Raw genomic sequence first — 123061 nt, 5'->3', positions numbered from 1 at the left:
GAAAGGTATAAAATAGTTATAATTATTAATACATCTATACTACTTCTGTCATTAACTGCTCTAGAAATATTAGCATATCACGTCAGTGATGAGCTCAAGCCTACATGCAGGTCCCTGAAGGCAATAGAGAGGATTCATATCTTTTCACACGGCATTAAGTTTTAGAAGTCTCAACTTCAGAGAGCTTTAGGTAGGTGAAATGAGTGGGAGAGTGGGAAGCGTCATTTTCTTTCCTGTATTTCTGAAGGGAGTATTTAGACGTCAGAATCACACTTAGCCTTATTTGTATTTATTTTTAAAATCCCCTTCTCCCCTCTTAGAGAAAAAGCATTTTGAAAGCAGGTATCAGGTCAGTTTGCTTACTTCTGTAACCCCAGCCCACTCCACAATTCTTTGGCATTTAGTAGAGCTTTAGTCTCTAATGAATGAAGCAGAGAAGGAAAATCTTCTTTCAGATAAAGTTGAAATGGAACATTCTATTCTTAGTGCACTGGGTGCTGGGTTTGCTTGCAGAGGCTGAATCATAGGCCATGGGCTGCCAACACTGGAGGTGGTGTATTTATACAGAGAAACAAACCAAGGAGGAGCAGTGAGCACAATTATGGTGGCACAGGTGCCACATAGCAGTGAGATCCCCAAAGAACAAGCCAAATTAAAGCTCATCACCTTAGCAACCACAGTCTCCAAGAGTCAGTCTTTGATTCTTAACTGAGTCAGTGTTTGTACCGTGGAGACTGTTTGAGAGACCAGAAGCTAAAACATTCTAGCTGCCAGCAGGGATGCTTTTCTTCATTGACAGCAGGAGGGACATATGTCCAAGTCTGCCAGAACCTGGAGCTGGTGGGCACTTCTGCTGCCTTATGCTACTATCTCATAGGATTGGACTTACTAGTGCCCTAGACTCCAGTTTCTTAGGGCTGGCAGGTTCCATATTCTGAGCCTACATCCAAGAGCTCATTAGAACACAGATTACTGAGTCCCACACGCAGAACAGCTGATTCAGTGGGTCTCCACTGAAGCCAAGAATGTTCATTTTTAACAGGTTTCCTGGTGATGTGGAAGCTGCTGGCCTACAGACTACGCTCTGAGAACCACTTTTTCCAAGAAAAGTTATGACACATTAAGAACAGGACAGTAGAAGCAATCTATTCTGGGTCCAAACAATAAGGGTATATATTGCATAGAGAGAATTTTAAAACAATAATAAAACAACTAAAAAGTCATTCACTTTTTATTCCGTCCTGCTCAGGCAACTCTGAACAATAGCAGTCACAAAATACTCCTCCTGAAAAAAAAAAAAAAGTTGCAATTGTTTCTAAGTTGAAACAGTTGCTGTGAATGCTCTTGAATATGATTCAGATTAGTATATTTTTATTATTTATCCTTAATAAACATTGTATTCTAAATAAAAGTTAATTTGCAAATCTTATTATACAGTTGGTCCCTAAGACACTTGTGCTTATATGGAGCATAAACTCTTACTGGTTCAGAATGGTTTGAGTTCCTTCAAGCTCCCTTAATACAGTTTGTGTCTCCAACTAGATTCCTGTACTTAAACAATAGATTTAAAATAAAAGAGAAGATAGTTGTATGTGATTTTTCTTTTCCAAGTTGTTTTTTCTTCTAGAGTACTGTTTTAGATATGGTTTCTAAGACAAAATATTTGCAAACAGTGGGATTCAGCCTTGAACAATGTATAGTGAAACAACAAGCTTTAAAAGGATTTGGCAATGGTTTCTTAGATAAGACACCAAAAGAAAGCTCAGGCAACACAAGAAAAAAAGCTGTGCTTATGATTTTCAAATTCCCTATTTGGTGGTGATGTGCTAATGGCTTGGAATAGGCCATGGTGGGAATATTTACACCATAGAAATAGGCAAAAGCTACAAATCAGGGCTCTTGTTTTTGGAGCTCCCTACCTTTGTGGGGTGTATAAAACAAACATCCCTACCCTTGTGGGGTTTACATTTTAGCAGGGGCAGACAGATTAAAAAAAAGAAGAAGAAGAAGAAAGAAAGACAATGAGTTAATTATCTGGAATTATCTAGAATGTTAGAAGATAAGTTCTGTGGGAAGAAAAAAAGTAGAGGAGGGCAAAGAGGATCTGAGTCAGGGGCATGGTTACAATTTTAGATGTTAGAGTAGATATTGAGAAGGTTGTATGTAAACGAAGACCACTAGTAAGGGAATTATCTGTATGAAGAGTGTTCCAGATACAGGGAGCACTCAATGTCAAGACTCTAAACTGGACTGGCCGGATACCTTCCAGGAATAGCAAGGCCAGGGTGGCTGAAGTGAATGAGCCACAGCGAGAGTGGTTGGAAGTGAGGTCAGATGGTGAAGACGTCTTGTAGGTCATCATGAGACCAATAGATTTGGGCTGTATCTGGACTGTCCCCCCCTTTAGAATTAATTAATTCTACTCTATTTAATTTCTACAGTTTCACAATAAATGTTTGTATCTGGTATCTTATTCTTTTTCAGAATTCTCCCCCCCGCATGGAAATTTACTCTTTCATATGAATTTTTTTTTTTATTTTTAATTTCAGTGTGCTTGTTCATGTTTGTTTGAAGTACTCCTTTTTTGTTGATTTTCTTCTTTCTCCTGCGGTGCTGGCTGTTTTTGATGTTGGTAGAGACGGGGTCTTACTCTGGCTGACTGCTGCTCATATGGGTTTTGAACCTCTGAGCTCAGGCAATCCACCCGCCTCGGCCTCCCACAGCGCTGGGACTACAGGCATGAGCCACCACGCCCGGCCTCATATGAATTTTAAAACCCATTAATCTAGTCACATAAAAATAAATCCTTTGGCTGTTTTTACTGGAATGAATTGAATGCATAGGTTTACTAGATACCTTCTAGTTTTTATTGACACTGTAACTAGCATCCTTTATGCCTAATATATCTTCTCATTTTTTATTCCTATGTGTAGTAATTCATTGATTTTTGTATGTTGATCCTGTATCTATTAGACTTGCCAAATTCTTGTTATAGTCCAGATAGATTCTCTTGGATTTTCTAAATTGACAAAATATCACCTGCAAATAGGGGTAGTGTTGTTCCTTTCGAATTCTTTTACTTCTTTTTCACTTCTCTTATTACATTGGCTAGGAACTCCAGTGGAATGACGAATAGTAATGCTGATAGCCATCCTAACATGTTCCCAATGGGAATGCTGCTAAACTTTTCTTGCAAGTATAAAATTTAGGTTTGGGGTAGATACCCTTCAACAGATTGAAAAAGTTTTCTATTCCTAATTTGCTAAGATTTTTTTTTTTTTTTTTAGACAGAGGCTTAAGCTGTCACCCTGGGAAGAGAGAGTGTCATGGTGTCATAGCTCACAGCACCCTCCAACTATTGGGTTCAAGTGATCCTCTTGCCTCAGTTTTTCTAATTTTTTTTTGTTTGTTTTGAGACAGAGTCTCACTATGTCGCTCTCGGTGGAGTGCTGTGGCATCACAGCTCACAGCAACGTCAAACTCTTGGGCTTAAGTGATTCTTTTGCCTCAGCCTCCCAAATAGCTGGGACTACAGGCGCCCATCATAACGCTGGCTAGTTTTTTTTTTTTTTTTATAGACAGAGTCTCACTTTGTCACCCTTGGTAGAGTGTCCTGGCATCACAGCTCACAGCAACCTCCAACTCCTGAGCTTAGGAGATTCTCTTGCCTCAGCCTCCAGAATAGTTGGGACTACAGGTGCCCGCCACAACACCTGGCTATTTTTTGTTGCGGTTTGGCCGGGGCCCGGTTTGAACTCACCATCCTCGGTATATGGGGCTGGTGCTCCATCCACTGAGCCACAGGCGCCACCCATCCCCGGCTATTTTTTGGTTGCAGTTGTCACTGTTGTTTAGCAGGCCTGGGCCGGGCTTTAACCTACCAGCCTCGATGTATGTGGCTGGCACCCTACTCACTGAGCCTCAGGTGCCAAGCCCAGTTTTTCTATTTTTAGTAAAGACAGGACCTCGCTCTTTGCTTAGGCTAGTCTTGAACTTGTGAGCTCAAGCAATCCACCCACCTCGGCCTTCCAGAGTGCTAGGCTTACAGGCGTGAGCCACTGCGCCCAGTTTTAAGGGTTTTTTATTATTAATCCATGTTCAGTTTTATTGAGTGATTTTTCTGTATTTTTGGAAGGCTCATATGATTTTCTGCTTTATCATTTAATTGGCAGATCACAGTGACAAATTTCCTAACGTTAAATCATCCTTCTGTGGGCAAAGAGAAAATTAATAGCAGCCCTGGGCTGATACGTAGAAGCCCTTGGTCTTCTACGATACTGTTTCCTTGGAAACTATAGAATTGAGATAAATAGGGAATATCATGTACACCACCCACACGGTTGTTGTGTGGAACAGCAAATGGGTTTGGAGGCGTTGTGAGTGGGCATGCAGGGCTTGCGCAACTATGATGGTAGGAAATATTGGTTGAAAATGGAGGCGGCTTCAGCTTCTAGGAGTTAAGGTGACCACCACACACCTTGGCTGTCTAAGGGCAGCTGTACATGTCCTGTGGGTGAGTGACAATAGGACCTGTGTTCTTGGGTAGCTGCTGGGCCTCCCAGTGAGATGAAGATACAGCATGTACCATATCTCCTGCCTTGTAGTCTAGATTGTAATTTTTTTTTTTTTTTTTTGTGAAACAGAGTCTTACTCTATTGCCTAGGTTAGTGTGCCATGGCATCATAGCATACAACATAGCATTCTCTGGCACCTTTCTGCTCTTGGGCTCAAGCAATCCTCTTGCCTCAGCCTCCAGAGTAGCTGAGACCACAGGTGCCTGCCACAATGCCCTGCTGTTTCTTTTCTATTTTTAGTAGAGACAGGGTCTTGAACTCCTGAGCTCAACAATCCACTGCCTTGGCCTCCCAGAATGCTAGGATTACAGGCATCACACCCAGCCTACAATCTACTTTTATTTCATGGGTCTCACAGCTGACTTGAGCCCATAATTAGAGCTTCAGAGCTGTACCTTCATTCCAATGGTCATGACATATTATATTTTATCCACTACCAGATTCTATATACTAGCATTTTTTTTCAGATTTTGAAAATATATTGATAACTTAGTTTGGACTAATTTTTTCTCACATTGTCCTGGATGGGTTTGGCATCAGTTATGTAGGTCTGTAATCCTTATCTATAATTCCAAAATTAAAGAAATTCTGAAAACTAACAGCAGGTTTAGGGGTGGAAGTGTTCAGTAAATTTATTTAGTGGCAAAATCTGGTCTGAACTGATTTGATGCTATTTATAGTTTATCTTAGTATGTTTAACCATAAAAATATTAACATATTTGATGGGGACCTAATCCAGACTGTGTCGGGGTGTCATATCAGATATACACATGGCATTACCTTTCTAAACTCTCAACTCCCAAAGTGCTGGGATTACAGGCATGAGCCACCGTGCCCGGCCTAATTTATTTCTTTAAAGTGCATGAAACTTGTTTTAAAGTTATGGTTTTGTTTTGTGTGTGTGTTTCATTGCTGTTGATGGCAACTTATTTTCATGGGACTTGATTCTCTGGCACCTTTCTGCCCTGCAGTCTTGGTCTGGTCCTTCCTGATTGTTTCCGAGGACTCCTGATCCTACAATTCTGAGCAAAACCTACTGGCTTTGGCTAGACACAGTGAAAGGAAAAAAGGCTTTCAAGGATTGCATTTAGTATAGTTATGGAGTCAGTATTTTAATTTTACTCTAGGGGGCAGTCATGGACCATAAATTGGAACTAAAAAATAATCTAGAACAAATTAAACTGCGTTTCCTTTTAGGTATGTACGTATGTATGCATTATTTTTTTAAATTGTTTTTTATTAAATCATAACTTTGTACATTGATGCATTTATGGGGTTCAGGGTACTGCTTCAATATACAACGTGGAATGTTTACATTGAAATAAGTAACACATCCATCACAATTATACTCATTTTATATGTGCATTATTACCGTTATTGCATTTTACAGATTAGGAAATAGAGCTAAATAACTTGCTTAGTTCATGTAAGTTGTAAGTAGCAAAAGGTAAATCTGGGATTTTAGCCTCCGTCTGTTTGCTCTTAATAATATACAGAATCAATCTCTCTCTCTCTCTTCCCCTACCCCCATAAAAGTATAGCATAGTGGTTAATTAAATGCACTAATGCTGAAGTCAGCCTGGTTGACCAGGAAGACTTAGTCCATAGGGGTACTGCAGGGTAGAATGGCATCAGGGAATTGATTTGCATGAAGAATAAATTACGTACCATACCTAACAAACTCTGGCTCTATCACATACAAGGTATGTGACCAAGGGAAGTTTACTTAATTGCTCTTTGACTCAGGTCCATCTATAAAAATGAGATGATAAAGGAAATTTTTTCTAGGCCTTGGGCATATGCAAATGGACTTACCCACTGCTAGGCTGTAAACTGGGATGGGTAATAAAATGCAAAAAAAAAAAAACAGTCAGGGTTCCGGGAACCAAAGAAGCTGTCTCTTGGAGAACTGAGCAGAATCCCCCAAAATAAAACAAAACAAAATAAACAAAAAAATCTCAGCCTGATGAAGAAGTTGTTTTGTTTGTGGTCTGTGCCTCAACTTTCTAATTGGGCTCAGCTTAATGGACTTATTGGGTCAATAAAGTGATGAAAAACCACAAGTGGAATCGGAGCTTAACTCCATTATAGCCAAACAATCCAGAGAAGAAGAGATAAAGATTTGAAGCTGTGTGGCCTACCTTGTCTTTGGACTGGGTGTCAGTCTTTCTGGTGACTGTTCTCCCTTGTTGTATGTTACCTACCTAGGAGTAAACCCGCAGTGCTTTAGTTAATTGTCCTGAGTTATTATTTATCATTTAATTTGAAGACCCAATCCCACATGGCCTAACCTCTGTAGTGGATCATGTTTCTTCTGTCGTACCAGCCAGTACATTCATTTTAATACTCACTACATAGAGGCCAGGCACGGTGGCTCACACCTCTAATCCTAGCACTCTGGGCAGCCAAGGCAGTGGATGGCTTGAATTCAGGAATTCAAGACTGGCCTAAGCAAGAGCAAGACCCCATCTCTACTAAAAATAGAAAAACAATTTGCCAAGCATTGTGGTAGACACCTATAGTCCCAGGTACTTGGGAGGCTGAGGCAAGATGAACTCTTGAGCCTAAGAGTTTGAGGTTGCTGTGAGCTATGATGCCATGACACTTTACCCAGGGCAACTGAGTGCAATTCTATCTCAAAAAAAAAAAATACTCACTACATAATCAGCATTTATTTTTTTCTTTTATTAGGGAAGATAAGATGCACATGCAGAACGAAGCCTGAGATGGTGAAAGCCCAGTGAATATTATTGTTATTAATTCCACAAATATCGTATTGAGCGCCTACTATGCCAGACACAACTGTCCCTTTCGGAGGGTACTAAGGTCTATGTATCAGGAAGGATTTAATCAGGAAATGGAAAACACACTACCCTGTTTCCCTGAAAATAAGACAGTGTCTTATTTTAAGGTTGCTCCCAAAGATGCGCTAGGTCTTATTTTCAGGGGACGTCTTATCTTTCCTGTAAGTAGGTCTTATTTTCGGAGGATGTCTTATTTTCGGGGAAACAAGGTAGTTGTTTTAGTGGAGAAAATCTAATACAAAGAATTGTGGCTGGGCAGCGCCTATGGCTCAAGGAGTAGGGCGCCAGCCCCATATACTAGAGGTGGTGGTTCAAACCCAGCCCCTGTCCAAAAAACAAACAAACAAACAAAAAAAAGAATTGTGGCACCCATAGCTCAGTGACAGTAGGGCACCTGTCACATACACCGAGACTGCTGGGTTCGAGCCTGGCCCAGGCTTACTAAACACCGACAACTGCAACCAAAAAATAACTGGTGTTGTGGCAGGCGCCTATAGTCCCAGCTGCTTGGGAGGCTGAGGCAAGAGAATTGTTTAAGCCCAAGAGTTGGAGTGATGCCACAGCACTCTACCAAGGGTGACATAGTGAGACTCTGTTTCAAAAAAAAAAAAAAAAAAGGATTGTTACTCAAGTGTAAAATTATTAACAGCTTAACTCGAAAGGACTTAAGGTATCTTGAAGAGAGCAATTAAAAGAAGCAACTACCACTCCTTGGGCAGGGAGAACAAAAAGCAGGTATTTAAATTGTTAAAACTCAAGCTTAGCTGAGGGGCCCTGCAGAGCTGAAACGCAGCAGATCGCCAAGGCAGGGGAGCCACTTTGCTGTTGCTAGAGTTTCTGAATGAAGCACCATAAGGGTGGTCTGCAAGTGTTGGGAAAACTGCAAACTGGATTCAGCAACCGAGAAGGAACTGCTGTGGGCCGGGTGAGGTGTTGCTGGGTGACACTCGAAATTTCAGGAAGGCCAAGGGGAGAAACCAGTTCCTTCTTCCCTCAGATTTGCCATCTCCCTCTCGTAGCATCAATAGGAAGCCTGCTTTTGGCAAAACAGAAATACGGTTTGCAGAGTCCCTAACTCAGTATCACAGTGCAGAGTATAGGAGGGTGAGTTGAAGTATAGACAATAGCTTAATATCATAACTGGTAAAGTCCATTGCTCTGGCCACTCAACAGCCACATACTCATATTTTCACACCTACCTTCACATACACAAACCTCCATTAGACAATAAAAAGCACTCTATCTTTCCACCTAACCAGATACAACTATCCCTCATACAACAAAGATTCCCAACCCTTTCCCCCAATGGGAAGATCCAAAGTTGTAATAATCATTGTATCATCTTTGGATCTCCATTTCTAAGACATGTTAATTAGTCCTCAATTTTTGTCATAATCTCATCTGAGTTGAACTGTGAGCACTTTAGTGCATTCAAAAGAATCCATCCCACACCATAGTCCTTGCAGTTTGTTGAGTGCCACCATAATGGCCAAGCGAAACAGCCACTTTGTCATCCAGGGCACTTTCAATAGGCAATTCATCACAATTAACCACAGGTGATAATTGGACTAATTATAATGCTGGGACATGCCCCGGATTGCTAGACTCTCATTTCCCATTGGCAAGGAGCTCGTTGAGTTCAAGACTAAGAACCCAACCAAAGCAATGTCAAAAAATACCCTGTTTCCTGGAACCTCTCCTAGTACTAATTTCTCCATCAGCCATAGTCTAGTGAGTAGACAGAACCCCACCAGTCATTTAAACAGAGAGAATTGAATATAAATAATTATTAACTAGAGATAAAGTCGTTAATGAGGTAACTATTATAAAAGGACCAAAAAAAAAAAAAAAAAAACAAACCACCAACATGTTGTAGAGGTAGCAATTTCAATAAGCAGCACCTAGGGCTGAGGGAACTAGGAGAAGAGATTTGAATTATTAAAATTTGTAGGTTTAAGAGATAAGCATGTGCAGAACTGAAACTCAGACCTCTGAGCATGGATAGCTGCCTGGACAATGCTGGTGCCTTTCAATCTGGAAGAGGGTTCTATGGGGCTGAGACAAGGCCCTTGGGAGAGGGCATTGGCTGGCTGGTGCTGGTATCTCTGAGAAGAGTCCTGTGAGTAGTGGGAAATTGTAAACTGATCTAAGCATTGCCGATGCTCAGCAAACACAGATGGAAGAGCCCACAGGGAGCTGACAAGGGAACCAACATAAGGAATGAGTTTTTTCTTCTACCCTCGTCCTTACTTGTTCTCTCTCTGTGTATTAATTGTGTCTGCCCCTCCCAGGACTAGCTAATTACTAGAGGTAGTAAACCCTTAAGCACACACTTCTTTTATGCAAACCAACCAATTCAGAACTAACACCCCAACCACCAACTCTACTGGGCTTTCCAGTGCTAATCACTATCCACTCGCCCCAGGTACCAGGCACCTACATACAGCCTCCTGAAATTACTCAAACTAGCCAATTCTTTTTTTTTTTAAGGTATTTATTTTTTTTTTATAACCAATTTTATTTATTTATTTTGTGGTTTTGGGCCGGGGCTGGGTTTGAACCCACCAATTCTAAGCCTGCTTACTCTTGCCTCACCTGCTCCTTTCAATGAAAACCACAATTAAAACTATTACCCACATTTTCCCTTTGTTCCTTACGCCTCCTGACTGATCTGGTCCTTCTCTGTGCCACTGCCCCTGTCCCAAAGGCGTGGCATGGCTCCTGTTTCAAGGGACCTGTGGGAATGTAAACTTCTTCCTTCCTGACATTTTCTCCTGTGTCTGCATGTCTTACCATATCCGATTAAAACAAAATAAATCCCAAGTGCCCTTAAATCAGCCTGTAACATCCCCTATTGACAGAGCCTAACCACAGGCCAGCTAGCAAAGAAGAAATGTGGTTTTCAGAGTCCCAAGCCCCAGCCTCACAAAGCAGATTATGGAAGGCAGGCTTTGGAATCAAGAGAGAACAGTTTAATCACTGTGCAAGTTAAGTAAGTTCTTAAATATTAAGGAGCATATAGTCCAGGGCGAATTTGTTCATGACTAGAATGTAACAGAGTAGTAAACTGCACCTTTCAGGCACAACTCACCAAGACCACCATACAAAGTAGTCCAGCAGAGGGGCGCTAGGGGGGCTGGGGCTGGGGTAGGTAAGCCCCATCTTATCTTGCCAGATGGGGCTGTCACAGACAGCTGCACTGAGGTGACATCCAGTAGAATCCAAAGGAAATGAGGGATCCAGCTGCATGTACAGTGGGGAGCATGTGGAAGTGTGGAAGCAGAACGTTGTGGGGAGAGGAGAGTGAGGGTACAGGCCCTAAGACAGGACTGCACCTTCCTTCACGGAATGGCAAAGAGGCCAAGTGAAGTTAACTTTATTTATTTATTTATTCTGAGATAGAGTCTCAAGCTGTCACCCTGGGTAGAGTGCTGTGGCGTCACAGCTCACAACAACCTCCAACTCTTAGGCTTAAGTGATTCTCTTGCCTCAGCTTCCCAAGTAGCTGGGACTACAGGAGCCTGCCACAATGCCTGTATATTTTTTTGTTGTTCTTTTTTCTTTTTTTTTTTTTAACTTTATCTATTTATTTTTTATTTTTTGAGACAGAGCCTCAAGCTGTCGCCCTGGGTAGAGTGCCATGGCATCACAGCTCATAGCAACCTCCAACTCCTGGGCTCTTTTTTATTGTTCTTGTTGCAGTTGTCATTGTTTTAATTGGCCCGAAGCCAGGTTTGAACCTGCCAGCCTTGGTGTATATGGTCGGCACCCTACTCACTGAGCTACAGGTGCCGCCCAGTGAAGTTAACTTTAATTGTCTGCTTGGCTGGCTATGGTGCCCAGTTGTTTGGACAACAGCAGTCTAGGTGTTGCTATGAAGGTAACTTTTTTGGATTTGATCAACATTTGATTAGGAAACTTTGAGTAAAGCAGATTACCCTCTATAATGCAAGTGGGCCAATCAATTCACTACGAATAAAGACTAAACATGTGTCCCAAGGATGAAGATTTCTGGCTCCAGAACTCAATACAGAAATTCTGCTTGAGTTTCCAGCCCTCACAATTGAGACTGCAACATCAGCTTTTCCTGAATTTCCATCTTGCCAACCTGCCCTACAGATTTCAGGCCTGTTTGTCCCCACATTGCATGAGCCAGTTCCTAAAAATAAACCTCTCTCTTCATCTATATAATATATATCCTATTGGTTACGTTTCTCTGGAGTACTCTGACTAATACAGGCCAAGGTGGCAGAGAGAGAGGGCAGGATGTGTCCAGGATTATGAAATGGTGCCAGAAAGTGAGCAGGAGGTGGGCAGCCAATGGCGTGGGCTTTGCAATCATGGGGATGGCATTGGCCTTTCCATGGGCTGGGAGTCACTGGAAGGTTCTGAGCAAAAGGGTGACCTCATGTGACTTATGAGCTCCCTCTGTCTGCTGTGGGGAAAAAGGACTGCAGAGGCAGGGGTGGTGGTAGGGAGCCCACTGAGGAGGCCACTGCAGTGAGGGAGACATGGGGAGGGTTTAGGGGGCAGCAGTGCTGATGGTAAGATATGGACAGATGCCTCTGAGACATTGGCAGTTGGATATCCCAGTCTGGATTGCAGGGACCTGGGCTAGAGACACAGATTTGGCCTCTTTGAGGTGGGCTTCACCTCTGACTACACAGGGAGGCCGGCAGATTATAGGACCCTGGCCTGTGTCCCCACCTCAGCACCTCAAATGCCGGCCTTGTCCCAGGGATCCTGCTGCAGCCTCTTTTCCGGCCACCTGCACCACCCCACATGGAGCCTCCCAGCAGGAGCATCATCCTGGGTGCCCCAGGTCATGGGGGGGATGGGGGCACCCACTCCTCCCCACTGTTCAGTGCACAGGGCCAGGAACTTCAGGTCATAGTTATTCACAGACAATGGGGACAAGCCTGGAAATCCCCACACCTGGTCACCCCTTATCCCAGTCCTGAGTGAGGGACACAAAGACAGGCCTCATTTCCTCCCCAGAGCTAGTGACAGCGAGTCCCAGGAAGGTATATGAGTTTCCTCTCCTGTGCCTCCCTCAATTAGTTACATTCGGCTCTGGGTAGGGCTGTTTTAACAAGGAGATGGGAGGTAGGAGTCCATTGGCAATGTCTGTCATAGGACAGGAGAAAAGAGGAGCTGTCTTCAAACATCTGAGACATGGGCTGAACATTGAACTTGTCTTTTCCTTGAGGCAGCCCAGGTAGGGAATATATAGTAGGAAATCCAAATGTTGAAACAGTAATACCAGTAGAAAGAAGATTGTGCCCTGGGTGGCGCCTGTGGCTCAGTGGGTAAGGCGCTGACCCCATATACCGAAGGTGGCGGGTTCGAACCTGACCCCAGCCAAACTGCAAAAAAATAGCCCGGTGTTGTGGCAGGTGTCTGTAGTCCCAGCTACTCGGGAGGCTGAGGCAAGAGAATCTCCTAAGCCCAGGAGTTGGAGATTGCTGTGAGCTGTGAGGCCACAGCACTCTACCAAGGGCAACAAAGTGAGACTGTCTCTTAAAAAAAAAAAAAAATATTGGAAATTAAAAGCAAATAAAAAAAAATTGTGCCCACTCATTTATTCAGCAAATAATTTTTGCTTGTCTACTATATGCTAATCAGTGTGCTATATACAAGCCTGAAAAGGTGGAATGAGCAGGCTCTACAAACTTTCTGTATTAGTTAGCTCAAGCTGCCATGACAAAATACCACGGACTGGCTTAAACAATAGATGTTTTCTTTCTCACAATCTAGAGGTTGGGAAGTTTAAGATCAAGGCCCTGCCTGCTCCCAGTGAGGGCTATCTTCCTGGCTTGCAGACAGCCACCTTCTCTTTGTGTCTTCAGAGAAAGCCTCTTCTTACAAGGCCACAGTTCTTTCAAATTAGAACCCCACCCATATGCTCTTGTTTTACCTTAATTACTTTCTAAACCCTTCCTCCATATACAGTCAGATATAAATTTATGGGGAGAAGATCATTTGTGGAGATTATATCATAAAGGTTGGTAATGTAACAGTATAAACAAGTAAACAAAAATATGACTGTAATTCCTATTACGAAATAAACGGCTTGCTGTGGTAGAGAGTAGCAAGAAGAGAGACCCTAACTTACACATGCTGGTAAGTACTCTGTGAGGATGTGACATTTAGGTTAGGCCTAGAAGTATGAAAATAGTCATCTATGCAAAAAACAGGGAGAGGAGCATTCTAGGAAAAGAGATACACAGGTAGGAATGGTAGGAACGAGCATAGCATGTTTGGGGAATTGGAAGAACAGCTTTTTTTTTTTCTTTTGAAAGGTTTCTGGGTTCTGTGTGAAAATAGGCTATATAGAAATAAGAGTGGAAGGCTCGGGCGGCGCCTGTGGCTCAAGGAGTAGGGCACCAGTCCCATATGCCGGAGGTGGCGGGTTCAAACCCAGCCCCAGCCAAAAAAAAAAAAAAAAAAAGAGTGGAAGGCTCAGCACCTGTGGCTCAAGCAGCTAAGGTGCCAGCCACATACACCTGAGCTGGCAAGTTTGAATCCAGTCCAGGCCCGCCAAACAACAATGATGGCTGCAACCAAAAAATAGCCAGGCATTGTGTCGGGCACCTGTAGTCCCAGCTACTTGAGAGGCGGAGGCAGGAGAATCACTTGAGTCCAGGAGTTGGAGGTTGCTGTGAGCTGTGAGCTGTGAGCTGTGATGCCACAGCACTCTACCCAGGGCGATAACTTGAGTTTCTGTCTGAAAAAAAAGAAAAGGAAAGAAATAAGAGTGGAAGAAGGCAAATCAATTCCAAGGCTATTATAGTTATCGGGGCAAGAAATGATGGTGATTGGAACTAGAGAAGTGAAAGCTGTGATGGAGAGAGGTGGATTGATTCTATATGTGCCATCTGAAGCCAGACTTAATAGGACTTTTCGATTGATTAGAGTTTGGGGGTGTGAAAAGGAGAAGAAAAAAATGATTCCTGGCCAGGAGATTGGTGCACACCTATAGGCACAGCTACTCAGGAGCCTAAGGCAAGAGGATTGTTGGAACCCAAGAGTTTGACCTTACATGGAGCTATGATTGTGCCATTGCACTCTAGCCTGGTGACAGAGTTAGACCCTGTTAAAAAAAAAAAGGGCGGTGCCTGTGGCTCAGTGAGTAGGGCGCCAGCCCCATATGCCGAGGGTGGCGGGTTCAAACCCAGCCCTGGCCAAACTGCAACAGAAAAATAGCCAGGCGTTGTGGCGGGCACCTGTAGTCCCAGCTGCTCAGGAGGCTGAGGCAAGAGAATCGCATAAGCCCAAGAGTTAGAGGTTGCTGTGAGCCGTGTAACGCCACGGCACTCTACCCGAGGGCAGTACAGTGAGATTCTGTCTCTACAAAAAAAAAAAAAAAAGGCAGTGCCTGTGGCTCAGTGAGTAGGGCGCTGGCTCCATATACTGAGGGTGGTGGGTTCAAACCCAGCCCCGGCCAAACTGCAACAACAACAAAAAAGTAGCTGGGTGCTGTGGCGGGCACCTATAGTCCCAGCTACTTGGGAGGCTGAGGCGGGAGAATCCCCTAAGCCCAGGAGTTGGAGGTTGCTATGAGCTGTGATGCCAGAGCACTCTACTGAGGGCGATAAAGTGAGACTCTGTCTCTACAAAAAAAAAAAAAAGGAAGGAAGGGAGGGAGGGAGTGAGGGAGGGAGGAAGGGAGAAAGAGAGTGAGAAAGAAAGAGAAGAGACGAGAAGAAGAAAAAAGAAAGACTGAATCTCAGTTCTGAGCCACTGGGTGGATGGTGGTCCCACATATTGACATGTGGGTTCTTGCAGGAGGCACAGATTTGGAGGGATTAATTAAGAGTTTCTAATAGAGGTTTGTTTGATTGGAGATGCTTATTATATATCCAGCTGAGGAACCTGCAAAAGGGGCCACAGTATATTACAGAAAAGATATGGTACAGAAGCCAAATGAGGAAAGTTTTTGAAGGAGGGATTCCTTCAACAGCAGTGAATACTGTTGAGATGATTAAAGGGAACAAGAATCTAAAATTGCTACTGGATTTGGTAAAGTGGAGGACATTTGTAACCTGGATAATCATGTTAGTGGAGTGTTGGGGACAGAAGCAAAACCAGAGTAGATATAAAAAGTGCCTGGGCAGTGAGGCAATGGAGACAGAAAGTGTGAAGACTCCTGGAAGTTCTGCTGTCAAGGAAGCAGAGAGGTAAGTTGACAACTTGGTGGAGATATGGGACATAGGGTAAAGATTTTGTTTTGTTTTACTTTTCAAGATGAGAGATATCAGAGCTTGTTTATGTGCTGATGGGAACGAATTATTAGAAAAAGATGAATGAAGCAGGAGAAGAAGTATAACCGGAATGAAGTCTGTGAGCAGGGAAAACCTGAGACCATGGGAAGAAGGAAGACTCGGGCAGGAGACACGGTTCCAGATGGGAATGGATTGTAAATTTGGTGATAGAAAGACAATGGATTAGAGAATGCAAATCAAAACCACCCTGAGATATCATCTAACCCCAGCGAGAATGGCCCACATCACAAAATCTCAAAACTGCAGATGCTGGCGTGGATGTGGAGAGAAGGGAACACTTTTACACTGCTGGTGGGACTGCAAACCAGTACAACCTTTTTGGAAGGAAGTATGGAGAAACCTCAAAGCACTCAAGCTAGACCTCCCATTTGATCCTGCAATCCCATTACTGGGTATCTACCCAGAAGGAAAAAAATCATTTTACCATAAGGACACTTGCACTAGACTGTTTATGGCAGCTCAATTTACAATCGCCAAAATGTGGAAACAGCCTAAAAGCCCACCAACCCAGGAATGGATTGTTGCTGTCCACTGGCCTAGTCAGAGACACGGAGGCAGACACTGCAGATGAAATTAATGATTTATTAAGGGATGGCTAACAGCAGCCATTGGCCATTTTTACTCACTTTCTTATATACCCAAACTCATCAGATAAAAATAATCCAAGAACAAGGGAGACAAAAGGTAAAGATGCCTTATCAGTGTTAATCCAGCAAAGTACGTACACACCTTTCTAAACCAAGAATGTCTTGTTTAGAGATAAACAACATTGGAGATGAACCACAAAGGGCTGGGTTGTCTGTTCTGTTTGCCTACTTCTCTATATGATTAACTGAAAGTTTTTGTGTAAATAGAAGTAGAGGATTAAGTGCAATGGTCCATTGCCCCAGGCAGATGCTCTGTCTCCAGCTACAACTTGGTGAGAGCCCTCTAGGATATTCTTTCCTTTAAGGTGTGACTACCTGCATTTTTCAGCAAAGCTGCTTATGTGAGTTGGGGGAGAATATCCCCAAAACTCACACCTAGCCCAAGTACTGGAAATGTCCCTTCTCGGGGTCTCGTGACTTCAAGGAGCACAAATGAGACTGATTCACCTACAAGGGTGCAGTGGACTGTGCTCCTTCAATGGATTAGCATGTACACCATGGAATACTATTCAGCCACTAAAAAGATGGAGACTTTACATCTTTTGTATTAACCTGGATGGAAGTGGAACACATTATTCTTAGTAAAGCATCACAAGAATGGAGAAGCAAGAATTCTATGTACTCAATTCTGATATGAGGACAATTAATGACCTAGTACACAGTGGAGGATGGGGAAGAGGAGAGCAGAGAGAGGGCAGGAGGCAGGGGGGTGAGGGGTGTGTGACACACCTTTTGGGGACGGGACAGAATTATAAGAGGAACTTTACCTAACAAATGCAATCAATGTAACCTGGTTCAAAAAACTAAAAAAAAAAAAGGCTCAGCACCCATAGCACAGTGGTTATGATGCCAGCCACATACACCGAGGCTGGCAGGTTTGAACCTGGCCTGGGCCTGCTAAACAGCAATGACAACTGCAACAAAAAATGACACAGCTGGGCGTTGTGTCAGGCGCCTGTAGTCTCATCTACTTGGGAGACTGAGGCAAGAGAATCGCTTAAGCCCAGGAGTTTGAGGTTGCTATGAGCTGTGACACCATGGCACTCTGCTGAGGATGACGGAGTGAGACTCTGTCTCAAAAAAAAAAAAAAAAAAGAAAAAAGAAAGAAAGAAAGAGAATCTATTAGAAAAAGAAAAAAGAAAGAAGGACAATGGAGTTCCTCTTTTTTTCCTCATACATGTCAATAAAATGACCTTGTGAGTTGTGACCATTTGTCAAAAAAAGGCATATGAAATAGTCAAAATTTCACCAGACACATTTTAAGTGATGGGAGCTACAAAACCAATCCTTGATATTGTGATAATAAAAAGGGCTTATATGACAGTTGCCATGGTGAAAAGAATCACCATGGATGTGTGCAGCTCTGGATTGCATACCAGGTAAAAATCTCTGGTCATTTGTAATTTCAGTAAATAACCAGGTAATAGTAATTACTTTAATAAATGGTTTTAGTTATTGTAATTAGCATTAGCTACTGTAGGGATGACAAATAACTCCAAAATGGAAATGGCTTGACTTGGTAGAAAATTGTTGCACATTGATGTCACAGCCTGAGGTAGCAGGTGAAAGAAAGAGGAAAAGGAAAGAAAATCTATACAATCGTTGCGAGACCCAGACTTGTTCCCCCTTGGAGTTTTTCCTTCCTGTAGGTTCTGAAGCCATCTCTATTCAGCTGATAGATGAAGAAGAGAAAGCATCCTGCATGTGAGGTTTCTTCCAGAATGTTCTAGATAAACATTTCTTCTACTCACATTCCATTGGCCAAATCTCACTTGCATTCCATACCTCGACAGCCCCAGCTGGGGTCCCCGTGCACAGCTAGCACCAAGCACCTGATAATGCCTATGTGATGATGTCCCCAGGTGAGTTTAGCCCTCAGCTGTCAAATTTTCCCAGCTGAGGCCCTGGGCATTAAGGAGCAGAGATCAGCCACCACTGCTACGTCCTGAATGACTCCCCACAATTCCACAAGGTCTCATCCCTATAAAAAATTCCCTTTTCTGTGTTATTCATAGTGTTTGTCTGAGCCAACTTTGACACAAACCATAAACTTGAATAGAACATAATTGCCATTCGGAATGGTTTAAGTGCCACATAAATTGAGCAGTTTCAACTTTTCATGATGTTTGGGCACCTTTGACTCCACATTCACTTCCTTGGCAATTATGATCTATTCATGATTTTTTTTTTGGTTGAAATTATTTGTTTTTCATTCTAGAAAAACAAGTTATTTGGTTTATTTCGAATGGATTCTTGATAGCAGCAAAGGGTTTCCAGGACATTAATTTTTCTTTCTTTCTTTTTTTTTTTTTTTGAGACAGAGTCTCACTGTGTCGCCCTCAGGAGAGTGCTGTGGAGTCACAGCTCACAGCAACCTCAAACTCTTGGGCTTAAGCGATTCTCTTGCCTCAGCCTCCTGGGACTACAGGTGCCCGCCACAATGCCTGGTTATTATTATTATTATTTTTTTTTGCAGTTTTTGGCCAGGGTTTGAACTCGCCACCTCCGGCATATGGAGCGGTGCCCTACCCCTTTGAGCCACAGGTGCTGCCCAATGACTGGTTATTTTTTGGTTGCAATTGTCATTGTTGTTTATCTGGCCCAGTCTGGGTTCGAACCTGCCAGTTTCGGTGTATGTGGCTGGCACCATAACCACTGTGCTATGGGTGCCAAGCCCAGGATGTTAATTTTCACATGGTATTAGAATTAATTTTTCTTATTGATACCTTTAAAATGTTATTTCCCAGATTCAGAAGATTTTTATTTCTGATATTTAAAAGGAACACTTGTCTAAACACTATTGTCTCTTTATCCTGGGTGTTTATCTTTACCATTTTTCTGTAAGTTCTGGATCTTTTAAGAAAACAGAACCCTGCACACATCCTGCAAGTATTATAATGCACCAACAATAAAACCAAAGTACAGGCTAAACTATTTAGAAGCACTAACAAGTGAGTAATTTGAGGATAAAGATAAACACTGTTCCTCTAAATCACAGAGTGCCTCATAAAGAATGAGCAATGCTGTGCGTGCTGTCTGCTGCGACGTGGGCGAAGTAGCAGCCAGCTCTGCTAATGTTTCTGAGAAGTCGCTATTTTAGGAGGCCCATTTATCAATGTTCATGAATGTATCCTAATGGGTTTACATTATAACTGATATTTATAAAGAATTAACTTTATTATTTATTGCAGTCCCATCTATCATTTGCCAGCTAATACCTTAGTATCCCAAAATTTTATCAGTTGTCTCGATCTTCATGGCGGGATACCTGCTCAGCAGCCCTGTTTAGCACAACACCTGCCACTGGGAAGTGGGCTGGGGGATGGGCAGAGCTGGGTTATTTAGATGGAGTTCTCTCCTCACCAGCATATTCTCCTTTGAGAATTCAAATTATAGAAGCGTTTTGTTTGTTCTTTTTAAGCAAGGACAACATTTCCATTACACAGCCTAACCCTGTGTTCTCATCTTTTTCATGTGTATTTTATTCTGGGCGTCTTTTCTTTCCCATTCAATGCTCCTCACCCCACACCCCCACAGTGCTCACTGAAGCTCATTAACTATCCTACTTTGACTTCTCCTTTGGCCTCCAGTTTCTCCAGAAATAAATCACAGCCCTCAAGAAAAATGCAATCATAGGTATCAATGATCTAGTAACCAGAATTCTGGCACCAGGGAATGATCAAAATAATGCGAGTGGGCAACACTCACTCACTCAGAAGAGAAATCACCACTCACCTACCGTGGCTCTGTAAGATTCAGCAATCCTCTCCTGGGAAATTTCCTTTTTTCTATTTGCACCTAGATTGTACAAAAGTTATTTCAACCCATTTAGAAGTAGATTTTGAAAACAAAAGAAGGAGAAAAAGTAAGGTTGGATAACTACTTCACAACATATATCAAAATGAATTCCAGCTGGAGCAAAGATCTGGACACACAGAATAAAATTTTTAAAATACCTGAAGGAAATGTAGAAATGAATGAGAGGTCATTATATTCTGTAAAATAAAAAACAATTTTATACCAAAAAAAATCTTAAAGCTAGCTAAAAGACACAGACTGAGAAACTATGATGGTTGAAAGCTTTTATTTGTAACATGTAAGGAAATACTGCAAATTACTAAGAAAAGGATAACCCAATAGAAAACTGGTCCAAGGGAATAAAATAACCACTAACAGGGCAGCGCCTATGGGTCAGTGGGTACGGGGCCGGCCTCATAAGCCCAGGGTGGCAGGTTTGAATCTCGCCCCAGCCAAACTGCAACAAAAAAATAGCTGGGTGTTGTGGCGGGGGCCTGTAGTCCCAGCTACTTGGGAGGCTGAGGCAAGAAAATTGCCTAAGTCCAGGAGTTGGAGGTTGTTGTGAGCTGTGACGCCATAGCACTCTACTGAGGGTGATAAAGTGAGACTCTGTCTCAAAAAAAAAAAAAAAAGTTAAAATAACCAGTAACAAACAAATAATAGAGGTCAAAAATCATATGAAAAGATACTCAACTTCAGGGAATAATCAGGGAAGATAAGTGAAATCAATAACAAGATATAATTTTTCATCAAATTAATAAATTTCAAAAATAGATGATAACCAATTTGAGCCAAGGTGTGGGAAATAACCAATTTTACATACTGCAGTGGGAGTACTAATTGGTAGAGAGCGATATTAGGAACTTACCCTACAGAAGAGATTCAGTAGATGTATATGTTTATAAGTTTCTAGCAATAAAATATGGAAGATAATTAAAAATATTTATTAACAGACAAATGGTTAAATGAATTAGGAGCAAGCTTGTGGAGTGTGTGCATGCTTGCACGCATGTGCTTGCAAATAAAAGAAATGGTTTGGTAGGAAATAAAGGAAAAACTACAAATATAACTAAGGAGCGCCTGAGCAAGGTGGCAGGATTGGAGTGGGATGGGAGGGGAGGACATTTACTTTTTATTCTATATTCTCCTTGATTTTTCGAATTCGTTACAATGAACAGGAATTGTTTTCATAACTAAAAAAGAAAAAGATCGAAAATAAATTTAAACATTTTTATCAAAATTTAAATGTAAAAAACATTAATCAAATTAAAAATACTAAAGTATTTAGTATTTAGCAAAGCTGTTGTGAGCCAGGCATTCTCTTACTGCACCTTTTCTGGAGGGCACTTTGATCAGATGTCTTATATCCATAACTTTAAAGATGTTCCTAACAACTAGTAATATTAGTTACTCTTGGGGAGGGAAATGAATGACAGGAGGACTTGTGGGAGGATATGTAGGGTGAGCAGAGAGAAATTACTGTGTACCCTTTTGTACCTTTTTAATTTTATTCTATGAGAGTATATCTCATGCTTAAAATTTCCATGAAAAATGTTTAAACAGTTCATATCTTTTGATCCAGCAGTCTCCCCTCCTATAATTTACCCCGAAGGTGATTCACAGAGCGTGGCTTAGCCATAACTACTCTCCACACTATGATTTATAATAGTGGAAAGTATAAACAACAATTCAAGTCCAACAAGGGCAGATTGATTAAATAAACTGTGATGTGTATACGAAGTAGAAAACATAGTTATTAAAACTGATTTTGCAGAAAAATGTACATTGCCTTGAAAAGATGACAAAAATACATTGAGAAGCACAAGTTTAAAATTATAGATAGATCAGCCAGAGGCAGTGACTCATGCCTGTAATCCTCTGGGAGGCTGAGGTGGGCGGATCACTGGAGCTCAGGAGTTCAAGACCAGCCTGAGCAAGAGCCAGACCCTGTCTCTAAAAATAGCTGGGCATTGTGGCTGGTGTCTATAGTCTCAGCAGCTTGAGTGGCTGAGGCAGGAGGATTGCTTGACCCAAGAGTTTGAGGTTTGAGTTACGATACCACAGTATTCTATCAAGGGTGACAAAGTGAGACTGTCTCAAAAACAAAAAGTTATAGATAAATACAGATATAGACACATGATTTTAGATAAGCAGGCAGAGAGACAGATGAATAGATAGCTACATAACGTGAAAGAATCTACATGGAGATGTTAGCATTTTATGTCTTAGTAGTAGTGTACTTCTAGTAGTAGTGTTATTACACTGCCTTTTTTTGTTTTTTTTAGAGACAGTCTCACTTTATTGCCCTTGGTAGAGTGCCGTGGCGTCACAGCTCACAGCAACCTCCAACTCCTGGGCTTAGGAGAGTCTCTTGCCTCAGCCTCCCAAGTAGCTGGGACTACAGGTGCCCGCCACAATGCTGGCCTATTTTTTGGTTCCAGCCGTCATTGTCGTTTGGTGGGCCCGGGCTGGATTCAAACCCGCCAGCTTAGTTGTATGTGACTGGTGCCTTAGCCGCTTCAGCCAGGCGCCGAGCCAGAAAAACCATTTATTTTTATTTTTATTTGTATTTATTATTATTTTATTTATTTATTTTTTTGTGGTTTTTGGCCGGGGCTAGGTTTGAACCCGCCACCTCCGGCATATGGGACCGGCGCCCTACTCCTTGAGCCAGGAGTTACGATACCACAGTATTCTACCAAGGGTGACAATATCTATATTGTCTATATCTGTATTTATCTATCTATAACTTTTTGTTTTTGAGACAGTCTCACAGGCGCCGCCCCAGAAAAACCATTTTTTTAAGAAAAACATTTTGAATGATAAAATGTTACCAAAATAATATGAAAATGCAAGTGTTTTAAAGACAGTATGTTAAACATAAATCACCAGTAGGATTATATAGTAGGAAAAACTCCACAGAAACCCATTAGAGGAACTGGTCAGCAAGAAAGTCATCACAGGGGCCCAGTGCAAAATAAAAGTGTTGGGTCATTTGGTAAAAAAAATCATTAAGAATTCCAAGATGGCAACAACAGAGCATTAAGTGATACATGGGGCTCTGTGTGGCCACACAGGTTACATATACATGAAACCAGCCAATCCAGGGGTCTGTCTGGGACAACTCCAGCAATATGGAAGCTAGGAAAGCTCTGTTGTGGTCAGATGAGCAGGAAGGGGGCTGAGATCCAGAACGCTAACCCCACCCTGGCTGTCCCCACCACCAGTGATCCATCTTGAAAATTTTCACATAATCCCTGTTTGCCACCTGGATCCATGATCTTAACTGCTATTCTAATATCCCAGGCCCACAACACATCAACCATTACTATACACGTGGCTTTGGTCTTGAGGCACCCAAAGGACCAGGTACAAGACTAGGTTCTCCTGGTTGGGTGCAATCTCTTAATGTCCCCTTTTGGCCTCTAACACATGCACCTAAGAATCCCTTTCTTGTCTCTAGCACCTGTGAGTCAATCAGACTGTCACTGGGTCCTCATAGCAAATTGGGCATCTCTGGAGGCCACACAGGCTCAGAGGTGGATGCCCTCCCCCGAATGCCACACATTCCACTGCTGTGACCTGACTCTACTGTTCCCATGCAGGACATCAGAAATGGATTTCATTCCCTGGGCTATCCCCATGTTCTGGTCTCTAGAACTTTTCATCTCCAGGACTATCACAGACTTTCCCAGGCAGATACCCAGATGTCCTACCTACCTACCTTCAGAACTGCAAATCCCACGGTACGTGGAAGATGATCTGAAAAATCTGTCCACTCTCCTAGGGCTCTATCTCTGGCCATTTGGTTCTGTGCTCAATGGAATGAGAGCAATAATAACAGCAAAAATGTAGTGTATATGTCAGATGACGTTGTAAGCACTCAAATGCATTTTGCATTTAATCTTCACAACAGCTTTGCAGTGGAGGTTCTAGTCTTATCCCAGAGAGGTTAAATGACTCACTCAAGGTCACACAGTGAGTGAAATGAATGATGTAGCTGTGACAGGATCAAAGTTCTGGACTTTACATCTCACTTTCTCCTCATGGGGCCTCCCTACATCTGTTGTCTGCTGGGATAAAATATTTTTTTTTTTTTTTTTAATTTTTTTATTAAATCATAAGTGTATACAATGATATGATTATGGGGCATCATACACTCACTTCATAAACCATTTGACACATTTTTATCCCAGTGGTTAACATAGCCTTTCCGGCGTTGTCTCAGTTACTGTGCCAAAACATTTATATTCTACATTTACCAAGTTTCGCAAATACCCCTGTAATATGCACCACAGGTGTGATCCCACCGATTCCCCTCCCTCTACCCACCCCCCCCTTTCCCACTTCCCCCTATTGTTAAGTTGTAGTTGGGTTATAGCTTTCATGTGAGAGTCCCAAATTAGTTTCATAGTAGGGCTGTGTACATTGGATATTTTTTCTTCCATTCTTGGGATACTTTACTAAGAAGAATATGTTCCAGCTCCATCCATGTAAACATGAAAGAGGTAAAGTCTCCATCTTTCTTTAAGGCTGCATAGTATTCCATGGTATACATATACCACAATTTATTAATCCATTCGTGGATCGATGGGCACTTCGGCTTTTTCCATGACTTAGCAATTATGAATTGGGCTGCAATAAACATTCTGGTACAAATATCTTTGTTATGTTGTGATTTTTGGTCTTCTGGGTATATGCCCAGCAGAGGAATTACAGGATTGAATGGCAGATCTATTTTTAGATCTCTGAGTGTTCTCCATATATCTTTCCAAAAGGAATGTATTAATTTGCATTCCCACCAGCAGTGCAGAAGTGTTCCCTTTTCTCCGCATCCACGCCAACATCTCTGGTCTTGAGATTTTGTGATATAGGCTAGTCTCATTGGAGTTAGATGATATCTCAAAGTAGTTTTGATTTGCATTTCTCTGATGATTAAAGATGATGAGCATTTTTTCATATGTCTGAAGGCCGTGCGCCTGTCTTCTTCAGAGAAGTTTCTCTTCAAATCCCTTGCCCAGCCTGCGATGGGATCCCTTGTTTTTTTCTTGCTGATGCGTTTGAGTTCTCTGTGGATTCTGGTTATTAAACCTTTGTCAGAGATATACCCTGCAAATATTTTCTCCCATTCTGAGGGCTGTCTGCTTGCTCTGCTTACTGTGTTCTTAGCTGTGCAGAAGCTTTTTAGTTTGATCAAGTCCCAGTAGTGTATTTTTGAAGCTGCTTCAATTGCCCGGGGGGTTCTCCTCATGAAATACTCACCCAGACCAATTTCTTCAAGGGTTTTCCCTGCATTCTCCTCTAGTATTTTTATAGTTTCATGTCTTAAGTTTAAATCTTTAATCCAATGAGAGTCTATCTTAGTTAATGGTGAAAGGTGTGGGTCCAATTTCAGTCTTCTGCAGGTTGCCAGCCAGTTCACCCAGCACCATTTGTTAAATAGGGAATCTTTTCCCCACTGAATGTTTTTAATTGGCTTGTCAAAAATCAAATAGCGGTAAGTAGCTGGATTCATCTCTTGGTTCTCTATTCTATTCCAGATATCTACTTCTCTGTTTTTGTGCCAATACCATGCTGTTTTGATCACTATCGATTTGTAGTAAAGTCTGAGGTCTGGTAGTGTGATTCCTCCTGTTTTGTTTTTATTTCTGAGTAATGTCTTGGCTATTCGAGGTTTTTTCTGATTCCATATAAAACGAAGTAATGTTTTTTCAAGATCTTTAAAATATGACAGTGGAGCTTTAATAGGGAGTGCATTGAAAGTATATATTGCTTTGGGTAGTATGGACATTTTGATAATGTTGATTCTTCCTAGCCATGAGCATGGTATGTTTTTCCATTTGTTAACATTTTCAGCTATTTCTTTTCTTAGAGTTTCATAGTTCTCTTTATAGAGATCTTTCACGTCTTTTGTTAGGTAAATTCCCAAATATTTCATCTTCTTTGGCACTACTGTGAATGGGATAGAGTCCTTAACTGCTTTTTCAATTTGACTGTCTTTGGTGTATATAAAGGCTACCGATTTATGAATGTTGATTTTGTAACCTGAGACGCTGCTGTATTCCTTGATCACTTCTAGGAGTTTTGTAGTAGAGTCCCTAGTGTTTTCCAGATACACAATCATATCATCTGCGAAGAGCGAGAGTTTGATCTCTTCTGACCCTATATGGATACCCTTGATCGCCTTTTCTTCCCTAATTGCGGTGGCTAAAACTTCCATTACAATGTTGAAAAGCAATGGAGACAATGGGCAGCCTTGTCTGGTTCCTGATCTGAGTGGAAATGATTCCAATTTAACTCCATTCAATATGATATTGGCTGTGGGTTTGCTGTAGATAGCCTCTATCAGTTTAAGAAAAGTCCCTTCTAGACCAATTTTCTTGAGTGTTCTGATCATGAAGGGATGCTGGATATTATCAAAAGCTTTTTCTGCATCAATTGAGAGAATCATATGGTCTTTGTTTTTTAATTTGTTTATGTGCTGAATTACATTTATAGATTTACGTATATTGAACCAGCCTTGAGACCCTGGGATAAAACCAACTTGGTCATGATGTATAATTTGTTTGATGTGTTGCTGGATTCTGTTTGTTAGGATCTTGTTGAATATTTTTGCATCTATATTCATTAGTGATATTGGTCTATAATTTTCTTTTCTTGTTGGGTCTTTTCCTGGTTTGGGGATCAGGGTGATATTTGCTTCATAGAACGTGTTGGGTAGTCTTCCTTCTTTTTCTACATTTTGGAACAGGTTGAGTAATATAGGTACTAATTCCTCTTTAAAGGTTTGGTAGAATTCTGACGTGAAACCATCTGGTCCCGGGCTTTTCTTTTTAGGGAGGTTTTGTATAGTTGATGCTATTTCTGAACTTGTTATGGGTCTGTTCAACATTTCCACTTGATTCTGGTTAAGTCTTGGAAGGTGGCGTGCTTCCAAGTATCGGTCTATTTCCTTCAGATTTTCATATTTCTGAGAATAAAGTTTCTTGTAATATTCATTAAGGATTTTTTGGATTTCTGATGAGTCTGTGGTTATTTTGTCTTTGTTGTTTCTGATTGATGATATTAGAGATTTTACTCTTTTTTTCCTGATTAGGTTGGCCAGAGGTTTATCTATTTTATTGACCTTTTCAAAAAACCAGCTTTTTGATTTATTGATCTGTTGTATTATTCTTTTGTTTTCAATTTCATTTAATTCTGCTCTAATTTTGGTTATTTCTTTTCTTCTACTGGGTTTGGGGTTGGAATGTTCTTCCTTTTCCAGTTGCGTGAGATGTCCCATTAAGTTGTTAACTTCCTCTCTTTCCGTTCTCTTGAGGAAGGCTTGCAGTGCTATAAATTTCCCTCTTAGAACTGCCTTTGCAGTGTCCCAGAGGTTCTGATAGCTTGTGTCTTCATTGTCATTTTGTTCCAAAAAATTGGTGATTTCTTTCTTAATCTCATCTCTGACCCAGCTATCATTCAGCATAAGGTTATTTAACTTCCATGTTTTTGTATGGGTATGCAGATTCCTGTTGTTACTCAATTCAAGTTTTATTCCATGATGGTCCGAGAAGATGCATGGAATAATTTCTATTCCTTTAAATTTACTGAGGTTAGACTTGTGACCTAAAATGTGATCAATTTTGGAGTAAGTTCCGTGGGCTGATGAGAAGTATGTGTATTCAGTTTTGTTGGGATGAAATGTTCTGTAGATGTCTGCTAAATCTAAATACTGGATGGTTAGGTTTAAATCTAAGATTTCTTTGCTCAGCTTCTTTCTGGAGGATCGATCCAACACTGCCAAGGGAGTGTTGAAATCTCCAACGATTATGGAGCTGGAGGAAATCAAGTTACTCATGTCTGTTAGAGTTTCTCTTATAAATTGAGGTGCATTCTGGTTGGGTGCATAGATATTAATAATTGAGATCTCGTCATATTGAGTATTACCCTTAACAAATATGAAGTGACCATTCTTGTCCTTCCTTACTTTTGATGGTTTAAAGCCTACTGTATCTGCAAATAAAATTGCAACACCTGCTTTTTTCTGATTACCATTTGCCTGAAATATGGATGACCATCCTTTCACCCTGAGTCTGTATTTGTCTTTTAAGTTGAGATGTGACTCTTGTATGCAACAAATATCTGGCTTAAGTTTTTGTATCCAGTCAGCTAACCTATGCCTCTTTAGAGGACAGTTTAAGCCATTCACATTGATGGAGAGTAAGGATAAGTCTGGTGGAATTTTGGGTATCGAGTTTTTCAAAGGTCCAGTGGACATTTTTAATCCTTTCGCCAGTGTGGAAGTTGGAGTTTGATCCGAAGTTTCTGAGTGAGTTTACTTTTGTGGTATAGGATTGGGTTGGTCATTGTGGAGGATAGGTCTGAGAACATCCTGAAGAGCTGGTTTACTTATGGCAAATTTTTTCAACATATGAATGTCATTGAAGTATTTAATTTCTCCATCATAGATGAAACTCAGTTTAGCTGGATACAAGATCCTGGGTTGAAAGTTTTTTTGCTTTAGGAGATTAAAAGTTGATGACCAGCCTCTTCTTGCTTGAAAAGTTTCAGCAGAGAGATCTGCAGTTATTCTAATATTCTTACCTTTGTACGTTATAGTTTTCTTTCGCCGGGCTGCTTTGAGAATCTTCTCTTTCATGTTAACTTTAGTGAAGCTAATTATGATATGTCTGGGAGATGGCTTTTTGGGGTTGAATCGTGCTGGGGTTCTGAAGCTGTCTGCTATCTGAATTTCAGATTCTCTAGGCATGTCTGGAAAATTTTCTTTCATAATTTCATGTAGAAGGGCCTCTGTGCCCTTGGCTGCCACATCATCAGCCTCCGAAATTCCTATAACCCTTATGTTATGTTTTTTCGAATTATCTGAGAGCTCTCTGAGTGAGTGATCCGTTTTTGCTCTCCATTTCTCTTCCTCTTTGAGAGATTGGGAGCGTTCGAAGACTTTATCTTCAATGTCAGAAATCCTTTCTTCTGCTTGCTCCATTCTGTTACTGAGGGATTCTACTGTATTTTTCATATCTTTGAGGGCTGTAAGTTCTTGTTTCAGTGTGTCTAAGTCTTTGGTGGTTTTGTCTTTAAATTCGTTAAATTCTTGAGACAACTTTTGAATTTCTCCTCGAATTCCTAATTCCATTTTATTAATCTTGTCTGCAAACCAAATTCTGAATTCGACTTCTGACATCTCAGCCAGTTGTTTATGAATGGGATCTTCAATCACATCTGCCGTATCTTTTCTTGGGGGGGTTGATCTATTCTGGTTATTCATGTTACCAGAGTTTTTCCGCTGATTCCGCCCCATGGTTTACTCCCTTTGGTTTTTCCCCTGGGGTTTTATCGAGGGCCCGTACAGTGTTGTGGCCTGAGAAACTGGGGCCCTGTCTGGTGTGGTGGAGCAAAGTGGTTCTGTCTTGTTTTCAGCTGGTTTCTGTTCGATCCTATTGCAACTTCTACTCTGGCTTGAAGTCTCAGCTGTGTGAAAAAATCAGCAATTAAGTCACCCCGCCTGCCCACCTCTGGCCCCAGTTGGAAAAGGAGAATCAAACCTTCCTACAATCGCACACCCAGGGCACCACCTGAAAAGTCCTCAGTCTATTAGCCCAGTTCAAAAGGTCCGAATCAACTGTCTCAATCGGCACTTGTCTCGGGTGGAAGGGTTCAAGAGGTCTCTGGGAACTGGATCACAGGGGCCTGGTGACTCCTCTGAGACAGCTCACCCCAGTGCAGCGTGGAGTCAGGAGGAGCCACCCCGCAAACAGAGCAGTCTGGGAAGGTTGACGTCTCCTTCCCCACTTTGCCCCTCCGTCGGACCCAGTCACTGGTATCTCTGCAGATGGCTAACCCAGTTGCCTGCAGTGAACAGACACTCCAGGGGTTTGCACCTGCCTGAATCGCGAGGAAGTCTGCCAGGCCCCCGCAGACTGCCGCTATCTAGCAGGAGGAGATGGGGCCTGACATCTTTGAGTGTTTGATGCAGGTGTTGGGAAGGAGGTGTTCACTCAGGCTTAGCCCCGTCCCTGATGGATGCTGCTAACAGAACAGAACAGAACAGACAACTTTGTGAGGTTCTGTCTCTGTTCCTGTCATCGCCTACAGGAGACGGGCTGTTTTGAGTTCAAACGTCTTTGCTGCTGGAGAATTGCGTCTGAACACCTCTCTGGGTCGGCCCCGCCCTGGAGGCTTCTGGGTTTGTGAGCCGTGACACCGGTGGCCTCCTCTGGTTGCCCAGGGAGACAGGGGGTGTGGCCTCAGAATATCCAGAAGTGAGCGTTCTGCCGTTAAAGAAAAAACGGCTGTTGATCTACCTCCAGGGAACTGCTGCTCTGGTGTGGGCACTCAGGCGACCCTTTTCTCCTCTGTCCCGCGCACCAGAGTCAGCACTGAGCGGCTGCAGTTTGTGCTGGGTCCACACCCCTTAAGAGATCCCCCAAGAATCAGAACTCTTGGGGGATGGGCCCCCAGACCCGGATTGGGAGTGGGGCGGGGGGAAGCTAGAGTTTCATTCAGTTTCACGCAATACTATGGTCCGGGGAGGGCTCCTGCACTGCACCGCAGGGAAGTGCCGCCAAGGCTTGATTTCCCCTCAGCGGAGTGCCCTCTCCTTGCTCACGTGTCCCAGAGTCAGCGCTGACCTGACGCAGCTCAGGCACTGTGCACTCCCCTCGAGAAATCACCCAAGGAGCCGAACTCCGGAGGGATAGGCCCTCAGACCCCGAGTGAGAGTAGGGGCTCTCAGCTCTCAGCGGGGAGGCCAGAGTCTTATTCAGTCTTGTGCCCGGGGAGGGCTCCTGCACTGCACCGCAGGGAAGTGCCGCCAAGGCTTGATTTCCCCTCAGCGGAGTGCCCTCTCCTCGCTCACGTATCCCAGAGTCAGCGCTGACCTGACGCAGCTCAGGCACTGTGCACTCCCCTCGAGAAATCACCCAAGGAGCCGAACTCCTGGGGGATAGGCCCTCAGACCCCGAGTGAGAGTAGGGGTTCTCAGCTCTCAGCGGGGAGGCCAGAGTCTTATTCAGTCTTGGGCCCCGTATGCCCGGGGAGAGTTGGTGCACTGCACCGCAGGGAAGTGCCGCGAGGCGTGACTCCCCCTCAGCCCGGTGCCCTCTCCTTACTCGCGGGCCTCAGAGTCAATGCTACCAGTCGCAACTCGGGGACTGTCCACTCCCCTTGAGAAATCACCCAAGGATCCGAAGTCCTGGGGGACAGGCCTCCAGACCTCAGTGGGCGGGAGGGGAGCGCCGGGGATTCAGGGTTGCCGGCAAAGGATTCCCAAAGTTTTATTCAGCCCTATGTCCGGCAGGAGAACGCCACGGCACCCCAGTAGGGGAGGTAGGTCCAGTTTTTAGAAGGTCTTTCCCGTGGAGTGTAGTGGGAGGGCCTTTAATTTCTGCCCGCTTGTTAAATTGTGGGGCTCCAGAGCCGGTCTCATGGGGGAGGGGGACTCCCGTCCGCTTGGTGGTGGATTTTGTACCTTTTGTTTGCGTCCTTGTGATCACAACTTGCCTCAGCGGTGTTGATGTGCGTTCTTCAGCCTTCTCTCTTGGTGAGGCTCAAGTCCACCAGGACACCTACTAAATTCCTGTCCCTTAACTCTCCTTCTGGACGGGAGCCTTTGTTGAAAGCTGGCTTCAGTCCGCCATCTTGTCTCCCTCCTCAAGATCTGGGATAAAATATTACAAAGAGGAGCTTTTCTCTGACTGCCTGGCTCCCTTATCCATCTTCCTTCCCTTCAAAGGCCTTTGGGGTCAAAGGCCCCTTCAAAGTGAGCCCACATTCCACTCTGTTGGCAGCTGCCTCTCATGGCACCTCCTGCCTCTAACCTTGAATGGCCTTTACAAGTTGGGAGGCCTTGCGCTAGAAACCAGCTCTGTCTAACTCAAGGGGGAAAAGGGTGGAGGGTAGGGAGGTGAAGGTGAGGGCAGAAGAGAGAGTCGAGGTGACAGGTTAAAAGAGTCATGGAGTATCTCAGGGACTCCAAGAAATTGTCACAGAGGGCAGACCCAGAGCACCCTACAGAAAGATCACAGGGCATTCTCCCTAGAGCACTGCCATAGACAAGATTCTGCTCTACTGACAGGAGATTACTATGTCTCTTCCTTCAAAATTCCATATTCCTAGGAGTCAACATCTGAGTGGCCCAGCTTGAGCCAGGCATTTTCTACAGATAGATGTAGACTGTGGGGCCTTCCTGGTAGGTCATGCCTGGTAGGGTCAGGCTGGCCCCAGAGTGCCTTGATCTGCTCCTTGGTGGTCAGGCATGCCAGTGTGTGTGTGTGGTGGGGTGAACACCAGTGTAGGTTAGCTGAGCATCCCAGGGCCAGGATGGAAGAGGGGACTGTGCCAGGGATTGGCAATGGCAGACAGAAAGAAGTCAATAGGGAATCAGCACCTGGATCAAGGGTGCTAATTTCTGTCACTCTCTCACCCATCCCTATCCCAATCCAGAGCCCTCCATTTTTTTTTTTATTGTTAAATCATAGCTGTGTACATTAGTGCAATCAAGGGGTACAATGTGCTGGTTTCATATACAATCTGAAATATTCTCATCAAACTGTTAACGTAGCCTTTGTGGCATTTTCTTAGTTATTGTATGTAGACATTTGTATTCTGCCTTTAGTAAGTTTCGCCTGTACCCATTCTAAGATGCACCGTAGGTGTGGCCCCACCCATTACCTTCCCTCCACCCTAACCTCCCCCCTCCCTTCCCATTCCTTGGCCCTTTCCTCATAGTCTTGTGCTATAGTTGGGTTATAGCCTTCATGTGAAAGCTATAATTTAGCTTCATAATGGGGCTGAGTACATTGGATACTTTTTCTTCCATTCCTGAGATACTTTGCTAAGAAGAATATGTTCCAGCTCCATCCATGTAAACATGAAAGAGGTAAAGTCTCCATCTTTCTTTAAGGCTGCATAATATTCCATACTATACATGTACCACAATTTGCTAGTCCATTCGTGGGTCGAGGGGCACTTGGGCTTCTTTCATGACTTGGCGATTATGAATTGGGCTGCAAAAAACGTTCTGGTACAGATGTCTTTGTTATATTGTGATTTTTGGTCTTCTGGGTATAAACCTAGTAAAGGAATTATAGGATCGAATGGCAGGTCTATTTTTAGGTCTCTAAGTATTCTTCAAACATCCTTCCAGAAGGAACGTATTAGTGTGCATTCCCACCAGCAGTGTAGAAGTGTGCCTTTTTCTCCACATCCACGCCAACATCTCTGGTTTTGGAATTTTGTTATGTGGGCTACTTTTACTGGGGTTAGGTGATATCTCAAAGTAGTTTTGATTTGCATTTCTCTGATGATTAAGGATGATGTGCTTTTTTTCATATGTTTGTAGATTGTGCATCTGTCTTCTTTTTTTTTTTGTAGAGACAGAATCTCACTGTACCGCCCTTGGGTAGAGTGCCGTGGCGTCACACCGCTCACAGCAACCTCTTAACTCTTGGGCTTACGCGATTCTCTTGCCTCAGCCTCCCGAGCAGCTGGGACTACAGGCGCCCGCCACAACGCCCGGCTATTTTTTTTGGTTGCAGTTTGGCCGGGGCTGGGTTTGAACCTGCCACCCTCGGCATATGGGGCTGGCGCCCTACTCGCTGAGCCACAGGCGCCGCCCTGCATCTGTCTTCTTTAGAGAATTTTCTCTTCAAGTCCCTTGCCCACCCTGAGATGGGATCACGTGTTCTTTTCTTGCTAATATGTTTGAGTTCTCTGTGGATTCTGGTTATTAGACCTTTATCGGAGGTATACCCTGCAAATATTTTCTCCCATTCTGAGGTCTGTCTGCTTGCTTTACTTACTATGTTCTTTGCTGTGCAGAAGCTTTTTAGTTTGATCAGGTCCCAGTAGTGTATTTTTGATACTGCTTCAATTGCCTGGGGAGTCCTCCTCATAAAATATTCACCCAGGCCAATTCCTTCAAGAGTTTTCCCTGCACTTTCTTCAAGTATTTTTTTTTTTTTTTTTGGCATCACACAGCTCACAGCAACCTCCAACTCCTGGGCTTAAGCGATTCTCTTGCCTCAGCCTCCCGAGTAGCTGGGACTACAGGCGCCCACCACAACGCCCGGCTATTTTTTGGTTGCAGTTCAGCCAGGGCCGGGTTTGAACCCGCCACCCTCGGTATATGGGGCCGGCGCCCTACCGACTGAGCCACAGGTGCCACCCTCTTCAAGTATTTTTATAGTTTCATGTCTTAAGTTTAAATCTTTTATCCAGTGAGAGTCTATCTTAGTTAATGGTGAAAGGTGTGGGTCTGGTTTCAATCTTCTACAGGTTGCCAGCCAGTTCACCCAGCACCATTTGTTAAATAGGGAATCATTTCCCCACTGAATGTTTTTAATTGGCTTGTCAAAGATCAAATAATGGTAAGTAGCTGGATTCATCTCTTGGTTCTCTGTTCTGTTCCAGACATCTACTTCTCTGTTTTTGTGCCAATACCATGCTGTTTTGATCACCATCGATTTATAGTACAGTCTCAGGTCTGGTAGCGTGAGTCCTCCTGCTGTGTTTTTATTGCTAAGTAATGTTTTGGCTATTCGACGTTTTTCCTGATTCCATATAAAACGAAGTTTTATTTTTTCGAGATCTTTAAAATATGACAATGGAGCTTTAATAGGAATTGCATTAAAATTATATATTGCTTTGGGTAGTATGGACATTTTATTTTATTTTATTTATTTTTTTTTTTGTAGAGACAGAGTCTCACTTTATGGCCCTCTGTAGAGTGCTGTGGCATCACACAGCTCACAGCAACCTCCAACTCCTGGGCTTAAGTGATTCTCTTGCCTCAGCCTCCTGAGTAGCTGGGACTACAGGTGCCCGCCACAACGCCCAGCTAAGTATGGACATTTTAAACATGTTGATTTTCCCAGCCATGAGCATGGTATGTTTTTCCATTTGTTGACATCTTCAGCTATTTCTTTTCTTAAAGTTTCATAGTTCTCTTTGTAGAGATCTTTCAAGTCCTTTGTTAGGTATACTCCCAAATATTTCATCTTCTTTAGCACTACTGTGAAAGGAATAGAGTCCTTGACTGTTTTTTCGGCTTGGTTATTGTTGGTATATAAAGGCTACAGATTTATGGGTGTTGATTTTGTAGCCTGAGACATTGCGGTATTCCTTGATCACTTCTAAAAGTTTTGTAGTAGAATCCCTAGTGTTTTCCAGATATACGATCATATCATCTGTGAAGAGTGAAAGTTTGATCTCTTCTGACCCTATGTGGATACCCTTGATCGCCTTTTCTTCCCTGATTGCAATGGCTACAACTTCCATTCCAATGTTAAAGAGCAATGGAGACAATGGGCAACCTTGCCTGGTTCCTGATCTAAGTGGAAATGATTTCAATTTAACTCCATTCAATACGATATTGGCTGTGGGTTTGCTGTAGATGGCCTCTGTTAGTTTAAGAAATGTCCCTTCTATACCAATTTTCTTAAGTGTTCTGATCATGAATGGATGCTGGATATTATCAAAGGCTTTTTCTGCATCAATTGAAAGAATCATATGGTCTTTATTTTTTAGTTTGTTTATGTGATGAATTACATTTATAGATTTATGTATATTGAACCAGCCTTGAGACCCTAGGATAAATCCCACTTGGTTGTGGTGTATAATTTTTTTTGATGTGTTGTTGGATTCTGTTTGTTAGGATCTTATTGAGTATTTTAGCATCAATATTCATTAGTGATATTTGTCTATAATTTTGTTTTCTTGTTGGGTCTTTCCCTGGTTTGGGGATTAAGGTGATGTTTGCTTCGTAGAATGTGTTGGGTAATATTCCTTCTTTTTCTATATTTTGGAAGAGGTTTAGTAATATAGGTACTAGTTCTTCTTTAAAGGTTTGGTAGAATTCTGACGTAAAGCCATCTGGTCCTGGGCTTTTCCTTTTAGGGAGATTTTGTATAGTTGATGCTATTTCAGAACTTGATATAGGCCCGTTCAACATTTCCACTTCATTCTGGCTAAGCCTTGGTAGGTGGCGTACTTCCAGGTAGTGGTCGATTTCTTTCAGATTTTCATATTTCTGAGAGTAGAGTTTCTTGTAGTATTTGGTAAGGATTTTTTGAATTTCTGAGGGGTCAGTTGTTATTTCATCGTTACCATTTCTGATTGATGAAATTAGAGATTTTACTCTTTTTTTCCTGGTTAGGTTGGCCAAAGGTTTATCTATTTTATTGATCTTTTTGAAAAACCAACTTTTGGATTTATTGATCTGTTATATGATTCTTTTGTTTTCAATTTCATTTAATTCTGCTCTGATTTTGGTTATTTCTTTTCTTCTGCTGGGTTTGGGGTTGGAATGTTCTTGCTTCTCCAATTGCTTGAGATGTCCCATTAACTTCCTCTTTTTCCGTTTTCTTGAGGAAGTCTTGCAGTGCTATAAATTTCCCTCTTAGGACTGTCTTTGCAGTATCCCAGAGGTTCTGGTAATTTGCGTCTTGGTTGTTGTTTTTTTCCAAAAATTTGGTGATTTACTTTTTAATCTCATCTATAACCCATCTATCCTTCAGCATAAGGTTGTTTAGCTTCCATGTTTTTGTATGGGTATGCAGGTTCCTGTTGTTATTGAGTTCAACTTTTATTCCATGATGGTCTGAGAAGATGCAAGGAATAATTTATATTTTTTAAAATTTGCTGAGGTTAGATTTGTGGTCTAGGATGTGGTCGATTTTGGAGTATGTTCTGTGGGGTGATGAGAAGAATGTGTATTCAGTTTTGTTGGGATGAAATGTTCTGTAGATGTTTGTTAAGTCCAGATGTTGAATGGTTAAGTTTAAATCTAAAATTTCCTTGCTTAGCTTCTTTTTGGAGGATCTATCCAGCACTGGGAAAGGGGTGTTAAAATCTCCAACTACTACGGAACTGGAGGAAATCAAGTTCCTCATGTCTGTTAAAGTTTCTCTTATAAATTGAGGTGCGTTCTGGTTGGGTGCGTAAATATTAATAATTGAAATCTCATCATATTGAGTATTACCTTTATGATTTTTTTTTTTTTTTTTTTGGCCGGGGCTGGGTTTGAACCCGCCACCTCCAGCATATGGGATCGGCGCCCTACTCCTTGAGCCACAGGCGCCGCCCTGAGTATTACCTTTAACAAATATGAAGTGTCCATCCTTGTCCTTCCTTATTTCTGTTGGTTTAAAGCCTATTGCATCTGCGAATAGGATTGTGACACCTGCTTTTTTCTGCTTTCCATTTGCCTGGAGTATAGAAGACCATCCCTTCACCTTGAGTCTATATTTGTCTTTTAATGTAAGATGTGATTCTTGGATGCTACAGATATCTGCCTTGAGTTTTTGTATCCAGTCAGCCAACCTGTGCCTCTTTAGAGGACAATTTAAATCATTCACATTAATTGAGAATATTGATAAGCCTTTTGAGAGTCCGGTGGACATTTTTAATCCTTTTGCGACTGTGGAAGTTGGAATTTGATCAAAATTTTCTGGGTGGGTTTACTTTTGTGGTGGAGGATTACGCTGGTCTTTATAGAGGATAGGTCTGAGAATATCCTGGAGAGCTGGTTTAGTTATGGCAAATTTCCTCAACATGTGAATGTCATTGAAGTACTTAATTTCTCCATCATAAATGAAACTCAGTTTAGCTGGGTACAGGATCCTGGGTTGAAAGTTATTTTGTTTTAGGAGATTAAAAGTCGATCACCGTCCTCTTCTAGTTTGAAAGGTTTCAGCAGAGAGCTCTGCAGTTATTCTAATATTCTTGCCCTTGTAGGTGATGGTTTTCTTTCATCTGGTTGCTTTCAGAATTTTCTCCTTCATATTAACTTTAGTGAAGTTGATTATTGCGTGTCTGGGGGATGTCTTATTTGGGTTGAGTCGTGCTGGAGTTCTGAAGCTGCTATCTGAATTTCAGAATCTCTTGGCATGTCTGGAAAGTTCTCCTTCATAATCTCATGGAGAAGAGACTCTGTGCCTTGTGAAACCACTTCGTCACTTTCGGGGATCCCTATGAGACGAATATTGGTTTTCTTCAAATTATCCCAGAGCTCTCTGAGAGAGTGATCTGTTTTTGCCCTCCATTTCTCTTCCTCTTTGAGAGTTTGGGAGCATTTGAAAACTTTGTCTTCAATGTCAGAAATCCTTTCTTCTGCTTGTTCCATTCTGTTACTGAGGGATTCTACTGTGTTTCTCAGATCTTTGAGGGCTGCAACTTCTTGTCTCAACGTGTCAAAATCTTTGGTCATTTGGTCTTTGAATTCGTTGAATTCTTGAGATATCTTTTGGGTTACTGCTTGGAATTCTAATTCGATCTTATTTGCTATCCAGATTCTGAATTCGATTTCTCACATCTCAGCTATTTGTTTGTGCATGGGATTTTGTGCTGTGTCTGCACCATTGATCCTTGGGGGAGTTATCTACTCCGATTATTCATATTGCTAGAGTTTTTCTGTTGATTTCGCCTCATGATTGTTTTTCATTGTTGCCTCTGGCCAGCCTCAGAATTGGGGAGGTGTCTCTCCAAGATTAGACCCCAGCAGGATCACTCTATTGTTGCTGGATCTTTGTAGGGAGTGACCTTGTGTAGTTCCTCTGGGGCTGCCCCAGCCAGGGAGTTCTGGTTGTGGAAGCAGCTCTGGAGTGTGACACACCCGGATCCAGCAACAGGGCGGGAGGTGGTGGGCACGGTTCTGGGAGTGCCTGGCGTCCAGTGACTTTGGCTCGGAGAGCCCGAGGTTCCAGCAGTCTCTGGCCAGGAGAAATGCTCTGCACAGAGGCAGGGAGAGCTCTGGAGGGCATGCAGCTACCAGAGTCCCTGGCCAGACAAGTGGGCCAGTGTGGAGGCAGGGAGGGTACAGGAGGGAGGATGCAGGGTTGTGCGGCTCCCACAGTTCCTGGTCAGGGCATGTGGAGGTCTGGTGGGCATGGTGCAGCTCTTATGGAGGTCCAGGTGGCACCAAGCTCAGGATTTTGAGGCTTCTATGAGCTGTGATGCCACGGCACTCTACCCAGGGCAACAGCCTAAGTCTCCAGTGTGCCAAAACGGGTCTCACTCTGCCCCTGAGGGTTAAGGCTGTAAGGCAGCTCAGTCCCCGCCTTTAGGCTGCTCAGTCACTAGGTTACTATCTCCCGCCCGATCCTTGCTCTGCGACCCGGAGGGTGGAGCTTGCCGGGGTAGTTCTCTCACAATGGCTCCCTGCGGCCCACAGCTGAACACTATTAGCTCTGTCCAGCTCAGCGGCTCAGTCTGGGCCCTAGACAATGCCCAAAGTTCTCCGCACTCCTGCTCAAGCTCTCCCCAAGGCAGTTCAACTTAGTGCCAAGTCCAAAAACACCAAAACAGTTCACAGGTAAGGCCTTTCCAGTTTAAAGTCTCACTGCTGCTTATACTTACAGCTGCCAGCAGGATTAGGTTGATCGAACACATGCAACCACTTGCCAGTTTTACACTGTTTTTGTCCTCCTCTTGGGGTCCAGAAGTCCCTTGCTGACTCCCTGTATCCTCAAAGGGATGATTATAGGCAGATCCCACCAACCAGAGATGCCTGGAGTCTTATCTCCCCAGACTCACTGTGCCCAGTTGCAGGGAAGCTGTTACTTGGCTTCCATCTTGCTCCACCCTCCTCTATTTTTTTTTTTTTTGTTTAAAATTTTATACTTTATTCCTTAATATTAACAGGTTAAGAATGAAAATTGTCCCAAATACTGATAGGTAACAAATGTTATAGGTAACATTTTTGAGTGGTACACAAAAAGTTCAGTTTCACAACAAGGAACATTCAGTGATCTATTTTAATGCAATTTTAATCCTTATTTCAACCTAAATGCAATAATAATTTGCTGAGCTACATACATACAAAACCCACATATTCTGAATTACAAAAGAGTTTTCATGGGACTATAACTCAAATCCATTCCTCTAAATCCTAATTCTCTATTGGTAAAATTTTACCCAATATTTTTCTTTTCACATGGCCCTTTTCTGAGTCAATTAAACAGATTTTTGTTTTATTTTGATTTACGCTGAATGCAACATAAAAATATAACGAGGTAAAAATAAATATTGTATAAGAAAACTTAAAAGGAAAAAGTGGCTTCCACAGATACACACACAGTTTTCATCAAGTATATGTTTCCATAATGGATAAGTACTTACAAATATGCAAATAAAACACTACCCTAAATGCTTATCGTGCCATCAATGCCATTCCATTTTTAGGCAATGCCCTCTTGCTACTGAAAGCATTTTTTTTAGAAGCTTCTCCCAAAACTTAACAAATAGTATACTATAATCCCCCAAAAGTCTTAAATCAAAAAAGCTTTCCAACATGGAAGATTCACATGAAACTTTGTTTCTCCAAGAAAATAAAATCATTCTTACTATCAGAAGAAAAGAATATTAAAAGAAATCAGCCATGGGCATCACCTGTGGCTCAAAGGAGTAGGGTGCTAGCCCCGTATAGTGGAGGTGGCGGGTTTAAACCCAGCCCCAGCCAAAAATATGCTATTAAGGAAATACCCAGAGTCACAGCACCATGATCTCCTGGTAAAATATAACAAGTAATATGAAACTGATATAAACAAAACTCCCCTCTACCCTTATCTGTCTTGTCCAATCCTTCCAGGACCAGTGGGCACCAACATGGGACCAGCAGGAGGTCTCATCACTGGGGGCCCAGGCATCATTGGCATGTGACCTCCCATGGGTGGCCTCATTCCAGGAGCAGGTCCCTCTGGCATCATCCCAGGAGGAGAGGACCCATCATCGGCATCATGGGAGGGCCCCACATGTGGGGTGCTGGCATCATACCAAGATGAGGAGGACCTGGAAGACTGGGGGGAGGTGGAATCATTTCCCCTGCAGGAGGAGGAGCAGAGAATGGAGGTACTTTTCCTTGTTGAAATGCAGCTGTTGTTTTGTCAGTTAGGCTCTGGGCCTGCTTTTCCATCCATTTCTGGTAGTTCCCTCACATTCTCTCTGTGCTTCCTCCCCCTGCAGTGTGTCTTTCTCACAGATGGAGAGTCATGGGTGAGATGTGTATCCTAGTAGTCACAATAAAACTTGGGCATATTCCCTCCTGGCCGTCGGCGACTCCTTTCTAATGTGAGTTTTTAAAAACAAGCCTCCATACCAGTGTGGGAGGAAAGAACAGTAGAGCAGGGGAAACGAAGTCTGCTCTATTGGTAATAAAGCTCCAAGTTCATTCCATCATGGATTTCATAGTCCCCTAGAGAAACGTGGTCCTTAAAAATCATGTATCGCTTCATAAGGACAATCCTGTTCCAACAGGCGCCAGTTTGAGCTGCAATCAGCTTCTTAAGGTTCCCAGTGGTGTCATCGGTGTTGCATTTCACGTGGACCTTCTTCCCCAGATGGTCGTTGCAAACAACCTCGATCATCCTGGCTGAAGCTCCAGACTCAAACTTCTAACCTACAGACACCACAATCTCCAGCCTCAAGCACTCTGATGGATGAGATTTAAAAACCATGAGAGATTCTTTTGCAATCTCCACACATTTGCAAACCACTGGAAGACATGTCCAATCTCTACTTCAGCCTTTCAGAGCAACACTGAGTCTTCCATTTTTTTAAGAGATGGGATCTTGCTACATTACCCAGGCTCAAGTACTGTAGTAGAATTCCAGCTCACTGCAGTCTCAAACTTCTGGCTCAAATGATCCTCCTGCCTCAGCCTCTCAAGTAGCTGGAAATACAGGCACATGCTGCCACACACAGCTAATTTTTTTTCAAACATAGGCTCTCACTATGTTGTCCAGGTTGATCTCAAAATCCTGGGCTCAAGCCTCTCAAAAGTGTTGGGATTACAGGTGTGGGCCACAGTGTCTGGCCCTGAAATTTTTAATCATTTTCAGCTACTGAAATGCCATCAAAATTAGTTAGAATTTCAGTTTCATATTTGAGCCAAAGCTCTTTCTCAGTTTTGGGCCAACTTAAGGATCTGGTGGCTGGGGACAGAGAGGCGGTTATTACATATCTAACCCCATCTTTGCAATTTGCTTCTCTGTTATGGTTTAGGAAGGAGGGAGAAAAGAAAAAAAGGTTTCTCATGTGACTGCCCTTGGTGAATTGGGCAGGTTGCTTCCTGTGGGTCATAATGGCTACAGTAACTTCCACAGCGTCCAAGAGCAGAGGTGATATTCCAAATACTTAATCACCAAAATGGCACAGACCAGAGTTTTTCAACCTTTTTATCTCATGGCACACTTGAACCTATAGTTAAACTTCTGTTATGTTGATGAAAAAAAAAAAAAGAGTGAATAAAAGAATACACTTACCGTGCTTTGAATTCATTTAGAAAATAATTCAATTAATGACCTTTAATATTTTTGTGGCACACTTAAGATCCTCTTACCGCATACCAGTTGAAAATCACTGGCACAGACACAACCCATCAGAAGTCACCAGCCACTCCCTGAGCAGGGTCCTGAAATCTCTCTGCTGGAGCAGGCCAGAAGTAGGGGGCAGAAGGCACCCACTAGAAAATTCAAATGTCCTGGGATTCCTGTGGGTGGTGGCAGGGTGGCTGCGGTGGCAGGAGGCACTTGGGGAAGTGGCTATTTACCAACTGATTTGGAAATGTTTCAATCGTTTTTTTTCTTTTTTGTAGAGACAGAGTCTCACTTTACCGCCCTCGGTAGAGTGCCATGACATCACACGGCTCACAGCAACCTCTAACTCTTGGGCTTCCGCGATTCTCCTGTCTCAGCCTCCCGAGCAGCTGGGACTATAGGCATCCGCCACAACGCCCAGCTATTTTTTGGTTGCAGTTCAGCTGGGGCTGGGTTTGAACCCGCCACCCTCAGTATATGGGGCCAGCACCCTACTCACTGAGCCACAAGCGCCACCAGTTTTTTTTTTCTTTTTTGAGATAGAGTCTCACATTGTCACCCTTAGTAGAGTGCCATGGCCTCTTAACTCACAGCAAGCACAAATTCTTAGGCTGAAGCCATTCTCTTGCCTCAGCCTCCCAAGTAGCTGGGACTATAGGCGCTCATCACCATGCCTGGCTATTTTTTAAGAGATGGAGTCTCGCTCTTGCTTGAGCTGGTCTTGAACTCCTGAGCTCAGGCAATTCACCCGCCTGGACCTCCCAGAGTGCTAGGATTATAGGCATGAGCTACCATGCCCAGCCATCAATCTTTTAATAATTACTATAGTGGCTGAATTTTAGCCTTGCCATCACTAATCCACCTCATTTCCTGTACAGTCACAGCTAACAGTGAGGCCCACACTATTCTTTTAGACATTAATCATCCCTTGGAACATCACTTAATTTTTCTGCAGGTCTCCTGTTGGCAGCACGGCACATCCCTTTGGAGGGATTCCAGGAAGCCTGCAGCTCCCAGTCTTAGCTGGCTTCTTTACCCTGGGCTTTAAGGTCTTCAGCTATGCTGTCAGTGATTTTTCCATCTCACCCCAACCCCTGCCATAGCAGCACTGAGGCAGATCAACACACCTTATGGGTCAGCTAAGATACAACTGGGAAATAAAGAGTCAGACTCATCTTCCTGAGGATACTCCGAAACTTCATGAGCTAATTCTTAGAGGTCCCTCTCCCAGAGATTTGGGGAAGGGAAACGTTTGAATGCACCCACAAGGAATGAGGAGAGAAGATAGTCTGTTTCCTTTTATAATCATAGTACTCCAAGTCAGCCCTCTTAATGGAAGTCTAGTGGTGGGGGTAGGGAGATTTGGGGGCTGGCTCTGAAGCTGAGTATCTCTCAGCAAACATAGGAAGGTGGAAACGCAGGAAGGTGGCTGAAACTACAGTCTTCAGTACTCTGAGATTACAGTGGCAGTCACTTGTCTGTTTGCTCTCAGTGCTATTCTCGTCTTACGAGGCTCCCTCTGCATTGCAAGGGGCTGGAAACCTGCAAACTACATTTCTCAGATTCTTTTACCAACTAACTTCTCATTAGGTTCTGCCAGTGAGTGGCTCCCGGTGGGAGTTTGAAAGGCAGATTAGAGAAACCTATTGTTCTTTCTCCAGCAGGGGAAGGAGCAGCAGCAAGAGCAATGAGGTGGCTGCAGGCTCCCCACTCTTCCACTGGTGGCAGGTGGCAAGCACTCCAACAGCTTTAGTTGCCTGGCACTCATGACTTCTAGCTCTGGCAGTGACAGCCACAGCAGCAGGTGACTGCAGATGTCCGGACTGCAGCATCAGTGAGAATGTGAGCTTCTGGCTTCTGTGGGGCAGTAGTGGCGGTGATTCTAGTGGTGGCAGGAGCAAGTGCTCCAACTAAGCAGCACAATGAACACAGGCTCTGGATGGCACCATTTTCCCTTTTGGCCCTCCTGCCTAGGGGTGGCAGTAGCTTCCTGCAACTAGAAATCTCTGGCTAACTTATCTGCATTTTGCTCCTTTCGCTCTTCTATAACAGTTTTGTGTTCAATCTCTTATATTAAATTCCCTTTCTGATATACTAGAATGATTTTTGTCTTCCCTGGAATGTAAGAAATGATGTATGTCACTTCCAAAGCAAAACCTTTGGAAGCAGGTGTGCTTTCTCCACTCTCTCTTTCCCTTTCCACTGGTTAGAGACTCTAAAGGTTGGTAGAATGGCAAGATAGAAGAAACATGGATCCTCAAGTCCTCCTATCAACCCGACACCAACCCTAGACTCCATAGAAACAAAAACTTCTATTGTGTTTGAGGCATTGTACATCTGAATCTATTTGCTACAGATACGTAGCCTCTGCCCCAGTTAATACAGCATCTTAACTGTGATTTCTATATTTATGTGAATAGAGTGCTTATTTGTGCCAGGCATTCTGCTGAGCACTTTATCTTCATTGAATTCTCACACAATAACTAGTTCTTATTAGTATTCCCATTTACAGACTAGATAACTCAGTTACAGAGAGGTTAGGCAACTTGTTCAAATCTATCTGACTTGAAAGTCCATGCACTTAGATGAATAGACAGACTGGGCTGGGCACAGTGGCTCATGTCTGTAATCCCAGCACTCTGGTAGGCTGAGGAGGGGGACTACTTGAGCTCAAGAGTTCAACACCAACCTGAGCAAGAGTGAGACCCCATCTCTACTAAAAATAGAAAAACTAGCCGGGTGTTGTGGTGTGCTTCTGCAGTTCCAGCTACTTGGGAGGCTGAGGCAAGAGGATCACTTGAGCCCAAGAGACTGAGGTTGCTGTGAGCCGTGATGATGTCATGGCACTCTACCCAGGTGACAGAGTGAGACTCTGTCTCAGAAAAAAAAAAAAAAATATATATATATATATATAATTTATATCCCCATATATATTTTGTTTGCCTCTACCCTAATCTACCCTGCTCTGTGCCCCAGGGGGCTGCGTGTGAATTGTACTAACTGGGCTTCTTTGCCTTCTGGCTTCCTGTTGGATTTGGCCAATGGGAGACACAGAAGGAGAATGGCACATGGGAATAGAGGAAGGTCAAGGTATTTTTTTCTACCCACCCTCAATCTCTCTTTACTGGGGCAAGTGTTGGCAGTGGGTATGTTCCTTTACCAAGTCCACAGCTGCCACTGAAAACCTGTTTCCTGTAATAACAGCGCTGTTCTCTCCTCTTGCCCTGTGGCTTAGTGTTGTACTGGCTCTCCACTGTTGCTAGCTGGAGGGTGCTTGGCGATCCCTTATTGATTTCTCTCAACTTTGCCCATACTGTGTATGTAGTTCCCTCACTGACCTATCTTCATTAATCTCTTTGAGTGTTATCTGCTTGCTGTTGGTATCCTGATAGTCCAGCTTGTATGTGTTTTTATAAACTCTAGCATCTCTGTTGTTTTTGCTATTTGGTCTTTATTCACCCTTTTCTTGGTAGGAATACCCTGCTTTCCTACCAAGTGTGCACATCCTTTGTGGGGAGTTGAACTCACTTCCAGACTCAGCTCTGGCCAATCAGAGCACTACATCCCTCTCCCCCATCCCCATCTTCAGTGACTGATTCTAAGACTCAGGTTGCTCTGGGAAAGAGAAGCCCTCTTCTTTTCTGTGGTACTCCAACTTGAGACTACATTGACCTAAAGGTGTTGACAGATATGTTGCCTTTATGTGGATCCCAAGAAAGAATCCAACATAGGAGAGCTGCACTGAGCCCTGGAAAGAGGTTAGATATTAATCATGTTGTTTAAGCCACTACATTTTCTTTTTGCCTAACCTATTGTGGGCTGGACTTCCCATCCTTTGCAATCAAGAGTCACAACCGATAAATACGTCAAATTCATACATGTTCTTTGCAAGCACACAGAAATCAGCTCTAGGCAACCTAAGTTTAAAAAAAGAAATTTTTTTAGAGGGATGGGTGGATTGGCTTACAGAACCAAAGGAAGAGAAGAAAAATCAGTTTCTGGAAAGGACATGTACCAGAGTGGTCTCTGGTCACCCAGATAGCAGGAATGAATGGATAGGGTCATTAGGGCATCGTTCTGGAATAAACCAGTGCTAAACATCTACAGTCCTGAGTCACTTTTCTCAAGATTCAGACTTATTTGGTGGGGATGTGGGCAAGAGAGAAAAAAGAAAGAGAGACTATTTAGCCTTACCTGAATCATTTGTCCAACGGGAAGTCACCTGGATTGATAGTTCCCACCAAGACTGTATGCAATAGGGAACTATTATAATACACTGCAATTCTCCAATGTAAAATCTGTTCTAAACACTTTTCATATATTAACTAATTTTAATCCTCAAAGTAGCCCTATAAAATAGGTACTGTTACAATTATCCCTATTTTACAGGTGAGAAAACTGAGACACAGAGAAGTAAAGTAGCTTGCTTATGGTTACACAGCTGGTAAGTGATAGAGCTGGGATGTCAACCCAGGCAGCCTGGCTTAAGTTGGTGCACTTAACCCACTGTACATATGGCTTCTCCAGGAGAAGACCAGGGAAGAGAAGCGGGACAGGCAAGGACATAAAGTCCCCTGCAGTTATCACTTTTACTCTCTATCATTCTGTATCAATTTTTTAGCTACTGTGTATTAACAAACAATAAAGAAAGAGAGATTTCTATATCAAAAGTTTTTTAAAAAATGTCCTGCTTAGCCAATTGGGAAAGGGATGAAACCCAACTCTAATGATCTCACTCTTTCTCAGCCACCAAGGAGACTGTGAACTGTCTAGGACCTAGAGGAATTCCAGCTGTCACCAGGCTGCACTAGCCAAAGCAGAGAAAACTCAGGGAATCAGGAAGGCATTATCCATCATGAAGAAACTGTTGAAGACCAAGGAGGAGAGGAAGGCTAGCTAGCACTTAGGTGATGCAAACTGAAGTGGCCCCTGCCTACAGACCTCTGCCCTCAATGAAACCGTGTGGGACTCAATTCCCTATATGCTCCCTTTTCATGTCCCCTGCTCTTTTTCCATGCAGCTTGCCCTGTTCTCCTCATTCTGCAAGGCTGCTCCTTCAATGACATGAAACAGGTGTTTGCCAAGGTTCCAAGCCTGAGAACAGTAAGGCTGTTTTGGAGCAACAAAGCCCCAAAATTTAAGCCACATTCCTCTGGCTCAGACTTCAGTTGCATAGTAGTGGAAACCTCAACTCAGTTTTGAATGCTACCTTTTCCACGAACACAGTTCAGCCAGTGTTTACGAGTGCAAGCTTTGGAATCTTAGCTCTGTGGCTAATGAGCTGTGTTACAATGGCCAAATTGTCCAACCTCTCTGAGCCTCCATCCTATACCATGAAATAAAGTAATGATACAAGGGCTGAAATCAGTCCCTGTGCACTGCTACAACTGAAAAAGCATCACACTACTTCCAAATTGAATGATAAATAGTCAGCCATAACGTTTGACTTCTCCCCACCCTAGGCCTCCCCACCCTCGGCTGCCTGCCCCACTAAGCCAATAACTTAAGTGTCAACTCTTTCCAGAACAGAGAATTACTAAGACCTTGATCTAACACTAAGGTCAGTATCTGACCTGATTGGTAAAGCTTATGTCTGAATGGGTTGAATGTTTTTAATATTGTCCCTGACAGTGGTCATCCTTAGGATTAATTGAGAAGATGCAGATAAAGAACTTGGCAGAGAGTCTGGCACATAGTGAAGCAACTTGGTCCATGTCAGCTGTTATTACTTTAAACATCAAACCAAAGGGGACAGAGGCAGGATCAAGATCAGGGTCTCAGACTTGAGTATTATGGGGGGTTATGACTGGCAGTTTAGGGCCCCAAGAAGATTCATGGGTCAGGATGCATGGGTAGTGCTGCCTGGGGGAGGGGATGGTCAGGAGAAGCATGCACTGGTTCCCTTGGTGGTTCAGGAGGGCTTCTCCTTGTTTTCACTACTTCCAGCTCTATTGTACTGCTGGAATCCTGTGTCTTGGTCACCTGAAACAGAGAGGCTACTCCCAGAAGACTGGACTTTGCCTTTCTTTTCTTTCTTTCCTCCTTTTTTTTTTTGCAGTTTTTGGCCCGGGCTGGGTTTGAACCCACCACCTCCGGCATATGGGGCTGGTGCCCTACCCCTTTGAGCCACAGGCGCCGCCCCTGGACTTTGCCTTTCTAATGCCTTGGGGAATCCAAAGCAAATATTCCAATCCAAGGATCATCAGCAGAGGAAGTATTGGGCGCTGGTTAGGAGTGTGGGATCTGGAGCTAGACTGTTGTTCAAATCCTAGCTTTGTAACTCTCGCTAGTACCCACATGAACTTGGGCCAATCACTTAGCTGTTTTGTGCCTTAATTTTTTCAACTGTTAAGTGGGAGCAATAAAAGTACCTGCCTCAGAGAGTTCTTATGAGGAATACATTAGGTAATACATATAAAGTCCTAGAGCCCAAAGTAAGCTCTCCACCTGTGTTGGCTATTGTTAAAAGGCTCACAGCTCTAAGAGAAGCAGTTACATTGATGCCCACATAATTCTGTCCAAGATGACAGTCTTTCTTCACTCTCCTAGTCGAACTTCTTCCCCCCGCTCCTCTGGGCCTCCCTAACAGCTCCCACATTTTAGAGATTGGGAAGCCCAGGGTAAGAAAGGTCTTGCCCACCAGAGTCATTGGCAAAAAGGGACTCCATTTGAGGGCTTCAGATACCATTTCCAGCTACCTGTGCTGCTTCTCTTCCACTTCCCCATGCCATAGCAGAATGGATGCCCGGAAAGTGAAAGATTTAGGAATTTCAAACATCCGTCCCTTGTGAGTCACCAACGATGGTGCCAGGGATGTGGCTCCTACCTACAGCAGTAGGTACCATGGAACCCCTATCCCCCTGCTAAGGCCCCAAAGCCAGCAGCTAGGAGAATGGTAGAGCAAAACCGTTTCAAGGCGTGAAAGCAATGCCCACTGGTCCCTCTCCAGCAAGCCCGTTGGGACATTTTTGGGACCAGTCCCAGAAGCCTTTCCTTCTCCCTTGGCAGGTCAATTCTTTTGCCTATCGCCCCTCTCACCTCCACTCCCGCCTCTTGGGCAGAAGCCCCGCCTCCTCCCCAGGCTCTGCAGCACCCACGCTCGCATTTGACCAATCACCAAACGCCCCGCCTCCGCCTTTGACAGATCCTTGGAAGTTCCTCCTAGGCACGTGGCGCGTCCCAAGATACCTGCTACCCTCCTAGTCGCCAGTTTGGCTTTAAAAGGGTTCCTCCCCACCGCCTTGGGGCGGGCGCTCTCAGACATCAGTGTAGCCTGGGCGGCCGGGCCGAGCTTCGGGGAGACCCCCTAAGTGCGGGGAGGAGGTGTTCCCGAGGCCCTGAAACCTTCCAGACCCACTCAGTGTAAACGGCCTCGGGTTTGTGTCAACATCCGAGGCCGGAGCCTGGCGGCGGCTGGGAACCAACTCTGTCTACGGAACGGGAAGATGGGAGGGTGGGGAATGGGCAGATCCACGGGGTAGGCAGAGGGGTCTTTCTGTGAGAAATAAGGAGGGCCTATCTGCGGAGGGTCGTGGGGATGGAGGGACTGGAATGAAGGCTGGAGGGGTGGCTGGAGGGAACCCACGACTAGCGTGGAGCTAGGCAGAGGTTGCACACTTCGCCATCCGTACTGCTCTCTCTGGGCACACCCACTCCCTCCGTTCTGCTCCTAGCGTGAGGGGAGTGGGTGTGGGAGGGGCGCGAAGCGTGGACTGCTGACCACCCCATCTCCTCCCTCTCCCACCCAACTACTCGGCAGCTCCACCTGCCCCGCTGCCATTTCAGGTAGGATATGGGGGGTCTCATCTTGTGACTCATCTTGTCTTCCACCCCCCGCCCCCGCTGGGGCCCAGGAAGCGAAAGCTTAGAGATTCGGCTGTGATTCTTCCGTTTCTATAGCAACGTTAAGGTTGTTTTTGCGAATCCACTTCAAACGTCGACACTTTTCACCCTAGACCAGGAGCCAGTGCCCTAGCCTCAGGGTAGGGGGTAGAGATGTGGGTACAACCCTCCTCCCTCCTGGTGACTTCGGGAAGGTCAGCGCGGGCGGGCGGGGCGCGCTCCTCTAGCCGGGTCTCTCTAGCTTCCCTATCCCCACCTGAAACCCCGCCTGCCACTCCGCTCCAGAAGAGCCAATAGACATCTAATCTGCTCGGGATGGGGCGGGGCTTATGCAAATCGTGTCGCCCTCGAGAGGCACATAGTGATACAGACCTGGGAGGCGGCTCCGGCGCGGACCCTGGAGAGCCCAGCCCACGAGCCAGCCTCGATCCCCGCGGCCCGCCGAGGCTCAGAGCCATCCAGCGATTCGGCGAGTGGCCTCAGGTAACGCGGGTGGGACTGGGCTCTCAAGTTAACCCCGCCAGGAGGAGGCCCTGGTCCCCTCCCCCTCCACTCTCCATTCCCATCCTTATCTCCTGCACCCCGATTGTCTCCCTGACCCCTGGCTCCACCATAGGCGGCAGCATCTGGAGGGCCTGCCCCTGGACAGGGGACCACCGCCTCAGTCTAGGCCCCATCCGGCCAGGGAAAGAGAAGAGCTGCCTCCTTACCCCCAGCTCAGGTAAGAACCACCGTTGCTCTGGTCCCCAACACATGCACGCCTGGGGGTGTGGTGTCGCTGGTGCTAGAGGAAGCACCAATCACCCTTCCTCCTGTTTCCTTTGGAGATGGGGAGTCTCCAGCGCCATGGGAACCTTCCACCTGCATAGATAGCCCCCACCGACACCAGCCAGACCCACCAACTGCTCAAATACTTCACACCACGAGCCCCCAAAGACAACCTTTGCCTCCACAGAGAGTTTGCATCCTTCTCACACTGTCCCCTGCATTGTACCCATTTCTCATCCCTAAAGCTGACAGAGATCACAGCATTCCTGAGGGAGGGAACCCCCCTCTGAGTTTTCCTCCTCACAGACACTTTCATGACAACCCCCCTCCCCATAACCCCCAGAGCCTGGCAGAGGGCCCATGTTTGGCTTCTCATGCTGGCTGGAGGATGACCAGGGCCACCTTCTCCCAGCAGTTCATTGTACCCTGTCAGCCACTGCCAAGGTCCCAGCCTCCACACCCCACCCCTCATAGCCAAAGCCACCTACTCCTCTCATCCTCCCACTCCAATTTCTTTCTAATTTCGATGCACTCTGACCTTCTTATGGCTAGTTGTTCCCTCTTTTCCATTTCCTGCTTCCTCTGCAGGGACCCTCCCAATGTGGGCCGTAGCATTCCTCCCCTACAGTGGCCTGCACCTGGAGGGCAGAGGAGCTGGGTTCAAATTGTGTCTTTGCCTCAGTTACGGTTTGACTTTGGCCAAGACACGTCCGTCTCTGATCCTTCATGAAAAGAGGATGGGGCAGGAGAGGGTAGACTGGATGAGATGATTTGAACAGCCTTTCAACACTGACACACCCTGGTTCTGTGGATGATTATGGGAAAACAGGACCCTGAACCACAAGGACATTTCTAAGAGGATGCCTGGGGGCTTTCATTTCTTGCTGAAGGGACATTCTTTCTTACTTAGCCCTAGTTACAGCCCACCCCCTCCCACATGGTCTCCAGGTCCCTTCTATTAGAAGTCCCTCCTAGATCACCAGCCCATCCTGACAGGAACAGCTCCAAATTGGAGGTGGCTGACAGGGCCCACCCTTTGTTTGTTGTGCCCTGCCTCTGGTTAAGGGGAGGGAGAAGACCTGGCTATTGCTGCTATTGCTGCTGCTTGGGGAAGCAAAGGGAGGAGAGGAAAGAGAGAAAATCTCCTGGCCAGGGAGCTGTTGTCACCATGGCAACTGCCTCAGCACCAGCTCCTCTGAAGCTGGGTGAGGGTGTGGGATTATTGCCTCTTTCAGTCCCTCCCACCCCTGCTGCCACCTCTCCATTCAAAGTCCACAGCCCAAGCCCTCTGGAAGAAGCTCTGAGTACAGAGGGGCAGTGGTTTTCTGTATGGGGCAGTGCCAGCTCCTTCACAGCCCTTAAGAAGTAAGCAGAGGAGCCTGCCTGTGTTCAGCAGGGCCACAGCACCAGCAGAACATGCCCCCAGCTGGGTTCTGGCCTTCATTTTACTGATGGGCTGTAGTTGACCTTGGGTGAACTCTTCCTTTCCCTGGGTCTGGGTTCTGTTGTCTCTGAAGTGGGTGTGATAGCAGAACACAGATAAACAAAACAGCCTGACATGGTTCCAAGGAGGAAGAAGGGGCTTCTGCTCCTCTCACATAATTCACCAAGAGACATTTATAGAACATCACTGTGTTCTAGGCACTGCCATTAGGTCTCTGCAGGGCAGTTCTGTGTAGGGACAGAGGGCAGAGCAGGAACCATGTAGTGGGGGGAATCACAAGAGGGCAAACTCAGGAAAGATGGAAAAAGCACTTTACTCACTGGGCTGCTCAAAAGTTCACTGGGTCATATTGGGAGGGGATAAGCTCCTTGTCATTTAGCAAAAGGGCCTGGAGAACTTTTTCTGGCACAAGCAGTCCCTAATACAAAGGCCTCTCCCAAATCAGGCTGCATCCTGGAATTCTATAGCTCGAGGTGAGGGTCAGAGAGCTCTGAAGTCTCCATGGTCTACAGCCTCCCAGGTCTACTCAGCTTGTGTCAGCCCAGAAGAGAAGAAAGGATGTTAGTGGAGAGGAAAATAACTAAGCAGATAGGTGAAATCAGCTCTGGTTGTAAGGGGGCAATGGGAGGTGAGAGTAGACAGGTGGGCACATTGAAACTAGACTCTAGGGGATTCCAGAGTTTCAGGGCATGGCCACCTCTACTCTATATCGTACATGTGGGCAAATAAAGAAAGCCATCACCTTGGAAGAGAGGAATTAGAAGACAGGCACCTCCCGTAAGACAGGGGAGCCCCGTTGGCATGGGCATGGCTCGGCAAGCAGGGCTCCAGATGGATTGCAGGCCCCTCAGCTGTGTCCTGGCTACAAACACAGTGAAGGTGTCAGGATCACTTCAAAGTGAGAAATGACAGGACATGATGTCAAATTAGACTAAAGTGAAAGAGAAAGGGGAAGACTGAAGATAACTTAAAATTGTGTTTCCTCCCCACTCCAGGGGACAAGGGAGAGAAGGAAGAGGCAGTGAGAGAGTGTGACCATCTCGAGTTGGGGTGAGTCTGGCTGTAGACTTGCCCCTAAGATAAGATAACTCCTGGGTATCAGAGAGTTGGCCTGGAGCTCAGACCAGATGGTCTCACTGAGGTTAAAAGGAGATCAGTGCTCTCATTTCCCCAGAGGCAGTTGGGGATGGATAAGGTAGTCGTGATTTGAAGAGGGTGGTCTGGGCAGGTGGCATGGATTCAGTGTATACTCATCTGGACCCTTCTACTGACCTGCTGTGTGACCCTGAGCCAGGTTTCTCCGATATCTCTCAATTTCAGTTTGCACTAAAATTAGGGGATAGTCATAAGGGGCACCACCAGCATTGACCTCTAAGAGCAGTAGAGAAGATGAGGAGAAATGGAGGCTCCACACTGAGTCTGGGACTGAATAGAGGCAAGAAACAGGTAAGGCCCTAGAGAATTGTGGAGAAGGCAGCACAGGGCAGGGAGGGGGAAAGGAGTAGAAGGTAAGAGCCACACACGGAGATGTGTGCACGCTGACAGATTTGCAGCTTCATGCATTGACACGCTCCCACACAGACCCAGCCCCTCACGCAGACACTCAGGCACATCCTGCAGGAAGACAGCAGGGAGAGGCTCTGACTCCCATCAGACACCTCTGTCTCTGGCTTCTCCACCTTCTTTGTCTATACCCTGAGCCTTCAGAATCCTTTAGATTTGGGGAGAGCCATCCATGGATATTCCAGAGATGTCCTTGCCTCTGGCCCCAGTGTGCTGTTTTGGACCCCACAGCCTCAGGTTCCTAAGAAGGCATGCTTTCCCTCCCCGGATTTTCCTGAGAACATAAGATTCTTCATCCTCTTTGGGTCGTACGTGGGGAAGGATGTTGCTAACACTGTTCCTTCATCTTCCTCATGACCCAGTAGAGGATTCTGAAGCCTAGAGATAACTTGTAACTAACAGCAAAGGTGCGGGTATGGAACAGGCTGAGGGTATTCCCAATAGTAAGGATCAGAGGCCACGCTGGCAGGGGGTGAGCTGTGGAAGTGGAACTCCTTCTGCCAGTCCAAGTGCTTCCTTTCCTAGAGTATCTTGGGACAAGCTACCCTGGGTGAGAACCTGCCTCTCTTCCGAAGAGACTGTAGGCAGGTCAAAGGCATTTCCCACGTCTCGTCCTGGGAAACCAGCTCTGGAGGAACATTTCTCAGATGGAGGTCAGACAAGAGTGTCTAGCCAGCCTTCAAGCCTGACCAGGCTTCCCACGGAGGGGCTGTACCTTCCTTTGCAGACACTTCTGGCACGGGCCATATGAGGGGCTCATGTTCCAGCTCGGGAATGACTCTTGATCTTCCTTAAACCTCCTTCAGAGTAACAGCAGTTCAATCCATTAAAGCCCCCGAACTGAGCCTCTGTCCCTCTCACACACACACACACCATCTAATCAGTCATCAAGTCCTGCCAATTCCCATTCCTAACATCTTTTGGTCTATACGCATCTCTCCACAACCCCAACCTTAGCATCATCATCTCACATCTGAACTGTGTAGCAGGCCCCTCCTTGCTCTAACCTATCTGTCCCCACCCCAGGTCATCTTTCACACTGACCAAAGGAAAAATTCTAAAACACATACCTTTTTTATGGATTCCCAGTGCCTAGTTCAGGGCCTGGAATATTATAAGCATTCTTTGGTGTTGTGGAATGAATGTGGTCTTCTTCATCCTTTCTTTAAAATGGCCAGGAGCTTCTGTCTCTACAGGTGAAGTCCATACTCCTTGGCATAGATCGCGGGCCCTTTGTAATCAACCATCTACCTCTTTGATCAGGTTATGAGTTATTGAAGGTTGACCCAAATCTGCTTTATCTCCATCACTGGCACAGGATCTAGCACACAGTCAGTCTCAGTAATGAAAAGCAGAATGTCGGGCGGCGCCTGTGGCTCAGTGAGCAGGGCGCCTGCCCCATATACCGAGGATAGTGGGTTCAAACCCAGTCCCGGCCAAAACTGCAACAATAAAATAGCCGGGCGTTGTGGCGGGCGCCTGTAGTCCCAGCTACTCTGGAGGCTGAGGCAAGAGAATCGCCTAAGTCCAGGAGCTGGAGGTTGCTGTGAGCTGTGTGATGTCACGGCACTCTACCATGGGCGATAAAGTGAGACTCTGTCTCTATAAAAAAAAAAAAAAAGAAAGAAAGAAAGAAAAGAAAAGCAGAATGTCGGGCGGTGCCTGTGGCTCAGTGAGTAGGGCCCTGGACCCACATACTGAGGTTGGCAGGTTCAAACCCGGCCCTGGCCAAACTGCAACCAAAAAATAGCCGGGCATTGTGGCAGGGGGCTTGTAGTCCCAGCTCCTGGGGAGGCTGAGGCAAGAGAATCACCTAAGCCCAAGAGCTGGAGGTTGCTGTGAGCTGGGCCACCATGGCACTCTACCAAGGGTGACAAAGTGAACTCTGTCTCTAAAAAAAAAAAAAGAAAGAAGAAAGAAAAGAAAGAAAAGCAGAATGTCATTAGGGTCATCATTGCTGCAGACTGAGATTTCTGTTTGTACAGAGGAAGGAGAGACAGAAGCTTCCCGCTGGGGTGGCCCTGGAAGGCCTTGAGGAAGAACTTGGGTGGGAAGACAGCACTAGGGGACACAGAAGGATTCTGCTTCAGGTCCCTGACGGGAAAGGAGCCTGTGTCCAGGAGGAGGAGGGTGGGAGCTGAGTGCAGAAAGGTGTGAATATTGAAGAGAGGAGACTACCGGCTTGGGGAGCTCTGGAAGGCCTGAAGAGGAGAGGGGAGGATGAAGACTGTGCGTGCAGAAGTGTCAGTGTGCAGGGGAGCTGAGGACCCGGAAGCTGGGGCTCCCTGCTGTGTGGGGAGGGGAGGGACGTGCTGTGGGTCCCCTGGTGTTGCAGGAGGAGAGGAGAGCCCCTTATTGTGGAGTGTCATGAGGGTCGAGGACCACCCTCCCCCATGTGGGAGAGGGGCTGGAGGCCTGCTGCCAGAGAAGATGGGTCCTCCTGTGGGCAGCGTGGGGTGAGGGGTGGAGCCCTGCTTAAGAAGGGTGGTCCTGAGAGGACGGAAGCCTGTCGTGGAAGAAAGGACCTGGCTGTGGGGAAGTTGGGCGTGTCATGGGAGGTGGGTGTGGTAGAGAAAGAGAACCCTATCATACAGGGACTTGGGGACCGCTGCTGAGGCAAGGGCCTTGCCTGGACCAAGTGGCAGGGAGCCCTTTGTCCCGCAGGCCCCGCCATGGGGAAGACCAACAGCAAGCTGGCCCCCGAGGTGCTGGAGGACCTGGTTCAGAACACGGAGTTCAGCGAGCAGGAGCTGAAGCACTGGTACAAGGGCTTCCTGAAGGACTGCCCCAGCGGCATCCTCAACCTCGAGGAGTTCCAGCAGCTGTACATCAAGGTGGGCGCGGGGACGGCCGCTGGGGCCCGGCGCGGCGGGGGCGGAGGGCGGCGGCGGCGGGGAGCGGAGGGCAGGGCTGCCACCGCGCCCGACGCCCGCGCCCCGCCGCAGTTCTTCCCCTACGGCGACGCCTCCAAGTTCGCGCAGCACGCCTTCCGCACCTTCGACAAGAACGGCGACGGCACCATAGACTTCCGAGAGTTCATCTGCGCCCTTTCGGTCACCTCCCGCGGCAGCTTCGAGCAGAAACTCAACTGGGCCTTTGAGATGTACGATCTGGACGGCGACGGCCGCATCACGCGTCTGGAGATGCTGGAAATCATCGAGGTGCGCCAGGGTGCGAGACCGGGGCGGACTGGGAGGGCTTGCGGGTCCCGAGCCGACCCTGCGGGACATCGCCCCCGCCAGCCACTCTCCCTGCAGCCCTCCCCGCCCCCAGCACCCAGCCGCTCACCGCAGGCCTGCGCTGAGCGCTTTCCCCAACAACCCCCAACAACCGGATGCAGGCAGTACTATCAGAAACCCCATGTTACCCATGAGGAAGCGGTAGCGGGTGGCTGTTCGTGATTTAAATCCAAGGAGTCTGAGCCCAGAGCCTGTGTTCTTAACTCATTCACTTTTCAACAGGTAAGTATTAAGTTCAGTTAACTGTTCAAAGTTCCTGCTTTTGTGGGACATTCCTTTTAGTAAGAAATTTTTTTAAAAAGTAAATACACCTATGCTGTGTCAGGTGGTAAGTCCTATGAAGAAAATAAAGCAAAGGATGGGGAGAGAGTGATGAAGGTGAAAGGTGAGTAGTAACCTGAGTGAAGTGAGGGAGCTAAGCCCTAGCCGTCTGGGGGAAGAGGGTTCTCAGGTTGGAGTGGGTTTGCCAAATTCAAGGAGGGGGGTGCCAGGTGGTGGGAGACCAGTGAGGGAGGTGGTCAGAGTGGGAGTCACGAGGGAGTCAGGAGCCCTTGCTCAGCATCTTGTAGACTGGGGTAGAGACTTTGGTTTTCTGGACCAAGGCTGGGGTTGGGGCTAAATGACAGGATATCTGAGGACCTGTCTCTCTTGCAGGGTAAGGTGGTCTGATGAAGGTCATGGAGGGAGAAAAGGCTTGGGGGTGGGAGGGTAGGGGGTAGCAGTCCAGTCCTAGCTGTAGGAAGTTGCAATCACAGAGGAGCAGTGGAAGTGACAGGGATGCAGGCTGTATCAGAAAACCGCGGCTCACAAGATTTTCTGAAGGATTGGATGTGGCATGGGAGGGACTGAGGGGAGTCAAGGACAGTGTCAGGGGTTGTGGTCTGAGCCACCGGCAGAGTGGAGTTGCTACTTAATGGGACAGAATTCTGGAGGAGGGGCAGGCTGGGGAGAAGAGTTGGGATTTAGACACATTTCATTGAAAGAAACAGCATTTAGTCTAGGTAAGTTAGGACATGCTCATTACATATCTGGTCTTAATGAGTATCTATCACCTTCCAGTCTCCTCACAATGTTCCATAGTTCCCCCGCCTGCCCCCAGATCTTTTCACTCACTGGATCCTCCCTGCCCCTGTGGGTGTTCACACCTCCCTCCTCTCCCCTCCAGGCTATCTACAAGATGGTGGGCACTGTGATCATGATGCGTATGAACCAGGATGGGCTCACACCCCAGCAGCGTGTGGACAAGATCTTCAAGAAGATGGACCAGGATAAGGATGACCAGATTACGCTGGAGGAGTTCAAGGAGGCAGCCAAGAGTGACCCATCCATTGTGTTGCTGCTGCAGTGTGACATGCAGAAGTAGAGGCTGGTGAGAGGCATGGCCCCTGGGCAGGATGGGCATGGCCACCTCTCAACCTGATGACCTCTCTGGCTGACCTTGCCCAGGGGACAGGCACTCCAGCCTCAGTCTCTGGTGTACCTACTCCTCTGCCTAAGCCCTTCCTCCTGTCAGTCAAGATCCTTGGGGGACCACCTTACCCTGCAAGAGAGGCAGGTCCTCTGATATCCTGTCGTTTAGCCCCAACCCCAGTCTTGGTCCAGAATCAACATCCATTGGGCAGGGGGGAGTTGGCTTTTGCCCTAAGAGGCAGGGTTAAGGAGGAGGACTGGGGTCCTGCTTTGAAATTCTGTTGTTCCTGGGGACATGATTTATGGCATGTGGTCCCACAGGCCCATCATGAGGCCAGATGGAGTCTGTCCTTTCTAGAGGACCCAGATCCTTTAAAGGTGGTCTCTGTCCTGTCCCCTCTCGACTCTACTTGGTCCCTCTGGCCCCAGCCTTTGGAACATTCATCGTCCTTTTTTCAGCTAATGTTTATTGAGCACTTGTTCAATGCCAGGCATCTCTAAGTGCCAAGGATATGGGAGTTTACAAGACACAGTCCATGCCCATTGAAAGCACATAGGGTAGTGAGCCAGACTTCCAGTGGTCAGGGTCCCAGGCTGGGATGTCAAGCATAGCTGAGCAGACAGAGGGTGCTGTGAGGGCTGCTTAGTTTGGGAGGAGCTATTGCATCTTCCAGCTGAGCTCCACACAAGGCTGCAGAAGGATGAAATGAGAAGCATTTGGATATTTCAGAGCCATGTGAGTGGAAGTCTTAAGAAAAATAGAATTTATGTAATACTTATTTTTTTAGAACCTTTGGAAAGAGCTAAAGTCATCTTATCAGTTTAGGATGTTAAAATGTACTTTATATTACTTGTTTTCTTATAAAATGATCAAATGAGTAGAGAAAAATGCTAATTATCAGGGGAAAAGAGTTGAGACCAAAAGAGGGTAAATACCCATCAAACTTACCAGATAACAAGTTTTCTTATTAGGCTAAGTCACCATCAGCAGGGGTTTGTTTGTTTGTTTGTTTGTTTTTTTGCTGCTTTTGCTGCTTCCTTTTTTCAATTCAACAAGCAACTCTGTTGCACGCTTACTCTGGTTGGGTTGTGACTTCAGAGACAAAAAATAAGATTTGCCAAGGGTGAGACAAGTGTATGTCCCACATCTTGATAGTTCATTTCTAGATTTGGTGTAGTTTCAGGGATGAGTATGTTCTTTCATTGGTACCAAAGCAGAAGGAGATGGAAGAAAAGCACCTCCCAGCCACTGTGTAGGCACCCAGGCTACATTTATGGACCAAATGCCTAAAACTGTGTTAGACATGCTCCATTTGAAAGGTTTTTTCTAACTCTAGATCCTAGACCAGCCAGGTAACTCATCATCTCCCAAGTGCACTGGCTCTGTTTTCCAATGCCTGTGTTCCAATTTTGGATCCGTGAGCTATACAGCTGCATGCTTTGACTGCCAGAAAAATCAATCTTGCTTCTTCATCAAGTCTTTTGCTACTTTCGCCTGTACTTGTGATCAGAAATGAGCTTTGACGTGCAGTGATGGTTGATTTCCTCTTGAACTGCTGGTGAAAACAGGCTGGGGTAAGAGAAAGGAATGATTGCTGAGCCCAAGGTGGGGGAATTGCATCTGCAAGAAAGAGATGCAGCATGCCCCTCATTTCTGGGGGCTCACCTGTCCTGCCTCTCTAGGTGGAAACTTTTGGGGATCCTGACCTTTAGTCTCAAGCTCTATTGGGCCCTTAGAGGTAGCAAGCCCTCTGAGTTGCCACTCTTTTTCTATCCTCCTGCTATGACCAGCCATGTGACAGGCTGGGGAATTCACATCACATTCCAGTAACTAGGAGATATTTATCCAATATTGCCTCAAAAGATGTCCCATTGCTCTCAGGGGTAGATAATAGCTATCTTGTGCTGTTGGTCAGCACCATAGACACACATATGCTCAACAACCTGGCTCAGCTGGGACCCGAATCTTCCAGTGGAAGGCTTTTCACTAAGTTCCTTCCCCCTAGATGTTCTATCTATCTAACTCACAATCCCACAGAATTTCATGGCTTTCAAAGGCTTGCCATTTACCCCATCTTATTTGATCCTCTAACCCAAGGAGGTAGAGATTTTCATTGTTTTTCTCCAGACTTGGAGGCTAAGGTTCAGAGGTGGGGAAACTTGTGCAAGAGCACAATGCCAAGACTTGAACCCAAGGCTCTAAGGGGATTTCTTCCCTCCAGAGTCTCTTCCCTGCCCATTTCAGTTGTGTAGAGGCTGACTGTGGGGCAAACTAAGTTGATTTTCATCTTTTATAAGCTTCTTGCTAACATGTTTTTGAAGTTGTGGTCTTCCAAAAAGGAATAGGAACTCGGTTGGAGTCCTCTATTTCCAAGGATCCTATTTTCTGCTTCTGGGTGGCTCTGCTAACAGAATAATGCTATCTTGGGAGGCCTCTGAGTCAGAAGCCTGGAAGCATCCTGCATTGTTTTCGCCACCATTTTCCTCCCTGAGAGAACTATTTTTGTTTTTCCCAAGCTGACAAGCAAGTCCTACCCAGGAGGGTATGTTTGATTGCTCTGAAGTTCTGGACACATATTCATGGGTGATATTTTCTGCTCAGACACAGTATTCTTAGATAGCCCAGCAGTGTGAAAACAATGCCAGTCCAGGAACTGGGACCACCATTTTGTTGATGGGAGAAGCCACAGGCAGGCCAAGCCTTGCTCCCACATGCTCCTGACTGTCCTAGGGACTGTGTGCCTAGGAGTCTTTGTGGTAGAGCAACTGGCCCTGCCTTGAGAAGAAAGGCAGGCCTCCCATCCCTACCCTAGCTGAGAGGGATTTGCCAAAAACACAAGGTTAAAAGGGATTTATATATGACTTGCACAGAAACAAAAATATGCAGACAATGAAAACATTGACATCCTCAAACTCCCCTTTGAAATTTTATATCTCCTTACAACCTCTCTGTGAATTGCAAAGTCCCAGAATCTGCCTTCTTACATATTCTGCCCTCATTCATCCTTTTGGGCTAGTTGATGAGCTCTTTATATCTTATGCTAAAAATCATTGCCACTGTAGTCCTTTGAGCTCTAGTCAGGGTTATTTAACTGATCTTTAAATTAAAAGCTAAGAAAAAGCAAGTTCATAAGCAAAGGTACTAAATCTTTTCGTTTCCTGACCACAATGGCAGTCCATAGAGGTACCAATTCATCCTGCTTGGGGCAGGGTGGGGGATAAGTGGGGAGAAAAAAAAGAAAGAGAATAAAAGAAGAAGCTGAGGTTTCTAGGCAGGGTAGTAAGCTGACACTGTAAATATTTTTACACAAAAATTTATTAAAGCAACAAATACTTCCTGAAGACCCACCCTGGGTGAGGCTTTGTGCTGACTTTAGAGATCACTTTGGGGGCAAGAATGCATTTCCTACATATTTATTCATCATTCTTGAAAAAGTAATTCAAATCCTGCAATTTAAGTTTCAGAAATATGTGGAATTTTCTTTCTGAAATTTTCAGGATTTTCTTTTTGCCTTTGCCAGTTTCGGGGGCAGGACTGGGCCTCCCAGAGTGTATAAACCTTCCTGCTTGGTGCAGGCTGGGCAAGCCCAAGGCCTTCTAAGCAGCAGGGATGAAGAGGCCTGGGGAAGCAGGAGGGCTGATGGCAGGGGAGAGAGGCCTACCACCTCTCCATGGGTGCTCCAGTGTAGCCCGTGTCCCCTCCAGATGTGCTGCTTCTGACAGTGCCCACAGTGACTGTCCTCACTGGCCAATCCTGTGCTGTGTGGTGTGTTTTTTCCTCAGTGACAATGAATAAAAGGTGTGACTGTGCTGAGGGCTCCTGCTCTTCCTAAGCTGGGAGAGGGCTGGGTGAGAGGGGACCTGGGGGACATCATGTAGTGGGACCACCTCAGGGACCTACTTGTTCTAGTGAGGATTCTGGGAACATGGCATGAGACCCACTTGAGCTATTTCAAAAAAAGTAGGGGGCAGATTACAAGGAACCTTAAAAATGGAAAATCAAGCTTGGTTGGGCCTCAAGAGAACTGGAACTGGTGACTGGGCCTCTCCATCTCATCCTTAGGCCTCATGGGTTCTTGTCCCCTGGGCAATATTTACCTCTGTGCTCTTTTCTTTGGCTTCCCTTCAAACTTCCTTGGTTTTCCTACATATAGTGGCTACATTCCCAACTCTATATCAAGACCCACTAGCAGCTGGGCACAGTGGCTCAGGCCTGTAATCCAAGCACTCTGGGAGTCCAAGGCAGGTGGATTGCTTGAGCTCACAAGTTCAAGACCAGCATGAGCAAGAGTGAGACCCCATCTCTAAAAAAATAGCTGAGCATTGTGGTGGGTGCCTTATATGCCCAGCTACTCAGGAGGCTGAGGCAAGAGGATCCCTTGAGCCCAGGAGTTTGAGGTTGCTGTGAGCTACAATGCCACAGCACTCTACGGAGGGTGACAAAGACTCTGTCTCAAAAATAAAAAATAAAAAAAGACTCACTAGTGACTAACAACTCCCCTGTGTGTCTCTTAGCTCCAATTCTTAAGCAAAAAGATCTGATTTGTTTTGGTTTAGCTTTAGGTCGGGTGTATTCCCTTGGCCAGACTGGCACTGATATGTTAGGTCTATTAGCAACTGCCCCAGAAGGAAGCTAATGGCAGTTGACATTAGGACTTAGTTTCTCCCTCTGTCCAGTGGAAGGCATCGTAAGAGCCCAAATGAGTGGATAGTGGCCAGTGGAATGAAAGGCCAAGAGCCAGGGTTATAATTAGTCCATGTGGTGCTCTTGGTACAAATTAGGAAAAGGCACTCCCTCTGAGTGGGAACAGCACTAAAACTAGGCAGCAAGGCAGTGGATGGCACCTTTGAGCTAATTACACAAACATCGCTCTTCTTTGGACAAATCCAGCCCTGTCATGCCAACATGCCCAGCTTTGCTAGTGGAGCAAGGCTGAATTTTAGCTCCCACCTGCCCTGCTGGTCACAGGTCATCGTGGAGTGCATAACCTGCTCCACCATGCACAGGAGCCCAGCCCAGGGCCCTGAGACCTCCCCACCTGACCCAGATATAGTTGGGGTAGGGGTAGGAGTTGGTTGGCGGTAAAGTGTTCCTCTCAGAACATCCCCCAGCAGTCAGAGAGGCACTGTTCCCCACAGGGAGTTGGGGACAGTGGCAGCTGGAGCTGCCTGCTTCCTCCTGGAAGGCTCAGTTTCTTCAACAAGGGTTTTCTCAAGGACACTTGGAGGTAGCCAGTTCCCTTGGCAGGAAGCAATTAAGACGAAGGAAGGAGGCTGACCTGGCCTGAGGGCAACTATGAACCTAGGGAGGTGATTCAGAAGACTGAGAACTTGGGGCTGTTGTTCCCAGCTGAAGCCTCGCTGGGGGATGGGAAGTCTTATCCCCTGCCTGCTTGGGCATACAGGTTCTGGGTCACCTTCTCCCTAAAACTCCCCATCCAGGCCCTCATAAACCTTAGCCCAACCAGGCTAGTCCATCTCCTACTTTCAGTCTTGCTCTCTGCCCCAACCAGCTGCCACTAAAAAGCAAGCGTGATCGTCCTAAGCCACGTGTCTGACCATGTCAGCTCCTCCAAGGCTCTCCTCTCCCCTCAGAATGACATGCCACTTAAATGTCCCTGGAGGCCCTGCACGACCTGACACCAGCTGACCTCAGAAGCTTTTTTCTTCTCTCTTCCTCTTCCTGCACCCTGCGCTTGAGCTACCCTGGATTGCCCCCCCAACCCATTTTCCCAAGGGGTCTCTTACACTTCTGTGCTTGTGCACACGCCATTAGTTCTCCCTGGGTCATCCTCTGCCCTGTCCCGGTTATCTCCTCCTCTGTGAAGCCCTCCCAGCCCTCAAAAAATTGGCCTTTCGTGTGTACACAGGCCTTCAAAGTCAACAAACCCTTCCCCTGTGATCTGCTGCCCAGCACACATTTAGTCTCCACTTTTTTCTTAAGAAAACGAAGGCTCAGGGTGGCACCTGTGGCTCAGTGAGTAAGGCACCGGCCCCACATACCAGAGGTGGTCGGTTCAAAGCCGGCTCCAGCAAAAAAAAAAAAAAAAGAAAGAAAAAGAAAACAAAGGCTCAGAGAATGATAAAGTTGAAAACTTGAGCTCAGGCCTCCTAACATCAAGGATTATTGTGCTTTCTCAACCATGGGAGTGGATCCAAGTCAGAAAGTGAAAAGGAGGCCAGGCACGGTGGCTCACACTTACAATCCTAGCACTCTGGGAGTTTGAGGCAGGTGGATTGCTTGAGCTCAGTAGTTTGAGACCAGCCTGAGCTAGAGCAAGACCCTGTCTCTAAAAATAGCTGGGCATTGTAGCAGGCAAGTGTAGTCCCAGCTACTCGGGAGGCTGAAGCAGGAGGATCGCTTGAGTCCAAGAGTTTGAGGTTGTTGAGAGCTATGATGCATGGTACTCTACTGAGGGTGACAAGGTGAGATTCTGACTCAAATAATAATAATATAATAATTATTATTATTATAAAGGGCAATAACAAACCATGAGCTCTAGGCTTCAGAAGAGGAAGGGTCTTGCCTGGTAGGGATGGATAGGTAAGGAACAAAGGAGAATGATGGCTCCATGGAAGAGGTGGCAACTGCTCTGGGTCTTGCTAACTAGCCAACAGGGTTAGGTATGTTGGAGCTGAGCTGCCCAGGAGAGCAGTTCAGGTGTGGAGACCCTAGTCTCTTCTTGGCTTATTCATCTGAAAGAGTGCTGGGCCTGGAGGGAAAGTGCTGGCCACAGTCCAGGAATGCAGAGCCAGGGAATCCCTGCACCCACCAGCTATAAGGGGTCAACAGACAAACCAGAGACAATGGGCAGAAGCCTGGAATGATAGAGAGAACAGTGGAAGATAAAGTCCTCTATCCTCTAAAGAGGGATCTAGGGAAAGTTCTTAAAGGGACTCACCCAGGAGTCTGGGCAGGATCCTTTGATATCAAGGAACAGTAGCCTACTCATGGTAGTGTGGGTAAGGGGGAATAAATTAGTTGAAACTTTTGGCTGCAAGTGAACAAAACCCAACTCAAACAAGCTTGAGCAAAATGGGAGAAATATTGGCTCATGTAATTGAGAAGTTCAGGTGTTACTGGGTCCAGAGGCTCAATGTTGCACCCTCTGTCCTTCCCTGCTTCTGCTTCTCTCTGTGACCCCATTGTCCTTCCAGATGGCCTTCTCCCATGTTTTTTTTTACCTCCTGTGGAAAACAAAATGGGTTCTTAATTCACATTGCCCCAGATTAATAACCCCTGAGAAAAAAGAGCCATTTCTCCCATGAACCCTAAGTACGTGTGCTGGAGAGTGGTCTAGTGGGAGTCACGCTGTGTTCCTTGGATCAATCACTGTTTCCAGTGACATAGGGCTCTACAAGTGATCAGATCTCAGTCACACATGCCTATTTCTTGACCAGGGAATCAAGAAGGCAGGGCTTGTTATTAGAAGGAGAGGCTGGGTAAGGTGGCTAGTCAAGAAAAACCAGTAGCCCCCGACTTTCCCTTTGGGGCATTTGTTGAAGTGATGTGGAGAATCTCATTTAAATTTAGGGATGGGGATAATAGCCCAGTCTCAACTGGGACTAGGGTCAGAGGCAGCTCTCTCTCAGGGGAGTCTCTCCTGGAGTCTCTGCTGCCCCTGTGCATATCTTTTCCCATCTCTTTATGCTGATCAGCTCTTTCCACTCTAGGAGTTTCCACCCACTCTCAGCTTTACACTGAGCATAACTGCAGCCTGCTGAGGCTCAGCCAGGTCTCTTGGGAGCTCAATGTATTTCACAGCATCCTCAGCTTCTGCTCCTGTGATTGACTACCCAGACCCTGCTTCCAATTCCAGATTCCCGAAAAGAGGAATCTGATTGGCCAGCCACACAGACCAAAAGCCTCGGGACAGAATGAGGATGGTTCCCTTTTGTGTCAAGAACTCACCTTCATCCAAATAACCACTCTATATGTTCTTCCCAAGTGACCTCATCTCTCTTCCATGAGTCACCTCAGAATAATTGACCCCTTTCAATTATTTATTGCTGTATAACAAGCGACACCAAAACTTAGTGCTCAAAACAATGATTTATATTTTTCATAATTCCATGAGTTGGCTGGGCTCTGCAGGAAGGTTTTACTGCTGCACATTGTGTTGGCTGTGTTCCACTGGGAAGTGGGCTCAGTCTGAAACAGCTGGGTTGGCCTCACTCGCAAGTCTGGCAGTTGGTGCTGACAGTTGCCTGAGGAACCTCAGTTCTCCTACATTGACTTCTATCTTCCAGAGCCTCTCTGTCTCACCATGTGGCCTTTCCAGCAGGATAGTCCAGACTTCTTCGCATAGTAACTGGCCCCCAAGAGAGTAAAAATGGAATATCTTAAGACTTAAGCTTGGAAACCATATAGCATCACTTCTACTGCATTCTTTTGGCCAAAAACAAGTCACGAGGCCAACTGAGACTCAACTTCACCTCTGAATGGAAGGAGTGTCAAAGTCACACTGCGATAGGGTGGGCAGGATGCAAAAGGTTTTAGAGCCATCTCTATTAAGGCTGGAGAAGACAAGTCTAAACATACTTCCTCCTAATCCTAAAACTCTTTATTATTGTTTTTCCCCTTTTCCCCTTTTATTGATTAGTTCCTCCCAGGACAAGATGGAGGCTAGGCAGATTCCTCCATTCTGCACCCTTCCCCGTATTTTCTCCTGCTTCTTCCACCCACCTGTGCACATCTGTGAGGGAGGCTACTAGACTTCCTGGCCTGTGCTGTGGGGAGGGTGACGTTTGTGTCTGCCTTCTAGGACTAGTACAGAGCTCTGCACCAAGAGGGACCATGCTCTGGAATTCCAAGATGGTAATCTAAGATACTTTGGTTCTGAGGTCCCTTTTCTACCCTCACTGTCTCCAGCCTCTTCATGGCTCTTAACTAGCGGCTCCAAGCTGGGCAGGGGGTATCTAGGAGTGCGCGCCCCCTGCTGGCCACCGTGGAGCCAGCAATAATTCGGTTCTGAGTCCCCGACGCCCGCCCCAACCGAGGGGAGCTTGGTCTAGCCACGGCCTGCAAGGACCGCTCGGCCTTGGTGTGGAAGAGCTGCCCGCTGCGAGCAGGCGTCTGCTCGTGGGCGGGGCTGTCCATGCATCACCTCTCGTCCGCCTGCAGGATGGGTTCCGACGGAAGGGGACACTGCTTGGGGTCCCAGGGTCCCAGGGTCCCGGCTTCCAAGAGGAAAGGTGCGTGGCTAGCTTTAAGTAAGGAGCAGAGGGGCGGCTAGGTTTTCCTTTTCTTCTTTGAGGATCACTGTCGGGTGGGTGGTGGTCAGGCCTCTCTTGGTGCCCTTGAGCACCTGCGAAGATTATTTTCGAAATCCCGGATCCGCAGAAGCCCGCAGCCTTCAGGCGCCTCCTTCCAGAAAGCCAGACAGGCACCTCTCCCACTCGCTTCCAGCGTGGGTCGATCGAGGGAGGAGGGCTCAGCCGTCCCTCGGTACCCGTACAACAGCGGCAACGACAGCAGCAACGCACCGGAGACGGAGAGGGCGAGCTGGACACCCCGGCGGGCGGGGCTCCGGGCTCACGAGCCCGCCCGCCTCCTTCTCGCTCCGGGACGCGCCTCCCTCCAGCAGTCCAGCCCCGCGAGCCCCGCGTCTCCGCCGCCGCCGGCGGGTCCGAGCCGGAGTATGGAACCTGGGGAGCCCCGGGAGCCCCGCGAGCCCGGGCCTGGAGCAGAGACTGCCGCGGCTCCGCGCTGGGAGGAAGCCAAGACTTTCTACGATAACCTCGCGCCCAAGAAGAAACCCAAATCGGTAAAAGCAAGGCGTGGGTAAAGGGTGGCGGGGGGGCACCCTGGGAACGAGGTCGTCCCCTGGGAAGGGACCCGTGGCGCCCCTCCAGGAGGGCACGCAACTCCTCAGCCCCAGAATGCGCCCCGCAGTTGGCGAGTACTCGGGTTTATTTTGGGAGCTTTGCTCTGGTGTTTTTTTTCCCCCGGGCTCGGGTTCCACGCCAGGATCCCCCTCCCCCATGCTGTCACCAGGGCCCAGCTCGCGGCCGGCGGCCCCAGCCCGTCCCAGGCAGCCGGGGCGCACAGACAGCACTTGTTGGCAAAGCCGGTCAGCTGCACCTGCTGAAGAGCCTGCGGCTGGGGTGACCAGACTCTGGAAACGCAGCTCCTCGCTGTGTGTTCTGGTCTCTGCCATCTGGGCGTCGGTCTCGGACCCCAGCATTCCTGGTCTGGATCAGAGAGCCCTGCGGTCTGGGCTTCCGACGCTGCACTCCCCTTCCCCGTGTTCTAAAGAAAGGAGCTGCTGGCTTCAAGCATTGGGATCCACACTCTACATCTAGGGTTGGCACCCCTGGTTCCAGGATCCCAAGGCTGGACTCTATGCTCCAGCTCCAGGCTCTGCTCCCTTCGCAGTGGGCATTAACGTCCCCTGACCCACGTGATGGTGTCAGCCCTTTAGAGCTTCAGGTAGAGGAGAGAGCTCCTCTTCTCCACAAGTTCACGATGCCCTGATCTGCGCTTGGACCAGACTCACTCCCGCTTCCAAAATCTCAGTGCTTAGGGAAGAGACTGAGGATAGAGGATAGAGGATGGCCCCAAACGGTCCTCCAAAAAGCTCTAGCTTGATCTTAAAGCATCCCGCTGCTTCCCTCCAAAGACCCTTCTCCAAGAGGCTCTATCAGGAGTTATTCAGTTTGCACCTCTGGGCTCTGGCTCAGAAATAGGGATTGATAAACTCAGCTGAATCTCTGCCTTAGTCATGCCTAGCACCCGGATGGAGGCTTTGGAAATAGTGAGTGCACAGAAAAGACCCTAAACGATGCAAGGACAGCACAGAGGAAGGAAGGACTTCAAACTGGGGAAGGCTTTGTAGAGGTGACATTTGAGCTGATCATAAAGCCTGAGCAGGTGGAGAAACAGGAGAAAGCATGGAGATGTCTTTAAAACTCAGGACCATGCTCCTGAGTAAGTACTGATGGGACGATGTAGTATTGTTGGGAAAGAGTGGAGGGACGTGTGAGAACCTGTGAAGGGCCTTCAGGGTGTTGTTAAAGAGCATGGACCTTATTCAGTGGGCTTAAGAGTTGGAATCTAGTTTGGAAACAAGGGAGTTTCAGGAATTCTGCATTTGTGAATCTAATTGATTTTTCTTCAAACTATGTTTTAAACAATTAAAAATATGTAATGAAACTCCACTCACTCAAATGTGTTAGATGGACATTTTAGTACCTTGGAGACCACTAACATATTAACTCATGCTACAGGTTGATTATTTTATTAGTGAACTTTAGAATAAAGCTTTTCCTATGATCCGTTTAATAGGAGAACATCTTGAGATTGCAAAGCTTGCAGTTTAAAACAAAACAAAGCAAAAAACCTCTTAGCATTTGTAACCACTTACTTGATACAAATCAGGACTTTCTGAATACTGGGCAAAAACCAACACAGAAACGGATCAGCATCTGCACTAGTATCCTAATGTTGACATCCAAACAACTGTGTTTTTTCATTAGCTGACTTTATAATAAATACATTCATATTTATATGATGCATTTGAATTTTTAAAATGTAGAGCAATTAAGTATGTTAATAGCTGATTTACATACTTGGTGGCCATATGACCTCCTGTATTAGGGTTCTGCCCAGGAGTTCATTTGAATAAGAGGTTAACCTACTTTTTAAAAAATATGGAAAACCATTATGGAGCTTTTGCTGGATTTTTCAGCAGGGGATTAATTTGATCTCACTTTTATTTTAGAAAGATCACTCTGGGACAGTATGTCAGATAGATCGGAAAGAGTGAGAAGGCTAGTCTCTGCCTGAAGAAGAAGCTTAGAATGTAGTGGCCTGAGGGATGGGGAGAAGAGGATAGAGAATGCATCAATGCTCAAAATCCCTTTCTTCCTCAAGCATCAGGGAACTGGGGAGCCCTTGGCCCCTTGGCCACCCCTGGCCTTCACAGCTCTTTGAGAGGCAAGGAGCCCAGAGGCTTCCTGGTCCCTATTCCTTCCTGCAGTCGCCCCTCTTCCCACAGGCTATTTTGAGGGCATTAGGCCTCGTGGTCCCCATCAGGGCCTGACCTGGACTTATTCTCATTCCCAGGGGTCTGAGTGAAATATATTTAACCCCTAGGCCCATGGGAGGCCCTCTCCTCATGGGGTCAGAGTACTTCCTCAGTCCAGAGCTGTCCTGTCTTCCTCTCCTCCAGCAACCCTTTTCTTTCCCAATCCTACTAGAAAGAACAGCTTTCTGGCTGTGTTCCTGTCTTGGGTTCAATAGGCAGAATCATGCTGGCCTCTACGGGAGGTCCTCAGGCGGGCTGGGTCAGAGCTGTCAGCCTGCCCCTCAGCACCACTGGAAGGCATGGAAGTCTGGCAGGACCTTGGTTCCCTGGAGCCCAGAGTGCCCAAGCTAAGCCCCTGAGTTGTCCTGATCCAATCCGCAATCCAGGATCTGGATTTCCTTCTAATCTCTGGAGGAACTGTTCCTAGTGTGTGTTCCTAACAACACCTGACCAGCTGACTTGTTCTGCAGCCAAGCCCAAGAGGGTCTCCCTGTGGTGGCTTGTCCAGTTCTGGTCAACCCCTCTCACCTGTTTCTTCAGCTCCTCCTGGACAGGCCAGTCACCTATCTCAGCTGGGATAAGTATTTCCTATAGCAGCATAAGCCCTCTAGATCCTATGTCACTCATACCGTGTCACAGCAGTCTCAGCAGGAAGACAGGGGCCTGCCCTTGGGACCTCTGTTCTGAGGGAAAGATAGCCCTGTCCTTAGAAACAACAGTCTGAGGGCATGGGGGCCCCTCACCATTTTCCCACATCAGGAAAGCAAGGTCTAGGGGAGGTGTTTCCAGGGAAATGGCTGAAGTACCCAGTGGAGGAGGTCTTCTGGGACCTAAGAGGAGGGAGAGGCATACCAAGGGGACAGCTGTATAGACAGATGCCAGGCTAGAGGCTTGAGATCTCATCCTAGCTCTGCCTTGACTTTGCTGTGTGTCCTAGAGTAATACTCTGCCCATCTCTGGGCCTGTTTTGCTATCAGTAAAATAGAGAAGTAGAGACTCTTGGGTCATGATTTTTCTTGCCTTTGAGTGGGGTGGGATGGGGTCTAGGTAAATCAGCCAAAGGAGACCTAGGACTTGGTAGTCTGGTAGGGAATGTGGGACAGAAAGTGAATAGTGTGATCTTGGCTGGCTGCCTAGGCTGGAATGCCTCACTTGGGAACCTGCCTGAAGGGGCAGGGGCAGCTGGCTCTCTGTTCTTAAAGGCATGATGGGCTCGTCCCCAGGACAGTAAGTCCAGGTGTGGGGAAAGCTCAGCTCCTGCTCCAAAGGCCTACAGGTTCCCTGGGCTATGAGAGGGTCTCCCTACCCTCCCACCATCCCTACCCATAGGACATACAGATGCATGGTAGGGTGGCCAGCAACTGGGAGAGTCATTTGTGTAGTGCCTCAGAGGAGAAGCACCCATCCTGCCACTGCTTTACACAGACCTATCCCTGCCAGACACACACACCCTCTTAGGATTAGAAGTCAGATGCAAACTGAGGTCCACCACACGACCTTGGGGAACTCTTTTGTCTTTCATTCCTATTTTAAGGTTCTAAAGCTGCATTAGCCACTAGCCATATGTAGCTATTTAAGTTAATTAAAATTAAATAAAATTAAAAATTTGATTTCTCAGTCTCACTAGTCACATTTCAAGTTGTTCCATAGCCACATGGGTAACACAGATTATGGAATATTTCCATTATCATAGAAAGTTCCACTGGACAGTGCTCTCCTAAGAGAGGGCATAAATCTGCCTTGGGGGATGAATTATAAGCTCCACAGGGGCAGGGATCATACCTGTATCCCTGCCATGTACCCTGCACAGTAGCTGTCACATGGTAACCAACGAATGCTGTCAATTGACTGGAGCCCAAGCTTGACCCGTGAAAGAAGCTTGTGGTGTTGGGTACATTCACGAACAGACCAGAATGCGAGGTGCAGTGAGTCTTTCTTTTCTTTTCTTTTCTTTTCTTTCTTTCTTTCTTTCTTTCTTTCTTTCTTTCTTTCTTTCTTTCTTTCTTTCTTTCTTTCTTTCTTTCTTTCTTTCTTTCTTTCTTTCTTTCTTTCTTTCTTCTTTCTTTCTTTCAGTAGGGGATTAACTTGGTCTCACTTTTATTTTAGAAAGATCACTCTGAATCACCTCTTAGAGGTCCAACTTCTTGACACTACTCAATTAGGGATTAAGTTTCCAACACATGAGCTTTAGCGGACATATTCAAGCTCATTTCCTTCCTTCTTGCATTTGAGTTCTCTGTTTACCTATCTTTCTCTCCCACTGGCCTATGAGCTCTGAGGGTAGGAACCAGGTGTTTACTAGAACCACTAGGTAGGTGCCTGGTGCAAAGAACCAGTAGATGCTTGTGAAATTGGCATCAACAACAACTACAAAAAAAGTCTCTGAGCACCTACTATATATAAAGCAATCTGAACAGATTAGGGCAATGCACTGGGGTTTCTAGTTCATGTTGAATTTGTCATTGCATATTGAAATATATTAGAAGTATATTGCCAGGCATGATGGCTCACTCCTGTAATCCTAGCACTCTGAGAGTCTGAGGCAGGCAGATTGCTTGAGCTCAGGAGTTTCAAGACCAGCCTGAACAAGAGTGAAACACTGTCTCTACTAAAAACAGAAAAACAAGCTGGGCATTGTGGTGGACACCTGTAGTCCCAGCTACTCAGGAGGCTGAGGCAAGAGAATCGCCTAAGCCCAAGAGCTGGAGGTTGCTATTAGCTGTGATGCCACGGCACTCTACCGAGGGCAAAAAAATGAGACTCTGTCTCTAAAAAAAAAAGTGTATTGAAACTTATTAAAAATTCAGTTTACTGAGTCCCTCTCTATGCTAGGCATGGTAGTAAACACTAGAGATATAATGAGAAAGTACTCATGGTTCCTGCTCTCTTAGAGCTGAGGCATGATTCTGCTTTCTCCCTACAACTCTGCCTAGAAAGTGAAATAATTAAACAAGCAATTATAATTAAATGTTACCAAGAAGGAAACTAAGACTGGGGTGAGGGACTTCTAGTCTGAGACCCAAAGAGTAAAGTGGAAGTTAGCTAGACAGAGTCAGGGAAAGCATACTGGACGAAGGCAACAAGTAACATGTGCAAAGGCTCAGAGAGAGAAGAGGGGAAAGTGTGATCAGATGTGAGAAAGGCCAGCCTGAGCAAAGATAGGGAAGGGGAAGGTGAGAGGGAGGAGTCTGTTGTGAGAGGCTTCTTACTCTACACTAAAGGCTGCTGACCTTGTTGAGAGAAGAGTGGACACTACTGAAGAGGTGGGTTATGATCAGATCTGAATATTAGAAAAATCTCCTGACAGCAGTATGCATGACAGATTGGAGTACGTGAGAGATACTGAAGGCTGGAACAGAAAGAGGTAGATGAATTCTAGTAGAGTTGATTCATTATGGTGACTGAACAATGGGAGAATAGAGACGAGACTGACTTCCAGGCTCCTGCTCGGGTGATGCGTGGATGGTGGTGCCAAGCATTCAGATGAAGAAATGAGAGTGGGGTCAGATTTGGGGGTGGAGGAAGTGGTGGGAATTCAGCCTTGGTAATGTTGAGTTTGAGAGTTTGTTAGTCAACTGGGATAATTAGATATATAAGACTGGAGCTCAGGAGACAAATCTGGGTTGGAGATACATTTTTTAATATAATGTTGTTTACGGGCAGCTTTCCTTCCTAAGAGCATGTAGCTCTTGCTTTGTAATGGAAACCATCTGGAAATCATCTCTAGCATCAGTCACACTTGGGCTACAGACATTGTCTTCATTTTTCTGTTGTGTCCAGATGGTCGACAAGATCGCAAACTTCCTGAGGGCATGTCCCTCCCTCAGATGGTGCTCCTAGTGGGGGACCCAGCCCTTCCCTCAATTCCATCTGGTCCTGCATAGATGAGTTTCTGACCTAAGTCTGCCCATGGCTAAGCCTCTTCTCCGTGTCCCCAGTACCTGGCGGGGCTTACATGAGCGCATCTGCCTCAGGGGAGGTCTGAGTGACAGCCCCTCCTACCACACCTCTGCAGCCTAAGCCTCAGAATGCGGTCACCATTGCTGTGTCCTCCCGAGCCTTGTTCCGCATGGACGAGGAGCAGCGGGTCTACGCGGAGCAGGGCGTGGAGGAATACGTGCGCTACCAGCTGCAGCACGAGAACGAGCCCTTCAGCCCCGGGCCGGCCTTCCCTTTCGTGAAGGTGAGGGGGTAGCCCCAGCACTAGCCCATAAAGTGCCTTAGTGGGGATTAGAAAACAGCATTCCCGCGAGTGTTTGAGTAAGGAAAAGGGGTAGATGCAACCCCATAAGTGAATGGCTTGGCTGGGGGACAGAGCCTTTATGGGAAGAAGGGCCACCCACAAACTCTGGATTAATGCAGCCCCATGCCTGGGAACCAGCTTGGTGAATGGAACGTGGGCTGGGTTTCGGTCCCCAGTCACCCCTTTAGGGAGGCGTCCCTAAACTGTAAGCAACTCATACAATGGTAGAAAAGTGGCATAAGGAGGGGCAGCGCCTGTGGCTCAAGGAATAGGGCACTGGCCCCATATACCCAGGGTGGTGGGTTCAAGCCCAGCCCTGACCAAAACTGCAAAAAAAAAAAAAGAAAAGAAAAGAAAAGTGGCATAAGGCGAAGATAGTTCATGTGCACTGATCTCATCCCCAACCCGGCCCCTGACCTCCCCTCTTTCCCCTTCACTGGATTCCTGACCACCGACTCCAGGTATCCGTTCTTGTGAGTCTGAGCTGGAGGGTGCCCTTTCCTTTCCAGGCTCTGGAGGCTGTGAACACGCGGCTGCGGGAGCTGTACCCCGATAGTGATGACGTCTTTGACATCGTCCTCGTAACCAACAACCATGCTCAAGTGGGTGTCCGCCTCATCAACAGTATCAACCACTATGGTAAGCATGAGCACGAGGGGTTTGGCTCTAGAACCTGTATGGACTGGAACTCCAAGCCCCACGTTGTGCTGGTAAACTGGCTTTTTAAAACAAACAAAACCCTAATTGCAACATTGCCAGTTTTCATGACATAAGTATTTCTACCACGGCTGATTTCAAGCCACGGATGGTTGAATAACATAACTGGCTCACAAAATTCCTGAATGTGTAGTCGTGGGCTCTTGCAATCCAGTCCAAGCCAGCTCTGGCCCCATAATACAACCCCCACTCCCAGTGGGATCAGGCAGGGCACTTACAGCCTCTGTGCCTCTGTTTCTCTGACTGTGGTGGGCTAAGAGGCTTCATGAGACTACTAGGAGAATCAGCCATTTGTCAGAGTGAAAGGGCTTTATGTCTTAGTCCAGACTTGTGATTGAGAGTAATAGACCCTCCAAGGCTAGCTTATGCTGAAGAGAATAATTTCTTATTAGGTTGCAGGGCTGTCTGTCAGAACCACAGGGAAGGGAATAACATTGGGCCTCCAAAGGCCTGAATCCAAGTACTGGAAATCTCTCCGAGGCTCTTCTATTCTCTGGACCACGTGAGCCCTAATTTGTGCTTCTTTAGCAAGTTTGTTCCTTTTTTTTTTTTTTCAGTCTTTCTCCCCAAACTGGATTTCTCTGCTTTTCCTGAATAAAAACCATAATCAAGAAAAGCTGAGAAATTCAGTTTGGGGGACCAAGAGAGACACGAAAATAAACCTGTATTTGTAGGTTTACTCAAGTCTTGTTTTAAGCAATGAAGCTAGTCCAGTAGGCATTTTTTAATACTAATTTCAAATTGCTGGAAGCAGGGGTGATATTCAAATTGCTGGGAGCAGGGGTGATATTCAAAATATTTAACCACCTGTGTGACACAGATGCTGAGCAATCAAGAAAAACGCCATCTGTAGGGTAGCGCCTGTGGCTCAGTGAGTAGGGCGCTGGCCCCATATGCCGAGGGTGGTGGGTTCAAACCCAGCCCCAGCCAAACTGCAACAACAACAAAAAAAATAGCTGGGCGTTGTGGCGGGCGCCTGTAGTCCCAGCTGCTCGGGAGGCTGAGGCAGGAGAATTGCTTCAGCCCAAGAGTTAGAGGTTGCTGTGAGCCGTGTGACGCTACGGCACTCTACCGAGGGCAGTACAGTGAGACTCTGTCTCTACAAAAAAAACACACCATCTGTAGCACTGTCCCACCATTCCAGGCACTACCCCTTTCTGCTGTGGAGTCCTGGCAGGGGGCCAGGGTAGTGCTGGGTAACCCAATGTGCTAAGAACAGCAACCATTTATCAACTAGCAAATATTTCCTCAGCCAGGGAGACCAGCTGGTTGTCAGATCAGGCTGGGAGAAAATCAGATTGGCCCAGCGTGGGTCAGGTGTCTGACCCTATCCAATCAGCTATAGCCAGGAGGGTGGGGTCACACAGGTATGGCTGGAGGACCCGCCTTTTATAGCTCTGTGATTCCTTAACAAGCGATGCTACTGTGAGCCAGGTAATTGCTCCAAAGATGTGATCATCCCCATTTCATGGATGAAGGATGGAGAGGCTTGGAGGGGGAACACTGGCCTAAAATCACCCCCAAGAATCACTCTGCTTCCCTGCGTCACTCAAAGTGGCATCCACTGGGCAAAAAGGGGCCACTCTGATGCCCTGCAGGCTAACCCTGGCCTCACCTGCTACTCTGTACCTCCTCCCCAGACCTGTTCATTGAGAGGTTCTGCATGACAGGTGGGAACAGCCCCATCTGCTACCTCAAGGCCTATCACACCAACCTCTACTTGTCAGCTGATGCGGAAAAAGTGCAGGAAGCCATTGATGAGGGTAAGTCAAAATGAGGAGGAAAAGGGGGGGAGAGTCCAGCAAAGGGATCCCAGGGGTGGGAGGCCTGTCCTACAGCTCTGAGCAGGTGCTGGAAGTTGCCATGGTAACTGGAAGTAGCGGCTATGTCATACTTAATTCTTATAATCTGTTCTATAAACTCTGAAAACAAGGCCCTCCTGTTCCACTTTCCCACCTCCACTCCTACTGTGTTAAGGATGCATTTACTTCTCAGTATTGCCCAGCTTTCTGCCTCTGTGGAAACTCTCCTTACAGCCCAGAAAGCTACTCCCTGTAAGATTCCTCCCAGTCAGTAGGAGTTCTGATTCCTATGTGACCATGGATAGCCTCTTTCCCACTCCACCATACTGAGACAAAGTTCATTTCAAGTAGAATTCAGCTCCTAAAGCCACCATACCGCTCCCGACAACCTCCAGTTGCACTGACTCTGTATTTGTGTTTCCCACTATTTATATTTACACTGGGCCTCACTCTGGGTCTATGGGCTGGGGAACCCATACCTAGTCCAGCCTTAGCCGTGGGGTCTGGGAAATGACTAGCCAGTGCTGAGGGGAGGTTAAGAGACCCAGCTGCTAGTACTAAGAAAGAGAATCCCCTCCTTTGGGGACTCCTTGTGTCTCTTTTGAGGGGCGGTTTTGAGTTGTATCCATACTCTGACTCTTCCCAACACGGTGCATTTCCTATTGCGTGTGGAAGAAAACAGGAGGAGTCACCCAGCTGCCTGAGAAGACTCCTTAGGCTGGACACTAGTGGCAGGTTTCTTTACCAACCAACAATACGTCCACTTTTCTCTTCCTCTTTCACACTGCCTCCTGCTGGAGGCCTGACCTCTGTCTCCCAAAGCCCCACTGTCCTGCTAGAGAGCTCCCAGAGGCTTTCTTTTTCTTTTTTTTTTTTTTTTTCAGTTTTTGGCCCGGGCTGGGTTTGAACCCGCCACCTCTGGCATATGGAGCACCCTACTCCTTTGAGCCACAAGCCAGAGCCTTTTTTTTTTTTGAGACAGAGCCTCAAGCTGTCGCCCTGGGTAGAGTGCTGTGGCATCACAGCTCACAGCAACCTCCAACTCCTGGGTTCATGTGATTCTCCTGCCTCCACCTCCCAAGTAGCTGGGACTACAGGCACCTGCCACAACGCCCGGCTATTTTTTTTTCTTTGGTTGTAGTTGTCATTGTTGTTTGGCTGGCCTGGCTTGCATTCAAACCCGCCAGCTCAGGTGTATGTGGCTGGTGCCTTTAGCCACTTGAGCCACAGGAGCCGAGCCCAGAGGCTTTTCTTAACCAGAGAGCAGAGACATTTTCTCAGATAACATCACAGCCTTGGCACTGACATGCAGGGGTGCCTCTGTACGTCTGCAACTTGACCTCAGGCTAGGGAGCAGGGTATTGGTCAGGAGAGCATTGGTGGCTATGGCTCTGCTCAGGGTAGAGGTAGCTCTAGGTCATCTTGGTTCCAGGGCTGGCAGAGCAGTGAAGGTGCCTGGCCTGTTGCCTGGGCCTGGGCTTGCTTGTAGGGCTCTGAGGCTAGTGAAGTTGTATGAGGCTGGCACTGCTCACTCCTCCTCAAGCTTTCCTAAGCCTAGCCTCTGTGACTCCAGGTTCCCAAAGAGTAGGGCTGGAGTGGCCTTTGGAGAGATGGAGCCTTGATGATCAATCAGCTCAGCCAGCCGCCCAGGTCTCCAGCCTCCCAGCATGGCTCTCTGTCATCCAGTGCAGCTCCAGCCTGGAGCCTGAGTCACAAACAGGCATCCTTGACCCCCTGGGATACACACAGTCTGCTGTCACTCATGCTGCCTCCCAGGGCCACCCAGGTTGTCTCCAGGAGCCCTGAATGACCAGGTTGCTCTGAGTAAGGCATACTTGGTATCATTGTGGCTGTAGACTGAGGGTGCCCATATCCACCCCACTGCAGATTGCAACCTGGGGTCTCAGCTCCAGATGGAGCTGAGAGGCCCTTAGTTCTACATTGGTCCAGAGGGGTGGAGTGACTTGCTGGAATCAGCCATGAGGAAGTGGCCAAGGCTAAGCCAGAGTTGGGGCTCCTTCCCAGCCCCCCATAGCTTTACATCAGGGGCCTCTGAGGAGCCCCTGGCCAGACAGCATGGCCTGTGGTATTCTTCCTCTCAGCCAGGGCTTGATGTCCACCTGGTCCACACTAGCATTACCTTACTAGGCATTAAAGTATGGAAAGACTGAAATTCCTTCATACTGGTTGGTAAATGCTTCCTTCCCTAAGTCCTCTGATCACCTTTCTGCACCCTGGGAGTCTCCCAGACTTCTCCACAAAGCAGCAACCAAAGGGTTAACCTGACAAGGTGAGGATCCTCAGAGCTATGGCTACTGTCCATTCTCCTTGGCTAGTGCCTGTGTACTAGTTTTTAAATAGTTATATTAGCCTTGCCCTGAGCTCTGGGTGAGGCAGGTGGGACAGGATAGTCTGAAATATGTTTCCTTTGCCCCCCCCAGGCAGGGGGGCCCTATTGCTCTGCCTGGAGATAGACAACACTTGCCTCTCTCTGCCCAGGGATTGCAGCTGCCACCATCTTCAGCCCCAACAGGGATGTGGCTGTGTCCCAGAGTCAGCTGCGTGTGGCCTTCGATGGGGATGCTGTGCTCTTCTCAGATGAGTCGGAACGCATTGTGAAGGCCCACGGGCTGGACAGATTCTTTGAGCATGAGAAGGCCCACGAGAACAAACCTTTGGCCCAGGTGCTCACCGTTGTCCCAAAACCCCTGAATAAGACAAGGCAGCACCCCAGCCCAGAACCAGACCCCCAGCTCAGCCCAGAGTTCAGCTATGTCCCCTCAAGCCCACATCCCTCTCACTTGGCCCCCATTCCTTTCAGTGAACTTCCACCTCTGCACTAAGCCCCTTTGCCCCTCACTGGAAGCATCTCCGAGCCATACCCTCTCCAAAGCGTCTACCCTCTCAGCCCCTCTTTGCAGCTAAAATCCCCAATTTTGAGTCTCCATCCCCTCACTGAAGTCCCCTTTGTCGCTCTAGGCCCCCCGCCCTTTTTCTGAGGTCCTCACCCCTCTCTGACGGCCTCAGCCTCTCTCTGAAGCTGCCATCCTCTCTCTTGTCTGGAGCCTTCTCCTCTCTGAGATCTCCATCCCTCTGTGTGAGCCCCATTTCCCTCACTGGAAACAGGAAGAAAGGAGCTGCTGGACAGGTGCCCCTCGCTGGGGCAGGGAATTCCAGCTGGGTGTGGTGTCCGAGGCAGGACATTTGATGTGGAACACTCCTGCCCTCCATCCCTTGGCCAAGGACGCAGGGATCCTCACTCATCCTCAAGATGCTCAGAGTCTCTTTGAAAGCAGAATACGCCCTAGAAATGGCAGAAATCCCCTGGAGTTGGGGCTGTTGGGCTTCTCCAGCCCTCCTGAGACCTTTTATTTGAGTATTTAAAATCTGAGTGCTCAGTGATCCCAGAACCCCTCTCCAAGAGCTCAGCCAGCTTCAGTTGTGACTCCTGAATGAATATTCATTTCACTTCCATTCTTGTGAGCTCCCTCACAAGAATGTGGCTGCCCATGTGCCTTACGGAGTGGCACAGGCATCTCTGCGGACTGCACCTGCAAAAGGGCAAAATAATTTTCCCACTAAGTGGCAGGCAGAGGCCTAGGAGACCATGGCTTGCTCCATATCATCTAGCCAGTGAGGGGTCTCCCAGACTAGAAGCCCACTTTTCCTTCAAGTTGCTTTGGAAATAAGCAGTTTTCTTCATCAACATCCTGTTTTCTATTCACGCATCCTCATTAAGCTTCATTGTTCTGGGGACTGCAGAGAATAAATTCTTTTTCTGGCTCTAGAAAGCTTGAGCGACACTGAGCCACCTTGTGCCTGATGAGCACCGTTGATGTTCAGCAGTTATACATTGGTCTATCCGTCCCAGTTATTTTTAGCTGGAGTCTATTCTGATTGGAGGGTGCCTATGCCACAGCTATGAAACTATTTTCAATATCCTCCTGCTAGTGGTCACACTTATGGAGCTGCAGGACAGATATCCATGAACCTTGATGGGTGCATGAAGCGACATACATAGTAACAGTATCCCTGGTACAGTTACTGACCCATCCCCAGTAGACAGTAGTACAGACCCCCAGATGGACACAGTGGGTCCACAGCCCCACAGATATACATGGTGGCCCAAGCAGGCAGAGCAGAACTAACTGAAAGATTTTGAGATCCTAAGAAGCTTTCCCATGCTATACCATAAGACCCTAGTGTACCTGGGGAGAGGGAGCAAATGTTGGGAGGGTAGAGCTCACAGTGTTCCTTTGCCTTATCACAGGGCCCCTTAAAGGGCTTTCTGGAGGCACTGGGTAGGCTGCAGAAGAAGTTCTATTCCAAGGGCCTGCGGCTGGAGTGCCCAATTCGTACCTACTTGGTGACAGCACGCAGTGCAGCCAGTTCCGGGGCCCGGGCTCTCAAGACCCTGCGCAGCTGGGGCCTGGAGACAGATGAGGCCTTGTTCCTAGCTGGAGCACCCAAGGGCCCCCTTCTCGAGAAGATTCGCCCACACATCTTCTTTGATGACCAGATGTTCCATGTGGCTGGGGCTCAGGAGATGGGCACTGTGGCTGCCCATGTGCCTTACGGAGTGGCACAGGCATCTCGGCGGACTGCACCCGCAAAGCAGGCCCCGCCTACACAGTAGCTGAGCCACTGGCTTGCTGATCCCCATTGCTCCAGGCTCCCTGTCATACTTCAACTCCTCATCTGATAGACCCTTCTAGTTCTTCACTGTGTGCCCTTCTGCCTGGCTGCCCTCATCCCTCTGAGTGAGATATTTGGAGGAAATTATGCAGACTGGGCTGGTGTTCTCACCATCCCCACTTTGGGGTAAACCCTGTGCCAAGGGCCTGACCAGGACAATAGGACTGTGCAGAGTAGCTGGATTTCAGTGGGGAGTGGCCGGGTCTGAGACTGAGAGGACCAGGGAGGCCAGGAGGCCTCAAAAGGGCTTGGGATGAAAACTAGATAGCCATGAACCTTGGTGGGTGCATGGAGGGACATACGTAGTAACAGTTGCACTGGTACAGTTACAGAACCGAAAACACTGCTCCAACAGAGAGTGGATCAGGCCTCAAAGTCTGTCCTGGCATCAACTGTGTGACTTTGAGGAAATCCCTCCCCTTCACGGCCCCCAGTTTCCCCATATTTGGGATGGTTTTCAAACTCCCCTTTAATCAAAGAAGTTGGATTCTGCCAGATTGCTCTCTTAGAAGGAGGCATTCTATGCCACGGCTGCTGCTGATATGCATGTCACCTTCATGCAGATTGCAAAAAGATACATTTTCTAGAAGAATGATGATCAAAAAGACAGCCCCTTCTCTGGCCTGAACCACACCAGTGCTGCGCACCCAGCTTGGTAAACAGGATAGAGACTGGATCTCAGCCCTCATTGGCTCCTCAGTTCAGAGGCCTTTGTCAAATGGGCAAAATGCACAATCACTCACAGCAACCCTACCTATCACTTTACACATCTGGAAACCACTGGACAAGATTAACTTGTCAATCTGCACACACTCTCTCCTCCAGCCAGCAGGGGGCGCTACAGGCGCTTCCTGGGGAGGCACTTTTGTGGCTGCCTGCACAGTATTTCTTTTGCTTTTGTTTTTAGCCAAAGTTGGGTTGTTCTTGTCTGCCACCCCCCTCACCTTTCCCCTCACTCCCTCAATTACTGCCTCCTGCTGTGCCAGCGAGCAGCTCTGCTGGTGGGGAATCTGTGTCTGCTGTGGTGGCCCCAGATGCAGGAGAGGAAAGCAGAGTGGCAGCAGTGGGCCATTGTCCAGGCTGAGTCTGAGGATGAGTTGCTGCCTGGGGTGAAGTGGGAAGTGTCTGAGATAGTGACAGGTTAGGGAGGGAGGAGCTGCAATGGGCCCCAGCAGAATTCAAAGGCTGGAGTTGTGAGTGGAAGGCCAGTTGGAGCTGCTGTTGGAGGGAATGAACTCTTCATTACTAGACGTTGTTCAGGGGGTTCCAAGATGAGGTGACCTCCCCTTGAGATGTAGCAGTGAATCCTTCATGTTTCTGGAGCTCCTGCAGCTGCTTCACCACCTCTTCCAGTGGAGAACTCTCACCACAGGATGAGTCAGCCTCCTCCCTTGATGGGCAGCCCTGGCTCTCTCACCAACGCTGATTGCCCAGAATGACCAAGAAGGGGTGAGCAGGCATCCGTATGTGGACTGACTGCCGGGTGTTCAGGTATCATCAGAGGGGCAGGAGCCTGGAAGGGTAGGGGCAGGAAAAGGGGTGGGAACTGATCTTGGTCCTTCAAGACCCATCAGCTCAGGGGCTGAATGGGCATAAGTTCTAGGCAAAGTGGGGGAACGTAGTTGCTACAGAAATATAATCCAGGAAAGAGAACAAAGTGAGAAGATAGGTTCTTGAAATGAGCGACAGTTTGGGCCAGAAGACAAGTGCTGGGCTATGTTTTTCTATCGGTGTTGGAAGTCTCCAAAAGGCTGGTTCCAACAAGGAAGGGCTATGCTGAGTGTCTGGGCAGACACCTACTGCCTTATCAGGTGACATACACTGTTGTACCTAGAAGGGCATGTGATAAAGATGCCTTTGCACGAGGTCATTTTTACCACACAGCCAGCATCCTTCTAGCCAACAGAAAAGGCCTTGGGACAGAAAGCCTGGTTTGTGGCTTCCTCCACTAGCAGAGTTCCAAGCCTAGCTGGAGGTACAGTGAGACCCAAGAGGAACCTTAAGGAAATGAAAAGAAAATAAGAGAGAGTGCTCAGTCCAAGTCACCTTCAATCCCGGCTGAACCCCAGATAGGTCCTCTGACCCTGAGGTCAGAATCACCCCCATGAAGCGTCCAGGGCTCACAGAAATATAACCTGCAAGGTTGGGCACAGCCCCGGCTCATAGGATGGCATGAGGCCACTTGATCAGGGTGGACTTGTGCACTAAGGGCCACATCAGATGTCACCTAATTGAGATAAACTCCAGGGATTCTGGGACCATGAGTCTTACCCCCAGGGCCTAGTGATGAACGCCACTAATTCTTCCAGGTCTCTCAGGAAGCAAGAAAATATGATGCTGGAAGCAGAAAGATAAGGGGCAGTAAAAAGCCACAGATTTCACTGGAGCCACCTTTAATAGACATAGACAGCCCTGAGCAATGGAGAAACACTGAGGGTCCAAATTCTATTATTGAAATTACAAATGAGCATCTCAGGCCTGGAAAAAACCTTTCAGTAGCTGAAATGAAAGGCTAGAAGTCCGGGAGTGGCAGGCTTAGGCAGCAGCTAGACAAGTTTTCTGATGGTTTCAAGAGGTGAGGAGGGGCTGAGGGGTGAAGAGCACTGTTTACTGTATCATCAGGATATTTAAAAGCCAGGTGAGCATCAAAGCCCCAGGCCCAACCAGAGAATGCAGCACTGAGGCAGAGGGACCCTGTGAGCTGAAAGCATCACTTCTCCAACAAGTCCTACAGAACACTGGCCCCAGAAAATCCATGCCAACAAAGTCCCAGACCCAATGGGACTGCCACTTAGAAATATAGAAGCCCTGTTACTTCTGTAACAGACTGAGATTGCAAAGGTAATTGCAAAACAGCCCCTTTCCCTGCCTGAAAGCCCAATCAGAGTAGTGCGATGTGGCAGAATATGCCAGAAAAAAAATAGAAACTATCAAGAAGTTCAAATCCAAGATGGATTTGGGATTATATATGATATTCAATTTTTTTCTATCTCCTAATGTGCATCAATTGCCCACATTCCTATGTAAAGCCAACCCTATCACTTGTGACCTGGATCCCAACTTCTCTCACCAATTTGGAGGCACTGTTCCTTAGCAATTCTCTTCACTCTGACACATGCTCATTTCTTTCTTTCTTTTTTTTTTTAATTAAATCATAGCTGTGTACATTATGCAATCATGGGGCACAATGTGCTGGTTTTATATACAATTTGAAATGTTTTCATCAAAGTGGTTAATGGAAGTTCACGGCATTTTCTTAGTTATTGGGTTAAGACATTTATATTCTACATATGATATTCAATTGATATACATCAGTACATCCAAACAGGTGATAAAAATCTTGAAATGCCTCCATACTAGTTGGAAACTAGGGCTGCCGCAAATCCCGAGTGTTCTTTCATGGCCTCAGCTGGACCCTCTACTGTGAATATGCCATCTTCCCCCAGTCCAGCCTGCAGGGGGCTGCACCATCTAAAGAAATACATGGTTTCTATTTCTTTACAGCCAGCGTCTATTCTCTTTTCTGGTGTTTCAGCCAGGCTAGTTTAGGGAGCTAAAGTAACTTATCCAAAGCTAGTAAGTGGCAGTGCTGGGACTCAAACTCATGTCTGTCTCATGCCAGGACCCAGGCACTCAACCATTTTGTCATCCTGCACATACAGATGCAGGGAGGTGGCAAGAGAAGCCTCACTGTGAGATCTTCCCCAAAGAAGTTGATGTGACACTCAGCTAATGTGTTGATTTCTTCTGTGTTGAAACACTGGAATATGTTTGAGTGGGTGTATTTTTTTTTTTTTATTGTTGGGGATTCATTGAGGGTACAATAAGCCAGGTTACACTGATTGCAATTGTTAGGTAAAGTCCCTCTTGCAATCATGTCTTGCCCCCATAAAGTGTGACACACACCAAGGGAGTGGGTGTATTTTTATTATAGCTTCTGAAAGAGTTAAAAATAAATTAGAGCCAAACTTTTGCAGACCCTTTGAAGTACTTCCAAGCAACCCCAAGTTCTGTGGAACCCAGTTTGAAGACCCTGTTTTGGGCTAATGTACAGTTTGGCAAGCTGTGGGCCCATGGGCCAAAACTGACCCGCCACTTGTTTTTGGAAAAGCACTTGTTGATACACAGTTGTACCAACTGTTGCAGAATTGAATTATTGCAACAGAGACTGCAAAGCCAAAAATATTTAATATCTGACCCTTTACAGAAAAAGTTTGCTGACCCCTTGGGCTAAGGCAAACATCCCTGGCCCACTCCTTCGTGGGATGAACCGGGTTACACATACAGAAGTGTTGGTAACCAGAGGTTGGCTCCATTGCTAAGGAGGAAGGGCATGGAGGCTCTGTGCCCATCCAACCCTTGCTTGATATTTGAGGATTTGAAATTCCAAGTTGTTTTTTTTGTAGAGACAGAGTCTCACTTTATGGTCCTTGGTAGAGTGCCGTGGCCTCACACAGCTCACAGCAACCTCCAACTCCTGGGCTTAAGCCATTCTCTTGCCTCAGCCTCCCGAGTAGCTGGGACTACAGGCGCCCGCCACAACGCCCAGCTATTTTTTGGTTGCAGTTTGACCGAGGCCGGGTTTGAACCCACCACCCTCGGTATATGTGGCCAGCGCCTTACCGACTGAGCCACAGGCGCCGCCCAAAATTCCAAGTTTTAACTTTTTCTTTTTCTTTTCTTTTTTGAGACAGAGTCTCACTCTGTCCCCCTTGGTAGAGTGCCGTGGTGTCATAGCTCAAAGCAACCTAAAACTCTTAGGTTCAAATGATCCTCTTGTCTCAGCTTCCCAAGTAGCTGGGACTACAGGTGCCTGCCACAACACCCAGCTATTTTTTAGAGATGGGGGTCTCACTCTTGCTCAGGTTTGTCTCGAACTCCTGAGCTCAGGCAATCCACCCGCCTTGGCCTCCCAGAGTGCTAGGATTACAGGCTTGAGCCATCTCTCTTGGCCCACAGTTTGAACTATTTTCAAGTGACACACAGCCTATTGTAATTTGTAATTTTGTTGATACACAGATTTGACTAGAGTGTGCCCTCCTAAGCTGATCGGTAGAGCAGGACCCCTTGCTGTCTGTCCAGCATCAATGTGCTCAATGTGGCTCTGTGTTCTCAACTTGTCATTGCCCTCCTGAGGCCTCTCGGACAGTGCTAAGTTGGGTAGGTGGAGGATGGGCAGTAGCTAAATATAAGTTTTGGATAAAGTGAAATGCCCCGAAGTTGACTACTGCAGCTCTAAGTTAACAAGTCATCTGTACGCTGTCTGTGAAAGCAGTAACAAATCCTTTATGAAGGTGGCCCCAGCAAAGACTGTAGCTGGATTAGAGTTTAACTGGTCAAGTGACAGAGAAAACGCCAGCAAAAGTTGAAATGACAGTTTTCTTGTGGTACGAGGGTGTGAGAAATAAGCACATGTACTTCTCACGATGTAATTGTGGATCAGGAAAATTCTAGGACTCTGCAAACTGAGAGGTTTATCAAGGCCCTGGGATCTACTGTAAGAATGCAAGTGTGGAAGAGGTCCCATTTCCAGCCACTGTTGCTGTCACCACTGCATCACAATACTCTTGTCTGCTCAGTCCAGACTTGGCCTCAGGGTCCTTCCCAACCGAGCACTCCAGATAGCTACCCTGTTTCCCCGAAAATAAGACAGTGTCTTATTTTAAGGTGTGCTCCCAAAGATGCACTAGGTCTTATTTTCAGGGGATGTCTTATCTTTCCTGTAAGTGGGTCTTATTTTCAGAGGATGTCTTATTTTAGGGGAAACAGGGTACTAGCAGTGGGCTGGAGCTGGTATGAAAGGTGAGACCTATTTCTACATCCCCGTTGATGATGGGTATTGCTATCCACATAGCTTGCAAGGCCTGGAATGTTCATTTTCTGAAACTGTGATGCAACCTTGAGGATGCCAGGGTCTCCCATCTTGAGCAGAACACGAGGAGACAACAGAATGGCCTCCTGTGGGAGAATGGCAGCTTCCTGGGAAGAGGCACTTGAGAAGCAGTATCCTGGGTTTTATCCAGGCTTGAAGAATGGTGCAAACTCACTCCCTCCCACCAGTAGAGGGCACTGCAGATGGACACTCAGCTGGCAGTAGTTAGCGATTTTCTTTTTCTCTCCTTCCATGCTACCAGGTGCTGCGCTGGACTTTCCCACAAGTAGCTCTAGCCAGCCAAAAAGGACTCAAAGTGCTCTGGAAGTGACTGCTAAACATGCCTGTGTGATGAGCCAACTGCTCTCACCCATCACCACTGTAACTGGGTGTATTAGTGTACTTATATAAGTGTGTGCAACAGGATAAAAATAGTGCATGTGTGAATATTTATGTAAGTGTGTCTAATGGGTTAGATATCTCTGCTGATGACTCTGTGTGCTTGTGTGTGTATGTGAGTGTGGACTCCTCACTAGGCGTGTGTACAGATGGTTATCTCTCCATTAATTGAGGGTCCTGGGCCCCACACACTGCTAGCTAGTGATATTTCCTGGGATATTTCTATCCATTCCCATCACCTCATGGATGTTTTCCTATGTGCAGCTTGGAGGCCACTGAAACCAGGCCCCTTAGTCTTCCTCTCCAGCTTTCAGCCTCTGAGCTAGCAAGGTCTTGGCTCCCAATTCTCTGCCTCCCATCCCTGCCCCTGAGCCTTAGGAAGAAAGTGTTAGAATCTGTGTTAGGACAACCCTTTTGACTATACCTGCTTCATCAGCTCCAGGGCCAACATGTACAGTTGGGCAGTTTATGCACCGCAAACATCTAGAGGGAGCCATTTACCCTGTGACGTGTGTGATATCTTAGGCACCTGCAAAACTTGCCAACTATACACAGATGCCCTGGTCATATCCTGGCCATGGCTAGGAAAGCTGCCTTTCTCCCTCTCGGTTGGCCCAGCCCAACCTAGACTCAGATTCCTGCCTCCGCTTGGGTGTTCTAGTCTGTCCCAGAAGTGACTTACCCTTGACCTAATGGGCCATCCCCCAGAGGCCTTTGGGATTCTATTTATAAAAGTGAAATATGGCTGGGAACTTTTCAGCTCTACTCTTCTTTGCAAAGTGAGAGGCCTCTGTAAAGCAAACCAAAGCTCTGTAGACTGGGGTCACCGACTCCCACACTTCTGGCCTGTGGGTGACTACGCCTTCATGGGACGTCTGCCATGAAATTAGGGTAAAGGCCTCAAGGCTAAACTTATAGCTGCCGCCAAGCAGAAAATCACTGAGGTCACCCCAGACTGCATGCCTGGGCCAGAGGTCACAAACCCTGATGCCTAAAGGGGCCAGGCAGGAGACCCCTGTGAGTGAAAGCAAGCGATCAGGCCGGATGTTTAATGAGAATGGAGAACACTTACCCTGTGGTCTGATACGGTTGCTGCCATGTGGGAATGTGGGCTGATGTGGCCAGATATTCTACCTCATTTTTCAAAAGAAGCTAGAAACCTGGACTCTTAAATGTTGGCAACTATTTCAAATTTACAAAACACTGTACAGGCCAAATAAAACAGATCTTATAGGCTAAATCCAGCCTCAAGTCTCCTGTTTGCATCCACTGGCCCAGGCCCAGTGAACCGGGAATTTTAGAGCCAAGTAACTGAGAGTCTGAGGATATTACACTCAGACTTACAGTTTGGGATCTTTAAGTGACCTCAGAGATGACCTAGTCCAGCCCTACTGGGTTCTTAACTGTGCATGCACAAACTTCTTTTCAACTCAGTAGCACACGTCCTTAACTTCTAGTTTCTACTTAAAAGCATTGCAGTACCCACGAATTTAAAACAACGAACGGTGTGCTTGTGTCTACCTGTCAGAAGTGCTGTCCTTGATACCATGCGCTGCCCTAGTCCTCATCACCTAACTTCCCTGGGTCGCTTCTGGTGATAAACCTCCTAAGTGCCTCCTAAAATAGTCAGAGCATGTACTCCATTTTGTGACTTCCCTCATCTGGGGAAAAGACTGCTCATACTTTCCCCAGCTTTGCCCTCCTTTGCCTGCTGTTAGCCTTCTCCATCGCTCCAGCTCTGTCTGGCTTTTTGGAGTATTTCTCTGGTCACGTGATAAAGGGTGCTACGTGCTCAGCAGTGTGGGTCCCTGTCACTCCTCATGCTTGTCCTATACCTTAATTTTGCCATATGAGCTTCTGCTTCCTAAAAGTCATTCAAATAAATAGGAGAGGTTTTTAATAAACCGTATCATCTTGTTTTTTTCCCACCCACAATTGTATTCACAAACTGGCTTATAGCCCGTCATGAAATTCTAGGGGTGAAGGCAGTGAGCAGGCCCGGAACAAGTTCATCCAGTAGCATAGGGGTTTTTCTGGAGACTCTCTCCCCCACCAGGAAAATCACCCCAAGGGGAGATTCCACGTAGATGGAAGGCAGCCCAAGCCCTTCAAAAGGCAAACTTTCCCTAGCAGGGCTCCTGACGTGGACTCATTGTTCCCATCTGGAAATACCAAGGGTTAGGATGGAGTGGGAGGGAGAGGATAAGATGAGAAAAGATATGAGATGAAGAAGGAGGGAGTAACATAGATTCCAGCTCCAGCTCTCATGTAATCCTGCCCACACCCCAGGGTTTTTGGGTTTCTCTGCAGGAATCTGGGAGTAGCTTCCCTGGGTGGTTCTGGCCTAGTGCATCTCATGAGGCTGTAGTCAAGCTATCATTGGGGATGCAGTCATGCAAAGGTTTGACTCAGGCTAGAGGATACACTTCCAGGACGGCACACTCACATGCAAGTTGGCAGGTGGCCTCAGCTCCTTGCCACAGGGTTGCCTGAGTGTCCTCAGGAAACAGCCATTGGCTTCCCCCAGAGTGAGTAATCCAGCAGAGGACAAAGCAAAAGTCACACTATCGTTTATGACCTAGCCTCTGAAGTGACATGTAATCACCTCTACCATATTCTATGGGTCATAAAGACCAATCCTGATACATCATGGGAGGGGACGATATAAGGGGGTAAATGCCAGGAAGTGGAGATGATTGGGGGGTCCAAAGTGAGAATAGTACAGCCACAGCCCAAGGGTATAAACTTGTCACCTGTTTGCTGGGTGATCTTGTAAAGCACAGACCTGCTGCGGCTGCCAGGAGGGTGCATTACTCTCCCTTCATGAGTACTGCTGGAAAGAATGTCATTACCCAATAGCCTGCAGCTGCAGCACCTCTGCATCTGCTGCAGCTTTGCGGCTTTCCCTGGGTGCTCGTGGCAGTGATGAGCCATGGTGGGGATACCAGTGCCAGGCTATTTCTGCCCTACTCGGGGCCCTACTGAGAAATAATCTTTACTCTGGGCCTGAACAAGACTTTCTCAGAGCTGCTTTCAGTCCGAGGCTCTTCCTGCCCAAGCCTCCTTCCTTCCTTCTCTCCTTCACAGGTGTCAGACCTGCATCACGGTCAAAGTCTCTTTCTGCTTCCTCCTGTTCCCTCCCTTTATCCTTACAAGCAGTTTCTGCGGTAAGCCTCCTGCATCTCTAATCAGACAAGCTGTCTCTTAGAAGACCTGAACTGACACACCCTTTCTGAGCCTTGGGACCTGCACCCTTCCACCGCTCAGGATAGCTCAGAGCTATGCCTGATGGTCTTAGTCTCCATCATTAAGAAGTGAAATACAGGGCAGTGCCTGTGGCTCAGTGAGTAGGGCGCCAGCCCCATATACCGAGGAGGGCAGGTTCAAACCTGGCCCCAGCTGAACTGCAACACAAAAATAGCCGGGTATTGTGGCAGGTGCCTGTAGTCCCAGCTACTTGGGAAGCTGAGGCAAGAAAATCGCCTAAGCTCAAGAGCTGGAGGTTGCTGTGAGCCGTGACACCATGGCACTGTACCAAGGGTGATAAAGTGAGACTCTGTCTCTACCAAAAAAAAAAAAAAGAAGTGAAATACAACTAAATAACCTTATGCTAAATGATAGCTGAGATAGATGAGATTAAGAAGGAAATTACCAAATTTTTGGAACAAAATGATAATGAAGACACGAATTCCCAGAACCTCTGGGATACCACAAAGGCAGTCCTAAGAGGGAAATTTATAGCATTGCCAAGCCTTCCTCAAGAGAACGGAAAGAGAGGAAGTTAACAACTTAATGGGACATCTAAAGCAACTGGAAAAGGAAGAACATTCCAATCCCAAACCCAGCAGAAGAAAAGAAATAACCAAAATTAGAGCAGAATTAAATAAAATTGAAAACAAAAGGATTATACAACAGATCAATAAATCCAAAAGTTGTTTTTTTGAAAAGGTCAATAAAATAGATAAACCTTTAGCTAACCTAACCAGGAATAAAAGAATAAAATCTCTAATTTTATTAATCAGAAATGACAAAGACGAAATAACAACAGACTCCTCAGAAATTCAAAAAATCCTTAAGGAATGTTGCAAGAAACTCTATTCTCAGAAATATAAAAATCTGAAGGAAATAGACCAATACTTGGAAGCATACCACCTTCCTAGACTTAGCCAGAATGAATTGGAAATGTTGAACAGGCCTACATCAAGTTCTGAAATAACATCAACTATACAAAATCTCCCCAAACAGAAAAGTCTGGGACCAGATGGGTTCACATCAGAATTCTACCAAATCTTTAAAGAGGAACTAGTACCTATATTACTTAACCGTTTCCAAAATATAGAAAAAGAAGGAATATTACCCAACACATTCTATGAAGCAAACATCACCTTGATCCCCAAATCAGGAAAAGATCCAACAAGAAAAGAAAATTATAGACCAATATCACTAATGAATATTGATGCAAAAATATTCAACAAGATCCTAACAAACAGAATCCAGCAACACATCAAACAAATTATACCATGACCAAGTGAGTCATGGTATAATTTTTATCCCAGGGTCTCAAGGCTAGTTCAATATATGTAAATGTATAAATATAATTCATCACATAAACAAATTAAAAAACAAAGATCATATGATTCTCTCAATTGATGCAGAAAAAGCTTCTGATAATATCCAGCATCCCTTCATGATCGGAACACTTAAGAAAATTGGTATAGAAGGGACATTTCTTAAACTGACAAAGGCCATCTACAGCAAACCCACAGCCCAATATTGTATTGAATGGAGTTAAATTGAAATCATTTCCACTCCGATCAGGAACCAGGCAAGGTTGCCCATTGTCTCCACTGTTTTTTAACATTGTAATGGAAGTCTAAGCCATCTCAATTAAGCAAGAAAAGGTGATCAAGGGTATCCATATAGGGTCAGAGGAGATCAAACTTTCACTCCTCGCGGATGATATGATTATATGTCTAGAAAATGTGAGGGATTCAACAACAAAACTCTTAGAAGTGACCAAGGAATACAGCAGCATCTCAGGTTACAAAATCAGTACTTACAAATCTGTAGCCTTTATATATACCAATAATAGTCAAGCTGAAAAAAACAGTCCAGGACTCTATTTCTTTTACAGTAGTGCCAGAGAAGATGAAATATTTGGGAGTTTACCTAACAAAGGACATGAAAGATCTCTATAAAGATAAAGAGTTCTTTATCTTTAAAGACCAACTTTTTGATTTATTGATCTATAGAGATAAAGAGTTCTAAGAAAAGAAATAGCTAAAGATGTTAACAAATGGAAAAACATACCATGCTCATGGCTGGGAAGAATCAACATCATTAAAATGTCCATACTACCCAAAGCAATATACAATGTTAATGTAATCTCTATTAAAGCACCACTGTCATACTTTAAAGACCTCAAAAAAATAATACTTCTTTTTATATGGAATCAAAAAAAAATCTCGAATAGCCAAGACATTACTCAGAAATAAAAACAAGTCAGGAGGAATCACGCTACCAGACCTCAGACTATACTATAAATCAATAGTGAACAGCATGGTACTGGTACAAAGACAGAGAAGTAGATGTATGGAACAGAATAGAGAACCAAGAGATGAATCCAGCTACTTACCATCATTTGATCTTCGATAAGCCAATCAAAAACATTCAGTGGGGAAAAGACTCCCTATTTAACAAATGGTGCTGGGTGAACTGGCTGGCGACCTGTAGAAGACTAAAACTGGACCCACACCTTTCAACATTAACAAAGATAGACTCTCACTGGATAAAAGAGTTAAACTGAAGGCATGAAACTATAAAAATACTGGAAGAAAGTGCAGGGAAAACGCTTGAAGAAATTGGCCTGGGAGAATATTTTATGAGGAGGACCCCCTGGGCAATTGAAGGAATACCAAAAATACCTTACTGGGATCTGATCAAACTAAAAAGCTTCTGCACAGCCAAGAACACAGTACATAAAGCAAGCAGACAGCCCTCAGAATGGGAGAAGAATTTGCAGGTTATGTCTCTGACAAAGAATACACAGAGAACTCAAACGTATTAGCCAGAAGAGAAAAGGTAATCCCATCTCAGTGTGGGCAAGGGACTTGAAGAGAAACTTCTCTGAAGAAGACAGATGCATGGCCTACAGACACATGAAAAAATGCTCATCATCCTTAATCATCAGATAAATGCAAATCAAAACCACTTTGAGATATCATCTAACTCCAGTAAGATTAGCCCACATCACAAAATCCCAAAACCATAGATGTTGGCGTGGATGTGGAGAAAAGGGAACACTTCTGCACTGCTGGTGGGAATGCAAACTAATACATTCCTTTTGGAAATCATTTAGGGATCTAAAAATAGACCTGCCATTCGATCCTGCATTCCTCTACTAGGTATGTATCCAGAAGACCAAAAATCACTTTATAACAAAGATATTTGTACCAGAATGTTTATTGCAGCCCAATTCATAATTGCTAAGTCATGGAAGAAGCCCAAGTGCCCATCAACCCATGAATGGATTAATAAATTGTGGTATATGTACACCATAGAATATTATGCAGCCTTAAAAAAAGATGGAGACTTTACCCTTTTTATGTTTACATGGATGGAGCTGGAACATATTCTTCTTAGCAAAGTATCTCAAGAATGGAAGAAAAAGTATCCAATACGCAGCCGTACTATGAAACCAATTTATAAACACCCATACTTCCATATGAATGCTATAACCCAACTACAGCTCAAGATGAAGGGGAAAAAGGAGGGGGAGGGGAAGGGAGTGGGGAGGCTGGGTAGAGGGAGGGTAATTGGTGGGACCATACCTATGGTCCATTTTACAAGGGTACTTGTTAAAACTACTAAGTGTAGAATATAAAGGTCTTAACATAATAACTAAGAAAATGCAGTGAAGGCTATGTTAACCAGTTTCATGAAAGTATTTCAAATTGTATACAAAACCAACACATTGTACCCCATAATTGCATTAATGTACACAGCTATGATTTAATAAAAAAATAAAAATAAAAAAGAAGTGAAATACAAACATAGAAATGTAAGATCCCTATCAACACCAGGGATGTGGCAGAATCCAATTTCAGCTACAGCTAGAGGTAAGGGAGAGCTGCTTCCCGAACCATGGGCTCAAAGCCTGCCCATGCTCTGCCTCGCCCCACTATCATATCCCAGCCTCCATATCCTTCATCACAGAGGGAGTTTGAGTGGGTGAGGAAAAAAGCTAGGGCTGGCTGGGCACATTAGCTCATGCCTGTAACCCCAGCACTCTGGGAGGCTGAGGCTGGTGGATTGCTTGAGCTTAGAAGTTCAAGACCAGCCTCAGCAAAAGAAAGACCCATCTCTACTAAAAATAGAAAAACTAGCCAAATGTAGTGGCTGGCACCTGTAGTTCCAGCTACTCAGGAGGCTGAGGCAAGAGGATTGCTCAAGTTCAAGAGTTTGAGGTTGCTGTGAGCTATGATGCCATTGGCACTCTATCCAGGGCAACAGAGTGAGACTGTCTCAAAAAAATAATAAATGAGCCTAGGACTGGGAACAGGAGCTCTGAGTTCTAATTCAGGCTCTGCTGCTGACTTCCCATCTCTGGGCTGCAGTTTACTCAATCTGTACAGCAGGCCTTTGGCTTTGCAGGCCTGGGTGGGGGAAGGGGAACAACGGCTGCTTTCTGGGTTTCAGATGCCTTGACAGCTGGTGAGATCCAAGCTCTGCCTGTTCTGACTAGACCATGTGCTATAGGGGGTAAGCACTAGCTGGCAGCAGGGTGGGAATCAGCCTTAGAATCATATCCTAAGTGTGCTCCAACACCCTCAAGTTGTGGGAGCTGTGTTTGGGATCCTGAGAGTGCCCATCTGCCCCAGGAAGAGTGGTTCCCATTCAGCCGCAGCTTCCTGAGGGAGCCACAGTCAGGGAGGTAAGTGGATGGTGGCAGTATAAAGAGGAGCTCACAGGGAACCACAGGGGATCAAGGAGGTAGGACCAGCCACAGGGAGGCAGAGAGGGCTTCCTAGAGAGGTATTTTTGGGCTGGGCTTTGTAGGATGAGTATGATTTTCCAGATAGAGAAAGGGAAAGGCTTACAAAGAAAAAGAATACAAAGACCCAGACGTGTAAACCTGTGTTATATGTTCCATAAAACATGCAAAATAGCAGGACTGGAGTAGGGGGTCAAGAGAGAAGTGGGAAAGTAAGCCGTGCTCAGACCAACAGTGATCTCCAAAAAGGGATATGGGTTCTACAGGCTTTACTACTACACTAAGTGGCAGATGCTAGTCTTATTCCCATTTTACAGATGAGGAAACTGAGACCCAAGATGGAAAGGAGCTCTGATGAGAATGCGTTGGGCAGTGCCGGCACTCAGTCAGGCCTGGGAGCCAGAGGCCAAACCATCCTCTTCTTACTGTGTGAGCAATGCCAGGGACGGGACCTTCCCTAATCCCCACCCCCACCCCCTGGCCATCCGACTTCAGGGAGCTCAGTCCCTCCCCTCCCACTTCCCCCAGTGTCCTTGTTCTGCTGACATCACACACACATGGAAGAGAAATCTGTGAGATTCCAGAGAGGCCAGAGTGTGGGAACCAGGACAGATGCTGCTGGCTCTGCCCCAGGCTGAGACTCCTCTGGAGCCTCTGGGTGCTGCCAAGGGGGCTCTGGAATGTGTCCGAAGCCTCTGGCTTCCTCCATGGTGGGCCACTCTCCAAGAGCCTGGGAAAGCTGGGGAGGCTCTGAATACTCAGCCCACCATTCCAACCCTGAGTGCCCCTCAGGACTTGTGCCGCCTGGACACAGGAGTGGGAGTGGACACACTTCAAGAGGGCTGGGCCGGCCCAGCCGTCTGCCCTCAGGGGCCCTGAGAGGTAGAGCATGACCCTCGTGAATCCTGCGGCCCAGGGATGTCAAAGCAGAACCAAACCCATACTGTCCACCATCTTACTTAGAGAAAGAGCTAGGGAGTGTGTATTGTAGATGGACAGACAGACACAGACAGATGGCCCCACCTCCCACCCCCGCTGGCCCCAGGGGTAGCCTGTGCACCGCCTGTTCTGCACATGTGGCTCCCAGCAGCTGCACATTCCGTCAGTGACCAGCTGTGGTGGCAGCTGTGGAGGTGGGAAGTGAGTATTGATGGGTCCCAGAGGAGCAGGGGAGAAGGGCAAGGGGAGGACAGGAAGGGCCTGGGATGAGCGGGGGAGGGGCAGGGCAAGGAGGCTCAGACTGTTCTCAGGATGTAACACGGAGAAGGGAAGTGGTGATGGGGATGCCTGACATCTGGGCATGGTGCAGACAGCCTGGGGAGGCCCAGGGCAGGTCCAGCACACCCTGGCTAGGTCTTAGCACATAGCTGGACCAACGTGAGCATAAGGAGAAAGGTGGGGTAGTAGTCTGACCCTCAGGTTTTCATTAGAGACATAAATCTGGGAATCACTGGCTTGTATCATTAAAGCCACGGAAGTAGATGAATCATCTAGGGAGAGGATGGATGGAAACAGAAGCTGAGCCCAAATGCTAACATTAGAGCACTCACTCTAAACACCAGGCACGGTTGTATGCACCTTACCTCTTCATCTATGAAGTGAGTAGCTTTGTTATCATCCCATTTTACAGATGAGAAAACCAAGGCATGAAAAGGCCATTCTTGCCCTGGCTTACCTTCTGTTACTGTGTGGCCCTGGGGATGTTTCTGCCCCTCTCTGGGTCTCAGTGTCCCAAGATGCAAAGGGAGGGCAAGGTGCTGCAGAGAAAAGCTGCTCCGGGTCCCTCCTCCCCCAGTCTCTCCCCAGGCCCTGGGCCAGGAAAGTCCCTGTTGTGACTGTCATTTTTCCAGGGGCCAACCACTACCTTCTTCCCAGACAAGGTGGAGGCCTTCAGGAGCCCCTCCCCCATCCCTAGACACTCAGCAGCATCAACCCAACACCCACCTTGCGCCAGACACTGTAGGCATAGGGGAGATAACAATTAACAAACCCACATAGTTCCTGCTTTTGTGGGGCCTATAGTCCAGTCCAGGAGACAGACAGAAATTATTGTGGAATTAATAACTACTAACCGCTGGCCTGAGCTTCTCTGTGTCAATCATCCTCTGAGAGCCTCCACCAGTAGCCAGTGCCTGGCCCAGCCAGGGTCTCTAGAGTCCTGTTCCAGTATGTGGTCCCCATGCAAGCAAAGTATTTGGAGCCCAGGCCGTGTGGGTTCAGTAATCTAAACACTAGAGAAGACAGGGGCTGGCCTGGTGCTGGGGGCAGAGATGGAGTAGGTCTCCCTGGAGCTGAAACCTGCCCGTGAAAATCTCCTGCGGCTTCAGGACAGGGGGACGGGGAAGAGCAGAAGAGAGAGGTCCTCTCTTTGCCTTCCTCCCTTTGGATTAGGGCTGGGTCCTCCCAGGGCTCATGCCTCTGCCTACTTCCGACCCCTTCTTCAGCAGCCAGCAAATTCCTCCTGAGGCCCAGCTGGCCTGAGTTGCCTGGAGTGCCCTCTCTCATTGGCCTGCCCTTTTCCAAATGTGCCTCTGCATCCTTCCGCCAGACACTTCCAGGCCCATCAAGTCCTGCCCTTGCCTCTGCCTCCTCCATTCATGCTAAGGCCTCTGTGACCTGGTGGCATGGCTTCCTCTTAGAGCCCCTGGACTGGTAACAAGCCCTTTTCTTGGCTCTCCTTACATTGACCCCTGGTGCTCCATTCTTGACTGACCCTCCTCCTCCTTCCCAGAGATTCTTTGGCTGTTGTTTCCCAGGGCCCTAGCCTAGGTTTTCCCCCCTACTTGCCCTGCTCTAAATCCTTGGGACAGACATCTCATGTGCCCCATGTCTTCAGCTACCAGCCCCCAGATCTTTACTCTAGCCCAGACCTACCTTTGGGTTCTCCTCCAGGGTGTCCCCTGGGTCTCACAAACAGCATGGCCATACGAACTCCTTACCTTCCCCAGTGTTTTCCATTGGTGCCTGTCACCTTTACCCATTCAGTCACCCAGACAGGAACTCAACATCACTCAGATCTGTTGCCTCTTCTTCTTCCCCCTTAATCCAGTTCTTGCTGCCTGGCCACCTAATGCATGATGCAGTGGTTACCAGTATGGATTCTGGTGCCAGCCTCCCTGGTTAGAATTCATTTCTACCACTTACTAGCTGTGCAATGTTGGGTAAGTTACTTGACTTTCCTGTATCTCAGTAAAATAAGATAATAATAATAACTTCTCTTATAGAGTTGTTATGAGGTTTAAATGAGTCAATATACAGCAAAATACTTAGTCCAATGCCTAGCAACTGTGAAATACAATAAAAATCTGTTTTCATCATTATTACTATTATTATTATTAGAGACAGAGTCTCACTATGTCACCCTTGGTTGAGTGCCGTGGCGTCACAGCTCACAGCAACCTCCAACTCCTGGGCTCAAGCGATTCTCTCGCCTTGGCCTCCCAAGCAGCTGAGACTACAGGCGCCCGCCACAACACCCGGCTGTTTTCCGTTGCAGCTGTCATTGTTGTTTAGCTGGCCAGGGATGGGTTTGAAGCTGCCAGCTTTGGTGTATGTGGCTGGCACCGTAACCCCTGTGCTTCAGGGCCCAATCATGTTTTTGTTTATTATTTATTTTACAAATATTTTAGAATGCCTTCTATGTGCTAGGCACTAAAATACATAATAATGAACAATAAAAATGACTCTTACCTCCAAGAACTTCACAGTCCAGGTGGAAGCCTATCCATAAAGGTCCTATGGAGCGAGCATTTCCTGCTACTTGATCCATGCCCGACTCTCTCCCATCTTAAAACCAAGCAAAAGCAAATGAACCCTGGGCTCCACATTTTCCTCCAGCCACTGTTCTAGTTTATTTTCCTGTTACAGTCAGGCTTCTCCTATTAATCTTTTCTGCCACCTTTAACATGCCAGGCACTGGTCTAGGCTCTGGAGGGAACAGAAGAGACAAATCCCTGCCTTCAATGAGTGTACCTTCTTTTTCTCATGGGAACATGGACAGTGAACATACAGCAGTACATATAATATAATGTTAATGATATTAGTAAATGCTGTGAACTAAGATAAAGAGAGGTGGAGACACACAGTGACTGGGAAATTGATGACTATTCCAGAGAAGTGGTCAGGAGTATCCTCTCTGAGGTTATGACATTTGAGTAAAGACCAGAATGGAGAGAGAGAATTTGAGATGATCTGGGAGAAGAGATGCCAGGCAGAAAGAATAGCAAATGCAAAGCTCTGAAACAGGAAGTATAGTAGCTGAGTAAGACAGAAAGTGGTCAGGGATGAAGAGGGCAGGGGCCAGAGCATACATGTGCCCTGGACTGTCCCAGCATAACTTTTAGCATTGCCTCCTTTCACTCTCAAAGGTGCTGGGTTTAGATACTAAATTGTATAGTCACCTATTTATAATACCAGTCACCTGGTATTTTATTCCAAATGGATGGTTTTGAGCAGGAAGTGACATGGTAATCTGACTGGCATTTTAAAGGATCATGACCAAGTCTTGGAAAACTCCTTTGGCCTGCCACACCCCTTCCTGGCTCTCTTTCACCCACCCCCAACTTACTGGCTGTTCTTTTTCAGGCTTCTCTGGCAGCACTTTCTCTTCTACCCAACCTTTAAATCTTAGAGTTTCTCCAAACCAGTGGTTCTCAATGGAGGGTGATTTCTCTCCCAAAGGACATCATTTGGTATTACTTGGAGTTTTTAGTTTTCATTTTTGTTTTGAGACAGCATCTTACTCTGTTGCCCAAGCTAGAGTACAGTGGTGTCATCATAGCTCACAGCAACCTCAAACTCCTGAGCTCAAGTGATGCTCCTGCCTCAGCCTTCTGAGTAGCTGGGACTACGGGTACATGCCAACTCATCCAGCTATTTTTTTTTAACTTTTTGTAGAGATGGAGTCTCACTGTGGTGCTCAGCCTGGTCTTGAACTCCAGGCCTCAAGCAATTCTTTCACCTCAGCCTCCAAAGTGCTAAGATTATAGGTGTGAGCCCCTGCACCTAACCCAGAGATATTTTTGATGGTCATGACTGGAGCAGGTACTACTAGCATCTAGTGAGTAGGCGGCAGGAGGGCTGCCACCATCCTAGAATCCACAGGATTCATCAAGGAAGATGCCTGCCTTTCCAGGGAATGCAGGGTGCACAGATTGTGCGACTTTTGTGTTGGTTGATGTGTCCACTGCACTGGCGTGTGCCCACGAAAGTTATGTGAGTGCTGAGGGCATCTGGAATAGGAGAGAAAGTAGGTGTGGCTGGGGTGACCCTCGGGGCTTCCTGGTACTGACTACTTGTGACAGTTGTGTGTATCCTATCAGGGTGTATCTGTAAGTCTGTGTGTGTATGTGTGTGCGTGTACTTAGCCAAGTGGTTGTGTCTGTGGACGTTATGGAAGGGAGCACAGGAATGTTCTTTCCCATCTAGTAATTAAGTGTCTCCAAGCAGTTCTTGCCATGGGGATGAAAGTTCTTAGATCACCAACCTCCTTGAATGGGTAGCTTCCCTCAGAGCTGGTTAAAGGGAAAAGATTTCTCTGAAGACTTCCTTCACCATCTCCTCCCTCTGCCCAAGAAGTCCACCTCCAGGATGCTCTCATTCAGCCTCCTTCTGAGCCTTGGCAGCTTCCCTGAGGGATTGGCCCATGAGGATGGCAGGTGAATCTTGGAGGATTTTCAAAGAATTTCCATCCCCAGGGGCAGGGCAGCCAGAGCACTCATTGAGTGAACAGTGTGGTCTGCTGTCAGAACCCGGGAGCTCCAGAAAGAGAGAATGGAGCGTGTCTTCCTTTCCTCTCCCCTCCTCTTTGAAGCCCTGCCATAGCTTCCGGAAGGAGCCCTTTCCTGGCCTCTCGGGCTCCTAGAATAGCTCCACCTCTAGTGAACTGGGAACTGATTTCCATCACCAAGTCAACCCTCAGAGACCTTGGCCAGGGCCCTAGCTTCTCAGGTCCTGCAGCACAATGTCACTCATCCCATTGGGGGTGACCACCACCTCTCTCACAGGTGTGAGTGCCCCACCCCTCTGGGCCCTTGTCGGAGGAGCAGCTGGGGAATTCAGGCCACAGCCACCCCACCAACCTGGACAAGCCTGATGTATTTGACGCCCTCAGAACTCCAGGAGGCAGGAATGCGCGCAGGCTGACCCTTGCAGAAGCTGGGGCATCGGAGCGGCGCCTTCACTGGCCACCGGCGCCCACAGCAAACCAGGACAGACGGGGACCCCCAGATTCCCAGCGGGGCCTCCCAGGGCACCTACCCAAGGCCACCCAGCGCGTGGAGGCCTTAGACGACGTAGCGAGCCGGACCTCCCAGCCGTCCATGGGGGCGGTGACCGCCCAGGGCCTTCCCACGGCTCGGCAGCGCGTCACCGCGGGGGCGAGGGGGCGCCGGGGCGCCCAGGGCTGCGGCGCAGGAAAGGGCCCTGGGAAAGGGCGGTGGCGGCGCACCCGGGGCGGGGCCGGGCAGGCCTGGGCGGGGCCCGATTTGGCTACTCTGAGCCTGTGCGGTGGGGCTGAGACCCGGACAGTCGGAGATCACCATGAAGCCGCCCAGGGAGCCGAGCAGCTCGGACGGCGAGTCCGACGGACCCATCGACGTGGGCCGCGAGGGCGAGCTGAGGTAAGGGCAGCATGCGAGCACTGAGCGAGGGCGAGCGGGATGGGCAGCGCTCCGACGGGCTCACCGAGCGCGCGGACTGGTCGGCAGGTGTGCGCTATGGCCGCAGCGTGGCCTGTGCAGGGGGTGCCGTTACACTAGCAAATGCCCGGGATCCTGAGCGCTCTCAGCCACTGAAGATTTGGGATGCTGAGGTGGGTAGAGTTCACTTCGAGGCGCTGATGGAAGTCCTTCTGTTAAAGTTCCCTGGAGGGAGAGGATACTAGTGAGGAGTTTTCCCTGAAAAGCAAACCCTCACAGACTGTTGGTGCCACACCCTCTGTCCGGAATCTGCCGACCATGCAGAATAACCAGACTTCCCCTAGTTTGGGTACACTTTTCATGTAGTCCACAAAAAGTTTCAAGGGGAAGAAAATCTCTCCTCTTTAAGCAAATTGGACTTTGGAACTAGGGTTTTGGTACTGCAGAAAATAACAGGCGACTTGCAGGGACCTGGACTTCAGTCCCAGCGCTCTTCCTGCTGCGCCTCCCTGATGCCAGGGTCTTTCAGTTCTTGGTAGATATTCTAACCTGTTTCAAACCTGCACAACAAACTGCACTTATATAGTTCTGCTACCTCCCAGTTCCGCGAACTCTCTAAGCTTCAGGGTTTTTTTATCTGTAGAATGGGCATAAATAATAGAATCAATTTCACAGGAGTATTGGGAAAATCCGATGAGATAATGTATGTATGGTGCTTAGTGTTGGGCACACACCAGGTCATGCACAGCACCCTGGAAGAGCTGCAGGGTCTCACTGGGAGTCTGCAGGTTTGGGTCCCAGCCCCAAATCTGCAATCAACTCACCATGTGGCTGGGGGCCATAGGTTTCCTCATTAGTAAAATGAAGGAGGACAAGAGTGGAAGAGGGCAACTTCATCTCTCTTGGCTTGTCCAAGCCTGACTCTCTAGAATAGAATTAAAGGGGAATTTGGTTACTTCTTTGGGATGTTAATGAGGGCATTTCATAATTTCAATGCTTTTCAGTTTTCTGAGACCAGGGATCCTGTCTCAATCACAAATCCTGGTAAAATACCATCAAATGCCAAATATTTACAGCTTATAATAGACAGAGGGCAATAGATATCCCTCTTGCACTCTGTATAACAGGTTTTGAGGTATATAATGCAATTTTCTGGGCAACATATTAGCCTTTCTTAATTGTTTAGCAGAAAACACTGTTTGGAGAAGCAATTCTTTGAACCTGTGCCTGCTAGAGGCAAGGGAAGAACTCAGCCTCTAGCTGAGAGGAGTCTCAAATTCAGTGCCATTGAGTCCTCATTGATCAGGGACATAAAATTAATGCCAGAGAGCTAAACTGATCAGAGCAGGTTTCCGTCCTTCACGGTACTGTGGCCTGGTCAATGACCTGCCAGGTTATACAAAGACCATGGACAATATGGAAAGACAGACAGACTGCGGGCTTTGAGGGCATCTAAATGGAGAAAGGTCACTCACCACCAAAGATGGCATGGAGAGCTTCTTAAAGGTGGTGGCATCTGGGCACCTGCTCAGATGGAGGCAGAAAGGGTCAATGGGCAGTTTTTTCCTATAAATACAGCATTTATGTACAGAGCCCATTTTCAGAGACTGTTCTTAGAGGAGCAGCCCCCTCTGAGGAGAGAAAGCAGTTGGACATCTGGCAGAGGCTGACTTATAGATGCCTCTTTGTAGCACTCACCAAAGGACCCTCCCCCCAGCAGACATCAATGCTTCAATTCAGGGAGCGCTGAACGATGCCTGCTGTGGCCCAGACCCTGGGCCCATGTAGGGGTCCCAGATGTATCCTGCTCAGCCTCTGCCCTCAGGGAACTCTCAGGGAAGAAGAGCTTCATGTACAAAGAAAACCAGACAAACAGTGACAAGGCCACAGGACCAGGGCAGCCAGTCTCCTAAGGTCAGAGGCAGGGCACAAATCCCCTCCCACACACAGAGACCGAAGAGAGGGTGCATTTGACTGTCACTGCCACATCTAAACAGAGCTCCCATCTGAACTGGTCCCTGAGAATACAGCCTCCCCACCGCCCCACTGTAAATATTTAAGGAGCACCTGTCACATGTCATACACTAGATCAGGGTCTATGGATCACTTCTACATGATTTAATGGCAGAGAGCTAAACTGATCAGAGCAGGCTTCTGTCCTTCACAATATTGTGGCCTGGTCGGTGTGGCTACATGGTAGCCTTTGAAGTCTGATAAACCTGAGTTTGAATTTCACCACTGTTAACTTAGGTGAGCGACTTTACCCCTTTCTGAGCCTCAGCTTTCTCTCTTTCAAAATAAAAATGCTAATACCTGCCTTACAGGATGAGGCTTTGATGAAGTAATGCACATAAAGCACATAGTCCCCTGTTTGGGCACAAGGTAATTTCCAATAAATGCTATGGTCAAAGGAGTTTCCATTCATTTGAGGGCACCGTATTCATAAGACAGCATGTTCTAATCAAGGGACTAGAAATCTGAAGATTGGACTTACTGGCATGATTCTTAACTCTGTGTCTCTGTCATCCCACCTAACTAAGGATTGTTTTTCCTAAATGTGAAATGACCCAAATAATACTTAACTCACAGGGCTGTTGTGCAATAAATGAGACAAATGGATGTGGAAGTGCTTTCTAGAACAAAAAGTACTGGCTCTGAAATGTACATGATGGGATGATGAACGTGTGGTGTGCATTAGCCAGAGTACTGGGTTTAAGAGCCAGTAGGCCTGGCTCTAGCTGTGGATTTTCCTCTAATTTGCTGTGTGGTCTGGGGAAGATCCCTTCCCCTCTCTGAGTTTCCTCCTTCTACAAATGTGCTCAGTACTCTCTGAGATCCCATCGTCATTTGGGATGTTGTGATTCTGACTTTGGTTGATGCAAAATGAGTGAGGTCAATTGCAAGGGTTCCATGAGGAAGTTCCCAGGGGGAGTCAGCACTGAGGGTGGTCAGGACCACCTCGAAAGCTCCCCATCCTGACCACCTTGTTATTCTGGCTAGGAGCCACTAAAGGCCCATGGAGCAGATTTTGATGTTGATGGTCAACATATCTTCTCTGGGTCCATGAAAATCTGCCTTATAGTTAGACTCCCAGATGAGAAGCTCCCACACCTCCTCCCACTGTCAGGGCCAGATCACAGGCTAGAAGTGAACTCCAACTAGGCTCTTGGGAGCTTTAAGGATAACGGGACTGGAGGGCTATTCAGACAGACAGGAAGTAGGAATTATAAGGGAAACAATGCTGAATGTGGAGCTAGAAGACATGGATTCCATGCTGGCTTTGCTCCTGAGCAGCTGTGTGGGCTGAGTAAGCTGCTTTAGCTCCCTGAGGCTCAGCATCTTCATCTGTAAAATGGGGCTTTTGTAAGGCTCAGTGGAGGAAAATACACACAAAAGAAAACTGCAAAGAGTAGTTTGCCTGTGAGATATAGGGGAGGAGAGATAATATAGCAGAGAAAAATTGACCTAAGACTGTAAAAAGGGAGGGCAGAGTTGCCTTACCCTGAAATGGGTGCATCAGCCTTCAACAAATGGTCCCAGAGGAGGGATCAGGCCGAGAGGCAGTGACGTGTGCAAGGCTAACCCAATACCCCAAGAGTTGTTTTATCCAGCTGGGGGGAACAAAGGCCGGGTTTCTTAGTGTACCTTGGCTCTTGGGGCTTGTCCCCAGTGAACTAGGGAAGCTTTGTAAACAAGCTGCCCTACAGATCTCAGGATCTGGCCATCTGAGCCCTGGACCTACCTTGCTGGTCCCTTCCTCCCTGAAGCTGTTACAGGCCTCTTTATTAGTTCTGGTTATCCAGATATTTGGGTAAGAGATAGCCTTTTCCAGATGTGGCTGGACAAAGCCAGGGATAGAGCAGTAGGATTTGAAAAATGCTATCTGGTCTATTTTGCAAACTTCTCTCTTGAGCAGTTGATAAAAATGATCCAACCTCAAATTCCAAGAGTAGTCCTATGGGTTGGGACCCTTATATTAAGCTACATATACCCCCATTCCACAAAGGCCTATGATGGAGATTTTATGGTGCTTACCTCTCTGTTCCCTAATGATGCCAAAGATAAGGGCAGGAGGAGGAAGCTCTCTCAGGAGTTCTGCCACCTTCTAAGCACTTGCTGAGTACTGGGGTTACTGTAGTGTATGAGACAGATGTGGTTCATGGCTTTATGGACCTTATGGATTTGTTGGAGATAGATATCAGTCAAATAACCATATAACTGTAAAACAGCAAACTGGCATAGGGCTTGGCACCCATACCTCAGTGGTTAGGGCGCCCGCCACATGCCCCAGGGCTGATGGGTTCCAACCCAGCCCGGGCCTGCTAAAAACAAAAAATAGCTGGGTGTTGTGGCAGGCGCCTGTAGTCCCAGCTACTTGGGAGGCTGAGGCAAGAAAATAGCTTGAGCCCACAAGTTTGAGGTTGCTATGAGCTATGATGCCGCAGCACTCTACCCAGGGTGACATAGTAAGACTGTCTCAAAAAAAAACAAAACAAACAAACAAAAAAAAACAATAAACTGGCATGAATACTGTGAATGCAGAATGCTGGGAAAGTCTTAAGCAGAGGGAGGTGGGAAGTCAGAATAAGCTCCTTTGAGTTGAGATCTGGAGGATGCTAGGAGTTACTAGGCACTGGGGCCTGGGGTAGGGAGATGGGGTGGACCAGGAATTCTAGGCTAGGGGACAGTGTAAGCAACAGTGGGAAAGAGTTAGTGCATTCAGAGGCTGGAGTATACAGAACAAGAGAGTTGAGTCTAGGAGGTGACACAGGCCAACTGAGCACTTGAAGGATGGTTCCTTTTCAGATGTGTGGCGGGTTGAACTGAGTGTCCAGAGGGCTGGGACCCGCTGAGAGGACTCAGCATTCACCCTGAGCCCAAACAGGTCAGTCCAATGTGCTGGCCAAGGGAATGACACCTCAGCGGGTCTCAGCAAATCCTCGGCCATCTAAGAGAGCTTCTGGGGCAAAAAGCCTTAGGAGGGTCGGCAGTGAGGCTAGAGATTATTTTTGTCAAAGTCTGGACAGGAAAAGCCCTGGGGCTGAGCCTCTTCTCTGTAATGGGAGCTCCTGGGGCTCGAGTAAACATTCATCTTTCAGCAGTGGCTGCAGAAAGAAGGCCCAGGATGGGAGGGGAGGCCGAGGTTTGGGGGGATGAGGCCTTCTGGGAGGCCAGGGCAGTGTCCCCGAGCATCTGCGAGGGGCCTGTGACCCAGATGCCGCCTCCCCTTCGCCCCGGGCCGCGCCGCGTGGGAGGAGGCGGCAGCTGCAGGCCGGCCGAGGGCGGGCGGCCGGCGCACCCGGCCCGTGGGAAGCGGCGGCATCTGCTCTTTCCACGCTCGTTCCCAGCGGCTCCCTCTGAAACCCAACCCGTCCGGCCCGGCCCCGCCGCCGCCGGCCCGTGCCCTCGCCCGCCCCGCCCCCGGGATCGGGTTGCAGGAGCTGGAGCGGCCGCGCCGAGGTTCCCGGTTCCCCGACGGCCGCCGCGAGGGGCGAGGGTTGAGGCTGAGCCTGTCGGGGCCAAGAGCCCAGACCCCTGCGGCCGCTCGGGGGGCTTGGGAGGGTTTGGGCGGGAAAGAAATGAGCCCCCGGGAGCCTGGGAGAGCGGGCGCCCCCTCCCACACCCTCTCTGCGGCTCTTCCCAGCCTCTGAGGTCAGCCCAGGCCAGGGAGATGGTCCCTGGGCTCTGAAAAACCAGCCTTTCTCTTCCTCTCCAGCCAGATGGCCAGGCCACTGTCCACCCCCAACCCTTCGCAGATGCAAGCCAGGAAGAAACGCAGAGGGGTGAGTGCCCACCTCAGCCTTTGAGCTGCCGGACAAACGGTTGCCCTGGATCCTCCTGGGCAGGAGAACCCTGGTCAGAAACTTCACCCCAAAGCTAACTGTCTGGGTTCAAATCCTGACTCTGCCAGTAGCTACCAGGGTGACTTTGGGCAAGCCATTTAACCTCTCTGGGCCTCATTTCCTCCTCTGTGTAACTGGAATAATAACAGTGCCTCCCTTAAAAGGCTGTTTTGAAGATTAAGTGAATTAGTGTAACCTCTGAATAAGAGCTGGCACGCAGTCAGCCATTATTATTCCTGTCTCCCCCCTCCACCCCATCTTCTGTCTCCTCTGTGGCTCCAGTGAGGGAGGGGCTGCTGTCCATATTCTCCAGCTCCATTTACCCCCCAGGATGCTGCTGTGTTTCCACACGGGGGGCAGACACATGGGTCTGGCAGAGACCAGCTGCTCTCATTCACCATAAGCCTGTAGACACCCGCTTCCTTCCAGCCCTCATTTTCTTTATCCATACAATGGGGTCATGACTTCTGCCCTGTTCCTGATGTTCTGCCACCAGTATTGTGAGGGCAGACTAAGAAAGCGGGAAACCAAGGCTCTGAAGCTGGAGAGAGCAATGTGGGGGACTCCTCCGACCTTCCCACCTGGCAACTGTTGGGGCAACCCTGGCCCAGCAGGGCCCTCCAGGGCCCACTAGGCACTGTGGCCGGTGTCCCTGTTCTCATTGGCTGTACCTTGCTGCACCATGGTTTTGCATTTTGAGTGTCATTCCCGCAGGCAAGAGAGTTGTGTTCTACTCCCGGGTTTGTACTCCTTGCTGTGTGACCTTGGCTTAAGCAAATCTCTGCCCTTCTCTGTGCCTTGGTTTTCTCCTCTATAAAGTAAGACAGATTTATGTCCCTCACAAAAATATTGAGAGGGGAAATATGAATCAGTGTCCATGCAGGCACATTGAAAACCATGATGAAGTGCCTGCGTGGAGCTTCTTGTCATTGTGTTTTAGATCATAGAGAAACAGCGCCGAGACCGTATCAACAGCAGCCTTTCTGAATTGCGGCGCTTGGTCCCCACTGCCTTTGAGAAACAGGTATGTGACGTTGCTGATTGTGCTGGAGGAAATACCGTGTGGGTGGCAGGAAGGCTCGTTTCTTCTGGCATCTCTTACTAATGGGTGGTGGCTGTCTGAGGTGCTGATCACTTACCGTCGCTGACCAGGGCACAAAGGGAATGGAAATGTATACTTGAAGTGTGTCAGGTGTTATGGCTTTATGTCCCAACATTCCACTGAATCAACTCCTCAAAATGATCCTAAGTGGGGGGGGATCATTATGCCCATTGCACAGGTAAGGAATTGGAGCACAGGACTGTGTGATTCTAACGCCTCCTATCCCTCTGCCCTACGGACATTTCCAGAGCTATTTGAAAATGGAACAGGCTACTCAGAAAGTGAGCACTCTGTCACTGAACATATTAGGGTGAGGGGACCACTGTGAGGAATCAGACAGTTGAAAGAGACGTAGCCTCTAAGATTCTCACCAAGGCACAGAACATGGGGCACCTGCCTTTCCTTGTGCTGGTGAGAACAAGTCAGTCATTCCACAGAGAGATGTTCACTCAAACCTTCACAGGACCAGCCATGAACTAGACCTGGGTCTTCCCTCGAGGGTCTCCTGTGAGGAGCTGACCCGCAGGTTTCACCTGGAAGAGCAGGTGATCCTGGAGGCTTGGGAAACACTTCCCAAGAGAGAGAATAGAGGAAGAGCAATTGCCTTAGGGATGAAATACTGAGTGAGCTAGATCTTGGCTAGCTGAGTCTGAAGTTGGATTCTCAGAAGAGCAGGTGGAAGAGGTAGATTGAGCGGCATTCGGTGATGGTGACAGCTTTGGATGTAGACAAGGCCCTCTAGGGAGAGCAGCAAAATGAGAAGAGAAATGAGCCAGCACCCACTGGGGACACCACCAACTTCAGGGACCAGAAAGCAAGAGGCAAGGTGGAAAGAGGTCCCAGAAAAAGTGGTGTCATGGAAATTAAAGGAGGAGAGGTTTCAGGAAGCATCGTGGGCAGCAATACAGTGGACAGGTGGACCGAGAGAGGAGAACTGAAGAGAATGTTCTACATTTGGAGACATTGGCCAGAGCAGAAGCCCAATTGCGGGTAATGGAGGAGTGGGAGGAAGGTGAGAAAATCAAGAAGGACCAGCAAGGGCGGCGCCTGTGGCTCAGTCGGTAGGGTGCCGGCCCCATATACCGAGGGTGGCGGGTTCAAACCCGGCCCCGGCCAAACTGCAACCAAAAAATAGCCGGGCGTTGTGGCGGGTGCCTGTGGTCCCAGCTACTCGGGAGACTGAGGCAAGAGAATCGCTTAAGCCCAAGAGTTTGAGGTTGCTGTGAGCTGTGTGAGGCCACAGCACTCTACCGAGGGCCATAAAGTGAGACTCTGTCTCTACAAAAAAAAAAAGAAGAAGAAGGACCAGCAAAAGGCCTCAACTCTGTCTTCTGTACCCACAGGGCTCGTCCAAGCTGGAGAAAGCTGAGGTGTTACAGATGACAGTGGATCACTTAAAAATGCTCCATGCCACTGGTGGGACAGGTACTGATGTTCTTCTCTCTCAGGAGTCTTTCATACAACAAATATTTTGAGGCTGGGCCCTGGGGATACACTGGTGAGCAAAGTAAGCACTGTGTTCGCCCTCACAGGGCTCAGTCTCTGGAAGGGCTAATTCAGACCCAGCTGGCTCATTTGTAAAGCTCATCTCTTCTTCCAGCATCTTCCTTTCCACTTTCACTGCCTCTATCTGTCCCAACCCTTTCCTCCATTCACCTCCTTCCTGTCTCAGACCCCATAGGGGCTTTCTTCTGTAATAGACCGTTCCCACTGGTCCTACTCCTGGCCTTGTTGAGAATTCCCCTGAATGAGCTGATTCTCACTGAATCCCACCTGAACCTAGGGAGAGCCCTGGTACCCCCACTCCCTGATCTAGCCTTCTGGGTTGTTGCTGTGTCCTTGGCAGTCCTGGGGTGATAAGTCACACTCACAGAGGGTCTCAGCATGGTAGTTGAATGCAAATGTCACTCAGCTAGGGCACTGCAATAAAATAATAGAACTGTGGCTTTAAAAATACTTCCAGACAAATGGAAATTTTGTCTACACAAAGCTTCTCTGTGTGTTTAGTGATTTCACAATTGGGAAACCTTGAAAGCTCCATAGACCTTGGCCACAAAGACCTAAGTCCCAAAGACCTAACTTGATACTCCAGAAGAGGACAATTGCATTTTAAGTGGCCCAACCTGATGCTTCTCAAGCCTCTGTGTGCAACAGTATCATCTGCGTGCAGGCAGAGTCATGGGTCACTCCCCCTCCTGAGGTGCAGTAGATCTGAATTGAAGTTTAGGAGTTTGCAAGTTTAACAAGCTCATCTTGCAGCCCTGATGCTGGTGGCCCCTTTGGGAACTTCTACCAAAGGAATGCACTGCTAACTGTGGAGAGTCCCTTCTCTGATGAACTAGTGAGGGCGATTCAGATTACATTTATGGCCAGGCAAGAGGGCTTGTGCCTGTAATCCTAGCACTCTGGGAGGCGGAGGCAGGTGGATTGCTTGAGGTTAGAAGTCTGAGACCAGCCTGAGCAAGAGCGAGACCCCTTCTCTACTAAAAAAAGAAAAAAAATCTAACTGGGCATTGTGGCATGTGCCTGTAGTCCCAGCTACTCAGGAGGCTGAGGCAGGAGGATCTCTTGAGCCCAAGAGTTTGAGGTTGTTGCGAGCAGGGACGCCAGGAAAAAAAAAATACATTTATGGTTATTCAATTAAAAGAAAATGGTGCCTAATATGTGGGCAGCATTTTACAGTTTTCAAAACGCTTTCACTTATTCTCACAAGAACATGGAAGATGGAGTGGTTGCCATCCCCATTTTCTGCCTAAGTATTTTTGAGAAGACAGAACTATGTTTACAGTACAGACTTTGGCTTTGAATCCTGGCACTGCTACTTACCAGCTTCATGACCTGGGCAAATGATTTAACCTCTCCATTCCTCAGCTCCCTCATCTCCAATATGGGAATAATGAAAGGGTTTTATGAACATTTAGATAATACAATAAAGTGCTTAGTAAAAACTCAGCAAAATTTAGTTAGAAAAGAATAGCAAACACAGAAAGGTAAAGGAATTTGCTCTAACTCACACAGCTAAGTATCCAGCAGAGCCAGGTCGCACCTGAAAGTTGGCATGACTCTAAACATAGTCTCCCACCCAGCTCTCCTCTCTGGGGGCCTCAGCCATGAACCAAGGACCAGATATTTGCCACCATAGTCATGAGGCCAGTGCTGGCTGGAGCTGTTCTGCCTGTCTTTGCCCAGAAGTTGGTTGAGAGGGGAACAGACATGGAGAGGCAGTGAGGATGTGAATACCTGCCTGGGTATTCCTTGTGAATACTTCATTGTTCCTTCCAAGAGAAGGATCACTGACCAGATGGTAGCGGCTGAGGACCAGAATAGGGTTTTGCTTTCCAGATATCCCTTTTGAGCTGGGGGACAAACTCAGATGCTAACAGGCACCAGGCCAGTAATTTAAGTGAAGGCTAACTTTTCATTTTTGAGCATTCTCTACCCACTGTTATATTTCATTTCACCCTCACAACTCTATAGAGCAAGTATTGTCATATCCCCATTTCACAGGTAAGGAAATGGAGGCATAGAGAGATGAAGAGACTTGTCCATGGTCAGGCAGCTAGTTAAGTAGTAGAGGGGTTTTGACCCAGTTCTGCTGACCTCCAAAGGCCTCACATCTCACTGCTACACTACGCCACCTCCAAGGGCCTCCCGTCTCTGATGGCTACTGCCACATCTCCCCACCCCTGTTGGCAGCCCGGGTTCTTCTACACCTCCATGAGCACAGTCTTTTCATGCCTGGCAAATGTCTACTTAACTGAAGTTATTTTGGCCGCAAAGTTTCTTCTTTGTGTTAATCATCAATTGTGATGAAACAATACTTTACATTTTATAATACTTCATAATTTAGTGAACTCGTTTGATCCTCTTGGCCCACTGCCCTCCATCCCAGGTAGGGATTTTTAGTCCTACTTTGTGGATGGGGACACTGGGGATCAGAGAGGCTTGATGACATTCCCAGGGTCACCCAGGGAGTGTGTGGGAGATGCAGGTCCTAAAGTCAGACAGTCTGACCCTGGGCTCCATGCCTCTCCCTGTGCATGGCAGGCCCTCATCATGCCTCCCTTTGCAGGATTCTTTGATGCCCGAGCCCTGGCACTTGACTTCCGGAGCATTGGTTTTCGGGAGTGCCTCACCGAGGTCATCAGGTACCTGGGGGTCCTAGAAGGGCCCAGCAGCCGTGCAGACCCTGTCCGGATTCGCCTTCTCTCCCACCTCAACAGTTATGCAGCTGAGATGGAGCCTTCGCCCACACCCACTGGCCCCCTGGCCTTCCCCGCTTGGCCCTGGTCTTTTTTTCATAGCTGCCCGGGGCTGCCAGCCCTAAGCAGCCAGCTTGCCATCCTGGGAAGAGTGCCTGGCCCTGTCCTTCCCGGCACATCCTCTCCTGCTTACCCCATCCCAGCCCTCCGATCCACTCCCATTCGCAGAGCTGCTGGTGCCATCCTGCCAGCCCGGAGGAATTTGCTGCCAGCTCGAGGAGCATCTTCCACCCGGAGGGCCCGCCCCCCAGAGAGGCCAGCTGTCCCCATGCCCTTGGCCCCCAGCAGCAGGGCTGCCAGGAGCAGCCACATCACTTCCCTCCTACAGTCTTCCTCCCCCACTCCCCCTGGTGCCGTGGGACCTGCTGCTCATGTGGCTGTCCCCAACCCCAGACCATCCTCCCCAGGGCCAGCTGGTAGACCAGCAGGGGGCATGCTATACCACTCATGGGTCTCTGAAATCACTGAAATCGGGGCTTTCTGAGCTGGCTCCTACCCCTACCCCCAGGAATGAAGAGGTTCTTTTTCCAGAAGCTCTGAAAGTGGCACTACCTTTTTTCTATTTTGCTTCACGGATTGGCTTATATGTGATGAGGGCACCTTCACCATCAGCCATCAGAAGCCCCCTTCTCCTCCTTCGGCCCTTCTCTCCTCCTCACTGTTCACACCAGCTTATCCACCCAGCTCTCCTGGAACAAGCTTTGATCTCAAAGGCTTGGTCCCATCTCTCACCTGCACGGATGAGTTCTGGAGTTGTACATGTGGGGCAGCAGCATGAGTCTTGGGTCTAGGAACGAATGGTGCCATGGCCTGAAGCAGGACATTTCTGTGGAGGGGTCAGACCCCAGTAGGGAGCAAAGACGGATTGGCTCCGCCTACCCAGGCTGAGGGGCTGAAACAGTGTCTGCCTCACTTCACTGAAACAGTAATAGTAATTACTGAAATAGTAATTGAGCAGGGGCCACAAAGAGGTCTCCTGGGGAATCCTGTCTGCCCTGCCCACCTGTCTTTGGCCCGCCCCTCACACTGCGCCACAGGACAGACTCCTTCCTCACAACAGTGGGGCCTGCTCCCACCCTCTGCTCAGCTGCAGACTCCCCGACCACCACGAGCTGACTGGCAGGTTCCTGTGGACATTTAGCCTGACAAGCCTGGCTGCGAGGCTTCTAGGCAGCAGCAAAGCTCTGTGACAGAGTGTCCCCCCACCCAGGCCTCAGACAGCTCTCACAGATCCCAGCCAGATTGGGCGATGGAGCACCCAGCCCCTGCCTCTTGCCATCACTGCACTCCACCGCTGGGTGCACAGTTTGGAGAGCCCATAGCTCATGCAGTGGTGCCCAGAGAGAAATCCTCTTGGGATTCGGCACCAGACGTCTGTGCCGCCTGGTTTGCATCCAGCTTGCAGAGCCCAGGCTGCTGGAACAGCCAGGGGCTGGCAGGCTGGACAGAAATAGCTGCGCAGAGGGGCAAGAGGAAGGACAACTCAAGGTGGCTCAGCCCTTCAAGGTCACACAGTGGGTTCAGGGCCTGAGATCCTGTTCACCAGGATTCCATACAGCTGGTGCTGCTCAGAGGCCATTTCATTCCCTAGCTGCACCCCAGGCCACTTTCCTCCAACAGAGGAACAAATGGTCCAGCGACCATTCCCAGCAGAACAGCAGAGACTAGGCTGACATCAGTGGGACCAGTGTTGTCACACTAAGTGATAAAATGCAGAAACACTTTTTTGCTTGTTGGTAAATATCTGCTCCACCTGTGGGAATCCAAGTGCCCCCTCCCCCCCACTACTCGGCATTCCCTTGAGACCCCACCATCTCGTTAATGCCTAAGAGTCAAGGCTGGGGGCTCCTGGAGCTAGCAAGTCACTGGTGCTCCTTCGCGCTGGTTACTAAATACTCGGGGTGGGGCGGTGCCTGTGGCTCAAGCAGTAGGGCGCCAGTCCCATATGCCGGAGGTGGCGGGTTCAAACCCTGCCCCGGCCAAAAAGAAAAGTAAAATACTCGGGGTGGCAGCCCTGGGAAGATTCTCTCACCTCCTCCCTTTGATGGACCCACCCTCCCCAGAGGGCACTCCGTGGGCTCAAAAGTAGAGTTTGCAGAAACCCTGGGAGAAAAGGGCCCTTTCAGAGAAGTGATTAAGAGGGCAGAGATCATTTGGGTGATCCAGAAAGCTCTTTTTAAAAGGAAACTCCTCCAGGAGGGATGGGGAGGTGAGTACTTCCTCCATTTTCAGTGTGGGCCAGGGCAATCAGATTGCTGTCCTCCTGGACCCATCCAAGATGTGTGGCATGGAGGAGAGATGGCGTCATTTCAGAGACGGGTCAGTCAGTGGCCAGAGTGCTCCTGAGGGAGAGGAAGGACAGGATAGTCACACTGGCTCCCAGGAGTGGGGACGGGGGGACAGAGGAGGTGACAGAGGCAAAGGCCAGCCTCACCTTTCTCATGAAGGATCCACTCAAGACAAGAAGAAGAATTGCTCCCTTCTCCCACTGCTTCTGGGGTACCAGGTCAGTGCTGCAGTCCTGCAATTTGGCACCTTCCTACCCGAGCATCCAAGTTTGCTTACAGAGCAATTGTGGGGAGCACATCTCCATGTTGCAACTACTTAACTCCAAAACAATCTTGACGGCATCACTGAAATGAAGTGGGAATGGCCCAGCTCTTTCAGCATCTTAATTGATCTTGGGTTCACTGTCCCCAAGAGATTGTGGGAGGAAATGTAACTGTGTATTTGTTTTTGTTTGTTTGTTTGTTTTTGTTTTGTTTTGCAGTTTCTGGCTGAGGCTGGGTTTGAACCCGCCACCTCCAATTTGTTTCTGTGGCTGAGGACTTGCGTCTCATGTTTCTTTCCCCATGCTTTCCTGGTACGCTTAACTCCCACCCCATTGCAGGGGTTGTTGCAGATAATCCAATAAAGACTTTTTAGTTCTTCTGGAAACCTCTGGAGCCCATCCCTTCTGTCTGAACACACAGCCACCCTGGTCTGGCCACATGCTTTGCCCCGGACCTCCGCCCTGCCCTCCAGAGGTTCTCTCTTGCTTTGTCAATAGGTTCTCAGCAGCACCAAAGAGACCTTGAAACCTGCAGATCGGATCATATTAACTCTGGTTTAAAATCCTCACTCTGTTACCTCGTTATTCTAAACATAAAATCCAAGTTCTTCCTCTTTTGGTCATAATGCCTCTTCCAGCCTTATTTCTTGGCCAGTCTCCAAACTCGCTCCCCATGCTTCTACCACAGTCTGCCCTCTCTTCCTCAACATTCCAACCTCACTCCCATCTCCAGGACTTTGCATATGCTATTCCCATTGCCCAGAATGCTCTTCCCATTGCCCAGAATGCTCTTCCCCTACCCTTTGCACAGCTGAGTTCTTCAAACACTCAGGCCTTGGCTTAATGTTGCCTCCTTGGATAGGACTCCCTGACCACTGTCCTCAAATAGTTTGTCTATATCCAGGCTCCCATTCCTTCCCTTCATGGGGGCTTGCAGCTACATATCCATTTGTGTGTTTCCTTGTTGGCTGACTGTCCCCCCACTAGAATCTTAGCTCCTAAGGCCAGAGACCTGCCAGGTTTGCTCTCCACTCTGTACCTAGCACTAAGCATGGAGCCTGCCTCGTAATTGGTATTCAATAAATACCCTTTGAATAAATGAACTGAGGCGGTGAGAAATCTAGACTCATGCCGTGGATGGTCCCAGGCTCCCTAGGGATAAATCTCCTGCTGGCTGACTTTGGAGAGAGCCAGGAGAACAAAGGAAGAGCTGGAGCCAAGGGACTGGAAGTCCCAGCAAGTGGTAAGGAGGCCCTGGCCAAAGGCAGGTGTGAGTGTGCTCACTGTGGAGTGCACTGACAGCTGAGAGCAGGCAGGCTGTACCTGGCAGCAGGCATTGTTCTCCACTCTTGGCTTGGCTCTCTGGTGGCTCCAGCTCCCAGTAAATCCAACAAACACTCACTGAGGTGTGCTCTGTGCCAGACAGGCATAGCAGAGCCAAAGGTGACAAGGATGCTGTCACGCTGAGTGTCTCGATGTGAGAGTGGAGAGATCTATAGAGAAGGCTGAGAGGCACAGAGTGGGCAATGTGTCCCTGCCTTGGGTGATTGGGGGGGCTCTATGAGGAAGACTTCTAGGTGGAGGAAGAATAGAGCTATTCAAACAGCAAGGGACCCACGGGTACAAAGACCTGGGGGCCTCATCAAGGGGAGCTGGAGAAGTTGGCTCTGAGTCGATCACAGGCCTTCAGTGACAGGCTGAAAGCTAGGCTAGCTTGGAAACTAGACCCAGACTCCCTAACTGGTCCTTATTAATGAGTTAAGGCATTGGGCAAATTACTTAACCTCCTTAATATCAACTTTCTCATTTGTAAAGTAGAGATGATACAGTGTTGGCTACTGTTAATTGAGTGATAACTGTGCACCAGACCATACCCATTTTGTTGGAATGTCCCCCTTTTACAGATGAGCTTGCTTTCTGAGGAGCAAAGCAGAAAATTAACTTGCACAAGGGCATCTCTGTCCCCTGGCCATGACCAAGAAATATTAGGTGTGCTGAAGGCCTTAGGAATTTGTGATTTAAGAGACTATTTACGGCTTTGTGAAAAACTCAAGACGTTAGTTTACTTTCCTCCTTCTTGGGGAAAGAGGGTAGGAAAAACTAGCTGTAAATACCAGCTGGGTCCCATTAATAATAATAGACATTCTTGAGCTCTTCATCAATATTATCTCATATAGCCCTGTGAGTAGCTACTGTTATTATCCCATTTTACAGAAGAGGAAATTGAGACTCTGTTTGTCAGTGAAAGTGCCCAAAATACACAACATTAACAGATGTTCTAGCCAAAATGAAAAACCTAGGCCAGTCTGAGTCTATCTTAACCAATTCTGTGCACTGCTTCTTTCCTGGACTTCCCCTTGGAATACAAGCCCAGTGATGTTCGTTGGCAGACCATACAGGCAAGGTGGGCTGGACACCTTCCTCTCTGCCACATTCTTCTCCCCTGTGCTGAGCAAGGGTAAGACTGGGCTGCTGTAACAAAGAGGCCCAGCAATAGTTCAGTGGATTCAGAAGATAGAAGTTTGTCTCTCATGTAACTGCCTGGTGAATATTCCAGGTTAGCAAGAAGCTCAGCGCAGACACATCCTGGATTCCTTCCAGTGGGATTTCCCACCATTCCCACTGTTGTGCCTGCATGATGGAAGTGAGGTCTCTCCAAATTCAAGGCAGCAGGAAGGGGAGGAGAGCTTGGGGGAGGCATGCACAGTCCCGAAGGTACCACATCTGCCTCTGTCCACATTCCACTGGTGAGAACCTAGACAATTGGCCACATCAAACTGCAAAAGAGGCTGGGAAATGAATGTTAGCCTGTTCTCTGAAATAAGTGGGAATGGATATCAACAGATAGTCTCTATCACTGCCTCCTGACCTCCCAGCCTATGAGGGGAAAAGGAATGGGTGATCAGGGTCATTGGAAGCTGCTGGCTGGCGTCTGTGTGTGTGTGTGTGTGTGTGTGGGTATGTGTGATCTGAAGGGCAAATGACTTTGAGGTTGAGGAACCAGGTTCCAGGGCACCACCTACCCTTCTCAGGAATCCTACAGGGAAGGTCAGATACCTCCCAGTAAAGCAATGTCTGTGTTAGGCCCACTGCCCCCAGAGAACCTCCCCACCTCCCAGGAAACACAGTATAAGGCTAGAGTGTTCATTGCTTTGGGATGACCAGTGGGCCCCAAGCTGCCTGAAGGTCAGTGTCACCAGGAAGGACTGTGCACTATGTGGCACGCTGAGGGGCTCCCATCACCATTCTGGCTCCTACCCTCCTGGGGAAGAGGTGCTGGCTGAGGCACACACCTTCCCCCACCCAGATGGCTGTCACTGCTTTCTTCCTTTCCACACTGCCCAAGACACAACCAGCCACGGAGCTCGGGTGAGAAGCTATGACCTCACAGAATGGTGGGTTTTGTTTGTGAAAACTGAATCTCTCCCCTAGAGGGCTGCTGAGACGCTCCCTCGTTAATTACTTGAGGGAGGTGGAAACAGAGCAGGTGTTGGATGTCCACAGACAGATCTCAGGATCTGTGCACTCTTTCTTTTTGCTTCATAGAGGAGTGAAAAGGAGTAAGACTGTTGTCCAGGTTGTGAATCTCAGAAAGCTGGCTGGCCAGCCTATGTTCCCATGAGCCCAAGGGCCATTTCAAGCTCAGGCTGAGCTCAGGCCTATGGGCAAAATCTGGACTGCACCGCTTTCTGCTTCACGAAGCCCAGTTCGACAACACCTCATGTCAGGCACCCCAAATATTCTGTTGGAGCCTCTGAAAACAAGTGAAGCACCCATTGTCTATAACCCTAAAAGGGACCAGCCAACAAGAACAAAAAGTACTATAATGCCTTTTATCACAGAGCAACATAACATTTCAAAGTGCCTTCACATGTGTTACCTCACTTACACCTTTCGACAATTCTGTTAAGGGAGCCAGGGCAGGAATGATTATCTCTATTACGCAGCTAAGGAAACTGAATCTCATTTCAAGTAAAATGATCTGCCCTAGATCTGAAAAAATTTACTAATGATAAAGCTTATTTGGACCATGGTGCACAGTTCAATCATAAACAACCACAGAGAAATAATGTGATGTCACCTGGCAGTCACTGGGCACTCAACAAATGCAGCACTGTGCCGAGAGCTTCACACGCAGGATCTGGGCCTATGTGCACAACTCCATGACTCAGGTCTCATTTCTATTGTTGTCTCCACTTTGCAGATGAGAAGACAGAGGCTCAGAGAGATTAAGTAACTTGTCCAGAGTAACACAGCTATTAAGTGGCAGAGCTTTTAGCTGCCAAGTTCTACAGCCTACTAAATGCTGTATCTTCTGCGTCTGTCTCTTTCAGACAATGGAGGGAGGGTACTGAGATTATATCACTAGGCTTTGGCCTCAGACCCATCAGTATCAATTTACCAACTGTTCAGGACACAGAGACCAGCTCTGCCTGCCTTCATTCAAAAGTATTTGTGGAGCACTGGCTCAGGGCCAGGATGCTAGATACAGCAGTGAATAACACAGAACCTCAGATTCATGGAGCTGACATGCTTGTTGGGGGAGACAGATGACAAACCCTAGACAAATACGTATGTGGAGCATCTGATGGTGAAAGTAGATAAGGGGACAGAGAGTGATGGGAGAGAGGATATTTTATATAAGATAGACCGAAAAAGTGAAGGGAGCCATGTGGACAGAAGCTATAGGGAAGAGAGCTATCTGAGAGGAGGGAGACCAGGCAGGTGGCAGCAGGTGCCAGCCTTGGAGGCCAGTGTATCTGCAGTGTAAACAGCTGTGAAGAGGGGCAGGAGATAAATTCTGAGCGGGAGCAGGTCATGGGAGTGCTTTTAGGCTTTCTGGGAGTGAGGCAGGAAGGCATTGGAGGGTCCAGAGCAGAGGAGACCCGGGGTCTGCATTCCCTGGGAAGAGGGGATGGTAAAGAGTGATGGAGAGCAGGGCCACTAGCCCCTGATGCCAGTGACGTCACACCTCTCAACTACTCCCCCCAAAACCATTCCTTTCAGAAATCCTGATTTCAAATTTCGCACCTCCAGCTACCACCTCCCTCCTTTCCCACAGCAAAATTCCCCAACCTCTGATCCCATCCCATCCCTTGCCAGCCATTCCTGGCTCTGCTTTCCTCCTTATCTAGCCAGGGGCCTCTGGACTCTCATCTGTGTCTTCATCCCTTGTAAACACTCCTTACTCTATCACCTGGTGTGGGGACAGACTCTAGAGTGTCCCCCATGACTCTTGCCCCCTGGTGTCTATGCCTTGTACAATCCCCTCCCCTTGAGTGTGGGCAGAAACTATGACTTGTTTCTAACCAATAGAACATGGTAACATGAGGATGTCAGCCATGATTCAGCTATAGTGATGGGATGCTACTCCTGGGACTGCCTCACTTTATATGTGACTGTTAGCCAGCTGCAGGGAGAGACTCCCCTGCTGGCTTGATGACATGAGCAGCCATGTTGGAGGAGCCCACATGTCCAGGAATGTAGGTGGCCTCTAGGGTGCCAATGTGGGTGACAGCCAATAAATGTACAAATCCCAAAGCCAGGGCCCAGTGGTACTACAGAAGGAAACAAATTCTACCAACATCTGAATAAGCCTGAAAGTAGATTTTCCCCAGTGGAGCCTGATGGTTGCCTTGGGCAACATTGAGCAGAAGACCCAGCTAGGCCACACCAGGACTCCTGGTCCACAGAAACTTTAAAGTAACAAATATGGGGGCAGGGCGCGTTGGCTCATGCCTGTAATCCTAGCACTCTGGGAGGCCGAGGTGGGTGGATTGCCTGAGCTCAGGAGTTTCAGACCAGCTTGAGCAAGAGCAAGACCCCCATCTGTAAAAATAGCTGAGCGAGGGCAGTGCCTGTGGCTCAGTGAGTAGGGCGCTGGCCCCACATACCGAGGATGGCGGGATCAAACCCTGTCCCGGCCAAACTGCAACAAAGTGAGACTCTGTCCCTAAAAAGAATAGCTGAGGGGGTAGCGCCTGTGGCTCGAAGGAGTAAGGCACCAGCTCCATATGCCGGAGGTGGTGGGTTCAAACCCAGCTCCGGCCAGAAACTGCAAAAAATAAATAGCTGAGCAATATGGCAGATGCCTGTAGTCCCAGCTACTTGGGAGGCTGAGCCAAGAGGATCACTTAAGCCCAAGACTTGGAGGTTGCTATGAGCTATGATGCCACAACAACAAACAAACAAACAAAAACTAAATATATGTGGTTGAGAGAGCTAAG

General features: G+C 47.3%; 4 protein-coding genes across 8 annotated transcripts; 3 read left to right on the top strand and 1 right to left on the bottom strand.

The window, feature by feature from the left end:
* Window positions 1-41243: 41243 nt before the first annotated feature.
* LOC128574495 (ubiquitin-like protein 5) lies at window positions 41244-55674 on the bottom strand. Its single transcript, XM_053575089.1, has 2 exons — window positions 55110-55674; window positions 41244-41536 (listed from the first exon to the last, which is right to left on the bottom strand). The coding sequence occupies exon 2, from the start codon at window positions 41469-41471 to the stop codon at window positions 41250-41252; it is 222 nt and encodes a 73-aa protein (XP_053431064.1). The 5' UTR covers window positions 41472-41536; window positions 55110-55674; the 3' UTR covers window positions 41244-41249.
* On the top strand, window positions 50488-62498 carry HPCAL4 (hippocalcin like 4). Its single transcript, XM_053575085.1, has 5 exons — window positions 50488-50747; window positions 50881-50985; window positions 56704-56873; window positions 56985-57200; window positions 58444-62498. Exons 3-5 carry the CDS (start codon window positions 56712-56714, stop codon window positions 58639-58641), a joined length of 576 nt encoding a protein of 191 aa, XP_053431060.1. The 5' UTR covers window positions 50488-50747; window positions 50881-50985; window positions 56704-56711; the 3' UTR covers window positions 58642-62498.
* A 5710-nt stretch (window positions 62499-68208) lies between these two features.
* Window positions 68209-89742, top strand: NT5C1A (5'-nucleotidase, cytosolic IA). 3 transcript variants are annotated; one of them, XR_008376809.1, is made up of 7 exons: window positions 68209-68455; window positions 74733-74900; window positions 75470-75599; window positions 77318-77440; window positions 79979-80163; window positions 81750-83665; window positions 88029-89742. XR_008376809.1 is itself a non-coding variant. In XM_053575079.1 (6 exons), the coding sequence occupies exons 1-6, from the start codon at window positions 68330-68332 to the stop codon at window positions 82113-82115; spliced, it is 1098 nt and encodes a 365-aa protein (XP_053431054.1). In that variant the 5' UTR covers window positions 68209-68329; the 3' UTR covers window positions 82116-87882. The 3 variants fall into 3 exon arrangements, 2 of the variants coding, with proteins under 2 accessions (XP_053431054.1, XP_053431055.1); XM_053575079.1 differs by lacking the exon at window positions 88029-89742 and having other exon boundaries at window positions 81750-87882; XM_053575080.1 differs by lacking the exons at window positions 74733-74900; window positions 88029-89742 and having other exon boundaries at window positions 81750-87882.
* A 13003-nt stretch (window positions 89743-102745) lies between these two features.
* HEYL (hes related family bHLH transcription factor with YRPW motif like) lies at window positions 102746-116062 on the top strand. 3 transcript variants are annotated; one of them, XM_053575070.1, is made up of 5 exons: window positions 102746-103058; window positions 108797-108859; window positions 109860-109943; window positions 111365-111446; window positions 114094-116062. In XM_053575070.1, exons 1-5 carry the CDS (start codon window positions 102759-102761, stop codon window positions 114765-114767), a joined length of 1203 nt encoding a protein of 400 aa, XP_053431045.1. In that variant the 5' UTR covers window positions 102746-102758; the 3' UTR covers window positions 114768-116062. The 3 variants fall into 3 exon arrangements, with proteins under 3 accessions (XP_053431045.1, XP_053431046.1, XP_053431048.1); XM_053575071.1 differs by having other exon boundaries at window positions 102884-103058; window positions 108793-108859; XM_053575073.1 differs by lacking the exon at window positions 102746-103058 and adding an exon at window positions 108378-108574 and having other exon boundaries at window positions 108793-108859.
* Window positions 116063-123061: the final 6999 nt, after the last annotated feature.

The sequence above is a fragment of the Nycticebus coucang genome, chromosome 22, assembly GCF_027406575.1.
Source record: "Nycticebus coucang isolate mNycCou1 chromosome 22, mNycCou1.pri, whole genome shotgun sequence".
NCBI lineage: Eukaryota > Metazoa > Chordata > Mammalia > Primates > Lorisidae > Nycticebus > Nycticebus coucang.
The sequence above is the reverse complement of the archived record's forward strand: the minus strand, read 5'-3'. Positions and strand labels throughout refer to the sequence as shown.

Bases quoted from the DNA above. Each gene is read 5' to 3' on its own strand.
- LOC128574495 (XM_053575089.1), bottom strand. From the start codon at position 41,471: ATGATCGAGGTTGTTTGCAACGACCATCTGGGGAAGAAGGTCCACGTG.
- HPCAL4 (XM_053575085.1), top strand. From the start codon at position 56,712: ATGGGGAAGACCAACAGCAAGCTGGCCCCCGAGGTGCTGGAGGACCTG. The intron at 56,874-56,984 runs GTGGGCGCGGGG...GCCCCGCCGCAG, and splicing joins TCCAGCAGCTGTACATCAAG to TTCTTCCCCTACGGCGACGC. The intron at 57,201-58,443 runs GTGCGCCAGGGT...TCTCCCCTCCAG, and splicing joins AGATGCTGGAAATCATCGAG to GCTATCTACAAGATGGTGGG.
- NT5C1A (XM_053575079.1), top strand. From the start codon at position 68,330: ATGGAACCTGGGGAGCCCCGGGAGCCCCGCGAGCCCGGGCCTGGAGCA. The intron at 68,456-74,732 runs GTAAAAGCAAGG...ACACCTCTGCAG, and splicing joins CCAAGAAGAAACCCAAATCG to CCTAAGCCTCAGAATGCGGT. The intron at 75,600-77,317 runs GTAAGCATGAGC...CCTCCTCCCCAG, and splicing joins CAACAGTATCAACCACTATG to ACCTGTTCATTGAGAGGTTC.
- HEYL (XM_053575070.1), top strand. From the start codon at position 102,759: ATGGGGGCGGTGACCGCCCAGGGCCTTCCCACGGCTCGGCAGCGCGTC. The intron at 103,059-108,796 runs GTAAGGGCAGCA...CTCTCCAGCCAG, and splicing joins GGCCGCGAGGGCGAGCTGAG to ATGGCCAGGCCACTGTCCAC. The intron at 111,447-114,093 runs GTACTGATGTTC...CTCCCTTTGCAG, and splicing joins CCATGCCACTGGTGGGACAG to GATTCTTTGATGCCCGAGCC.